This window comes from Mizuhopecten yessoensis, unplaced genomic scaffold (genome assembly GCF_002113885.1).
Source record: "Mizuhopecten yessoensis strain PY_sf001 unplaced genomic scaffold, ASM211388v2 scaffold716285, whole genome shotgun sequence".
In the NCBI taxonomy this organism is placed as follows: domain Eukaryota; kingdom Metazoa; phylum Mollusca; class Bivalvia; order Pectinida; family Pectinidae; genus Mizuhopecten; species Mizuhopecten yessoensis.
In genome coordinates this window covers 80,966-188,015 of record NW_018480040.1, presented here as the reverse complement: position 1 = coordinate 188,015, position 107,050 = coordinate 80,966, and the positions used below count along the sequence as shown (strand labels likewise).

Here is a 107,050-nt window from a genome sequence, read left to right as displayed (position 1 = left end):
CGTAAAACTCTTATTTACTAATATCGTTTTATAAGCGTTGCCTTTTTAAGTACTAAAAAGAGTTAAAATAAGGTACCCATTTCTTGCTAAAATTGTGTTTTGTTCATTGCCGTTATTGTTTGTTTTTGTATCATTTCAATTAAGGATTAAGGATCTTGCTTTTTAGTCGATTTCAGGGGTGATGAATTGAGTTGGTTATGAAACAAATTTAATGAACTGCATGTTTTTTCAATATTTGAAACTTTTGAAGTCCATTCTGATAGTTTGTCCCGTGTTCTTCAAGTCTACGTATTGACGTAATGTAAAACAAATAATCCGTCATTGAACGACCATCATACAAATTTAGTGTACGTTGGTAGTTCAACACAGCCAAGACATGCATAAAAAGAAAACGCAATCTTCTTTGCGTAAACATGTCAATAGTTATCACCCTTCGCAAAATTATACGCACAGAAAATGTTAATCTGGTCAAATTCATCGCCATATAAAACAGGCTACATTTGGTAGTTGCATTGAGTCCAACTGGAGTAGGAATTGAAATATTACTGAATACAATTACTCTTTGGTACAATAGAATTTTCAAAACATAAGTGGAACCTATATTGTTATTTTTTCATTGTGATTTGTTTTCTAAAAATTTCGTTCATCATGATGTCGGTCAAAACTCGAGCCAATTAAATTTTTCATATTTGAAATTGTTTTTAAATAATCTCAAAAATGGGAAAACATTTGCTATGACTATAATTTGAGGTTACACAGTTCTCCTGTGTCCAAAGTTAGTACACCCAGGCACACACCTTTATTTAATCGGGCAGTACAATCTTGTCACGATTTCTATTTCCTAACGGGAACCAACATATGTTGTTGCTTACACAATTCAGCGATATGTGAATACGTTCATTAGACATTTACCCTACATTGCGAGGTGTTTAACAAAACTGATAAAATCTTACATGACTGCTTGTTTAAAAAACCCGACCTTGTTGAATTGACATATTCGATAATTATATATAGAATTTTACATGAACGTAACATTAGTTGCATCTTTTGTTGAATAATAGGAATATTGTTAAGTCGACTGACCCTTAAGCGCCTCATTGTCCACTAGTATATAACATGAGCATATACCTAGGTCATTCTTGTTGAGAGAAAACCGTACCTTCCCATACCATACCTTTGCAAGATGTACTGTGCTTTGGCTGTCGTCGTGTGTCTGATTGGACAGGTAAGTTGCTTTTAAAGACATTGGACTGAAATTGCATGTGTTGCAGGGTGAATGTATTCTTTTGGAATATCTGGCGTCGGCTTTTTTATTGGTGTTGTAGATGTTCTTGCTGTCCTCCATCTTGTTTTGGTGTTTACTTGGTTTCCATATTTAAGATATTTGTTGACACTTTATTTGTCCTAATAGAATAATAGAATTTTGTTCCTGAAGGTAATCACTGTGGTAGTTTGATATACTATCTCTCTCCTTGTCAGATATCAAACATTTAACCCATGGACGTACCAAGATTGTTATATAAATATAATATCTCTCACTGACCAGCAAGTTAAGCTATACCATAACCAGATAGCTTTATCGCACTGTTGTTAGATGTTTGTTGAAGCTGTTTCCAAAGAATTCTTTCATAAAAATGACATGTTAGAATGCATTTTACAGAATTATATTTGTTCAAAATTTTGATTATATTAAAAACAAAAAAAAATTCAGGAGTCAATCTAAGAACCTCTTCATTACAAAGACTACTCTTTAACAATGGAGCCATTCAGGAATATACATACAAATGTATCGAACATCAAGATGTCTGTCCAAATTATGGACGCCAAACCCTGCGAAATAAACAATAAGCAATCCTTTTGATTGCTTCATAATCTATGTAAAAGGGAGATTACTCTAAGTAGAAAAAAATATGTGCGGAATCTACTTCGCCATTATATCTTATGCAGTGTTGTATCCTTTACTTTAACTCATTACAATTTTATCTATCTATCTACATGTTATACCCCACAGAGACCAAAATGGCTTTAATGCGGAGGGGTATGTGTAAACATAGAAAACAAATACTGACTTATCAATACTATGTATGTTATCGCCATTTTACAGCTCAAGTTTTACTGAAATACCGATATATGATAATCTGTTTGATTAAGCTGACGAGAAAAATAATCTCGTTTCGGATTTAGGGATGGCTGTCATTGTCTTATAGAAGGCATTTATTTGTGGAATATGTGATTTTGTTTTACAGATATGTTGTATGACCACAATACCTCCATCTACTCACCATCCTCATCGTCCTCACGAATCTAACGAGTTTGACCAAGCTTTGTTCTACTATGACGCTCTGTCGGTATGTACCTGTTAGGGAACATTTATAAGTAAACGATATATTTAGAACAAAATATCGAGGTTACACAAACTGTTGATGAACCGACATCAGTTACGAATGTAACGTCGCGCTACCACTATAGGTATGCTGCCCAAATTGGTACACGGTCAGAAAATGGTTCGAATATAGTACTTAAAGATATGTTCCTATGAAAGTATACCAAAGGATATACTTGTCAGCATTTCCACAGAAAGTTTTGTTTTCATGAACAGTTTTAGAAATCAAAGTAAACATATCAGAAAACAAGGAAAAACGACGTATGTCGATGAAAATTTTGGAGTATTTTAAAGGGGTGAATTGTAAGCATGTTTAAATGATGATTTCTGGTCCTTATAGGCGAAAAGTATTATAAGACTCTTTCATGCCCAGGGGTGTAGGATAGGGAAATTCCACCCGAGGGGTTTTCAAATTCGGATAGTTTTGCCTTGGAAATTCCGAGGGTAGGAATTCCCTATCCTACACCCTTGGGCATGAATTAGTATTTTTCTCTCATTCCAACTACCACAATAAGCTTAGAAACCATGAAAATGCGTGTGGACTGGCTACCATTTTGAAAATATAAATGTTTCTCATGAGATCTTTTTGACGAAAACGAATATGTCAGCCAGATTTACATCAATGTAGCATACCGCTTATTATCAAACAGAGTTTTTCCGCATTGTGGTATCGGAGAGTTCCAAATTCGTGAGGTCACGTCATTGTTGAGCCATTGTGATGTCACGTCACGTGAACTGAGGTGTATGATAGAAATGTCTTACACCCCATTCTTACCCGGGACTATGCAATTGTAGTTCCGTATGGTATTTATAAAAGCAATATATTTTGTTGCAATCGGCACATCAACTAGTTGAAATAAAATCAGTTTCATAGTCTGTGATATGGTGTTCCAATTGTGGTGCTAATCATGGCCGAAAAACGTAAAGAAAATCTAAATTTAAATTTTCACTCAAACTTTTTGAGCATCCAAGCAAATGTCTCATTTTCTCCTTTGTTATTGAATACAAATTAGATTACACATGAATCCCGAAGACATAGTTCCAATCAAGGTATTAAATTGCGCTTTTCATGATATTTATAGGACTAATGTAGTCTTAGTTTTGAATTTTAATATGGATTTACTGCGGAATTAAACCTTTTTGAACTGCTTATCTACCATATTGAGTTAATAACATGCCATGTTTCGAATCGATGTTATTCACGTATCTGTATATTTTTGAATATTATTTTATTAGAACTGCTTTAAGGAGTCAATTCCGTTATTTATGGGACATTGATATTTTAATCTTGAATTCCTTTATTGCACTACTTTATATATATATATGTGTGTGAATTTTCCCGCAGCATCAAATGGTAATGAAGCGAGGAGATACCTGCTACATTGAGAAGCTAAAGATGTCCACACGACCACAGGTACACACAACAGACGGGATTTTAAAACTCGAGGTAAGTAAAGTTTTTTACAACCATCATCAACAGACAATTGATGTATCAATCAAAAAGGAAGAAAGTAATCAACAGCCTCAGTTCATACATTTGAAAACAATGTGATTAATTGATTTATAGAGAAATCTTCCATGAGCTACCATGTCATATTGAATTTGTTAAACGAGTTCAATAATTTGATATGACACGAGACTTCAGGCGAGTGTCAAATCAAATTATTGAACGATTTAATAAATTCAATATGATAAGGACACGAATGTAGGATCCTATTTATCACATTACTTTCATAATTTGAAAAAAGATAAATTAACTGACTCAAAACCAAAGTACTCCGATCATAGTATTGTCGTTTCGCGCAACGCAAAGTAGTTCCGGATTTTTTTTTAAATAATGAACAGTTTGAAATGCAATGAATATAATAATGAGAAAATAAACATTTTTAATTCATTTCACAGCAAAACCATTAAAATTTGTCCGCAAAAAAGCTGCAGTTAAATACCTGTAGTGGCGAAGGAATATGTTCTTAAGGTTTCGTCCATTTGCAGCACCTAGGTTTTATTACACGTGTGTAATACCATATTTATGACATGGCCGTATGACATAGTAACATGGGTCAGTTATGTGATAAAATATGTAATTGCTTTTTCTATTTTTAGAATGATTTGATGGTTCTCGTAGCCAAGGGTAACCATACACAGATGTCCCATGACGATGTTTTAAAGTTAAGCATCCACGTTGAACACATGTGCGCAAGTCAGGACGTGTTCGTCGTGTCAAGACCTCATCACCATCACACTACAACAATGATGCCAATTGGTTGAATACAATAAAAACATAATATTCAATCGGGTCTGATGTTATCAGTCAACTTCATTCAGAACACACACTTGTACATTAAATTACATTTTGATTCATTGGATTTAGTGCACATGCCTATCATATAACAGTTCAAGGAAATGGTGATTTGACTCCTAAAACTGCTAAATGCCAAAGGTATAACACTTAAATCATAAAAGAACTTACAAATATCATAATTAGATTAAAAATATAGTTTAACGTATTGTGTGGTTACATTATGATATTTGATATGTAGTATGTTCTCGTGTGTTGCACAAATAAAAACTTAACAAACATTATGATAACTGGAAAGGAGAGACGAGATAAAGAGAGAAAGAAACCCGCTAAACGCTCTACACTAACTCATTAAGTTAGTTGATACAAATTAACATTTGCATTGCAACATTTTTTCTCGAGAACGTGCAGGGTTTGCACGTGCTTTTCATTTAGTTCATGCAAGTCGATGAAGACTTTGGACAAATGTTGTGGTCGCCATATTGAGCCCTGATACTGTTTTGCCTCTGCCTCCCTGTTAATGTTTCTTTGAAATACGGTTTATTTGACAGTTTACCATATATTTTTTTCTGAACAAGATGGTTGACAGATATCCAATTGCACGTTGAAATCAGTTTTAACGCTTAAAACTAAGATAAGCGTTCAAATATTCGTCCAAAGTTTTCAAGATTTCAAGAAACATTGCGCCGAACGTTAACCATGCATACATTCCAACCTAAATAACGTACAAATATCCTTTGAATTGACGGGAGAAAGCGTGACTGATACCACATGTGGTGCCGGAACCGCTTTTCTCCGGAACACTTTGTTTCGCGTTCGGTTCATATCTAGGATTTATAATGTTTTTGTTCTTATTTCCTTTTGTGTTAGTTTGGAGCTTAAATTTTGTCCTTGCGTGTTATGCAATTGCGTTTCATCCTTTTTAATCTTTCTTGAGAATGTTTCTGTTAATGATTCCTAAAAAAAGACACAAAAGAAAATAATTTACACTATCAATACAACAGGAGCCAAAATTAACTGATATTTTGATACGAGAGGACACCTTAGCTGAATTTACACCCATATATCAGTTGTTTTCCTCATGACATTTAGTGTTTTCCCAAAAGGCTTTAGTGCAAGATTGTGGTGTTTTCTTAGAGCATCCAGAAACATTATTATCTCATGCACTTTCCACCTGGTGTTCATCTACCCTTGTGCCGGGTCCGCACGTGCTTTCCCTGTGGGGTATTAACATGAAGGCAAAGTGTTATAAGGGTATCCTATTATTCTATGTATCTACATGTTCTTATTTTGTACTGTCACCAATCCTCATATCATGTTGCAAATTTTAATCTTATATAATGTCCTTTGTTTTGAAATTAATATGTAATGCGTCTCAAATGCGCCTGTTGTTGTCGTGGTTATTATTACTGCAATGTTTACACCGAGTCTGAAGCCTATCTGTTGTTTTCTATGCTACAAATAACAAATAATCACAGCACACTTGCGAACATCCTGTGATAATCGTTCTCTAACATTGTATGAGTGTGATCACAAAAAAATGTATTTGAGTATTTGTCTGGCAGAAATTTGAAAACAGTCGTAACTGTTTGACCTAATTAGAATGGCAAACGTTACTACCTTGTAAGTTTGCGAAATCGTTTAAGGGATACGTACATCCACTATCTAGGGAAGTAGTGGAGAATGACTACATAGATTTCTTGGTTCAAGGTAAATTAGCTACATGTCACCTTCAAAAGGTAAATAATAATACATTGATATATCCAAGTGACAAAGCTGAATGAGTCAAATTGAAGACTTCAATATTTTTATAACTGTATTTGATATAATCTTTGACAGAAGGCAACAGTACCTACCTCCCGTTAGTTATAAGAAAATAAAGATACAAATGATGTCAAAATTCTAAAAGCATTTAGTTAGTTTGGTTTGGTTTTATATTGTTTAACGTCCTTTTAACAGCTAAGGGCGTGCCGCTTTGTGTGTTGTGTAAGCGTGCATGTGTGCCGGAGACAGGGTCTGTTGGCAAATAAGTCAACTGTTTCTGTTATGATGGTGTTATCCGAAATCTAATTAAGTTTTTACTTCCTTCCGTTGTAAAACTCCTGTTCAATGAAAGTTTTTTTTCTTGTGGTTAGACTCATACGTGGGGAGTAACTAATGTTTATGCTCTTTCGAAAGCTAATGCGATACTACTGACCCAGGTAACTATATACAATTTCATCAGGTCTATCCAAAATTTCTGAACAAATAGTATTTACATACGAATTCATCATCATAAAAAATAGGTCTTATAGTAAATAGCAATCAGGTTTCTAATATTGCGATTCTACAGTCGACCAACTTCTTCCAGTATATGATACGATAAGTATACATCTAGATAAAAAGATAATAGATTTGTATTTCTTGACATAAGAGAAAAGTTTTGATTGAGTTAGGTATAAACGGATTTTGTATAGATGATTTGTATCTCAGGTAGTATTTATTATTGATTTGAAAAGAAGTTTATTAATAAATCTCAAAAACTTAAATTTCAAAGTTACAAAAGCACCCTTAGACAAAGTACAGCTGGCGTTCCCCAGAGCTCATATTTAGGCCATTTGTTGTTTTCTTTTATAAAAATGACAATATTCGTAAAGTTTATTCCGATTAAAAACATTGTAATATTTATTCATTCTTATATAGATGTTGTTTCCCTATAAAATTGCAGATAATGATCCAACACCAGTAGTGAAGATTTGAGAAAATGTCTTGAATATTAATAATTGTTGGGCTAAATAAAGAAAGCATAGTACATTTTAATTTAAGCAAAAAAGTAGGGCTTACAGGTTCAAAATTAAACCGTTATCGCCCGCCTATCGTTTTAATTAACCACATTATTACCAATAGTGACACTCATAAAAACAAAGGTCTAAAGGTGAATATTTATCAAATTTGAAAAACAATATGCAGGATTAAATACTCACCGAATGATGAATTTAAACGTTGATAACCATACGCTTGAAATGGAGGTCTTTAGACATCAAGCACAGGATTCATGTGTACATAGTCATACGTATAAAAGAGGCGATTGCCATTATAGTTGTGTGCATTTCTGTGTGTTTGCGTCCCAAGAGTTGTGTAATTGGTGTTTATGTGTGTAACTTGTCTGTGTGTGAGTCATCGAGTCATTAGAAAATAACGATGGTTTGCTATTCGGAGTGCCATTAAACTCCGATTAATTTATGCAGGTGAAATGTATCATTACCACTTCCAGTTCGTAAGTATAACACAGAAATAAACACTACACATACCGTCACCTCTCTATAACGAAAACAAACTTGTTATAAATGCATATTCAGTTAACGCTGAATCATCGCTAGCAACATAATTATAAGGTAACTGACTAAATACAGTTGATAAACAACATCATTAATGAACTAGAAAAAATAAGATATCAAACTGACTCAAAAACAAAACGAAAGAGAGCCAATGATAATAAAGACGTAACCAAGTACTTAGGAAATTGAGCGTTTCCTTGACAACATGTAACTTTGGTCTAGGTTTCTATTAAAAAAGAGTGTACCTATTCAATCAGGCAGAGGGCGACGACAAACGTTCAGTACATCTTGAAGAGGGATTCGGCTAAGATTCTCTATCGACAAAAATGATCCGGTGTATTTATGTTGAGGTTACGCAATCAACGCCATATTGTAAATTATGATTGAGGTATACGGTTATTTATAATCAACAACGTAAAGTGCAACGTAAAGTTCTCACAGTGCTTATGTCAAAATATTGAAATCTGACGTCATACATCTGACTTGTGTAAACATATCTACATTATCAGATTGACGAAAACTATGAAGAAAAACATCTAAATCATGTGTACATTACCTTAACTAAATGCATTATTCGACAAGAAAAATATTGATAATACTGTCCAATTATTATTTTCAACTTTTTAAAGCAGAGTAGTGCTCACCAAAGGTGATGATTAAGGAAGCAATACATACATCAATAGTATATTTTTGAATGATACAGTGATCATATTATTTGAAAATAAAGTAACATTGAAGACCATCCCGAGATATGATAGGATAAAGTCGGGTAACAAAATGGCCTCCTTTTGAGAAAACTATATGTAATTTTTCTGGATCTTTCTACATTATTTTGATGCATTGTGCAACACTTAAGACGATATAATGAAGCTGATCCCCAAAACTGGTACATTATTTATGCGTAGGTCACAGTGAAATTAGTTTATTCTTATCAACAACATACTTTATTTTGTCCTTAGCTACAGATAAGGAGCTTACACCAAGCATGCCAAATTAAATAAGCATAGCAAAGCTTAATCTACAGAAATAAAGGGATGAATTAGGAGAAAAAAAGATTAACTCTATTAGTAAGATGTTATGGCGTGTACAAGAAATAAAAGTTTCCCCGAAAATGTCCAACAGTGAAGCACTAGGGGTAATTGAAGGTTTAAACATCTTATTATGTTGTTATGGGTACTTGTATTAGAATGTTTTCCCTCTGAAGTTGTTCCAAGTGTTTAATGAAGGAAAGTAAAGCATAATAAGGACTGGAAATGTATATGTAATTACATATTATCATATATATAAAGACATCCACCCCAATAAATATGGTAAATGTGTTTCGGGAGTGGTTATATGTATATACCCATTTTGTTAGCCAAAACATTGTTCAATATTGGAACAGAATCTAATACGTTTATGTGCAACCTGATTTTCCATAATTTATTATTGAATGTAGACTGTACTGAACATGATCAAAGCATTGAAATTCAAAACTCAACTTAGTGAATTATACAAACTTGTTATTTAAAAAAATACTACTCGGGTACAATCTATTTTGTAAAGACAAATACATGACCATAAAAATAGCTGCTGTGTCATAATGTCATACAAATAGGACGTAAGTCTCTTTAGTTACTTCAACATCGTATTTCCCATTTCTTGTGATAAGTCAAAGGCATTTCAAAACACAATTTGATTTGGATATCGACATGTCCCTTTGTTTATTAGGGCACAAAATAGCGCGTATTGTTAACACAATTAACCGGATATATACCAATGTCACAGTGTAGTATTTCAGATGTTTGCTAGATTTTCTTACGGTCAGTTTTATTGAGCTCTCGCACGCGCGAGCGAGACTATATTATAATTCAGTATTCTATTAAAGGAAGAGTATCAAGAATCGTGCAGTGATTATTAAGAATAAGGATATGCTCTTTAATATCGTGTTAAATTACTATATTAGTTGGGTCACTATGTTGCATGTACCGAATTTTGTTAAATGTTATCCTGCCTTTAAGATTAATAAAATCTTTCATCCCCTTGGGGGTGAGATAGGGGGATCTCAACACGAGGGGGGAAGATTTGCCAAATTTGCCAAACACAAGGCTTCGCCGAGTGTTTGGCAACTTAAGAATCTTCCCCCCCCCGAGGGTTGAGATCCCCCTATCTCATTCCCGAAGGGGTGAATGATTATTTTTCTCTTACCCTGTTGTTCCTGTCCAAGTGTAAGACGAAGCATATTGTTTGTAAACAGGAACACGTGGATAGCGTATTAGTATTATATGTATGCGTCAGACGGTTCACGCATCATATTTTAAACATTTTAAAATCAATCCAATCTTCTTTGATGTCAAGTATAAACACGACAAGATAAGCAGACGAACTTGTGTATGTGTGTGACCACATAAAAGTAGTTCTTCTTCCGGGTCACATCAGTGGCATCGGGTTTATTGTGGAGAACGTGCAAAGAGCACGTGTAGCTTGTCTCAACCCTAGGTCGAGACAAGGAAATCTCACACCGGTAAAAGTAAGGATAAATCTGTCCAGTGTAAGAGAAATAAATCTGAATTCAAGGTATTTCTGACCAAAAATAAAAAAAAACAAAACATATTTGTGAAAACCAGAAAAAACCTTGTGGGGCATAGACCTTATATTATTTTTTATATTTAACGTAAAGTTAACAATGCTGACTATGCAACAGTGTGACAAGTGCTGATCCGATAAGGAAAGGGAGTTGACCGAACAACATCGGGTCTATCAACTCTGTCTGTAAATAGTAACTAATTCCTTAGCATTGCAAAAACTTACACGATGTCGCCAAAACGTGCGAGCCCTTGTGTCAATATGCCTGCTGTTATATTCAGTGTTGCACAATTCATTATATTACAGATACAGAGAAAGATAAACTAATATATAATTTTGTCCAAATGAGGCCATTTGTGATTTTAATCCCCCACTTGAGCCTCTGGTCTTTCCAAGTTGACCTTGATCATACTATTACGTGACGCGCATAAGATCAATGTACATTTATACGAAATATATCTGATCGATGAAAGCCACCAGAATGCTTTCAATGGCACCCTTCCTTAACAATTTTGGCCACAAAAGAATAATACATTGTCAAACAAGTATTCCATGTCACGCTGCCAAAACTGAATACATAGTTCAGCTGTATGCAAGTAGGAATCGTCACTAGAAATGCGAAGTGATAAATTATTTGCATAAAAAAACAAAGTATGTAGTCGATACATGATGTATGACAACATTATTGGTCATCTTGCACTCGTTTGACTCAACAGGCAGTCATAGGTAATGGACGTATGGAGCATTGTAAACATGTTAACATGTTAACATCTTACACATTTTACGGATTTTGTCATTTAAAAAATCAGGTGATAAAATTTGTATTTCAAAATTTGAATGTTAAGATAAAAGTTTTAAAAGCTTATAACGTAGAATGTTATGTATCGACCGCCCCTTTGGTTCCTCTCTGTCTCCAGTTATATATCGTATGTGAATGGAACTGTGTCACTCTTGACATTTCACTTCTACATGATGAACTGGTCGTTAGCTATCGCCGTGTGCCTGATTGGGCAGGTATGTTATTAACGCACTCCGATGAAAATATACACAAGGTGCACTTTACATCTTTCATTTGTAATATAGGGGCTCATGTTGTCCTTAGTATATTGGATGTGTGCTTGTTTCAAATTGGGCCATATGTGTTAACACCGTGGTATTTTAAAACTTTGTTTAACAAACTTAATTACCTTTTAAAATAAGTTGTATTGTTTTTTGTTTTAAATATGATCTTATTGGATTTAGTGTTTATTTCTATTTATTACATAGAGGAATTTTGTTTATTATCAGCTTAATACTATATGCATTTCATGAGTATGGTAGATTACCAATATTTCCAGTGGGTACATCGCATGAGTGAACATTTTGGTATACCCTACTATACACGTGATCTTTTAAACTCTCTAGAACGACAACCTCCTTAGTGAATCTAGACAGTTTGAGATATACAGTAATAGCTTATCTTTGGCGCTATATTCATAGAATGCGATCACGTCTGACAACAAGATTGCTCACTATTTCAAATAGTCTACTATATACAAACAGTCATACAATTTTCTTCTAAAATATGGTGAAATCTTTTTTGCAAAATGATCAATATTAGAGTAAGAAAAAATATACTGGTGTTTAAAGCAAAGACGTACATACAGAACTAATAATTTCTCAGTCGCCTCACCTACATGTGTTTCAAAAACCCTGTGCTTCTGATGCAGTGGGGATTAGAAGTTTTGATTGGCGTAAACCAAAAAACGAATATTGAGCAGTGAGAAAGATATCGGTTTTATTACGATGATTTTTTCTAATGACTAGGATAAAAACATCAATCATCGAACGTTTATCCTTAAATGTGTAATTATTATTTTTGATAATGAAACAGTATTTGTTTTTTTATAGTTTATTGGTTTTGGTTAAAAAGAGGTGTTTAGATAGTGTTGAATGACTTACCTTTCGCGGGTTTTAAATACCTATATTCATTTTTAATTTCTTTACTAATTAAATAAAACTAGTTATGTTAAAGTTCTTTTGTAAACAAAAATGAATAGAATGGTCTTTGCAAATAACATCAACCATGATATTTTTATGAATACTTGACCCATTTCTATATAATCAAGCCTGCTTTAATTTTTACTGATCTGACACATATATTTATCGTATTACTTGATTTGTGTTAGGGTTTAATTGGTTAAATGCGTGTATAATGAAAAAATACTTATTTATTCGTGCAATATACAGTAAGAACTTTATAATACTTATGAAATTTGGCTGAGACAGTGGTTGCATATGATATGCTCCCAGAATATTACCACAACCTTTATAAAGGGAGCACTTGGTGTGCGGTAAATAAATCATTCTTTTGTGTAATTTGTGTGTGTGTGTTTTTTTTTTACAGATATCTGGATTTACTGTATTGCAAGAAACAGTAACACCATCATTTCTAGATCTGCTAACAACACAAGAACCAATGCCATCAACCACCATTCGTCATCATAATGTCAACGATGCAAACGAGTTCGACCAGGCTTTGTTTTTTTATGACGCTCCGACGGTATGTACCCGTTAAGAAAATTTAAAAAAAAAATGATACATTTAAAAAAAAAAAAAAAATGGTTTTTCTATAATTTCGGTCCCTAGTATCACCGGTGAGTCCTAGAAGGACGGAACAGCTGTGAAGTACAGTGTTATTCGTTTTTAGCATACTTTATCTACATGCATTATCAAATTGTACAGGAGCAGTCCAATGTGTGAATTTTAGGTTCATCGTTTTGATATACACTAACCTGTATACATGAATTTCTTTTTCCATAGCATCAACTGGCTATGAAGCTTGGGCATTACTGTTACCTCCATGGCGTCACGTCATCGCAACAGCCATTAATACATACTGCAGATGGACTTATAAAATTCGAAGTAAGTAGAAGTACAGCATATACCTTCATCAACTGACAATAGCTTTATCAAACATAGAGTGAAAATGTAATGGCCTGTGTCATGTACAAGTCCATAAATGAACATTTGCCAGACCCACCATATTGTTTCGCTTGTAATACTATGTTCACTGTTAACCATATTATGATCACGTGGAAGTGATCTTCAACAGTTATGTGACATATGTTTCAATGTACAAAATTTCTATGAACTTTTTGGACAAGTCCCTGTGACAACTAGATATCATTAGGTTCATACAAAATATAAGCCTCTATAATATAAAATACTGTTTACACTACTTGTAGAATATATATATCTATTGATACAACATTTACCAATTGGTGTCATTTGAATTTCTGTTTGAAGTTGAAGGCCAAAACTGACATTCTTGTGTTGAGGGGCGGTAAAGCCTGAAAAAAGAAACTGACTGACTTTTTATTTTCAGAGTATCTTGATGTACCTCGTAGCCGCTGGCATGCATACCCAAATGACCCATGAAGATGCTAAGACATTAAGTAGGGATGTTGAACACTTTTGCGCAGGACATGACATACTTGTCTTGAAAAGGATTCATCATAGCACTACCAAAAGTACAATTGTGTGAATAAATTAGAAACAGGTTTTTCAATGAAGTATTTTATTATTACTCTCTTATTCAGCAAACATATTGGAAATCGAATTGAAGTTACATAAACACACTGAAACATAATACAGGTAAAAATATTGTACATATTTCAAACACTTCACGGATTATAATTATCCTATGGAGTTTGCTTTGAGTGTAATCTCGACTCAACAAAATAGGATCCAGTTAGCCATATGGTTTATTTATTGTCAATATATACAGCTCTGATGAAAAATTGATAACTTATTGTTTTGTTTAAACATTAAGGACACATTTTATTAACAACTATGTCATCAGTATGAGTAATAAAATAGATCGAGTTCGTGCGATTAGTATTGAATTTCACCAATACCTGGTATGTCCTCGACTAATCGTATACTAATACTTTCTTGTGCAGCATTCCCTAGTTTTGGTCACTGTTACAAATCTGGTAGGTGTACTAAGTAATTTGCAAAACGATTAATCCAGTGAGTACTAATTCCTTTGCAAAGCATCCCAAACGTCCAGCATATTTGTCGACATAATTCTTGTCATCTTCTTTATGTGACATTAATGTTTTCCTTTGGGTTTATGTCAGGAATAATATCCCCGTTATCGTTATATTTAATTTCTACTTGATTCTAAAATGTTTTTAAGTTCATCTTATTATGACAATATGTAGAAACTTATATAAAAAGATAGAGTCCTTTTAAGTGAACGCTAAACATTCGGAAACCATCCTTCGAATAATTCCTTTAGTATCGGACTCAGTTAACAAATACCTACCCCCCACAACACCCAGTAAAAAACTTCTGAAAAACAATAGCCGGTTTTTAACTGATGTTTACAGATATAAATATTCGTAGGGTTACGAAAATATTGATGAAAATTGTATTGCTTCTGTTAAGATTGGTTTGCCTATTAAATAACAACTGTTGTCACCCGATAAATCAATAAATCAAATAAGATAACAGCGCTATCTCTTATTTACAAAGAGAGAGAGAGAGAGTCGACAAAAGAATATCAAATTGAAGAAAGCTGCTTATAACAAGCGAAAGTGTTTCATCACATTGTTTTCAAAACTAAATGTTAGAAAATGAAACAGATTTACAATGTATCAATCAAAAACCGAATTAAAAGGTCAGTATGAAAGACAGCAATGAGAACAGAGGTTCCTTAACGGAATAATATTGCTGAACATACCCAATAAATTTGCTCCATATACATTACTGTTCACGTGGCTTAACATTGAAAACACTTCTTTATTACACCAGGGACAATTCTGTTAGTCCCCCGAACAAGCCTTTACTTGAAACTGAAGCGCCAGAAAGAAATTAATTATAACTACATACTAAGTTTTGAGCATAATCAGACATAGAGATGGACAAAACGCACCACCTTGTTTTTCACTCATAGATGTGTTAACCAATCAGAAGCAATAGAGGCCATGTTTGATGACCGATCAGGAAAATGTAGCACGTTATACAGGACACGCCCATCATTGTTCACATACCCTTCATAAGTACCAGGCACGTATTTTCTAAAGAAAAACAAACCCATTTAGAAAGCGTTTGACGGAGGTACAATAATAAGAAGAAACGTATCAAAAGCAAGTTCGTTTCGGGGTATAAAAATGGAAAGACAAAGACATAAAGATATGAATGTCAATAAAACACTGTCTTCTCGGCGTTGTCAGATTCATATCTTTACATTTGCCTACGGTATCGCAATGGTGCCCACCTCGTTACCAGTATCTCTGACAAATTTGACGACCATGACTACCTGAATGTATACACACGAACAAACTATCACCCTCCTTTGATTATAATGCTCTGTGTTATATTAAATAGACAATTTAAGAAACATGCTCGTGCACTACCGAATGATGACTACTCCTTCGGTGCCATAATTATTCTTTTGTTTCACCAACTGCTGTATTTTTTGTCAGTTATAAGTATTCTACAAGCCTCATGTTTTGTTATTGTGTCCAGTCTATACACTACATGGCGTGTTCAACTCACCAATGCTTTTTGTTTATACTAATCCACATTTCCCCCTTCGAAACAAAACAAAGTAGTTCTTCTATTGCAACTCTTTAATTTAATTGTTTGAAAAATATGCATCCAAAAAATGTAACAGTTTGTGTGCTAAAATAATATCTTTATTAAAAAAATCCAATTGTTTCTACGCAACATGTACAAACACACAAAACTTAACAAGACGCGGATGTAGAATATCAGTTTTACTGTGATGCAGCTTCGCCGACGAGGTGGGACATGAAACGAGCCTACATTTTAATGTTAAACGTGCAATTTGCAAAACTCGAGTTTGTAAGCATCCCTGACGTCGATTGCACATTTGAGGAGAGAAATGATGGTAAATTTGGACGTGTTACTGTCGAATTATTTTCGACAACAGGCATAGGATTTGTGTCAATTGCCGAGACAGAGGTGTCGAGGCCTGAGTTCATGGATGTCAGTGTAGCACTAATGGACCGTTTCTGGGCAGTGGAGCAATCTCTACATGAACAAAAATGTTATTGCTTCGAAGCCCGCATCAGACATGCGTTGGATAAACGATGCTCGTAAACAGTGGGCGGTATAGCTTTTTGAAAAGCCTGCCTGTTTACAGATGTCCGGGAGGAAGTTGGTGAAGGTAGATTTACCAAGGGCTTTATTAGTATACCACGTTTTTCAGTTCAACGGCGAATTCAAGGCTTCCTTCACGCACGTGTTGAACAGACGTGTAGCTTTGTCATCAGTTTTATTGATATATTCTTTCAACAGTCTGACGGGATACAACGATGTGCCAGTAAAGTACATACGTTTTTCGGCCATTGGCTCGTTATTGTAAAGACCGCACTGCCAGTTTTTCTGCCTGGTCAGACATGCACATTCAACACCGTTCTCGTCATGTTTGAAGACAAATGAATCGATGTTTAATTGGAAATGGAATTCCAATCCTCGACTCAAAAATGAATGGAGGTCATAAACCAAATTGCTAAACGGAGGCCGATTGGAGATTTGTTCGCAGTTTCAAGGTAAGCATCAATTTTCTTGAAATCGTTCTGAGTAATTATTTCTTTGCGCTGTTTTGACCGCGACTCATACGGTCTTTCAGAAGTTCCTTTAAGGTTTTGTTGCATGATTTTTAAAAACTCCCGATCATTGACAATGTCAATATTTCGACCTAGATCTTCGAGGTGTCTATTTATTGCTGCCCGTATATTTTTTAAACTGTTTGTATGATGTTCGTTATTGTTCGCAGAAGGCTTGGTAGCACTATCAGATGGTTTCTCTTTTGGTTTTGCTTCATAATAAAATTAGTGAGTTTGTGGGCCAACCCGTCAGCTGTGATGGTCAACATGCTGACATCGGAGCAATATGCTTCCCTGTGCCAATCTACAATTTAAATACAACCAACGGTTACAAACTGATAATTCATTACGCAATCAATAATGGCAATGACTTGACAGATATTTTGTATTAATTTATCTGCATTTCAATGGTAGTGTTGTGTTGTGTTACTCAATCTGACGTGTAGTAGATCTACTGTATGATAGCACCATGTCATTTACAAGAGTTGTATATTCATATATTTACCGGTTAGTTTATGATTCATGTCTGTCTATTGTTTACCTTTAAGAATCATTATGCCCCATTTTATGTTTCTCTTTGTCGCATCTGACTGATACATGTCCTCAAATCTCCTCATAGCATCTGCTGAAACCTTCTTGAACCTTTTTTTTTTGATGGCGGTGAACCTGATTCCGTGCCATTTTTTCCAATGGGTTTTGGGGAGGAAGGAGTCTCCGGTGGGGGGAGTCCACCAATGGCTTCAATATTCAAAACCTAAGGACCTACAATTGGCATCATGTCCGAGGCTTGGAGTGTTGATAAAAAGGTGTCAAAGTCGTCTCCAAAATCGAAGTCTAACAAGTCCTTTACAACATTATATTCCCCTGGTAGAGAAACTATGAAATTACCAAATGCACCAGCCATCATTCAGTCAATGCGTTACCGACATGTGAAACTGGCAGGTGTCCAAGTTAAGCAGACGACCCTCAATACACAGATTTCTCGTCATATGTTATTAATTTCTTGTTTAAAATTTTGTTTTTAATAAGTATCATCTTTAGAGTCTAGAAAACAAATAATAAAAAACCCTTTATTAACATTATTTAGATGTCTCGTTTGGCCGATGATACCAACACGTGGTTTTTGTTTGTAAACATGAATGGGCCTGGGTGACCTTTGACTTGTGTACGTGTATTCCTACGCCAATTGTTACGTCACCGGCTAGGTCACGTTCTCGACCCATTTTATTGGCATGTATACACAGTTGCTGTTAGTATGTTTTCTATGAGGGAAATCAAGGCAATTGTAAATAGATACATTTATTATGAAATACAGATATGCTTTTTACTTTATTTCTGAAAAATGATATGAATTGTTATATATTTCTACTCATATGTCTGGTTTGCTTCAAATTGCGTTTATCTGATTAACATTTTTCAAGGTGGTTTAAGATTTTCTTTTTGAAATGTGATATACAGTCCTTAATTATTTCAGTAAGGAGGTGCAAGTGAAATAAAACGGCGACAATATCTCTGTATTCAGGTTGGGTTATGCAGCTTGTCAAGTCTGAGAAAGATTGAAAAATGACAAGAAAAACACTGACATTATTGGCTTAACGCCTAAACAGAAAATAAACTACTATTGTCATTTTGAGCCATGTTTGTTGGGAGGGCCTTTCCCTTTATTATACCAGAACATACCACGTTTCCCTTCCCATGACCTACTACAAGGACACTTGACCATTATGAAATTTAAGTTCGTGGCTTTCTTATATCACTCACTTTACATACATGCTTTCAGGTTTATAAAAAAAACATGGCACGATTTTGCTGAAAGAAGAGAAGTTTGGTTAGTTTTAACGTATTTTGTGTTTTATTAAAAATGCATTCAGCTACATAACACTTTGCTGTATACTGAAAACGTCTTATAGAAATTATAATTCGTGTGGAGGGTCATCTACAACCCTTTATCAAAATCTTAGTCTTACCCATGCTTCTTGTTTATTCAGTGCATTTTGTACAATGATCTCAAACAAATAATAGTATATAATTATAATATCATCCATTGTTCCAATTATGAGACAGCAATGATAAAAGTTCAAGGGAAGAGTAACAGTTCGTGTCTTTTCTTATCTCTGAATAACACTGTCTAGAATCTAAGGCAGAAGACGAATAATAAATAATAATAATAATATACAGCATTTATATATCGCCCTATATAATTTGTAAAATTACTCTAAGGCGCTTTACAACATATAGTAATGGTTATAATTGTGAAAACAAACAACAAAGGCTTGCAATCACTTTCATACATTTAACAAGCAATGTGCACATAATTGAACAAATAAAAGGGTGGTATTTACATGACGACTTTGCAAAGATTCTAAAATGCAGACGTGAAGAGGTGACTTTTTTTGTCCCTCTTGAACTTGGCCAGGGTATTCGACTTCCTAATAGCAGATGGTAAGCTATTCCACAACGTAGCCGAAACCCTCCCAAAGCATCTGTTTCCGTAGGTCACAGTACGAGATTTTGGGACACACAACAAAGATTCTGACTCCGACCGCAGTGATCTTGACGGCTGATACAGGGTAACAAGTTCCTGTAGGTACTGAGGAGCTGTTCCATTCAGTGCCTTGTATGTGTATACCAGAATTTTGTACTGCGACCTGTATCGTACAGGTAACCAGTGCAACGAATAAAGCGCAGGTGTGATGTGCTCTCTCTTTCGAGTACGAGTAACTAGCCGTGCTGCAGTGTTCTGAACCCTCTGCAGACGACTAGTTAGTTTGTCAGATATACCACAGAGCAGGGCGTTACCATAATCCAACCGAGAGGTAACAAGTGAATGCACCAAAATCTTGCATGCATCTGCAGTTAGAAACTGCCGAATACAGCCGATGTTCCTGATCTGGTAGTAACAGGATTTGGCAATAGCGTTCACTTGTTTCTCCATGTTCAGAGAACTGTCAAAGTATACCCCTAGGTTTTTAACAGCTGGAACAGTCTCAATAATTCTGGCACCAACCTTGAGCTGGAGAGCCATTGTTTGCTGACACTTTGGGGAAAAGACGATTAGTTCCGTCTTTTCCTGATTAAGTTTAAGCATGTTGGCGTTCATCCAGATACTGATATCTGTCAGACAACACGAACATATGGATAACACAGTTTTGGTACCTTTTTAACTTGATATTTTGATGTAATATAAAAACTGCAATGTTACATATCTTAAAACGATTCTTTCCAATTTTTTTAATTTTTTTTTACTAAAGACAAAAAATCGAAAAATCTATTTAACGTATTTTGTTTATTCCATTTATGATGTCGACTTATGATTTTGAAAAGTTAAGTGGGGATCCAGTTTTGAACTATGTTACAATAAAAACATGTGCAACGTAAAAATCAAGCCACCATACAGTAACACATTTGGTTGCATTATTTGTTTTATACACTATATTTTTAAAACATGTACCAATGGATGCATATGAGCAATTCTTACAAAGAAATCAAAATATCAATAATAATTTTGAAAAATTTGTTGAAAAATAAGAATGATAAATAATCTTTTAAATATACTAGTAATTAAATCTTATCAATATTTATATTTTCATAATAAAGAATATATAATCTACAGATTTGGATTAATATGTATAAAAATATATCATATTTATCCATACTTACTATTATACTATTATTACATTTGTTTGTTATAGTAAAAGTCAAAATTACCAATTATCACGTACAGAAAGCTCCATCGTAAAAAGAAATGTTGATGGACTTTTTCGTTGGGCTCAGGTAAATGATTGTGGGTAGAATAGACAGCAGGTTTGGCGTATAGAAAGACAGAGTAGTGTTAACACGTCAAATGATCATTGGCAAATTATAAAGATTATGTTTTGTTGTCATTGGTTAACCTGCAAGGGAACAATGCATCATGTGAGTTACAATAACTTTCTATTTCAATTACATATAATTGGAAGACAGCAAACATACTTTCGTCGGACCAGTCGCTCTTCCCGATGTGAATTAATTTTGTGTTTCGTAAAATATCCCTTCACAGTGCCTCCTAGTCTTTTCACCGAATAATATATAGACGTAAGCTTAGTAAGTTTAGTCCGTGGATTTCATTTTAACAGCATTTTTGACAACTCTTCCATTGATAGGACATCAAGCATGCAGGGCATTGTCATTGTCGCTTTTTGCGTTATCGGACAGATGTCGTATATATTTTATTGTTTTGATAGTAGTAAACACTATTGCCGTATGCTAACTTTCACCTTGAAATTTCATTTTTTTTTTTTCAATTTTTATATCAGAATAGAAAAAAAAGCCGTTATTTAAATTCAAAGCAGATTAGCTCGTAAGTTGCAAATATATGTTTATGTAATGTAAAAGTAAACTATTATAAACGTGAGAAAAACAACCTCCCAGTTAAACATGTAACGCTTTGATGATACTATTTTAAAATGAAATAATAATTTAAGTTTTATTCAAATAAAAGAAAATTTAATTAAAATGATACAGTTATAATAATTTCAAAGCACATTATCTCACATTATCAAACTTGAAGTTCCCCTATAAGGTAACATGGTACTTGTTCTTTAGAATTGAAACGTAAGCCACTTGTGAATCTTAAACACAAGATACTTGAGGCTCTTGTAAGTCTTTAAGCAGCCAGTACAGACAATAACCCCTGATTCTGGAAGAGATCCAAATCAGTCCCATCTTGCAACGGTAGAATAAGATACATCGATTCTTTGACTTGAGAGCACTAGTGGTCATGTTATACTGTATAATTAAAATAAGTTAATATACAGGTATTTGATAGGGTTCATAGTCTAATGTTCTCTGTAAGGATCTAAATGTACCCTGTTACTAGCTCGAAGGGTTCAACAGATATTGACAGCGAACAAAGGACCACTTACCATACAATGTACTTAAGACATGTGGATCAAATTTGCTCGTACTTCATAGTCACATTCGCTAAAACGAAAAGATGATTCTCGAATGGTGAGATAAAATGCCAAAATACATCGTCATAATTGCCGTTTACCTAGCTATATGACACCTCAACGTTTAGTATAAACCATATTTTATTTCGTAAATTTGCAATTACAATATACAGAACATTTAATTATTACATACATGAAATAGGATCCGGAAACAAGTTATTAAACTTATATCAATCTGTTTCCTTAGCAGAAATGATAATGGATAATAGAGACTTTGAAGTAGAAGAAAGAGGAGAAGAAATAGGAAGAGAAGAAAGAATAGCATTTGCCATTGTACAAACGTTAACCTATGTAAATGTCACTGATGGCATAACGGATTTATAACAGTGGAAAAATGTATGCTGTGTACTACTACAAAGATGCTACGAAAATACCAATAGCATATGGCACAACTGAAATGGGGAAAAACCCAGGCGCGCGCACAACCACACCCCCTCGCACACCCTTATACACAAAACCGAGGTTTTTATGAGTGAACAATTATTGTATGAATTTAATAGGTAAGAAACGTTCCATAGATTGACAGAAGCAGTTAGGAAAGATTTTTTATATAAGTTTGTTCTGCAACGTACAGGTCTAGATCAATTTGCGTCTCTAGTGTTATGTTGGTGGATGTGCGAATGTCGTTCTGGGAGAATGTTTCTAAGATATTGTGGGGTAATGTTGTGTACTTTTTTGTGATATTGTGTGATTTTGTGGTGTTTCCGCCTACAAGCAAGTGTTTGCCATCCTGTTTCTTTGTAAAGGTTTGCATGACTAGTGAGCTTGGTGCCTCCTGTGCAGTTTCAAGTTGTATATTTTCTATCTTTTGTAAATGTAGGTTGGTCAGATTGTCCCAAACAATATCTCCATACTCTGATATCGGTTTAGCAGATGCCTTTTTAACAATATATTCAATATGGCATTGTCACCCACCATCACATGAGAAAAATACACCCAAGTGTTTATGTGCATTCACTTCGTGTACTAGATTCTCATTCATTGTCATAGGAGGATGGACTGATTTGTTTGCTTTTTTACTAACAATCAAAATCAAAGTTTCTTTTTTTTTTGGACCAATTAAATATTTTCCCCAAGTCCCTATTCAAGACAGCAGCACTATCTGTGGGTAAATCAACTGTAGCATACAAATGTATCGTCGGCAAATAAATTAATAATTGATTGAATCTTGTCGGCTATATCATTAATAAAAATTAGAAATAGTAGTGGTCCTAATATAGAGCCTTGTGGGACGCCTGCATTGTCTTTTTGCCAAGACGAATACTTATTATTGATGACAACTCGCTGATTACGATCCGAAAGATAGTTTGAAAATCATGACAACAATTTCCCAGTAGTTCCAAAACTCCGTTGTTTGGTTAAGAGACCACGGTGCCAAACACGGTCAAAAGCCTTACTAATGACCTACATCTTATTTCTTTTCCGTCTGTTTTCTGCTTAGTCTTACAACGTTTTCAAATAGTTACGCCATTAATTTGTATTTCTAGCTACCATTTTTTCATAAATTTGCTGCAGGGTTAATATTTTGTATATTTCGTTAAGGCCCTGAATATATCCAAGATCTAACCGACATAAAGTATATGTTTGGGAGAGTATTTGGACTTGTTATAAGATAAGAAAATGGGGGTAAAACACCAAGTATAAAAGGCTTATCAGTAAGGTTGACATGACCAGTCGACTACAACATGAACAACATTTACTTGATTGCTGCAGTGTTCTTGCTTGTCGTGGCATTGGTAAGCAAACTTAAACATACACATAGATAATAATTCGTGAGCATTCTATTGTTCATCAATAATGTGATTTCTTTGATAAATAGAGTCAGATAAACACAATTAGCCGCTCGGAGGAGTTGTCTACATGTTGTCTTACAAAAGGCGAACCTGGCCGTGTAGCAATTTCTTAAAAGTGATAAGTTTTCTGAATGGTATACACAAATGTCTTGTAGGAGTGTTTTCATTCATACTTCAAAGAAGTTAACACTAATGTTTGCTTTTATTAGTTCATGAGTGTTCCTGAAGCAAACCATTTGCACGATTTAAGGATTTATTTTGGCACTACATGAGCATGATGGAACACAAAGTCAAAATGGTATTTTTGTACAGTTTGAGCGTTAAATCAATCAAAATGACAGAAGTGGTAATTATGGACGTAAATATCCTACATTAACTTACGATTTGAAAGTTACGGATATCGATAAAAGGACGCACCATATTGTGTACTTATCCTTATCATGTTTGGTCGTCAATTAGCCTCGATTTGACTTCCCTTATCTGCAATAGTCACTTAAAGTAAAGGTGGTAACTCGCTGTCACACGTTTTACTGTTTCATTTTATTTGTAATTAACATTTTTTCGAATAGGGACAATCTCTTCCACAATGGCAACTTAAGAATGGTACCGGATATATCTATCCCGAATATGTCAATTACACGTCTAACCACAACCATAATCAACATGGAAATTACAGCTTTCCAAACCATAATGGTACTCATGGTAACCACAATTATCCTCATCACAACGGCACCCATGGTAATCACAGTTTCTCTAACCACAACGGCACCCATGGCAACCACAGTTACCCTCATCACAACGGCACCCATGGCAACCACAGTTTCCCTTACCACAACGGTACCTATGGCAATCACAGCTATCCTAACGCAAACGGATCTCGCATCGTGTATGATGGGTCAACTTTTCTTTACGACAGGTGGACGGTAGGTGATAATAAGTATTTGTAAGATTGTTTGTTACGTCATTCGAATTCTGATAATTTAAACGTAGTTTTCTAAAAAGCATTAAATAAATATGTACATGCAGAACAAAAAAAAAACCTTTCATTTATTAATTATGAAATACTTTATCATCTTTACTTCTCATTACAATATTGCTAGTTTATAGATTTTATTACGCATGAATCTGCACGCATCATACCATTTCTTAAATTGGTTGTAATAATGCAAATAAACGGTACCTCGAAATTCGTTTTCATGATGGTTTCTTTTACGTCTAGCAATTTATCACAGCAATTAAATGAAAAATGATAAATATTGTACATATCGTTTGATATCTAACGTTCGAAGATAGCAATATACATTTCAAACATAAAATGTGTGTTTGTAAAAGTTTAATGTTTCCTTTTCTTGCTGAAAAATCGAGATAATTATTTTATAAGATTGGCATGTGTGTATGAAGAATGAAGCGATAACGAATTAATTTCATTTTACAGCATACTATGGCATTGCATCTCGGCAATTCCTGTTATATTATGATATTGACACCTTACCAACAGAGCATGCTCAACACGAACAATGGCCTAACATCGTTAGAGGTATGTCCATATTTATTCACTCTTATATATTTCTAAAAGCAGCAAATATGATTTTGTTTTCTGTGTGTTAGATAACATTTAAGTTCTTATATTAATTTAATGGATTAGTCAATGCATGTATATAATTATCTTAAATTTGACATGGGCGATTGAGATTTTTCCTTCTATCCCCTTAATGTATTCAGAATTCTAAGTAAGTAATTTGAATCCTGATTGTGCTACATGCATTACAACATCGTATTTTCATTTATTTATTAGCTACAACTGATGAAGAAGTTGAGTACGGGACACAAATACGCTATTGATTTTCCGACTTTACTCTCCCTCGGAGATAAGTTTGCTCCCTTATGCCATGGAACCAACTACCTACTGCGCGCTAGCTGAACGGTAACTCTTTGGGATGAGCTCATTCGTTACGTCTTTATGTCGGGGTGTTTAATCTAAATAGTTTACCATTAAGGTGTCTATCCGTGTTGTCTCCCCTTACCCACTATGAGTTAAAAACCTTTGCCATAGAATAAAAATATAAACACATTTATAATCGCGGATAAGTATTGTATTACGACTTCATAGAAATACAAGAAATATAACAAGACGTAAAAAAATATATATTGTAGTAAACACTTTGTCGTCCTAACATTCAACCATTTTGTATGCTGAAACTAAGGCGAATAATGAGGTTGTGTCTAGAATGAACAGTATATGTAAAAAGATTTTCCATTTGTGGTATCGCTTGGAATTTAACGTATGATGTGTTTAAGAAATTGACCACTGCACTGGAAACATTCTGAATTCGCGATATAAATATGTTTAATTTAAACAAGGACAAACGTGACATTATTTGATTTTCATATGACTAATTATACAAAATAACCATTTTTATAAAGTAATACCCTAATTTCCGTTTTTATTCTTTTATATTCAGGGGGTGCTCACTACATTGTGATTTCTTCGGAGAATGAAAGATTCAATTAAACACGTACAAAAACACTTTCTTGACTGCTTATGTATTTAATGTTATTGGCGAGTTTCGACTTTCCAGTCGTGAACCTTCTTTTATTGATAGTAACATCGCTGCTTCCCCTACTATGCTGTCGCACATGATTCGGTACTTTAAATCTTGTTCCGCATATCATGACTTCTGTGATAGATGTGGACTGCTGACGGACATGTTATGGTCGCCATCAGGATTTCTTTGTGTGATATTAAGATCGGTGTTTTTGATAATGGGGTTCGTTGTAAATATTGCTTGTGTTCATATTTAACTCTATAGTTCTATCGATTTTGATTTCAATTTTTGTTGAGACTTCGATTTTTCCTTCTCTTCAAAACCAGGCATGCATGAACACCAAATTATATATGTTAATTTTAACAGTAGATATGTTTCAACTATGAGAATAAGACACACGTATGTGATTAATGAGATAAATTTGATAATAATAACATCATTCTAAAAATGAATTAAACTTCAACATACAGCTGGTTCGTTCTTCTAAGGCTCATCTGTGATGATAGGGGTCAAACAGATGGAAATCGAAATCGGTCGAAACTACTGTTGAAACAGATTGCTTTTAAAATTCATGATGAAGACCGATTTTGTAGAATATCAGTTAAGCAAAATATAAGTGTATTTTTACATTTACTAACGGTTCGTGCTTATTTTGTAATGCAAAGACTCCTTACGGTATTTGATGTTTTCAAATATAAATCCCTCATAAAATTTGGTTTATTCACTTACACCTTTTAACTATTGTAACCTTGTTACGAAGATGTATCGGCAAATAGGGTCGTGTGTGTAGTTAAATCGACGTTAGGGCCGCGGTTGCCGAGTGGTTAAGGCGTTCGCTAGATTTCCACTATTGGGTCGCAGCTTCGATGTCAACCTTGGGCAGTCACCAGGTACATTCCGCTGGTCGACGGTTTTCGTCCGGGTACTCCGGCTCCCCTCCATCATTGAAACCTATCTCGTCCTTAAATTTCGATAGGTGTTAATATGACGTAAAGCACAATAAAAACTTTAAAAATAAGACATATTGGAAACTCGGTCTGTTTCTTTATTAAGCGAAAAGTGCAGCAAAAGCTCGCAAAATCAGTTTTCAATTTCTGTTTGTGCTAAAAACTAACTTAACATGTTTTTATCATACATCATAGCAAACTGATGAATCTTATCCCGAATATTTAAGAAAGAGGTTAATTAGTCCAATAAGTGTTTGCTAATTTTCTATCTTTAACATTAGAAAACATCAGTTCTTGATTCATTAAACATAAGTGTGCGTTGTTTTCTTATATACATTTAAATCACCTATTCAATTTAAAGGTACTGGTTAAAATAAACCCAGAGATGTGTTGACGATTCTAACTGTTCGTTCTATCTCTATTTCGCAATATTTACATATAATTTACATAAGTAAACGGGAGGGGTCACAGTTTGTTAAATAGGACGAACTACATGTAACACACTTTTTACCTGAAGTCAATACAGTTCTTACATTGCCCTATATAGACAGAAACATCCTATTTATAACAGAGGCTATTATGATTACGAGTGGTAATATTAAGTCCACTTGGGTGGTACAAATACAGGGGTGAATTCTTTAATTTAGTTTTGGCTGTTGCCTCGCCTCATTGATTCTTTAAACCGTGGCTGTTGAGCCCCGCTGTCAATCAGACAGAAATTGTAAGGCAAAAGTAAAAAAAAAATATCAATCTTGTAACCTGTTACATGTAAGCGCCGTTGTCAGCGTAGGGAAGTTTACAAGCCAGCAGTCAAAACAATCGACTGACATTCTGACATCGTTAACTTTAAGAAACTTCCTATGATTTTATCAATCTTCGTCGGAATTAGTCAAAAGTCATTCGACTTTTACCTCGATTTGCGACTTTTTTCTTTTGTTTATACGATTTTTTGTCTCGTTCGTCAGAATTCTATTTCGATCGTACGATTTTTACCTCGTGCGTACAACTTTGTATCTCATTTGTACGACTTTTTATTTCATTTGTATACTTTGTTTTACCTCGTGCGTGTGACTTTCATTTCGTTCGTCGTTTTATTTTTCCTTCCAAAGATGGAACGAATAAGCTTCCGTAGTATAACCATATTATTTGATACGATTTTTTGTTTTCTGCTTACTGTAGCCCGATAATCAGGTCTCTGTTATCCATCTAAAACGGATTGACTTCATGAAAATTTGTAAGTAAAATAGTCTGATCTAACGAAATTTGATACTCAATTTTATAATAACACACAAAATCAGACTAAAGACATCATTAAATTTGTTTTGATATCACTAGTTCATTTGATGGTTACACCAATTCGCTTTTAATTATAAAACAGATCAACATATTGATATCAAGAAAATCAGTATATATTAATGAAACTTACTATATTATGAATATCTTTAGTTTTATTAATAGATAGTTAAACGGTCCTCAAAGTAAACAATAGGCGATATCCCAGCGTATCCGTACATATATGGAATGCTGTTTGGTTCTGTCAGATTTACTATGTGTCATCTATTAAAATAGTGTGTGATGCCATTGGTCAAAAATGTATTAATTTGTTTGTTTTTTAATTTGAAGTTATTTTTGTAATATGACGTGAAACCGTCGTAACAGTAAATAAGCACAACGCGGTCAGCACGTGCCTCTTTCACCAGTTCATGTTCATATTACACTATTTTTGCTCTTGACAAAATACATTTGCAATTATATGTTTGCTTGGTGTCTGTTATTTGCTCACAGTGTTTTGACATGACTTGTAGGCGTGAAGTGGTGAATTTGCATAATTAAGGATCCTCGTACTAGAAACAAAACTACAGATTGGAAACGGTTTTTACCAACATAACTGTAGCTTTAATAAATATCTTGAAAATGGGAAAAAATATAAATTATCATCAACAACAGTATTCTTAGTGTAAAAATGATATAGCAAGACTAGAACGGGATTCGAAACGTTGGATTCCACATTGTAATACTATCGCTCTAACCGCTTGAGCTACGTGTACCAGCTGGACAACGGAAGTAACCAGGCTCAAATATGCAACAGTTATATCCAAATGAAATTAAGTAGAGAATATGCTGTGTAGGATCCCAAATATTTTTCAAATTTACCATTTGTTTTCTTTTAAAAGTCAGGACCATATGGTATGATAACAAAATGGAAAGTGGCTGGCTCCAAGGTTTGGGCTGGTAGGTCAAGTCTTCTACTGGTACAGAAGATGGAGATTCCTGCAAGAAAAGACATGAAAATTGAATCGATTTCGAAATGTAAATTTATAATATATACACATTATACTTAGACTTATGGTTTTGAGTTTTTATTAAAGTACATGTGCTGTACTACTCAAAAATATAAACAAATAACATAATGTCTGAAGATCAGAGGAGATAACTCAATTTCAGGATCTGTAACAAATTCAGGACACCAGCAATTATTTAGAAAAAAGAGCCAAAAACAGACACAAAAGTAAAGACTAATAACTGTACAAACAGTACAACACCACAATGATAGGATTACAGAATGTTTACATAACACCAGCTGAGATGAAAGACAGTGATGGGAGAGGGCTGCTACACATGGTGTAAGGGGGGTATTCGTGAAGTGTAACCAATGTGTACATTGTGAGTGGAGGACCAAATCACTAGTGTATGCAGAGAAGAAAATAAATAACTTGCTAACAGACAACTAATATTTACCAAGTGATTTCAAGGTCAGCGTTGGAGAGGCAACTGTGTCAAAAACTATGATGGAGAAAGTTAAGGTCTGTCTCGGTGACTCCGTGTTGGAAATGTGCCTGTGGAACCTGTCGACCCAAAAGGTAAAATCTGTGAACAGACGGCTGAAGCAGTCTCTCCCATCAACTTTACTCGTAATTTTTCAGGGAGAGCTCATAGGGTGGTGTATCCTGTGAACCATGGACCCGGGACTGCCATAAAAGAAATGTGTAGTGGGGTTGGGTCTCCAATCACTGCTGGGAGCTCAGTGTCCAAGGACCTAGAATAAGAACAAAAAAGACATCATTGTGGTGTAAAATTCAGAAAAGAAATAAGAGACACAAAATATTCAAATTACATGACTGTAAAATTGGTGAAGAAATTTATGTGAAAGACACATCATAAAGAGTTATGATTGAGAAAAAGAAATGCAACATTAAAATATTGAGAACTTAAAAACTGGTCTTTGTTATTTTTTGATATATATATTTTATGTGTCCATTTGGCAATCTAACCACAATACGCCCATATCCTCCCTGGTCCATGCCCCCCTCCACACTCTACATGGGTGTATATTTCCATCATAGTATCTTACTGCAACTAATTTTCCCTCTAAATTCTGCCAAAACACATCCATGATTAGATTCACAACAAGAAATATGCTAGCGAGTCCCATCATCCGGTTTCCAGGGACGCTCGAATGGTGTAAAACGTCATATCCTGCATCTTTCTATAGGGACCGCAGAACCAAATGATTTTCCATAGACGATAGTGTTTACCACTATCCTGGTTAAATGGGACTATCCACACTGGTTTACATGCCCTCATTTCGGAGATTCTGTATAGAATTCGGCACCAAAAGTTAACCAAAATTTACAACAAATTACACACTTAATAAACTACAAAATCGTAATTTTTTATAGCAATCTGTTTCAACAGTGGTTTCGACCGATTTTGATTTCCATCTGTTTGACCCCTATCATCACAGATGAGCCTTAGAAGAACGAACCAGCTGCATGTTGTAGTCTCAACAAAACCTTAACTTGAACTCAAAATCGATAGAACTAGGGAGACCCGTTATCAAAAGCACCGACCTTATTTTTAACACAACTTCTATCTTTAGAAAACCTGTGTTGTAAATTGTCCGGCAGCAGTCCACATCTATCACAGAAGTCATGATATCCGGAGCAAGATTTAAAGTACCGAATCATGTGCGACAGCATAGTAGAGGTAGCAGTGCTGTTACTATCAATAAAGGGAAGGTTCACGATAGGAAAGTCGAAACCCGTCCGTAACAGCGAATAATAAGCAGTCAAGAAAGTATTTTTGTACGTCTTTAATTGGATTTTTAACTCTCAGTCGTAATCACAATGTAGTGAATATAAAAGAATGAAAACGGAAATTAGGATTTGGTTTTATAAAATGGTTATTTTGTATAAATAATCATACTAAAATCAAATATTGTCGCATTTGTCCTTATTTAAATTAAATATATTTTTTATCTCGAAACCAGAATATTGCCAGTAGAATGATCAATTTCTTAAACACACCATACAATTAATTCCAAGTCATTTACCAAGGTTTAGGCATACACAATGGTCGAATGTGTTTGATGACCATGTTGTCCATACTATTATATATAACTATTTTACGTCATGTAATATTTCTATGAGGTAATAAATACAATTTTTTTCGATTATAATTGTGTCTATATTTATACTCTAAAACACAGGTTTTGAACTCATAGTGGGTAAGGAGGACAACACAGATAGACCAGTAAATGGTAAAATATTTACAATTAAATAGGCCCGTCCTTACGTGTTTCCTTTTAGTTGGCGCGCAATACACAGTTTGTTCCATGACAAATGGGAGCGAACTTGTCTCCGGGGAAGAGTACAGTCTAGAACTCTATAGCGGAGTTATGTCCCGTACTCAACATCTTCATCAGTTGCAGCTAAAAATAAGATGTTATTTTGCATGTACATATATCACCAACTGGATTCAAATTTATTACCTAAAATTCTGATATACAGTGACGGGAAAGAGGAAGAGAAACTCAATCGCCCTTGCAAAATAAAAGAAAGGTTACCTACATTGACTAAATATAAGACTGAAGTATGGTCAGACACACGGAAAACATAGTCATATCTGCTGCTTTCAGAAATGTCTTAGAATAGAAAAAATATGGACATACATCTAACGATGTTAGGCCATTGTTCGTGAGGAACATGCTCTACTGGTGAGGTGTCAATATCATGATGGTTTCTTTTACGTCTAGCAATTTATTACAGCAATTAAGTGAAAAATGATAAATATTGTACATATCGTTTGATATCTAACGTTCGAAGATAGCAATATACATTTCAAACATAAAATGTGTGTTTGTAAAAGTTTAATGTTTCATTTTCTTGCTGAAAAATCGAGATAATTATTTTATAAGATTGGCATGTGTGTATGAAGAATGAAGCGATAACGAATTAATTCCATTTTACAGCATACTATGGCATTGTATCTCGGCAATTCCTGTTATCTTATGATATTGACACCTTACCAACAGAGCATGCTCAACACGAATAATGGCCTAACATCGTTAGAGGTATGTCCATATTTATTCACTCTTATATATTTCTAAAAGCAGCAAATATGATTTTGTTTTCTGTGTGTTAGAAAACATTTAAGTTCTTATATTAATTTAATGGATTAGTCAATGCATGTATATAATTATCTTTAATTTGACATGGGCGATTGAGATTTTTTCCTTCTTTCCCCTTAATGTATTCAGAATTCTAAGTAAGTAATTTGAATCCTGATTGTGCTACATGCATTACAACATCGTATTTTCATTTATTTATTAGCTACAACTGATGAAGAAGTTGAGTACGGGACACAAATACGCTATTGATTTTCCGACTTNATAGCAATCTGTTTCAACAGTGGTTTCGACCGATTTTGATTTCCATCTGTTTGACCCCTATCATCACAGATGAGCCTTAGAAGAACGAACCAGCTGCATGTTGTAGTCTCAACAAAACCTTAACTTGAACTCAAAATCGATAGAACTAGGGAGACCCGTTATCAAAAGCACCGACCTTATTTTTAACACAACTTCTATCTTTAGAAAACCTGTGTTGTAAATTTGTCCGGCAGCAGTCCACATCTATCACAGAAGTCATGATATCCGGAGCAAGATTTAAAGTACCGAATCATGTGCGACAGCATAGTAGAGGTAGCAGTGCTGTTACTATCAATAAAGGGAAGGTTCACGATAGGAAAGTCGAAACCCGTCCGTAACAGCGAATACATAAGCAGTCAAGAAAGTATTTTTGTACGTCTTTAATTGGATTTTTAACTCTCAGTCGTAATCACAATGTAGTGAATATAAAAGAATGAAAACGGAAATTAGGATTTGGTTTTATAAAATGGTTATTTTGTATAAATAATCATACTAAAATCAAATATTGTCTCATTTGTCCTTATTTAAATTAAATATATTTTTATCTCGAAACCAGAATATTGCCAGTAGAATGATCAATTTCTTAAACACATCATACAATTAATTCCAAGTCATTTACCAAGGTTTAGGCATACACAATGGTCGAATGTGTTTGATGACCATGTTGTCCATACTATTATATATAACTATTTTACGTCATGTAATATTTCTATGAGGTAATAAATACATTTTTTTCGATTATAATTGTGTCTATATTTATACTCTAAAACACAGGTTTTGAACTCATAGTGGGTAAGGAGGACAACACAGATAGACCAGTAAATGGTAAAATATTTACAATTAAATAGGCCCGTCCTTACGTGTTTCCTTTTAGTTGGCGCGCAATACACAGTTTGATCCATGACAAATGGGAGCGAACTTGTCTCCGGGGAAGAGTACAGTCTAGAACTCTATAGCGGAGTTATGTCCCGTACTCAACATCTTCATCAGTTGCAGCTAAAAATAAGATGTTATTTTGCATGTACATATATCACCAACTGGATTCAAATTTATTACCTAAAATTCTGATATACAGTGACGGGAAAGAGGAAGAGAAACTCAATCGCCCTTGCAAAATAAAAGAAAGGTTACCTACATTGACTAAATATAAGACTGAAGTATGGTCAGACACACGGAAAACATAGTCATATCTGCTGCTTTCAGAAATGTCTTAGAATAGAAAAAATATGGACATACATCTAACGATGTTAGGCCATTGTTCGTGAGGAACATGCTCTACTGGTGAGGTGTCAATATCATGATGGTTTCTTTTACGTCTAGCAATTTATTACAGCAATTAAGTGAAAAATGATAAATATTGTACATATCGTTTGATATCTAACGTTCGAAGATAGCAATATACATTTCAAACATAAAATGTGTGTTTGTAAAAGTTTAATGTTTCATTTTCTTGCTGAAAAATCGAGATAATTATTTTATAAGATTGGCATGTGTGTATGAAGAATGAAGCGATAACGAATTAATTCCATTTTACAGCATACTATGGCATTGTATCTCGGCAATTCCTGTTATCTTATGATATTGACACCTTACCAACAGAGCATGCTCNATTTTTTTCGATTATAATTGTGTCTATATTTATACTCTAAAACACAGGTTTTGAACTCATAGTGGGTAAGGAGGACAACACAGATAGACCAGTAAATGGTAAAATATTTACAATTAAATAGGCCCGTCCTTACGTGTTTCCTTTTAGTTGGCGCGCAATACACAGTTTGTTCCATGACAAATGGGAGCGAACTTGTCTCCGGGGAAGAGTACAGTCTAGAACTCTATAGCGGAGTTATGTCCCGTACTCAACATCTTCATCAGTTGCAGCTAAAAATAAGATGTTATTTTGCATGTACATATATCACCAACTGGATTCAAATTTATTACCTAAAATTCTGATATACAGTGACGGGAAAGAGGAAGAGAAACTCAATCGCCCTTGCAAAATAAAAGAAAGGTTACCTACATTGACTAAATATAAGACTGAAGTATGGTCAGACACACGGAAAACATAGTCATATCTGCTGCTTTCAGAAATGTCTTAGAATAGAAAAAATATGGACATACATCTAACGATGTTAGGCTATTGTTCGTGAGGAACATGCTCTACTGGTGAGGTGTCAATATCATGATATAGTAAATATTGCCGAGATGCATGGCCATAGTGTGCTGTGAAATAAAATCATTTCGTTTACACGTCATTCTTCTTTTTATGGCCTTCGGTATACTAAAATGTATGCCGATTGATGACATTCTGTCGTTGCAGGAACCACTATCATCTATATCTTTTAGCAACAATTGCAAACATTACACTGTTGCAAAACATATTTATATATACTTAAAAGGCTTGTTTATTCAAAAAAATATGTTGCTATCTTCATTAGATATCAAAACACAATATTTATGATTTTATACATTGAGATAAATTGATAGACGTAAAGAAAACCATTATGAAATCAAATTTGAGGTACCGCAGTATTTGCATTATCACAACCCATTTCAGGGATTGTATGATGTATACAGAAAAAATGACGGATGAACTATGTATAAGGAATGTTGCAAAAACAAAAATTGATAAAGTATTTCATGATTAATACACGAGTGGCTTTATTGTTCCGTATATTATTATTATCTGAATGCTATTAAAAACAACGCCTTAAATAAGAATGACGTAACATTGAATACTATAGATGGTTAGATTATCACCAACCGTCCACCTGTCATAAAGAAAGGTTGATTCATCATAGAGGATGCGTGATTCGTTAGCGTTGGAATAGCTGTGGTTGCCATAAGTACCGTTGTGATGAAGACAACTGTGGCTAGCATGGGTGCCGTTGTGATGTGAAAAACTGTGGTTGCCATGGGTGCCGTTGTGGTTTAGGGTAACTATGGTTGCCATGGGTGCCGTTGTGATGTGAGAAACTGTGGTTGCCACGGGTGCCGTTTATAATCGCGGATAAGTATTGTATTACGACTTCCGTTGTGATGAGGGAAACTGTGGTTGCCTAAGGTGCGGTTGTGATGAGGGAAACTGTGGTTGACATGGGTGCCGTTGTGGTTTAAGGTAACTGTGGTTGCCATGGGTGCTGTTTTGATGAGGATAACTATGGTTGCTATGGGTGCCGTTGTGATGTGAGAAACTGTGGTTGTCACGGGTGCCGTGTTGCCTAAGGTGCGGTTGTGATGAGGGAAACTGCGTTGTGATGAGGGAAACTGTGGTTGCCTAAGGTGCGGTTGTGATGAGGGAAACTGTGGTTGACATGGGTGCCGTTGTGGTTTAAGGTAACTGTGGTTGCCGTAAGTGCCATTGTAGTGAGGGTAACTATGGTTCACTTGGACGCCGTTGTAATAAGCGTAACTGTGAATGCGATGGGTGCCGTTTTGATAAGGATAACTCTTGTTGCTATGGTTACCGTGTTGATGAGGGCAACTATGGTGGCCATGAGTACTGTTGTGATAAGGAAAACTATGGTTGCCATGTGTACCGTTATTGTTTGGAAAGCTGTACTTTCCATGTTGATTGTATTTGTGGTTAGACGTGTTATTGATATATTCAGGATAAATATATCCGGTACCATTCGTTAGTTGCAATTGTGGAAGAGGTTGTCCATATTGGAAATTCAAAAATGCATCCCTATACAGAAAGTGAAATAGTTTAAAGTGTGACAGGAAAATACCATCTTTACGTCTAGTGACTATTGAAGATATACAAAAACCAAAACGAGGCTTATTCACGACCAAACCTTAAAAATGACGCATTCTTTTATCGATTTCCGTAATAATTGGATTATCTAAGTGGTTGTTTTGCCATTCAATAATTCCAATCACGTTTTCCCCTGGTTTTACACCCATTTTCCTATCTTATAACTATTCCAAATACTGCCCAAACGTATGCTTTAAGTCGATTAGATCTTGGAAAAATTTCGGGCCTAAACGAAATATGCAAAATATAAACACTGCAGAAAAGTTAAAATATATGAAAAAATGGTACAATTGTGTGACCGCACAACGCACCAAAAGTACCGTGCGCGCACCGTCCGCACATCGTCCACACATGGTGCGGACAAATGTGCGATTGAACAATTGTTCGCCCCGTTGTGCGCTTTTCTCCGCACAACTGTGCGATTTGGTACAATTTGTTGATCAATATTACGGAATGAAAAAATACGGAAGGCTCGTATGCAATAATATACACTGTATATATTACTGTTTCTTCTCATCACAATAATTAAGATTATGTACAATTTTAAAATGCGTGTTACACAGTGTAACAGTGACCGTTAGACTGTCAGGAATGGGTTTTGCTCCTAGGTAACAGAACAGGTAAATAACAATTTGATAAGTGACCGGAGTTTTACCTAGCCTGTGCCTGACACAAATAGCTGATATGTGATACCGTATGACCGTTATGAAAGCACAAACTGGACGTTTCCAGTATTTGTTATTTACATTCGTGTTGTTCTATAGCTCCCCTTCACTTGGTTTTCACACCTGCGCGATTTACGTACATGTAAGTGCCCCTCTGGTGTTTTATGACGTTTTATTAAAAATATGAACATATAGGGTAATATCAAGCAAAAAATAAATAATTCAAAATGTTATAATTTATTTTCAATCTGATTTGTGATAAAAATGTTTGATAATGTCTATGTTTCCTGCTGTGATAATGGTGTAGAAACACTCAGCGTAAATACACAATGACAAACACAGAGCTCATAGATATCGGGCGTCATTTTTAAGAATGCATACATATAAAATTATATAAGTTGGTTTAACCTAAGTTCATTTTTTGAACAGTTAGAAAGATCCTCTTTAAGCTTAAATGGAAAAGAGGATACAGTATTTTTTAAAATATTATTTCATTTCATACAAACATGTATCAAGGGACAACAATATTTCACGTTAAAGTTGCAATTACCAATTTGTGGGGAAAGTATGCTTTTTATATGCATTTCGAAAAGAATAGAAGCTGATCACTGATCGAATAGACCATGGGAAAAGAATGTCGTAAATTCCATCAAGACCAGCCTACAATGAGCGTTCAGTTGTTTGCCGCCATTTCCACCTTCGGAGCAAGTTTGAGTCTGTTTAAAAGCACGTAAAGTTGTCAAAAGTGGTTTTCCATTCCATTCTGTTATATTTTTGGCACTGCGAAAGTCATTTTAATATTCTTTTATTGAAATGATTATCGATTCATTAAAGTAAAGTACTAAATCCACGCTTAACAGTTAAGGATTGCATGCTGTTCTTTTAAGGTTCATGTGGTACAAACTGCGATGCAGTATCGGCATTGTGAAAATCAGGGAAGATTCCAAAGCAAATGACGTCATCACGTACTGGATGACGTCGTCCTAGGAGATAAATAGTTGTTTTGCACAGATTACAGCGTTAAGACTATATAACATATAACTCTTCGTTAGAAATTTATTTCGAATTTCTGACAAAACAAATGAATAAAAACGATAAAACACAACTAAACGTCCTATCTTATGCTATATTTTAATCTTATGTTACAATTTTAGTGAACATGTTAGATTAAAGAAACCATTGTTGTCGAAGGAGGATGATGGTGATGAAGTTGGTAGACAGATGACCCTGCGCACATGCGCTCTAAATGTAGGCTTAACTGGTTGACTTCAGCGTGAGACAGCGGTGTTTGTATTCCCCTTCTCAGCAATATCATAATTCTTGACTAAAAAACAAAAAGTTATTTTATCATCACTTTATTCAACACAGTTGTGTTGTCATCTCGTTTGCTTTTTACATTGCTTAACAACTGGAATTTCCGCCATGCTTGAAAAGTACATATCTACGCAAATTCAATATTTAATTTGGTAGGTATTTAATTTAAAATAATCATACCTCTGCCGCCAGTAGCCCCTCCTCTGTGTGAATGTCTGGGCTGTTCTTCTCTTGACTCGATAGATAACAATTATGACCAAGTTTCAGTGCCACGAAGCCCTATTAGAAAAAAAGAAAGACCTTGTTGAGTGTATATAAAACAAAACAAATCACACATGCAATGTGATTTATAGCATGGATATTGCTATAATCAGTATGGTATCCGATTCCTTTTTTTATTCCGAGTTACAGTTATGGGATCGAACAACGTTCCACGATGTGCGATATGCTCGTGATGTGTGCACGGTGTGTGAAAGATGTGCAAACGATAAATATCAGGACGATTATTCCTTGCGCACATGTGTGCGGACGATGGACGACCGTTGTGCGATTACAATCGTGGTTGGTATAAATTGAGAAATGGCTTAACAATATATACAGTTTCGTATTTCAATATATAAACTTGATTTTTTAAGTATTTTTTCTATTTTTTTACCGACATGTATAAGCTATATTTTCTGAAACTTAGAAATGGTGTTTCAGTGTTTTGAAACTTCCCAAATCGACACATGTAAAATAATAACACATTTGGAAACGGTCTTAATGTGGGAGGAAAGCCGAGTACCGGGATAAAACCCACGTGGTCGGGCAGGTGACACCATACCTTTCACGTCTGATCGGGGAATCGAACCCCGGCCGCCTTGGTGAAAGGCAAGCGATATCCACTGCGCCACCCAACCACCCAAATATTTCAATATGTGTATATGATTCAATTTAGCTATATAACCTAGCTAACTGTCTCAAAATATCAATGATTTCTGTTTGTTACGTAATCGTTATAACAAAACACACGTTAGTTATGATTAGAAAAGTATTTTCTAGTAGGTTGATTCTGTTTATTATACTTCTATCAATTTATATAAAATTGTATATAATATCCATCCATATGTCTTTTTATGGTATGAATACACCGTTGTTCACAATTATTTACTTTTTAAGCTTTTCGTGTGGCATTTTATACGCGGTACTCAATGAGTCAAATCAGTGGATACAAATGGAATCAAAATTCGGATAATATATTGGTTTTCATGTCTGGTCAACTAACTTTGGTCAAGCTGCGTATGATTTAGCGATGTACTCTTAATATTAAGCTTTTAGAAATTTAAAAGTCTTGGCAGTAAAGAAGGACTTTTAAATATATTTTGACTGTAAGTCCTGTAGAACCAATTGATTAATATGCAATCAGGGAGGAGAGAGGTATTGGCAAATTGTTTATCGTGACATTTAATACTTTCTCAAAAAAGTTTTAAACTTATTGGCTGAAAACTTTCATAAAATAATTTGGTAATGACTCTATATGTGCCCGCGCCTTTTAAATATTGACCTATTCAGAGGGGAATCGACCTTTGTGAAGTTGATAAACATGGTTATCTTTTAAAAACAATAATACAGATAGTGTTGGTGTTCACTGCTATTAAAATTACTCGAATACGAAGCTGAAACTCATTTTTAAGTCCGAAACAAATAGAGCGTATTTGTTGATAGAAGGTTGGTAAAAGTTATTTATCATCGTATGTATATTTTCCAAAAATATTCATATTAACCTTTATAAACCATTGTGATTAAAATACATCATTTGTAGACATCAACAAACAATATCTGTTAGAAGATTTTTAAAAAAATCCAACAGTATAATAAGCCTTCCTCTGCTGAGCTGATCTTTGTATTAGTTTTATATTTTATATAGGTATCTCATACAAATGCACTTATAGCATAGTATAGAAACACTTTGTAAGTCGAGTTTGCTTCCAATATAGGACAAACATAACAAAACTGTGTCTTTAAGTACAAGGAAACCGGAGCAATGGATAGCCCTCTTATCTTTCAATAGCGCTGTATAGAATCTCCGACTGGGTGTGGCCTTGATATATCGGTCAAACCATATCTACCGTCGTAGATTCCATACAATGAACCATTTAAAGCATTTTTAACTATTGTTGGATATTTAATATTTTTTTCATACGTGTAATCTTCATACATATCAGCAATAGTGTTAAAGCATATTATCAAATCTAAATATATAAGTTAAGAGATAATAATAAACGTATGATAAATAGTAGACTCAAATAATAATGAAAAAAACCAAGCTGTACAATTGTTCTTCCCTGAAGGGTGAAATAGTAAATATACATAAAACACATAATTACCTACTTATATGTAAATGAATATTAACATTCAATGTTGGCAGTAATTTCAGAAATGTATTGCTTTTCGAATTTTCAAATCCATTTCTATAGTATTTATTTTATGATACACTTATACACATTGCATATTAATATAAGTACTCTTGGTATATATGTTTTGTTCTTAGGTCTAAATCACTATTTAGCACGTACTGAAAGGCCATCGTAGTAGAATGATGCTGCGTCTATTTCGTTGTTCTCGTTTGAAGAAGCAGGTGCAGCGTATATCTGTAGAAAGAGACATAAGAATGTGCAAATATCTTATACGGTTTATTTTACTTCAGAAAACATGTTTTCTTATCATCGGGGATTTGCCAAAGAACAATATGACAAGAAAAAACATTCGGGATGATAACGGGAGAAGGAACAGGACACAAACGTTGAGGTGTTATATATCTACGTAAACGGCAATTATGACGACATATTTTATCATTTAAACTCATCATTTGAACAAAGAGGGATCGATGTGTAAACGCATCATCATTTAGTTTTAGCGAATGTGACTATGAAGAACTAGAAAATTAACCCACAGGTCTTAAGTGCATTTTAGGGTAAGTGGTCCGTTGTTCGCTGTCAAGATCTCTGTAACCATTCGAGCTCATAACAGGGTACATATACGATCCTTACAGAGAACATTAGACCATGAACCCTATCAATGATATGTATATCAACTTATTTTAATTATACAGTATAACATAACCCCTGCTGTTCTCCAATCAAAGAGTTGATGTATCTTATTCTTCCGTTGCAAGATGGGACCAATTTTGATCTCTTCCAGAATCAAGGGTGTTCGTCTGTACCGGCTGCCTAAAAGACTTACAAGAGCCTCAAATATCTTGTGTTAAAGATTTACAAGTGGCTAACGACGTTTCAATTCTAAAGTTCTAAATTTTCATTTATTTTTTTCATTTGGATAAAGTTTATTATTATTACTTTCTTTTAAAATATTATCATCCAAGTGTAATATGATTTTAACTGGAAGATTGTCTATCTCACCTTTACATTTTATCGTTTACTATTACAGTACATAAACGTAACTTTGCCACTTGCAAGCAAATCTGCTTTGAATGTAAATATAGTTGATTTTTCTTTTTCTATTCTAATTTTGAAAGAAAATAAAAACACAAACAGAACAACATTTAAAACATAATATCAAGGTGAAAGTTAATATTAGGTAATAGTGTTTACTACTATTAAAATAATAAAATATATACGCCACCTGTCCGATAACGCAGAAAGCGACAATGAAAATGGCCTGCATACTTGATGTCCTTTCAATGGAAGAGTTGTCGAAAATGCTGTTAAAATGAAATCCGCGGACTGAACTTGGAGTTCGCGTCTTTATATTATTCGGTGATAAGACTGTGAGGCACTGTGAAGGGATATTTTACGAAACACAAAATAAATTTACATCGGGAAGAGCGACTGGTCCGACGAAAGTATATTTGCTGTCTTCTAACTATATGTAACTGGAATAGAAAGTTATTGCTACTCATTTGATGCATTGTTCCCTTGCAGGTTAACCAATGACAACACAACATTGTCTTTACAGTTTGCCAGTGATCATTTGACATGTCAACACTACTATGATTTTCTATACGCCGCACTTGCTGTCCATTCCACCTACAATCATATACATGAGCCCAACGAAAAAGATCCATCAACCTTTTTTTGCGATGGAGCTTTCTGTACCTGATAATTTGTAATGTTGACCTTTACTATAACAAAAATGCAATAATAGTATATTAGTAAGTATGTATAAATATTATATGTTGATCATTCTTATTTTCAATGCAAATTTTTCAAAATGATTATTGTTTTCTTTGAAAGAATTACTCATATGCATCCATTGGTACAGGCTTTAAAAAAATATAAAACAAATAATACAACCAAATTTGTCACTGTATGGTGGCTTGATTTTTACATTGCGTATGTTTTTTATGTAACATCATTTTGCTTACATCATCTGGCATTGCAGTGGGATCGAAAGACAAGACTGCAGTTGACAAAATGATGTTAACTGGATCCCCAATCAACCATTTAAAACAATAAGCCGACATCACAAATGGTAACAACAAAATTTGTTAAGATATTTTTCGTTTTTTTTATCTTTGATATCAAAGTATTATTTGCTGTAATCTTAATTTTGAAAGAATCTGTTTGAGATTTGTAACATTGCAGTTTAATATTACATTAAAAAATCAAGGTTGAAAGGTACCAAAACTATGTTATCCATAAATTCGTCTTCTGCCATAGATCTAAGACAGTGTTATTCAAAGATAAGAAATGACACGAACCTTTACTCTTCCATTGAACTTTTATCATGTCTGTCTCATAACTGGAACAACGCGTGATAGTATACTTTGATACTATCAGTGAATTCGTTTGAGAACTTTGTACACAATACACCGAATGAACAAGAGGAGCATGGGTACGCAAAAGACATAGAGGGTTGTAGATGACCCTCCATAATAATTATAATTTCTATAGGACGTTTGCAAAATCGTGCCATGTGTTTTTTTAAAACAACCTGAAAGCATGTATGTAAAATCGCTATCAGCAATATCGTAACATATGTAAAATGGCTGATATCAGAAAGCCATGCATGAACTTCAATTTCATAACGGTCAAGTGTCCGCGTAGTGGGTCATAGGAAGGGAAACGTGACATGTTCTGGTATAATACAGGAAAGGCCCTCTCAACAAATATGGCGCAAAATGTCAATAGTAGTTGTTTTATTTAGGCGTTCAGCAAATAATGTCAGTGTTTTTATTGTCATTGTTTCTAATAATTGGTCGACATAAAGAAAGTTCGCTCCTACTAACCCACTTACTCTGAATGCATATTAATCGACTGGTCTTCAAAATTACATTCTAATTGTTCTTTTTAGTCTCTCAGTATTTCGAAAACGTTTTAATACCTAAAATCCTACTAATAAAGACTCATTGTTCAATCTTCCGATGATTTGGCAAAGCTGTATAACCTAACCTGAATACAGAGATATTGTGGCAGTTTTATTTCAGTTGCACCTCCATTCTTAAATAATTAGGTGCCTTATATCAAATTTAAAAAGAAAATCTTAAACCACTTTGTGGAAGTTCTCAATCAGATGAATGCAATTTGAACCAAAACATTGTGAGCAATAGAGTATGCGTGCCAGAACCAGACATATGAGTAGCAATATATATTATATCAATTCGTATAATTTTTCAGAAATATGGTAAATATCAAATCTGTGTTTCATAATAAATGTTTATCAATTACCGTTTAAACAATAGATATATTTGCTGTATTGAAAGGTTGATATTTATTTTTCTGAAAAGGTGGATATAAGTAACAAACAAACATAATTGGTGCGTTGAACACGTCATGTAATGAATAGACTGGACACAATAAAAAAACATGAGGCGTGCAGAAAACTTATAACTGACAAAAGTTACAGCAGTTGGTGAATGAAAAGAACAATTACGGCACCGAAGGAGTAGTCATCCGTATGTTAGTGAATTTTGAAGAAAATTAGTATCTAAATAAAATATTTAAATTCTCTGACCGTGCTGATCTGCCCTTGACTGTCGGAGAAAATATATCACCTAACAAATATCTCTACACTTAGCACACCATACCGTACACCACGAGAAGATGATTACAAAAGACTTATTCGCAAGGCTACTCCATACGTATTTGATGATTGGGTAGAATCTAAAGGAAATGGGTGAAGTCTAGGATGAAGTTATACTTATATAATTCCAAATTTCATTTGACATTTTGTTACAGGTTCTGTGATTGGCTAATAGTAGCACAAGTTACCAAAAAACCAGCTGTTTTTCCATGGGACTACTTTTAAAGTTTTTCAAATCCCCATTTTACAGTATTGTCGTTCGAGTGGTCTCCCACTGGAAAAACTATACTCGCCGTGAACAAAATATGCAAGATCTACTGTTTATCATTAGTATTTAGTTATTGTATCTTTGTCTTATTTTTCATTAATTTACGTATAAGAGTTTTTAAAAGAAATTCTTTAAATCTAGTTAACCATACTCACAACAGTGACAATTTCTGTCGTCTTACCAAATCGAATCAGTACCCGAATCGGATCACTTTTTGCCAAAATACTTTGAAATCAAGAAATGTGTCAACAGATCAGTTATAACAATGGTATAGACTTAGAATAGCTAACCATGCACCATTCTTTGTCAACATATGGTTAGTGTTTCAAATAGCACCAGCAAACGTAATTCAAACTCAAAAGTGTTTTGTTTACGTTGTTAAAAGATGGTGCGTGCGACGACTATGCATTCTGTTTTGGACTCTAGGAATAAATTCACACTATAGAAATATTTGTTTTTATATAAAAATACTTGTTTTTATATAAAAAATAATTGTTTTTATATAAAAAATACTTGTTTTTATGTCAAAAATACTTGTTTTTATATCAAAAAAATACTTGTTTTTATATAAAAAATACTTGTACCTGCAAAAGGCTTGATCCTGACATTCGCAAAAACTGTAAACGCTGATTGGTGATGTCAGAGCGTTCTATACATATCTCGCGTGAACCCCTGGTGCTTGTAAGAACACCCATCGGTATTCTTCCTTTGATACAATCATAAATGAATATAATTCATCCTCAGAATATTCAATTAATGAATAAAATGATGGTTTGGTGATCCGATTTCTCCTTAGACGATATCAATCTGACAAAGCTCAAACTGACAATATTTCGATGTCACATATGGGTCCGCACAATGATCAAACTAGTGACGATAATAAGGAATTAATCTGGGTGTTTCCAACATTAGAAAGTATTAACTGAGGTGAATTTGCTTGCACACATACTGTATTATCCATGAATGTTCACGAATATGACGAACGCAGCATGCAAACACAAGTCCTAGGCCTACTTACGCCGCACATAACAAGGCAGAGACTACAACAAAACGAACCCCAGGGTTGGAATTACGACACATTATGGTCCTTCAATTACATACGAATAAGAGTTCTCTCATACTTTTTATCCATGAAAGATCAATAGACACAAAAACGTGACGAGTCTAGCTAATGCACTTTCCGTCATAATAAAGAAAATCCTCAAACCGGGTGTCAACCCTGGCCTTTTCGGGCCGTCCTCCAGAACCAGTATCCATCGATGTCAACGTACAATGTTGTTAACTTTCTCTATGTGCATTTGCAAATTAAACCACTGCTAATGTTTTTATCAACAAGGTCGCTCGACCCGATGAAGCGGCTGTGGAAAATTGTTCACGTTAGTTAGTTTCGAGATCGCCGAAATGACGTTGCGATGTGACGTCATATTACTAAACTATTTTAAATTTATGAATGAATGAAAAACAATTCGTAATTTAAATTATGTTTTTGGTTTTCCTTCCCATTGATAGTGATTTGGAATTATAGGGATTGAATCTGGGATTTCCAATGTTCATGCAAATATGAATGGGTACAAATTTACTTCGCTACGGCCGCTCATGTGGTGTGTAAGTAAATTTTAGCCCGTTCGTAATTGCATGGACACTGGAAAAATCCAGATTCAATCCGTATGTAATGTTTTTGTTTACTTTTCAATAGAAAAGTAAACGTTGTTACAGATATCGACATTTCAATATTCAATCTTTTTATCAATAAAACAGTTGAATGTAGATGCCCTTAGAACAACTCCTCCTGTATCATGTTCTTGTTCTACATCTCTACAACTATTATCCGGCTTGACAGTTAGTAAGTAGTGATCTTATATATGATCCAAAATACAAAGTTATGATTTTTTCATGAAGGGTTGTAGGTCTTGATAGTCGACAGATAGACATGACATGGTTGGCGAATACGCAATAATTTTGCATTCCCGATAATTACATGAAACTCATATCTTCTACGCCTATAGAACAGCAAGAATTCATCAAGAAACGCTCCAGTTTCTGCGTTGCCTCGTTTCAAATTCCTCACTTTACATGTAAATTTTGCTCGAATGTGACCCATGGTAAGTTTGTTTAAGACGCCCGTCATCTGAATGTGTAATACTTATAATCGTGTTATTGATAAAATTGCGCATTTAAGTGAAGTTTTCACAATGTTCGTCTATACGTGTAAAAATGATAACACCGTTAGGAGTTGTTTAGGGAGCTCGCCGCTACACTCACACTTGTACACGAACATATTTCGTAATTTGTCTAATCAATAAGCCATAGAATATTATTACCAGAGGAGGGCAATCATTTGTTGGTTATGAATATAAATTCAGGTAGTCATGGTCGTCAAATTTTGTCAGAGATACTGGTAACGAGGCTGGGACCATTACGATACCGTAGGCAAATGTCAAGATATGAATCTGACAACGCCGAGAAGACAGTGTTTTATTGACATTCATATCTTTATGTCTTTGGCTTTCCATTTTTATGTCCCCAAACGAACTTGCTTTTGATGCATTTCTTTTTCTCATTTTACTTACGTCAAACGCTTTGCAGATGTTTTTAACTTTAGAAACTACGTGCCTGGTACTTATGAAGGTTATGTGAACAATGATGGGCGTGTTCTGTAAGACGTGCTTCATTTTTGATCGATCATCAAACATGGCCGCTAGTGCTTCTGATTTGTTAACACATCTGCTAGTGAAAATCAAGGTGTTGCGTTTTGTCCATCTCTATGTCTGATTATGCTCAAACCTTGGTATGAAGGTGTAATTATTCTTTCAGGTGCGTCAATTTCGAATTTGGGCTTGTTCGGGGGACTAACATAATTATCCCTGGTGTAATAAAAACGTTTTTCCAATGTAAAGCCACGTGAACAGTAATGTTTATGAAGTAAATTTATTGGGTATGTTCAGCAATGTTCTTCGGTTTTGGAACCTCCTCTCTCCTCATTGCTGTCTTTTATACTGACCTTTTCATTAGGTTTTTTTATTGGTACATTTCTAACATTTTGTTTTGAAAAAAAATGTGATGAAACCAGTTCGCGTGTTATAAACAGTTTTCTTTAATTGATATTCTTCTTTACGATTCTCCCTCTATCTCTGTGTGTGTGTGTCTCTCTCTCTCTCTCTCTCTCTCTCTCTCTCTCTCTCTCTCTCTCTCTCTCTTATAGTTGTTTATTATTTTGTATAAGAGTTTATTTTATTGTTCTTGCATTCTTTTTTTTGTAAATAAGAGATAGCGCTGTTATCTAATTTGTTTCATTGATTTATCGGGTGACAACAATTATTATTTAATAGGCAAACCAATATTAACAGAAGCAATAAAAGTGTCATTAATGTTTTCTTAACCCTACGGACATTTATATCTGTAAACACGAGTTAAAAAGCGGCTAACGTTTTTCAGAAGTTGTTTTAACTGCGATACCAAAGGAATTACTCGAAACGATTAAGGATGGTTTCCGAATGTTAAGCGTTCACTTAAAAGGAATCTATCTTTCTATAATTTTTTGCATACTGTTATAATAAGTTGAACTCAAAAATATTTTCGAACCAAGTAGAAATAGAATTTAACGATAACGGGGATATTATTCTTGAAATAAACCCAATGGAAAACATAAAGGTCACATAAAGAAAATGACAAGAAGTTTGTCGACAAATATGCTGGACGCTTGGGATGCTTTGCAAAGGATTTGGTACTCATTGGACTAATCGTGTTGCAAATAACTTGATCAAAGTACACCGTCAAGAATTGTAACAGTGACCAAAACTAGGGAACAAAGTATTAGTATACGATTAGTCGAGGACATACCTGGTATTGCAGAAATTCCTTACTAATCGAACGAATTCGATATATTTTGTTACTCATAATGGTGATATATTTGTTAATAAAATATGCCCTTAATGTCTAAACAAAACAATATGCTTTTAATTTCAGAGCTCTATATATTAACAATAGATTAACCATTTTGTTAACAGGATCATAGTTTGTTGAGTCGAAATTACACTTATAGCAAACTCCATAGGATAATTATAATTCGAAAAGTTTTTGAAATATGTGCAATATTTTAACATGCTTTATGTTTCATTGTGTGTTTGCAACTTCAATTCGATGTACCAATATGTTTGCCGAATAAGGAAGAGTAATAATGAAATACTTGTTTGAAAAACCTGTTTCTAATTTATTCACACAATTGTACTTTTGGTAGTGCTATGGTGAATCCTTGACACGACCTGTATGTCATGTCCTCTGCAAAAGTGTTCAATGGGCACGCTTAACCTCTTAGCATCTGCATGGGTCATCTGGGTATGCATACCAGCGGCTACGAGGTACATCAAGATACTCTGGAAATAAAAAAGTCAATCAGCTTCTTTGTTCAGGCTTAACCGCCCCTCGACACAAGCAGGTCAGTTTTGGCCTTAAACTTCAAACAGAAATTCGAAAGACACCAATTGGTAAAAGTTTTATCCATATATACAGATTCTACAAGTAGTGTAAACACTATTTTATTTTATTGAGGCTTATATGTTGTATGTACTAAATGATATTTAGTTGTCACAGGGACTTGTCCATAAAGTTCATAGGTATTTTGTACATTGAAACATATGTCACATAACTGTTGAATATCACTACACGTGATCAACAGTGAACATATTATTACAAGCGAAACAATATGATGGGTCTGGCAAGTGTTCATTCATGGACTTGTACAAAAATGAAATGACACAGGCCATTACATTTTCACTCTATGTTTGATAAAGCTATTGTCAGTTGATGAAGGTATATGCTGTACTTTTACTTACTTCGAATTTTAAAAGTCCATCTGCTGTATGTACTAATTGCTGTGACGATGACGTGACGCCATGAATGTAACAGTAATGCCCAAGCTTCATAACCAGTTGATGCTATGGAGAAAGAAATTCATGTATACAGGTTAGTGTATATCAAAACGATGAACCTAAGATTCACACAATGGACCTTTAAAATTTGATAATGCATGTATATAAAGTATGCTAAACATGATTTACACTGTACTTTACAGCTGTTCCGTTCCTCTAGGCCTCATCGGTGATACCAGGGACCGAAATTGTAGAAAAACCATTTTTTTTCTTTTTTTCTTAACGGGTACATACCGTCGGAGCGTCATACAAAAACAAAGCCTGGTCGAACTCGTTTGCGTCGATGACACGCTGGGTGGTTGGTGGCATTGGTTCTTGTGTTGTAAGTTCATCTAGAAATGATGGTGTTGCTGTTTCTTGAAATACAGTAAATCCAGATATCTGTATATAAAATAAAATCACAAATCAATCAAATGAATTCTGTTTTTACAGCACAGCAAGTGTCTTTTAAAACCAGACATGATGCAATTAACATTATTTAAACAATTGTCAGTTGAAGGAAAATGAAATCTGATTTGACTATATACGATCACTCAAAGAGTCAATTATCACTATTGCTGTCATTTGCAAACACCTACTTGCTATTTTGTGCTTATTTAGTTAAGGAATACAAAAAATAGCGGCTACAAAAAAGGAAGTATAAAATGTACACCTCTTTTTTTATTTCAAACAACATCTTCATTTAATGATCAATTATATTTTTTCAGATATAAGTTCGATAATTGAATTATATATAAGTTGAACTCTATCAGCGTAATGAAATCGTTATCTTTCACACTGTGACTGATATCAAGGGTGATATCTGTCAGTGGTAAATATCCCTTTGAGATGCCAGAACTGTTTTTGAACACATCATGTGAAGCGACAGTAAAGTAAATAGCTGTTTAGGTAAGTCATCGCTACATCAACTAGGATATATTTTCTAACTAACCTATTGATGCCATTCTTTGAAGAAAACATCACCTGATATAAGAAAACATGTACTATTGTTTCAAGTTGACCTTTTAAAATGTGCAGATTTCTTGTCAGGCGTAACATCATTAAAATATAGCGCCAACGATTAAGCTATCATCTCCAAAACTATTTGGTTGCACTAACGAGTCCGCCATTCTAGAGTTTTAGATATTACTTGCATAGTAGAATATACCAAAATGTTCACTTATGTTGTTTTTTTGTCTCGCAGGAAATATTAATGATCTGCCATACTCGTGAAATGTATATGGAATTAAGCTGAAAATCATAACAATTCCTCCATGTATTAGAAAGAAATAAACACCAATCCAAACAGATTATGTTTTAAGAAAAAATACAATATATTTTATATATAAAGATAATTAAGGTAGTTAAACGAAGTTCAAGTATAAACAATATTGTCAACACATAAGGCCAAATAAGAAACAAAGCACACATCCAATATACTAAGGACAACATGATACCCTATGTTACAAATGAAAGATCTATAGTGCACCTTGTGTATATTTTTGTTGGAGTACGTTAATAACATACCTGCCCAATCAGGCACACGGCGACAGCCAACGACCAGTACATTGTGTAGGAGTGATATGTCAAGAATGACACACGTCCATTCACACACGATATATAACTGGAGACAGAGAGGAACCGTGTGCAAAATGACCATAAGTGGAGCATTATTGGCTTATGTTAGACTACATATTTTTTAAGCGAAAAATTTCTCACTTTGCATATCTGGTGACCATTTCTCTTGACATTTTGCTGAAATATATATTCAGTGTTGACAAAATAATTGTTTGACAATGTATTATTTGTGTTGGCTAAGGATTTTAAGCAGGGATGTCATTGATAGCATTCTGGTGGCTATCATCGATAAGATATTTTTCGTATAAATTTACCTTGACCTTATGCGGGACACGTAATGATATGACCAATGTAAGTTTGGAAAGCCCATTCTAAGATACATGTATGAAAGACAAGAGGCGATAGTGGGGAACCAAAATCACAAATGACCCTATTTTGACAATTTTACTATAAGTTAACCATTTTAGTGTCTGAAATGTATTGTGCAACACTAAATCTGAATATTACAAGAGGCCGATTGCCACATTGGCTCGCATTTTTTGACAAATGTGTCTGAGTTTGTGCAATGTATTGTTAGTTGATTACTTGTTAAAAACCGATTTTATAGACATCATGCATATTGGTTAATTCTCCTACCTTATCAGCACCTGTTAATGTTAAATGTCAGCTGTTCTGTTGCCATAGTCAGCATTGTTAGCTATACAGATTTATAAAAGTAATATGAAATCTTCTCTTGAATTTGATATATCTTAAGGGCAAGATAATATTTCATAAAATCCGGTAATATAGTGATCATGCTAATACTGTAATTTTAACACGACACCAATGAGCATATCCTGATTCTTTATAATCACTGCACGATGCTTCCTACTTTTCCTTTAACAGAATCTTGACTTATAAGAAATTCTCGCTAGCGCATGCGTGCGAGAGCTCAATTACACGGACCTTAAGAAAATCTAGCACACATCTGATAAATACTATACACTGGTATATATCCGCGGTACTGTTTTGACAATATGCATTATTTTGTGCCTTAATACTCAAAGGGGCATGTCGATAGTCGCGCCAAATTGTGTTTAGAAATATCTTTGACTTATCACAGGAAATGGGAAATACGGTGTTGAAGTATTTGGTGAGACTTCGTCATATTGATATGACATTATATTTGGCAAAACAAACCACACAACAGCTATGTAATGGTCATGTATTTGATTTTATGATATATAACCAACAAACATATATTTAACCTGAATAATAACTTATATATTTTGAAATAACAAGTATGTATAAGTCAAGACCTTAAATTTTGACCTTTAATACTTCGATCAAGTTCAGAACGATGTACAATGAAAAAATCAATCATGGAAATTAAGGTTGCATATAAAAGTGTGATATTCCGTTATGGTAATGATGGATATGTTGGCTAGTGGCCAGTCTAGTAATGGGGGTTCGAGGTCTTTATATATATATGACAGATTATTTGTATACGCATTTCAGGTCCTGATTTCACTTATCTTACCTTCTTTATATATACACATTTACACACGTATTTATTTTATTATATCACGATTACTGAAACATTTTCACATGGACCTGCATTGATATGTTTGTACACCACAAATACATACCAAATACTTGGCATAACTTCCGATGGAAGACATTTCAATACACAAAAATTCCGACATAATAAGAGCTTTTAACCTACTTCATCTCTTAGCGTTTTGCTTTTGGATACTATGAGGGTAGCTTTTATTACTTGTCCTTCCCCTAACATCTTAACGATGGTGTTAATCGTGTTCTACCGAATTCACTCCGACATTTCTGTAGATTAAGTTTTGCTATGCTTATTTAATTTGGCATGCTTGGTGCAAAGTCCTTATCTGTATCTAACACATACAGTAGAGTATATTGCTGATAAGAATAAACCACTGTGACCTACTTATAAATAATGTACTTGTATTTTGGGTCAGCTTTATTATATCGTCTATAGTGCTACAAATTACATGAAAAATAAGAAGACAAAGGAAACAATATTTATTTGGTTCCTCGACGAAACACCGTCATATCTCGGAATGGTCTCGAAGCTTACTTTATTTTCATATAATATCATCAAGGCATAATCTAAAAGTATACTATTGCTGTTTTATACGTGTTTTGGAAAATATTTAGTAAATGTTTATTTGGATGTCTTTCACATATGTTTACTAAATAAATGATAGTTGCTAACTTAATCACCACCTCTGGTGTTCACAATCCTACTTATACAACTAGCAACAAGTAAAGACTAACCAAATACTACTTATTTTTTATGAAACACATCCTCAAAACACCTCTTTTATTTTTAACAAACATTGTAATTGAAAACCTTGATTATTGCTTTTAAATGTGATTTTTTTCAAACATTTCTAATATTACGTAATGGGTCTACACTAAAGATTTCTTTAATGTCTAAATGAAATTAGTTTTAATATAATCGGTATTTTATCAAAGTCAAAAACACTCGCCTTGTTTAATAGGAGAGTACAAGCTTGTGACGATGTCGGTCTCCCTACGGGAACATACATATGCTTTGTTTTTTGTTAAAGAGCATACTATATACATTTTCCTGGATTGTTTGAATACATGTGCATAAAACATGAATAATACATGGTGTCTTGCACTGCTTATCATATTATCAAGTGTCATTGAGCTGCGTCATTCTTGTCGAACGAGGATATTAGCTTCCCAAACCGCTTCCCTCATCACGATATATCCTGTGCGTTGACCGTCGTCGAATGCCTGATGGGAAGGAATACATCTTTTTGACAGAAATAGAATCTGCGACCGCCATTATGTGTTGTCAAGGAAACGCTCCTTCTTAAGCGCTAGGTTTCGCCTTCATGTTTATTGCAGATATTCTGGCTCATTTTCGTTTGAATATTGAGACTGCATGGTTTTTAATTTATCCTTGTCTGATAATGATGTAGCAAAATATATTTAAGTCATTGACCTGATCTTTTTTTTTGAAATATTGTTCATCAATTGAAAATGAATTTGTTATTTATTTAGTTATACACAGGTGTGTAAAGTGTTTATGTATGTGTCAAACTAACTTTTCATACAATTAAAGACTTTATTCTGATTCAATATCTTAAGAAATTACTTATAACTGGAGATTGCTGTGATAGACTTTATTTGCTGACAAAATTGCAACCGTCTTGATGCTTTTTGTCCAATCCCTACACATGTAAAAGCCTTGTCTGTCGGTCAAATTTAAACTTCAATGTGTGTATTATAACACAAATGCTGCCATTATGCATTTTTATATGATTTACAGCTCAATGGTATGACTGCAAGTCACTTTTACAACCCACCATCGTCATAGCCTCTAGTGAAATGAGCTCTGTGTTATTTCGACGCTCAAACAGTATTAACATTTTTTTAAATCTGCAAGATGATATAGTTTGTATTGAATATCGACGTCAAACGAACTATTGGTGTAGTTTCTTCTATAAGGATTATAGATTTGATTTATTTTTGATAATGCTTCTTGCCATTTTTTTGAACTATGTTGGTGATACATCTGCACTCAGATGAGTGATACATATTTGTGTGCTTCATTGTTTTTGGTTTGGTAGTAGACGAGACGATTACCAGGTTTGAATCGTACATCACATAATGAAGTGTATTCGTCCTTGAACAAGGGTGTAAATTAAAAAAAGTTATTTTGTAATATGACGTGAAACCATCGTTATAGTAATCCAACACAACGTGGTCAGCACGTGCTTCATTCACCAGTTCATATCCATATATGGTACACTATTTTTGCTCTTGACGTAGTCAATTGCAATTATCTGTTTGCTGCATGTCTTCTTTTTGCTCACACTGTTTTGAAATAACATGTATGCGTGAAGTGAATTTACATAATTAAGAATCCTCGTACCACAAACGAAATATAATGTAACTACGCATTTGAAACGGTTTTTACCAACATATTAACTACAGCTTTAATAAATAAATTCTGAGAAAATGGGGGAAATGTAAAATATCATCAATAACAGTTTTCTGAGTGTAAAAATAATATAGCAACACTAGAACGGGATTTACAACCTGGATTTCACATTGTTATACTATCGCTCTAACCGCTTGAGCTACGTGTACCAGCCGGACAACGGAAGTAACCAGGCCCATATGTGCAACAGTTATATCCAAATGAAATTAAAGAGTGGTTGCTGTTTACACCAAAGTTCAGTGAGACATAGATTCGTAAGCAGGCTGACTATCAGTAAGATGTTAACTATTAAAAAAGAAATTAGTTCTATTTTACAAAATTTATATATATTTCTTCGGCAAAGTTCTTAACCATACTAAAATAACTATCACACTTAATACGTACAGAAATTATTTTTCTTAACAAGTTGTACACAGTTTAATTTATATAGAAAATATAGTTTTGATCCTCCTGTTTTACAACTTTGTTGTCTAGTCAATAAATCTGAATATTTTGTGTGAGTGTTCGATATCTGTTCCATTGTACATTTCAGCTGTTGTGTTTATGCATTCAACAATTAAAAAAGGCGTAAACACATTGTAAATAGACAACAGAAATGAAAACTGACAGAGGTAAACGTTCAAGAAAACAGGACGACCTGTATTGATAAGTTAAGTTCGACGAGTAATGCGCTTTTTATACCCAGCGAGACCCATACTCGTTACCACGCAAGGACCAAATTAAAATCTCAATTGAAAGCTTTTTAACTTGCACTGTCAGCTTTAAATACTGTAGAAATTTGTTTGTCTATAGCAAACATCTTTCTACTTGTCAGTCTACTTAATACTGCAGATTCGCTTCACGAATACAGATTTTTAAATATAATGTGGGACAAATTTTGAAACCAGTCTGATATAGAATAAATCCGTTGAAATGAAATCTTTATTAAAAGGTTAGTTTATTCACCTACACATTTTTATATTGTAACTTATTAAAGTATGCATTGAAAAAGAAGTCGAGTGTGTAAATACACCGCGGTGGCCGGGTGGTGAAGGCGTATGACCGTCTCCGATCACTAGTCCCCCACCATTGGGTCCCTGCTTCGTGCCAACGTTGGGCAGTCACCAGGTACTGGCCACTGGTCGGTGGTTTTCTTCGGGGTTCTCATGCTCCACTCCATCACCGAAACTTGTCTCCTCCTTAAATGACCATACGATCTTGTAGCTGTTAATAGGACGTAAAGCACAGTTAGAACTTTAAACATTGAAAGTAGACTCACTTTTACTGACCCAATCATTATTATAACGTTATATAGTTTCGAACTTTCATTAATTCTTAAAAACGTTTAAATCTACACATGACCGACCAAAGAACTTTTAATATAACTTTTACAACCTTGCACAAATCTTGTGTTCGTAAAATGTGAACCTATCAGTAAACATGTTTCGGATCATCAAAAAAAAAATACGATATTATCATTATTGGCTCCATGAATCATGCCAAACTATAAGCTGATCAACAAATTGGTACATGAGACTTGAATTTAACTTGCAGTTATTAATACCGTCACGATAAACAGTTTGTTACTTTAATGAGAAGAGAACCAGACATTGATAATGGTATGAAACATCGCTATAGATCGTATAACATAAACTACAAACACAAAATGACTTTCACAAACATTGCTGGTCAATATTTGTCTAACATATATATAAGTTCTATTGTTCCGTCTTTTCTATTGTAAATTCGAAGCTTATTATGTTATTTATTTCAAATCAATAAACATTTGAACGATGTCACAGATAACATATTCAAGTAAGTATTTCGATGACACGATGATTTAACCACTCAGTTCTGATTCGAATAAATATGGTATATATGTACTTACGTCGTGGACTAAAAGGGTCATTGTCAGCTGTTCCTTTAATGGCGTTCAATGTTTGTGTGTCAACTGACAAACCAGTAACACATACAAGACCCTGCACGGATGTTCAACTCTAACCTATCACTACAGGTCGCCATGTTTTCTTGACCGTTAACCTCGGTCAATGTTCATTCTGTTGTCTTATTACAATGAGTTTACGACCTCCTTAATAGTGAAATGTATAAACACAACAGCTTAAACGTACAATGGAAAAGATATTAAACACTCACGCAAAATATTCAGATTTATTGAATAGATAACAAAGTTGGAAAACCGGAGGATAATTACTATATATCCTATATAAATTAACCCATGTACAACTAGTTAAGACAAATGATTATTGCCTTGTTGTTACTGTACGTATTAAGTATGATGGTTATTTTAGTATGGTTAATAACTTTACCGAAGAAATTTACGTCAATTTTATAAGGAAGAACTAAAATGTTGGTTCCCCCAATAGTATACATCTTACTATTCGTAAACCTGCTTAAGGATCTTTGTCTCACTGTACTGTGATGTTTTCCGTATATACAACATTCTCTACTTAATTTCATTTGAATATAACTGTTGCACGTTTGAGCCTGGTTACTTCCGTTGTCCAGCTGGTACACGTAGCTCAAGCGGTTAGAGCGATAGTATAACAATGTGAAATCCAGGTTGTAAATCCCGTTCTAGTCTTGCTATACTATTTTTACACTCAGAACACTGTTATTGATGACAACCCCCCCCCCCCATTTATCAGAACTTATTTATTCAAGCTATAGTTATGTTGGTAAAAAATGTTGTGGTACGAGGATCCTTAATTATGCAAATTCACTTCACGCATACAGGTTATTTCAAAACAGTGTGAGCAAAAAGCAGACACCGAGCAAACATAATTGCAATTAATTACGTCAAGAGCAAAAATAGTGTACCGTATATGGACATGAACTGGTGAACGAAGCACGTGCTGACCGCGTTGTGCTTAATTACTGTAACGACGGTTTCACGTCATATTACAAAAATAACTTCAAATTAAAAAAACCCAAGTTAATACGTTTTTGACCAATGACATCACACACTATTCTAATAGATGACACATAGTAAATATAAAAGAACCAAACAGCGTTCCATATATGTACGGATTAGCAGAGATATCGCTTATTGTTTACTTTTACGGCCGTTTAACTATCTATTCATCAAACTTAATATATTCATAATATAATAAGTTTCATTAACATATAGACTATTTTTCTTGACATTATTATGTAGATTTTTTAAATAATGAAATACGAAATCGTGATACCATCAAATGAACTAGTGATACCAAAACAAAGTGTATGATGTCTTAAATCTTATTTTGTATTATTATAAAATGAAGTTTATACTTATACTTTATCAGACTATTTTACATACACCATTTCATTCAGTCCATCCGTTTGAGATGGATAACAGAGACCTGACTATGCGGCTACAGTAAGCAGAAGATATAAACAAGTATCAAATAATATGATTATACTACGGAAGCTTATTCATGCCAATTTTGGAATTCAAACGAATTGAAAGTCATACGCACGAGGTAATTTTTTTACAATCGAAATAGATATATGAACAAGAGAAAAAGTCACAAATCAAGATAAAAAGTCATGACGAAAAATGATAAAAATAGCATAGGAGTCTTCTTAAAATTATCTATGTCAGAGTTTTAGTCGATTGTGTTGACTGCTGGCTTGTAAACTTCCATTGGCTGACAACGGCGCTTAACAGGTAATTAGATTTACAAGTCAATATTTTGATTTACTTTTTCCTTACAATCTCTGACTGGCTGACTGCGGGGCTCAACAGCCGCGGTTGAGAGATACAATGAGGCGAGGCAACATTCAAAAGTAGATAAGGGTAATTCACACCTGTGTTAGGACCACCCAAGTGGACTCGGTTCAATATTACCACTCGTAATTCTAATAGTCTCTGATATATATAAACAGGATGTTTATGTCTATATAAGGCAATGTAAGAACTGAATAGACTTTGATAAAATGTGTGTTAGTTCGTCCTATTTAACAAACTGTGACCCTTCCCGTCTGCTTATTTAAATAATATGTCCGTATTACGAAATACAGATGAAACACCTAGCTCGAATGTACTTGTGACGGTTTGCACCTTTAACACACCTTTGGTGTTTATTTTAACAAGTACCTTTAAATTAAATAGGTGGGTAATAAATTAAAGTAAGTGAACGACGAACAGTTCTGTTTAATGAATCAAGAATAAATGTTTTCCTATGTTAAAGATAGAAAATTAGCAAACACTTAATGGATTCTTAGACATATTTCTTAAATATTCGGAATGAGAGTTATCAGTTTGGTATGAATAGGAATAATAAATGCCTTATTACTGTAGTTTTAAACACAATCAGTAATTTAAAACTTATTTTGCGAGCTTTCGCTGCACCTCTAGCTTGACAAAAGAAACAGACTAAATGTACTTTGAAAGCTCGAAAAAATAAGTTTTAATTTCTGTCTGCACTCCTCGATTGGTAAAGGAAACAGACACTTTTGAAAGCTCGCTTAAAGTTAAACTTTTGATTTCATTGGAAAAACAATAAATCAAAACGTTTTCACGAGTAATGAACATTTTTTAGGCGGCTATCCAATGTATATCATTTTATTGTTGTCTATGTTTGATAGTGTGTTTTTTTTAGTGTTTAAGCAATCTGTATATAGTTTATGTATACTTTTATGTAGTCTGCTCGTTAGGTTTCAGTGTTGCGTAATATATATAGGATCTTACATGAGTTTCCATTTCATATGAGATTTATGAAACAAGAATTTTTCAATTTAGCGAGCCTCTGGGGAGCTAAAATGAAGAATTCTTGACGAGTGTTATACAGTTATACAGTAATTGTAATAGCCTCTGCTATATATAAACAGGATGTCTATGTCTATATAAGGCAACGTAAGAACTCAATAGACTTCTGATAAAAAGTGTGTTAGTTCTGGCGAGCTAAAATGAAGAATTCGTGACGAGTGTTATACATTTCATATGAAATGGAAATGAGTGTAAGATTCTTTTTATCACAAAAAATGATTTGTGGCATTTATTTGTGTAAAACGACATTTTTCATGCAAGATTAAATTGTAAAAAGCGGCCATTTTGACTCCAGTGCTGAAGTCTGTGACGTTATGTACTTGTCTTAGGTGTGACGTCACAATTGAAACAATTGAAACTGACAACCAAACACAGGGATGATAGGTTATATATCACGGGTTAATACGCGAAAATTATGACATGGGTATATTCACTGGATAACACAGTACGTTATATGATACATGATCGTGTCTACTAAATAGGAGGCCAAGTATACAAATAAACACATTCGTCTTTTTTTTTTACATTTTGTCCCTGTGTATTGTCTTTTTTGTTTTACATTTTGTCCGTGTGCGTTGTCGCTCTTTTACGTTTTGTCCTTGTGTATCATCACTTTTTTCTATTTTGTCCCTGTGTATTGTCGTTTTATCTATTTTATCCCTGTGAAATGTCGTTTTTTCTATTTTGTCCTTATGTATTGTCACTGTTTCACGTTTTGTCCTTGTGTATTGTCGCTTTTTTCTATTTTGTCCCTGTGTATTGTCGTTTTTTCTATTTTGTCCCTGTGTAATGTCACTGTTTTACATTTTGTCCTTGTGTATTGTCGCTTTTTTACATTTTGTCCTTTTGTATTGTCATCTTTTTCATTTTGTCCCAGTGTATTGTCGCTGTTTAACATTTTGTCCCTGTGTATTGTTTTTTTTTTTCTATTGTGTCCTTGTGTATTGTCGCTGTTTAATATTTTGTCGCTGTATATTGTCGATTTTTTCTATTTTGTCCTTGTGATATGTCGTTTTTTTCTATTTTGTCCCTGTGTATTGTGTTTTTTTTCTATTTTGCCCCTGTGTATTGTCGTTTTTTTCTATTTTTTCCTTGCGTATTGTCGCTTTTTTCATTTTGTCCTTGTCCCGGGGATTCAATTTGGTATAAAGGGTGGGTGTGGCCCCCCTCGGGGCAGAGGGGTGGGGCCCAGTAGGGAAAATAAAGGTATTTTTTTGTCGCTGTTTTACATTTAATCCCTGTGTTTTGTCGCTTTTTTACATTTTGCCCTTGTGTTTTGTCGCTGAAGTCAATTATTTTCTCGTTTATCGCTCTGTTTCACATTGTAAACTTGTGTATTGTCAGTATTTTACTTTTTGTTTTGGTATATTTTCGCTGTTTTCGGTGTCATGTTTTCAATAAGTTGTCGCCCTGTCTATGTTTTGCTTATAGCACATTGTACACTAATATGATTTTTTCCAGCAGTCTCTGACTAACAAAAGATTAATGTAAACTTAAATATTTCAAAATGTTCAAAACGTATTCAATTTTAGACTTTCTGCTATACTACTTTAAACTGATATTTGAAATAAGGTCATAAATAAGGGCGTATCCCTAGCGTTCTACTTAACAACATTATATTTGGATGAATTCGATTCTTTCGAACATATTTCACAAAGTAAAATCAGTCAATATACAACATACAAAACTCAAGGAGTACCTTTCTAAGCAAATATTTGAACTGGCCTTGTTCAACACAGAACAGCAACTTGACATTGATCGATTCTGTACATGACTCATATGAGACGTATGGAGCTAAAGATCAGACGTTTATATTATGATGTTGATACGGTCTGGTTCTCAAGATAGCAGCACGCTCACATTGCAGGCTATTACGAATTAACACAGCAAGTTTATCGAGATGACACGTTAAAGATGCAACCTAAGCTATGATATTTTGAAGTATAACAAGAGAAAGGGGAAGCGTATGAAGGTTGTAAAATACCTGTCGCCACAAACGTTATTAGTGAATGGTACTTTAATGATATATTTCTTTTCAGACTAATTTAGGTCAACCATTGCGTTGTTTTACCAACCTTAGCTCCATACGTCTCATATGAGTCATGCAAAAGATCAATCAATGTCATTCTGAAATATACAAGGTGCTGTTCTTTAATTTTTATGATATGTCATTGTATATTGTTTCTATATTTCATCTTCTGACATCACAGATAAATATCAAAATTCACATATTACAGATCAAATATTTTTCATCCAAATATATTTTTATTCAGAATTTTCTATCCGCAGTAGAATGACATATTCGAAGTAGTACCATTCGTCATATTGCTTTATTTCTTACGTGAACGTTTAACTCTAAACATACAAAACGCATATAAAGATACAATTCAGTCAACTATCGAATTACTGGTTCAATAACAGAGGGGCAACAGTAAGGTAGCATTTATGGAGCACTTCGTATTTCGTAATAAAGATATTTCGTAATGATGTCAAGCATACAAATAAAGTACTTGTTAATCTAAATACGTACAAAGGCACCCAGGCAGACAACAAGGTCATTGCACATACGTTTACCTGTTTACGCATGTCGTGTAAATCTCTATTACAGGTATGGCAAATTTAAATGACAATAATGAAAACACACAAGTTGAGGTGTTCTCCACAACATTGTAAGCTTATAGGTCCTTGTGAATCTATTTTACTTAAGATGCATTTCTTGAGGAACAAAATTTAGAAAAAAAACACAATATTAGCCTGCATCAAAAACATCAACATTATCCAACGAAACGTGTTAGACAGTGACAGGACAAATGGAGAATTTATATTGCACGTGGATTGAATCAAGCTGACAAAATCTGCGAGTATTAAGGGGTATAATGACTAGATCACCATATTTGGAGGTTCATTTTATGCTGACGGGATGTATAGATGACGTCAGGTGACACCGTCCACAGAAGCTATATAAGGCCGAATACCTTGGGCTGCGTTATTCCTCAAGACTAAATTGAGAATCAAGACACTTGGATTTTTCGGAATCCATGGAGCTGACAATGACACGTTTCAAGATGTTCGCTTTAGTAGTACTGACTATTACAGTTTCAGTAACAAACGGTCAGTACTTTAGACAGGCTAATGCCACAAACAATAACGTTCCTAAGGATATATACACACAAGGGGTTATGAATTTTGCCACATCCATTTCGTCTGGTGGCTTGAATGTCCCTGATTATGTACAAAATGCTTTTGCCCTTTTTAATGCTACTTCGAACATACTGGATAACGTCGATTTCAACACTGCTCTCAAACTCATTGACTTTGCCCAATCTAGAAACGTCTCATTTCGCGGAGTAGATAATGAAAGTCTAGATCTTTTGTACAATGCCTTAAAGTTTCTGCAGTTTCTCTCCACTGTTGGCAATTCTACATTATCGTCACCTGGTGTAGACGGCATCATCACTGGAATGGCAGCTGGCCTAACGGAAGTGACTAGACCAATGTTTGACAGCGTTCTAAAAAACTTGACGCTTATCGCTGGTGCAAATGTCCCTGCAATGCTTACCGAGGTTCTCGGTACAGGTCCAGAGGATCTTCAGACATTCCTTGAATCAGCCAATTTAGACGTGCTAAACTTTAACCCAGAAGCTATGCTAGCGTCTTTGGGTGTTTCGCCGCAATGTGTCCAGGACCTGGGACTGACAACGATGTCGTTAACTCAGAGTGAGCTGTGGGCTATCCAAAGTAAGTTACAATGATACATAATACACATTGATTTGTTTAAATGTCGTATTATTATTTTTTTCATTTTATGTATAAATTTATCCGAAAACTGCTTCATTGTTATTATAAATACAATTTATATGAGATGTAAAGTAATGATATTTCTATCTTTGAAAAATCAAAATGATACCTTTAAAATGTATTGAATGGTAGATATCGTCAGTATTCGATTAAAAAAAGTAAGCTAACTCGTTGGTTTACGATTTCCGTTATAAAATCAAGGTTTTAGAGCTGATATTCAAGCAAATGATGTTAATAACAAAAACACATCAATCAACAGCTAAGACCACGATGTCACTATAAAATATATTTGACCAATTAGTAATAGTATGCGAGAAAACACAACTTTTATGTCGACGTCAAGTATCTTAATTTCACTCCAGTGTACATTTGACGCTGATGCATTCGTGGTTGTAAAATTAACAAGGATACATTTCTTTTTAAAACGACTTTTCTTTATTTAGAAATTTGGATAGAGTCAATAATGCAGGTATTTAGGAAAATTATCTACTGACAACATTCGTTGTAACGTCTTACCCGTAAAACTTACCCGTAAAAATGACTATGACATGGAAATCTGCTTTACTAATTTCTTAAAATGTATAAGAAGTTTAGAAATAAGTATAGCTCAATCATAGCTTAGCTACCTAATACCATGTATGGTGAAGTAAACAAGATCAGTTTTTGGCTAAAAACTGACATTTTAAAGTTTTTGTAGTTGTATAGGGTACTATAAAATGAACTTATTATTTGATGCATAATATTGTACATTGCAGTGTTGGACAGCATGGGAAAGCTTCGGGAAGGGATCTTGGAAGGAAACATCTATTTCCCGGGATCTTATGACGAATGTCTAAATATCGTCCCACCTGAATTTTCAACACAGTATTGTCTGATCGAAATCGGCGTCTCAATAATGGTATATATGTTTACACATTACAAACACGATCTGATATTCCAGTTACCTTTATTCTCTTCAGATTGTCATAACACTCCTTAACGCCCTAGAAGTAATCAGGTCACTTTTATTTACTATAGATAATCCAGTCATCTTCATTTTCAGCATGTAATCCAGCCACCTTAGTTTTTGTTGATACTCCAGTTACCGTCAATCGCTACAGCTAAACATGTCAACTTCATTCTCTATAGATGATCAAGTCACCTACCCTCATTCGATAAACATTCATTTAGAGAAGATAATCCAGTCACCTTCATTCCCATTGCTTAATCAAGTTATCTTCATTCTCAGAAGATTATCCAGTGACTCTCATTCTCAGTAGATAATCCAGTCACATTTATTTTCAAAAGTAATCAAGTCATTTTTATTCCCTGTAGATAATCCAGTGACATTTTTTCCCAGTAGATAATCCAGTTACCTTCATTCCCAGTAGATAATCCAGCTACCTTCATTCTCAGAAGATAATCCAGTCACCTTCATTCCCTGTAGATAATCCAGTCACTGTCATTCGCAGTAAATAATCAAGTCACATTCGTTCCCAATATAGCACCCAGTCACCTTCATTCCAAGTAGATAATCAAATCAACTTTATTTTCATTAGATAATCCAAACATCTTCATTCTCAGTAGATAATCCAGTCAACTTCATTCTCTACGGATGATCAAGTCAATTTAATTTTTCTTAAATAATCTAACCATATATTCTCAGTAGATAATCCAATCAACTTTATTTTCATTCGATAATCCAGCCATCTTCATTCTCAGTAGATAATCCAGTCAACTTAATTCTCTACGGATGATCCAGTCAATTTCATTTTTCTCAAATAATCCAACCATCTTCATTCTCAGTAGATAATCCAGTCAAATTCATTCTCTACGGATGATCCAGTCAACTTCAATTTTCTTAAATAATCCAACCATCTTCATTCTCAGTAGATAATGATCCAGTCGACTTCATGTTTCCTAAATAATCCAACCATCTTCATTCTCAGTAGATAATCCAGTCAACTTCATTCTCTACGGATGATCCAGTCAATTTCATTTTTCTTAAATAATCCTGCCATCTTCATTCTCAGTTGATAATCCAGCCACCATCATACCATATCGATTTTCCAGTCACTTTCAAAATTTCAAAATTCAAAATCGAAACCCATCTTTTTATTATTTATAGGGTTATCCTGCAGCTCTCAAACAGGGTCTGTGTGTTCCTAGCACGTGTAACGAAGCAGATATGTTATTTCTAATCAATGGCCGTAAGTATTCTTTGTTTCTTTCATGCACTGCTGGCTTATTCGGATTGACAATGAAGTTATTTGGTTTCCGAAATTGAAAACAATATCTATTAAAAAAGTGGTATGGGATATTTGAAACCTGTGTCAATCCGCAATGTTGTCCATGACCTTTGAGAATTAGAAAATTGTTCTTTTACATTTTATTTGAAATTTAAGTAGAAATAATACTTTTGTATTTTATATATCCAAAACATGTAAATGTACAATGCTGTATTAGCTTTAACGAGCTCCTATCGAGTTTTTTCCTGCCTATCTACATATGATTTAAGGAACTTTTGACATGGAATTTATTTCTTTTGAACTTTTGACAGTAAATATTTACTTTGTTTGGCTCACTGTATTACTCTCCAAACACGCGCTTGCCAATTTATTTCCTATTTCTAATGACTATTTATAAAAAATAATTCATTTTAAAATATCAGAGACTTATATGGCCCTTATCAGATTAGATTATTACTCGTATTGTTAAAATACTGTTAACTGGGAAATGTCGCCGCATTTTAACTTTCGCCTTTTCCGCCCTCCGTAATGAAAGCGATTTATCATGAAAGCATATATAAGTACACAAGATACCCTTTATAGAAAGTACATGTGAAGGGCGAAATAAACGGTGGGTGAACAAGGCCTTTACTGGTAAAATTGCGAATACACGACTGGGCGAACGTTTCCCGGTATCCGGTGTTATTGCATTATCCAAAATATATGTTTATTCAATGTTTAATTCAGTTTCAATGAATCAGCATTTCTGCGTTTAATAAGGTTAATGCAGCTTGGATACAAAATCATAGTATTGTTTTTTTTGTACAAATTGTTTCACATGTTAAATTTGATTATATTCAACCTGTTATGGAGAATATTTATTAATATGTCTATTGTCTTAATTATAGCATTTGGATTATTGAAATTAAAAGGTTCTACAAACAAACCTATTAAAAATTAAATTATTTTATTGAAATGTTATTGAAAAGACAACATAGTGTTTTTATTGTTTAAAATATGATTAGATATAATGGCGGTCACTTTTAATTGGTGTAAATTTGTGAAAGTGTAAGTTTTGTTAATACTTTCGATATTTATTACGTTCTATGTTATCTTTAACAGTGATTTTTACCATTATGGTGGTTTTAAATTTGCTGTATGTCAAACTATATAATATAGTTCGTACCAAGCACCTATTATCTGTACACATATATTGACCCTGTATAATTTAAATAATATTTGCTGTATCTATGATATTGTGGAGACACGATCGTCTAATCTTTAATGTGTATACATTAAATAAACTTTGAGCGTGTTAGGTCACCACTTAAACCTTAAAAGTTCGTGAGGAAAATCTCTGGCTATCAAACGTTCTATTTCAGATCCGAAATTGTATGGAAATTTACCTTTTTGTATTTATATATATATTTTTCAGCATTAATTGATAAAACAAGTGAAAGAGAGGTCGCAAAATTAAATATGCCAACAAAATAAAAAGTATTAAAATATTGAATAATAGCTGCAATTTCGTATCAAATTAAAACGAGCATGTACTTGTTTCTCCCTCGTCTAATTTTGATGTGTGTATGTGATTTCAACTGTAGTTAAATAAAACCAATTCATGTCATTCAGAGTTTAATCACGTCCAATACCACTTTAACATTTTTATGGAAATGAAATGTCAATAAGGTCACTGTCGGTTTCGTCATATTTAAATAGCACGACTCAAATATGTACATTGCTGTCAGTCTGTCGATTTTAAAATTTTAAATGAATAAATGACGAGAGATTTCGGCTTATATGTGTTGATACGATATTTAAGGAATGAAATCAATCCAACTATATTCGGCTAGAGCGCATATTAAAACCATCTGTCTTAACATTGTTAAGAGCGGTCTTTACGGTCTTTCTTTATCATTGTCTGTAATTCAGTTTGGACGTCTTGCTGTACTCAGTGATATCTTTCAGTTTAGCTAACTGTATCTCTTTCAGTTGATACTTTTTAATTTCCTTTTTAAACTTATTTGCAACCAGATTGTGTAGCTGTATCTTTATCAGCCAATAGAAAAGCGAAACTGATTTTTTTTGTTAAGCCTCAATTTGAAATCGCAAAGCTAGAATGAAAATCAGACAAGACTCTCGCACGGCAAGTCTCGAGAGCGAGCTATTTGGTGAAACGAGAATTGGGACGCTCAGAGTCAGAAGTAGTTATCGTCCTTAGGTTTCATCAAATGACACTAACAAATATTGAAAGTTATCCCCCTTAATTAACCGGATTTTCTTACTCAACGTTCAATTCAATTAAGTTTTTTTCCAAAACAGTACAGCTTATAGGAATAACAACAAAAATAGTTGTTGCGTACAAACACATTTACACCTGATGAATTAGATGATATAGATATTAGAGTTAATATGTTGATACACGGTATGGTTTTCTATGTAAGTTTCGGGAGTGCGCGCGAATTAAGACAGCTTCAGAGCCAAAATATTTTCCTATGTAATTTATTGGCAAACAAACGACATAACGCAAAAATACGAATTCACAAGCAAAAATGAAATGTTGTACAGTAATTCCCTCTCATATCTTTAACTATGATAAGACACCATGTTGTTTCAAAATCGCAAAATTATATGTACATTATTCTATGTAATATTTTATAGATTGATTTTTTTCACATTATTTCAGATGATGCATAACTTATAGTTTTCTTTATGTCTATTCCTCAAAAGTGTTGTCGACAATACCAGCGGAAGGCTCGTCGACATATGCCTCCAAAGCTGTCTGCCGTCGTCCTACAGAAACAAAGTTTGACATGAAAGCTATTGTAGCATTGTAAGTTCCTCTGATGTTAAGTAGCTGGTTCATTAAGAGCGGTAGTGATCACTGAGCAACTCTTATTTATTGTATAAACAGTCGTCTTCTTCTCCTCTCCATTTTATGCTAATTCCGCGTCTGCACGTTTAGATAATATTATTTCATTCATTTATTATCTCGAGCGCTCTACATATTATGTCGATCTCTCGACTTCTTATCTCGAGCACTCGACATAAATTCTCCATTATTCGACTTTATCTAACGCAATTACATAACAAAACTTTTAGGAAACAATTCATATGTAAAGTCTTAGTTGAGCGCTCGAAATCATAATTTAAATATCAATTTTATTTTATTTATTTAATCGAGCGTTTGAGATAAATAATGTAGATAATAATCATGCATGTCCTAAATGTACCACCGTATAACCCTCCTAATTGTTATCATAATCCAAAGTTCTAAAGAGTGTTTATCAGACTGATGTAATGAACGGCCCTTCCCATGTAAAACAACCCCCGTCCCTTGCATTACAACATGATTTACTTGTTTCTCATTTTAAAGTTTGATTCAAATAACAGTCTTTAAAAAAAAGTTCTGATAATATCCCCTCCCCGATAATGTCACCTCTCCATTCCCCTTACCTCCTACAATGCAATGTTCCCTGTATTGCAACGCCTGTATATCCTTCTCATTGTATTTCAACTAATAGTGTTTGTGTTTTGAAAAAGGTTTAAACGCGATATGGTCATCGCATGACCCTTCGTTACGTCTTTACATGGTTTAAACGCCGTATGGTCATCACATGATTAATCGTTACGTAATTGTATTTTTAACACGGTTAAGACGCGGTATGGTCATCACATGCTTCGTCGTTACGTCATTGTGTCTTTTAACACGGTTTAGACGCGGTATGGTCATCACATGTTTCGTCGTTACGTCATTGTGTCTTTTTACACGGTTAAGACGCGGTATGGTCATCACATGTTTCGTCGTTACGTCATTGTGTCTTTTTACACGGTTAAGACGCGGTATGGTCATCACATGATTCGTCGTTACGTCATTGTATCTACATGTATTTACACGGTTAAGACGCGGTATGGTTATAACTTGATTCATCGTTACGTCATTGTTTCTACATGTATTTACACGGTTTAGACGCGGTACGGTCATCACCTGACTTATCGGTTCGTCATTGTATCTACATGTATTTACACGGTTTAGACGCGGTATGGTCATCACCTGACTTATCGGTACGTCATTGTATCGTTTACACGGTTTTTACCGAGGAATCAGCTGGTTTTAATCAGAAACATGTTCTTGTTATTACATTACATCATACACAACAGATCAACCATAAGATTATTTGGCTAAACTTTAGGAAATGAACATCAAAAAATGATTTAATTTTCTTTGCACGACTTTAAACTCCTTTATACGACTTGTTATATCGTTTGAACGGTCTTTTTATCTGGTTCTTACGATTTTGTTTATATCGTTTTTATGATGTTTTAACTCATTCTTACAACTTTTGATCTCATTTGTACGTTCTATTAACTCGTTCGTACGACATTTTGTTTCATTTGTACAACACCTTTCCTCGTTCGTTCGACTTCTTTTATTTCTTTTCTACAACCGTTTACCTCGTTCGTTCGACTTTTTTTATTTCTTTTGTTTAATAGTTTACCGCGTCCGTACGATTCATCTCATTTGTACAACTTGCTTTCATTCCTAAAGCGAAACACGAATATATATTTTCATAGCTTTTTGCCCTAACAACAATAATAATGTAAACAACAACATCAATATAACCTCAGTATAAGTGACTTTTGTTGTAATCAGCCGTTTTAATTTGTAGGAGTATATGTGGTCTATTCGTGGCTCTAATGATAACATCGACAGCTTTTGATTTACTCCGGGGACCATGCACAACGAAAACAACAACATTAGACACATCAGACAAAGACGAAAAGAAACCCAAGACAATCCACGAGGTGCACGCGCCAATACCTGCCACGTTTGAGAAGGGTGTATCGGTTGAATTTCCGTCTATCATTTATAAAATCAACTCCGAAGATGTTAAGGTTCCTGCAGCAGAGCACGATATCCCGAAGATCTACCCGACTGCCCCTACTGAAGAATCAGAAATCCCGCCAAAACAAAAACAAAGAGAATGCAGCGATGGTGAGTTTTTTGACTTTTATCTTTCTTTATATCTTTGCCTCATTCAAGCACTGAACTGCTTCCAATTGGCAATCATAGGCAATAAGAATGACAACTGGAGAAAAGCAAATTCAATAAAGCTCGCTTGCGCTTTTTGTTGTCTTTGCCTTTGACCAGTTGGAATTCATATTGCCTATGAATGTCAACTGTAAGGAGTTAAATACCAATATTTACCATTTTGGATTCTGTTAATCTCATAAAAAATCAGTTAAAATTATAATCCGTCTAAGCTTTTGCAACGAATAGAACAGTAATCACTCAAGGAGGGTCAGTGGTATCCAACATGACAATAATGACGTCATAATAATGATGAAGTCAACGATCGTTCCATGGCATTCATAGCCTATATGAATGTCAACTGAGTTTGGTAGGGTTCTATAGTGGCAATGCCATACGATGGTCAGTAATTAAGCATTGAACTGTTTTTGTATGGTATTTATGATCTATTTGAATGACACAGCTTTGCAAGCAAACAAATCATAATGCGCGCTATAAACACCACACAAAAACAGTTCAATACTTATATTAACGTTTTCTCTGCCTCTTGTGTTCTTTTTTAACTTATAATTTATATTCAAAATCAAAAATGCCCGCCTTATCCACAGTCCACACAATTTCGTTCGATAGTTTGAACAGCGTATTGTCGTTTGCTGATTGGCAAACAAAGTATTTGTAAAGTAAAGTTTGAAATTTTAACAAACACTTCAATTTTATTCCACAATTTAGTATCAATACAATTGCGTATGATATGTCTATAGGGTGATTTAAGTTTATCAATAGAACTCAGAGCTGAAAGTTAGATTTGAAATTGTTTCGATTTCATGGACAAATACAGTGAACACCGTAAATCCGACCTTGCCCTCCACGAGGGAATTATTTTTGGAAGTTAATTCTCTTTACTCATTTTGTGAAGAATCCAGGCGAGAATTTATTTGTTGATTGTATGGAAACCTGACAACAGTCGGTAGATTCTATAACAGCGTCGTTATTTGACATGTCGTCTGAAACTGAGGAACCTCGGATGCGCATAAATTTACAATAACATTGTCAAATCTCACAATGCCCAGCGATATTTCAGCAGCCGTCATGTTTATTTATATTGGATATTGTAGTTCCGGTCAGTGTTGTATTAATACGCTAAGAATTGTGTCTCGTGATGCATGGTAATTAAAGTCCCATCAACGACACAGCTTTCAAAGAGGCTATATATTGACAATGCCATGCAAATGTAAATATAGTACATTATAAGTCCAATAAAGATGATATCAGCATGTTCATAGCACCAATTAATTGGTAATCGTGTGATGTTTTGTGATGCTTTCAAACTGAAATCAACATGTTTGAACTTGGCAAATTATCTACTAAGACAGTTCTTGTCAATAAATGCATATGCTATCAATACTAAAAAACAGTTTACATCGTAGTTTAGTTTGTATAATAACCATAATGATTATTGGTCAAATTTGAATTACACATTTCAAACAAAATAATTGAAATATAAAAAAATAATTGGTCGTTTGGATACATACCCTAACATCTACAAAAATATGACAATATGAACGTTTTTGGCTCGAATAACTTAACTGTAGAAATGCTATTGGTTATGCCTTACTCGAATTCACCTTCTATTCATTTTATGAAAAGAATTTTCACAAATTATATTTTCAATGTTGTTCTGTTTTATGCTTAGGACTTCTGGTTAAACTATTTCTGTCATTCTCCGTGTGGACAAATGGGAAGAAGCTGCTCAATACAGATCAAGGAGGAGCCCTTGGCGCCGTCAACGGTATCCGGTTTCTGAGCATGACCTGGGTTATCTTGGGGCACACCTATTCATTTTCGTTCGAATACGTCCGTAAGTCACATATATATATATATATATGATGATATTAAGCATACTACAACTTAGCTGATGAACGATCGAAAATTACATTTCAAAGAGTTGGACTTATTATTGAAAATTTCAAAGATTCACTGAAATACGAAAAAAAAATACGATTTAACATTATCATTATTCATACTTTTTACAGTAAATATAATTCCGTTCTTCTCCGATATTCCCTCTCGTTGGACATTTATGGTGATAATAAATGGAGTCCTGTCTGTCGACACATTCTTCACAATGAGGTAGGTACATATGAATTGTGTTATCTGTAGCAAGGGGGTTAAATTACACGCATTGTTGGTAAATCAGGTGACTTTTTGTATATCGTATTAAATGCATAACGAAATAAACATTACTGCAATTTACTCTTTTTTCGCGAGAGATTCATCTTCGCATTTATTCACTAGAAAGAAAGATGTTAAAGATGTTGAATCTTTCGCCAATATCTATTTTATAAAAAAATATCTTTTAACAATATTTTATTAACAAATATGCTGTACATAATATATAATTTTACATAATGTAATATGAGGGATCTGGCAACGAGAGTAGGCTCTTATGTTAAGCATATATTGATTTTAATTCATTTTAGCAAAACCTGCATGAAAGACTTTTTTTCAGATATATTATATAACCTACAAAAGAGTACAGCATCTAAAGCGGTGTTGTCGTACATGTTTACTGCAATATATGATGAACGATTGTGTTTCTACCTTCTGATAGGTTTTGGTATACATTTTATATCGTTACATACATTAAATAATCTTTGATTTTACTTACACATGTTCAATCATTAAGTCTATAGAATTAAATATTGGTACCACATTTTGCAACCTCTATACTCAAGAAGTACGCTCACTTACACTTTCTGCACCCCTAAAATACGTAATAACAAAAACCGGGGGATTAGTGTGCGCCACATTGTGGATGATAAAAGAAGACTAGTTCGATACCTTGCTGTACATAAAAAGCATCCCCCGCGGGAGCGTAACGGTAAATTGTACCGGTATTGAAGTTATGTGTCGCTCTTCTGTTCTCTTCTAATGTCAGGTATCAATCGAGCGCTTTGCAAGGCTATTTTTCACCTGAAACAAATCATAAACCTAGCTGGGTGCCTTCTATTTTGTCATGACATACTCCAGGAGGGCAGAGAGCGTGAGTGAGCATAACTACTGGAGTATCGTTGATTAACAAGCTTATAAACTGCATTTAATGACGTTTTTGGTTGTGGTTTTTTTATAGCGGATTGCTTGTGGCGTATGTATTTCTTAAGGAGATGAAGAAGGCAAAGGGACGAATTAACTGGTTTATGTTCTACTTTCATCGATTTTGGAGGTATGCCACCTTAAACCATATTAGCGATAGTAATATTTACCGGAAATATCGGATTCTATCAACTTGATAAAACTGATATATTTCAAACTGTGATAAATATCAGAAGTGATATTTTCACAGTGTGAAAATATCATTTTCAAGTATTGACCAATCATAACGGTATCTTCTATTTGCTGCATTCAAAGGCAACGATATTTTGTTCAGATTCAAATGAAGCGACGGTAAAATAAGTGGTTGTTATGGTAAATGTTTGGTACACAAACGTTTAAGTATTTACATATATATACCAGTATGGACATCTTTATAAGCAATCATTCCAGAAAATAGCAGAAAACGTCGAAATTGCGTTGAGAATCCCATTCAAAATGGCGCGCAGCCTTGTTGTCAAGCGTGACGTCATTATAATAGGCGCTAATATTTACGCTTCTGATTCCCGCCCTTTTTTAATACATTACATTTTTCATGTTTTATGCTTTAAAATCTAAATAGAAAATTCAATGGTTTCTTCAGTAATAACAAATATATTTCACTCGTGTGGCTAATGTTTTGATATTTTTTCACTCGTGCTGCGCACTACTCATGAAAAATATCAAAATATTAGCCACACTCGTGAAATATATTTGTTATTACTGAAGACACCATTTAATATCCTCTATGTCATGATTAGTACCTAAATTATTCCGAAAAAACAGTCAACCACCTTGTGTAAAATAAATACTAGAACTATGAAAAAATGAAACATGAACATGAAGAGAGTCATGACACAAATTGGTATATTAAGCAATCTACATTTAAGATGTAATATACCAACTGTATACTAACTGCTCCCTATATGTTTATATTAACATACCATCTCATCCCTATATGCATATGAGCATTGATTAACTCCTCCTTATATGCTGATATTTGTAGACAAACACCTCCCTATTTGCTGATGTTAATAGACCTCCCCCTTTTGTATGCTGATGTTCATAGGCTTACTCCTCAGTATAAGTTTTTTGTTCATAGATCTAGACTCATTCCTCCGTATGGGCTGATGTTCAAAGACTAAATCTTTCCATATATGCTGTTATATATAGGCTGGCATGGTGCAAAAATAGTATATGAGGCAATCTACCCTGTGGTCTCATATTTTGAAAAAATATCAAACCTCCCTATATGCCGTTGTTTGTAGACTGACTCCTCCCTATATGCCGTTGTTTGTAGACTAACTCCACCCGATATGATGATGTTCATAGACTAACTGCGCACTGTATGCCGTTGTTTGTAGACTAACTTCTCCCTATATGCTGTTGTTTGTAGACTAATTCCTCCCTATATGCCGTTGTTTGTAGACTGACTCCTCCCTATATGCCGTTGTTTGTAGACTAACTCCATCCGATATGATGATGTTCATAGACTAACTCCTCACTGTATGCCGTTGTTTGTAGACTAACTCCTCCCTATATGCTGTTGTTTGTAGACAATTTTTTCCCTTTATGCCGTTGTTTGTAGACTAACTTCTCACTATATGCCGTTGTTTGTAGACTAACTTATCACTATATGCTGTTGTTTGTAGACTTACTCCTCCATAAATGCCGTTGTTTGTAGACTGACTCCTCCCTATATGCCGTTGTTTGTAGACTTACTCCTCCATATATGCTGTTGTTTGTAGACTAACTCCTCCATGTATGCCGTTGTTTGTAGACTTACTCCTCCCTATATGCTGTTGTTCATAGACTAACTCCTCCCTATATGCTGATGTTCATAGACTAACTCCTCCCTATATGCCGTTGTTTGTAGACTAACTTCTCACTATATGCTGTTGTTTGTAGACTTACTCCTCCATATATGCTGATGTTCATAGACTAACTGCTCCATGTATGCCGTTGTTTGTAGACTAACTCCTCCCTATATGCTGTTGTTTGTAGACTGACTCCTCCATGTATGCCGTTATTTGTAGACTAACTTATCACTATATGCCGTTGTTTGTAAACTAACTCCACCCGATATGATGATGTTCATAGACTAACTCCTCCATATATGCCGTTGTTTGTAGACTAACTCCTCCATGTATGCCGTTGTTTGTAGACTTACTCCTCCCCATATGCTGTTGTTTGTAGACTAACTCCTCCCTATATGCTGTTGTTCATAGACTAACTCCTCCCTATATGCTGATGTTCATAGACTAACTCCTCCCTATATGCCGTTGTTTGTAGACTAACTTCTCACTATATGCTGTTGTTTGTAGACTTACTCCTCCATATATGCTGATGTTCATAGACTAACTGCTCCATGTATGCCGTTGTTTGTAGACTAACTCCTCCCTATATGCTGTTGTTTGTAGACTAACTCCTCCCTATATGACGTTGTTTGTCGACTAACTGCTCACTATATGCTGTTGTTTGTAGACTAATTCCTCCCTATATGCTGATGTTCATAGACTAACTCTTCCATATATGCCGTTGTTTGTAGACTCACGCCTCCCTACATGCTGGTGTTGATGATTAGTGCGACTTTGTTCCGCTATCTTGGTGACGGTCCCGAATGGCCAAAGGATGGATTGGAAATCGAGTCATGTGCAACGACATGGTGGACAAACCTTTTGTATATTAACAATTTTGTGCATGCAGACAAAATGGTAAGTTATAAATTATTCGAAAATATAAGCTACATAATGTATAAGGTTGTTTTCTTCATTTTATATATATCCAAGAAATCTTAATTCAAACATAGATTTGAAACAAATTTATGTTATCATTTACGCTAAGTATGAAATTATTGATAACAGAAAAATAAAACGCGCACCTACTGATAAACATAGGGGTCCCATTTGCAATGGCGACCATTGAGACGAAATTGCTAACATTGAATAAGAAATAAAGACAATGTTGATAGAAGTTTATCATTTTAATTACCATTCTTATATCTTCAGATTAACTTTTAATCAAAAAATTAAATGAGTAAACAAATCAAAAATGACTTAATGCTATTGTTTCAGTGCTTTGGGGTGGCATGGTACCTTGCCAATGATATGCAATTCTACATACTGAGTCCACTCATGTTGGTGCCGTTATACTTGTAGGTATCAGTTAACATAAGAACAGATGTAACATAGATAGAAAGGATTATATACATTATCAAATTGAACAGACAACGTTATTACTGTACAAATACCTTATTAGCTATGGCATTTAAGTATATTGAAAACAAATCTCAAACAAATCGCATATAACATCAGTCATCCATTTGGGTACCGCTAAAATACATATTTTTTTCAACACATAAACTTCAACAAAGTTGTAAAATATAAATAATTTTTTTTGTTAGTTTCAGATATTTTTCTGTGAATAGTTCTGCAAGTACATATAAAGTAATATACAAAACTTTCTTAAATATCTAAATATGATCATGATTTAAATGTAATATACTTATTATTAGCATGCCATTAACGTCAACATGTACGTTTGGAATTAAAAAATATTATCGGGAAAAAATATCTTATTCGTATTTTATGAATGCATAAGCAATGAAGAGCGTTTAGATGACAATCATATCCATATATTGCTAAATCTCTATATTTCAATTATATAGCTTTAAGAAAATAGGTGTGCTTGTGTGCGCTGTTTTCTTGCTGGGAGTGACAGTTACAACTGTGATTATCTCTGCTACAAATAACCTCCCGATCACGTTTATCTCCACGTAAGTACTGTCAATCTCGTAAATACAAATGTCGCCGGAGTCAATGATATATGAAGTAACAAAACAGGTTTTCTTTTTCTTTCTTTCATTCTTTCTATTTTAAGGTGAAATTTACGTTTCTAATTGGAAAACAAATATTTATGTGATGTGAAATTTTGAAATTTATCATTTAGTACATTGACATTTTTTTCCTCGGAGACCATAGTCGTATAAAAGAAATATGATCAGAAAGATATTCCTTTTTTATGAACTTTAGATTGAACGCTGATCTCACAAATAATTAGTAAAGTTTCTATTATAAGATATCAAACCAAAAAATATCGTTCTCTTCTTAAAAGTTAAGCAACGTACTGTAAAAGTGAACATTTTCGCGTTAGTATCCTTTAAATTGATCGCGGTGTGGACATTTTGGCGTAAGTGTCCTTTAAATTGATCAAAGTGTGGACATTTTCGCGCTTCGACTCTTTAAATTGATCGCAGTGTGGACATTTTCGCGCGGTGACTCTTTAAATTGACCGCGGTGTGGACATTTTCGCGCTGTGACTCTTTAAATTGATCGTGGTGTGGAAATGTTCGCGCTGGCAATAGCTCTGAGAAATATATATGCATGTTGATATCCTCGCCCTATTTTTCTCAACGCGAAAGCCGCATACATTTCAACACCGCGAACATTTCTACTTTTACAGAATAATTCTTAATTTAGAAGTATAAGGAAAACGTTAATGACTTTCAATAATGTTTTACAATCCATACCATATTGTCTCACCTATATATGTTATAACAGGAAAGAATCAGAAACAATTATGATAAAAAACAAAAAATAATGATATATATTTGTGTAAAGCATTATACGATTGTAGTTCATTCATCATTTTGTCTTAATTAACCTTTACTCACCAAACGTCTTTATGCAGAACTGACACTACCGATTATATGATGCTATATTACATCAAACCCTATTGCCGAATGGGGCCCTACATCGTCGGGATGCTCGCTGGATACGTACTCTACGAAAAGGGGCTAAAAATAAAAATCAATAAGGTTTGTTTGAAGATATGATTTGGTCTCTATGCATACTGTATACAAAGAATCTCCCCCGCCCCCTCCCCTCCAGTACAACGTTTGCCCACTGCCGATAAAATCCATATTTGCCCAGTTGTTTTTTTTCGACTTTTCCATTTGATTGCTGTGTATATTATTTTCAGTCGCTGTAATGAAAAACAAATGCACTACGGTTGAAAAAAGTAACAATACTACGAAATTTCTCTGTAAACAAATATGTATTATGTCTGGATATACATGTTGTCTATTAAGTTAAAAAATAAATAACAGGGATATGTGTTTTGAAAGAACTCTGTCCACCTACACTGTGGTGGTTCGTATTCATGATAAGCTCTCCTTGATTTCATTTTGGATATAACTGTTGTACAGTTGGGCCAGGACACGTCCGTTGACTTAATAACTCAGTCGGTTAGAGCGATAGTACAACAATTGAAGTTCAAGGTTCTAATGCCAGTCCTGACCCACTGCATTATTCGCCCTGAACACTATTGTTGATTATATTTTGTGTATCAGTTTTTATCATATTTGCATTAAAGTCCCACAAGGTACGATTTTTCTTTAAAGAAAAAATTATCAAAGTTATAGTCATGACGTCAAAATATAGTTTTAATTACAATTAATGGCATTGATATGGGGCAAATGAAATTCCGTGTTTGAGTTTGACTTTGTTTGACACTGAGCCTTTCATTCGGACTTTCCGTTTAATAACTGCTCGTTCAGGGCTATTTGATGACAGATATTTTGTTCTGTCTAGCAGTGCTTTTAGGTGAATTGACACGTGTAATTTGTTATCGCCTATTGATTGATATTTCATCTGAAAGAATTAGAGTTAAAAAGGTAAATATAAGGAAAAGACAATTATATTTGTTAAATTACTTACAATATTAAAAACTACGAAACTGTACTTGACACAACACAGTATTTAAGTGAATTGTTTTCATTACAACACCGAAAATGAAATATTTTTTATTTGTTTTTAAATGTTTTATTTTCAGTATGTCAATCTCTTCATATGGTTGGTTGCTGCTATTGTCGCATGCATGGTTCTTTACGGCATCTATGAGTCAGCAAATGGTAACCCGGTTGACGTCGGATTAGCCGCCCTATACAACGCAACATCACGATCCCTGTGGGGCGCATGCGTAAGCTGGGTGATATTTGCATGTGCCACTGGAAATGGAGGTACATAATAATATTTTCTACTTATATAACTGATCGCTGTAAACTTTGACGCTTATCCTTCCGACACACTTGGTATTTACCTCATTTGGTGTCTCCGTGTAAATATTTCCATTGTACAAATTTTGTCGCCTTGCGTTTGTTTGGCCAAAAAACATGAATTATAAAACATCAATCGTAATTACCGTTCGTTTTTCTAAGGAACTGTCATATACACATATTTATGCCATTTTGTCAGAATGTAAGAGTTATCTGAATTCATATTGTATATAAATAGTAAATATAACAATTATGTGAAAATGTGACAAAGGAAAATATGTATTCGTTTTAGTGAGGTAGCACTCTAAAGTCTGCATCAAAACCACGCGATCACACGGAGACAAATATACTTGCCTACCCTGCCTCTATCACACCTACACACAATCTTTACACAGATCGAGGCAAAACCTTAAATGAGAGTAGCAGTAAATATGACGTTTAACAAAATATAACCAAATCAAACCATTCGATATCGCAAATAAATGCACTTTGCTTGCATCTGCATGTACCTTCTTCAGTATACTATTGTTATCTGATGACAAAGACCTCGAGGTGTTATTGCTTATAGCGATACAGTATGTTTAAACATATACACATTGCTTACATTTTTGACAGGTTTTGTGAACACAATATTGTCATGGAAAGCGTTCATACCATTGGGAAGACTAACGTACTGTGCCTACCTGGTCCATATTATATTGATGTACATGAATATCTTTTCGGCGAGACAACATATCTATGCGACCGACAAAACTTTCGTAAGTACAGATTGATAACTGCAATATTCTTGTTATGAAAATAAAAGTTGTATTGTATAGAAGAACAATGATTGGGAAAACAGCAACCATAGGTCAGTTGTTAGATGACTAGATCGTACGTTTAGAGTTTTTGTGGCCTAATGTTTAACCCTGACCTGGTTATTGCACTTTCTTTCCTTCATGTTTCGAACATTATCGAACGTCAATGTATGGCAAGAAAGCTGTTGTTGCTGACACAAAATGATTTAAGGTATACAGGAGTTGAAATCGGCATAAATTGCAACTCAATATCATGAAAATTCAAGGATATAGATGAGGATATCCAACATAACTGTATCGTGTATCATTTATACCTCATGCATATAAAAGTTTGTCAAGGCAGATACAATGAAACAAATGACGTCAAAACGTTTCCGTAACACGGCATTTTGGATTTTTGGTTGCATGAATAGCCATATAATAGAAACATGCATACGCGTGTACTTTCCTTAAATCCTTGTCTTTTCGTATTTCTTTAATTATCACGTCGTTTCTGTCAGATACGAGTATTGCCTGCGTTCTATTCTCCAGCGTATGAATCAAAACATTGCGTTGTACTTAATTTCTGAAAAAATCTGGTCTATCAAAAAGCACATGTTAAATAAAAACTTATAAAAATGCGTTTTAACGCTATTATGTAAACACGTTATTTCCTCAAACATATTCCCACAATTGTCAATTTCTCTCTTACTTCTGGTATTTGTCGTGTGTTTTCTTTTACAATCAAATTAAAACCCGTTTTGTATTAAACATAAAAATATTAAAATATAAACGTTGAATTTTAACTTAAAAACATACATTTGTAACTTTGATAGAGCCGAGAAAAAAGCAATACCAAATCATCTAAAAAAGTGTAACAATGTACCAGTGTGCCACACTTCCTATTTGTAAACACGTAACATATCAGTACCGGTCATAGCTATTTCTACCATGATAACATGCGTATATTTCTTTTTCTTGCAGATTTACCTGTTTCTCGGCTACCTGGTGATGTCTTACCTTGTTGCGTTCGTACTCTCTCTTGCTTTTGAAGCACCAATGATGGCCTTGGAAAAAGCCCTGTTTCGCCGCGGCGGTGGAGGAAAAACTACAAAATCCAAATAGTGAAAAATGCATTACTCTTGCAACTGCTTTAGTGAACATTAACATTGTCTAAAGATCATCAAGTTGTTCGAAAACGGCAATAATCGCTGTCATCAATAAGATTTCTAATATAAATGTGGTATATATATAATTTCAGACTTACATTTGAAAGTAGTTCTATATCTTCTTTAATGTTCAATCATCAAGTTTTATTAATATGGACAATCCTTTCATCTAGGCTATATGATATCTAGTGCCCCTCAAGGTCCTTGGGATTAATACGGTCTCTATGGCCGTAGGAAAATGACAATGTCTCAGCCTCATGAGTTATGGCCAAAGATGTTGATACTTATTTGTAGAGCTTGGTCGGTTTCAATACATAATAATGAAGTCACATGCTTAAGAGTGCAGCAAGCTACTACTAGCGTGGTTAGAACTTCATGCTTTTCGATTATCTTCAAGATGAATTTCCAGAACAATTTATAAATAAGTCATGAATACATATAATGGATTATTTGTTGAAACCAACTCTTTCTTGTAACCTGCATAACGAATGTGACAACAGGTCAATTTTAAACACATAAAATGGTATTCGACACCCAGTCTCTCCAAAATTCTTGCAAATGTTCAACAAATGTGAATTTAATTATTTATCACCGGAACCAGACATTGAGCATGAGCACAGAACTGTGAGTGTAAGTAAAATATCGGTTTAATGAAAAAGCGCTCCGATCGCGATTGTTACAGATTTGAGCCACAAAGAGGGATCAATATATATGTGCTGAGAAAGACGTCTCCTTCCGGTTTAGCACTGATAAATAGGCTGAATATTTTGTGATTCCCTTTTAACATCTGTATTAACCGTTTTTATGCTTTTGTAGAAATACCTTTGTTTTATTTCCCCCCTCAGAGAATCATACATATTTACATCAGAGCGGGCATAGAAACATTTATTTACATGGTGATGCCAATGACGCAGCCGTCACACAAAACCACTCCTATTTCTGACCGTCAAACCCACATTTATCAATAAATCTGTAAGTTTATCATCTTGTCGTATTTGTTCTTTTATATGATAAATTAAATGTGAAATGTAAACCACACTTGAAATGATAAGCTCGTAGATGTTTTATGTTATATAAAATCAAATTCAATTTTATTAAAGTATTCGTCAAATCAAGTGTAGAGTTATATAGTTTATTTAGTCAGAACGAATTTGTTACTTTAATTATGTAAGTATCTGTATCCACTCGAACTAACTTATAACCCAACTTTTTGTACGTGTGCGTGTTTGAAAAACGCAAGAGGACACCGACGAGAGAAATAAAGAGATATATTACATAGAACAATCCATACACTGTTACAAGCATAGCTGCTCTTATAAACATATACAACTGAAACCTATGAAACCAACAGCCTAAATAAAACCAAAAACAGAACCATTAAACGACAAAGTGAAATATTTGAAATGCAGGTCGTCAATTTGATTCAGTGCACTGTTGAGTACACCTTTATGGGTAAATTTGGCGAATGATTTAACGTAAGGGTGTAAGACATATCGAACGAGAAAGTACTCATTAAATGACTGTAGACATTAATTGGACATAAAAAAATCATGTTACATGGTATATCCCTTTGTGCGAAGAAAGAAACATAAAAAGCAGTTGAAAAAAGATAACCTCTTGAGATTTCCCCTATTCGAAGGATTATGTAACATATTTTTACGTTAATATCTTTTTTTTTTATCTAGATCATATGACTGGAGTTGAATTACTTTCTTCAAAATCCATGTCAACAGTTCATTGTTCAACATGGCCTGCTTCATGCCTCTTTCATTGCGTTTTCATTTTTTTGTTATAATTTCATGCATGTGTAGGAATCTTTAATACGATTCAACAAGCTTATTTCTAATCTTGCTTATTTCAAAGTCTCTGCTACATGAATTCTAACAGAAGGTGCTTATGAATAAATATTTCATATACAACAAGTATTAGTTTCTCTTTATTGATATCATTGATACCGGGACGCGATCTTTTCTTTCATCAAATAATATGAGCATGGAAATCATATAGCACGACCAAAAAACTGTTACAGACATGTTTAAGGATAAGTTGTATTTGGTCAGTGATAAAATATTCGTGACGAATTTATTTTTATTGCATCAGTATTTGTAGAAATAAAATAAAAAAATAGCCATTTAATAAAGAATTTCATAATATGCCTGGCGAATATAACTATAATGAAGCAGACAGTTTTCAAACCGTGCAATGCAAAGTCCTGTTTTTCACAGTGTGCTAATACGAACTGCTTATAACCTTTATTTAAGTAAAACTAAAACAATATTAAGTACTGATACGTTTATAAAATAATAAAAGGAGTCTTTACTATTCTGTATATTAAAGATGAATACGCCAAAGGGTATGGTTGACCCATTCTATAAGGACAAACAAAGATGTTATTACTTTCGATTAAATTGACCATCTAGATTGGGCTGATAACATGTTTTATGATACCCAACCAATTATATTAACACATTTTAAGATCATTTGCTGAAAACGGGATAATGACCCTAAAACCCAAATGATTCCTATTGTAAACAGCTCGTCAGTTACAATTAATGAGTATGTTCCCGCTTTTTTCAACTAAACTTTCCTTAAAGATAAACAAGAAGGGTAAGGTTAAGAAGACAATAAGACTGGACTTCTGTCCGTACAGAATCGCCATCATAGGGTCAAAAGACATACTTATGACCAGTCGGAATCGCAGTGTATGTGTTTATAAACTTACACCACGAAACGAAGAAGTGAAAAAATGTGCAGACATCAAAACCAACAACGCGTAAGAAATCAGCGTCAACGAGGGTGGTCTAACACTTCAGACATGGTGATACTGAATCAATCAGGAATGATTTTGAGGAAGGTGAGGTGTAGAATAGATGTGCAGCATACTACATGTTTGTCATCGGGACTCGTGGCAGTATCGGACTCAGAAACAGTATATATCATAACAGACAGTTCAGGTATAGCCAAAGGAAAATGGAATGGTGAACTCAACGACGGCCAAAAGGTTGGTAAAATGACCCTCTTCGCGATGTCATGTGACCACAACGACAGGCTCTTCGTACCGGACTTCATGGACGATCAGGTGTATGTCCTACCAAAAGATGGTACAAATGCAGTAGGTCTCTTGGATAAGTGATTCGGAGTGACAAACCCTACAACGGTGAGTGTGGACACGTTTGGGAACGTTTGGATCGGGTGTAACAACGGAACAGTCCACGTGATGCAACTGAAATTTTAGAAATTTGACACAAACATATCCGTGATAAAAAAAAGAAAACTAAATTCTAACACCACGGATACGATTGCATATATCGGTAATAATTATGTGGTCTTAATATTCAATTTATTGGTGACTTTATAAAAGTGTGAAGCTGAATAACAAACTGTTTATTACACGTTATGTGAATGACAAATCTATACACAGTGATAGGCCGTCAACCTAGAAAATCTAGTTTAATAAAATGTAATTTCTATGTGTCGATAGAGTGGTTTTCTCGAATTAATGATAGTTTATCGTTTTTTGGTTACTCGACGACCATCTGAGTTATCAACAACCAGGTTTAAGTAAGCAAAGGCTGCGACTTTCCCAAAATCAAAGGGTTACGTTTTCAACATATAACTCCACGGCATCTTTGGGATTTCTCATGACAAAATCGAAGGTTCGCGGGAAGTTATTTGATTGGTTGTATGTATAAAAACGTTTCAAGAGGTTCATCAAACTTAAAAGCCTGTCGATTTTTCCGTTACCCTGCTGCGCAATTCCTTTGATCTTCATCAAAGATATCAGTCTAATCTACTTGTATTATCTGTAAGGTGTCGTAAAACAGAGCCTTCTATTGTATCATGAAAATATTCAAGGGTGCAGGATAGATATATGTATCGGTTGTGGAACTCATGGGTTTAAGGATGAAGCTTCAGTGTTACAAGCGAGAAAGTGAATTCGCTTGTATACTAAACAGTTGAATAGAAATGGTTATAGATCTCGAAGACATGTATAGATTCAAAATATCGACGCTTGTGGCCGTGTGAGCATCTGTGTGTGATACCAGTAAAATCGCTGAAATGTTAGCTGTTTATCAATGAATAATACATTTAGTAGTGTGAAGTACAGTTGTCAGAGAGTTTTTACATTAAACATATGGCATTGTATATATGCATCCTGTGCTCACATTAAATATATGTTAACGCAGATACTTTGTAGTCACGATCAATTTGTGGAGACATCTTTATCTGATAATGTATAAAATGGTAGTCAGTGTACTTCAATTATCCTGTATGCCCCAATTGAATCTCTTATCATCATCGTTGTTGTGTAAAGTGCTACATTTACCTATTTCCGGTGGAAAGCTGTCATTGTAACTTCATCTATGAATCGTTATCAGCTAATACTCATCCTATATATTAGAATAATGCAATAGATAGGCAGCTCCTGTGAATTCCTCAAAATTGTATTGATAATGTATATGCTATTTGTAAAAGTTGTATATCTTTGTACTGTAAAGCGCTTTAGAGTGGCTTATGCTAGCAAGATAGGGCGCTATATCAAATGTTGTATATTATTATTATGTGCAATGAGAGCGAATTTTTCACGATAATGAAACAAAGTACGCAACACTATACTTTGTAATAACAAATGTGAAATGCCAAGTTAACACTACGCAAAAAAAAAAGATTCTATTAGGGAAGAATGGCAATTTGACTGGACGAAAGTTTAAAGGTACAATACAGAAGTATATCATCGTACTTTAAAAATTGCACGTGATACATGTATGTGAAAACTCACACAAAATAGTTTCACAGTTCAAATATATATGAATAGTAGATTTATTTTTATTTTTTTCAATTTTAAAGTCAAATAATTATTTAAATGTTACATTAATACTGAAATTGAGTACATTAATCAATTACCAATACTATTGTGAGAGAGCTATGCGAGGCCGCTTACTTCAGTATCAAGATTAAAAACAAAACCGGCAGGAGCATTATATTACCATTCAATATGTTTAGTGCTCTAAAACCTTGGGCAAAGGCGAAATATGGCCAAAATTTCAAACCTTAAAATATTCTTTTAGTTTCTTGATTTTATATTTTATTATTTTGATATCAAAACTATTAGGCATATCTAAAAATGCCATGGTAAAATATAACACAAATCCAAAGTATGTTTAACACATATAATTCAAATAATAAGCAAAGCATGACACATTGAAATCACTTGTGTTTTAAACAAAACGTGGATACTGCCAAAAACGAATTTATTATTTAAACGTGTGTGTATCAATTATATATATAATAAAGACTGTAAACAAACACAATACAATCGAAATGTACATGTGTATTAGATACATCTAAGCAAGTAGAGTCATATATACACGCACACGCAAAAGAAACGTACCCCCCCCCCTTAAATTTCCATAATTTTATAATATTAATGAACTAATGCCAGCCGTGTTGGATAGCATGGTATCATACATATTCACCATAAATGCACGGTTGATTTCGGTATATCAAATGTTGTATATTATTATTATTATTTCATTTTTTATTAATATATAATTGTCATCCACAGTTAATTAATAACATGTGTTAGCATTTGAACACGCCGTGATCACTATCAATATAGACATATGTATGTACCTGGTTACATGTCTAAATATAAACCTCCGACGGGAAATGTAACACTAGACATAAACTTGACACCTGCATAATTACTACCTTCAATATTACATTTAGTAAAATATTTAAAATATGACTGGATCTTTGTACAAGCGTGTCTATAGATTCAGGTACATCCAGCACGAGTTTTGTTTTCAATGTTTTATCAATATGTTAAAAATACGGACAGTGATATACGCTTACAGTCGTACATGTGTATGCATGTGTATGTTCCATATTTTACTTGAACTCCGAAGCGTCGATATATATGACCGTTGACTTAGGTTAACTGCGTGCGATGCCGTTTACCGACATCGTCGAAGGTCACCAGAGAAGAACGCGCTGGATCAGCTAAACGGGACAGGAGGACACACTGGTTTAACGAATGTATTACAAAGTAATACCTGGAAAGAACAAACACGTACACCAGATTTAAGCCACTAATCACCTGCACAGGAAACTCAAGACAAACACTTGAGAGAGAAAAGACAAACACATCTAGATCAGAAGATAATTACAGGCGTGATACAAGGGCCAACAGGGTACTGTTAAAGCTTTAAAATTGTATGACATGTTTTATTTGATATTTAAATTGCCGACCTTTTGAAGCCATCGTGTATAATATAACGTAATATATTTGTGCAAATATAGTGTCGAGTTACCCCCCAATATTATATAAGATGAGATACATTTAAAACGCGATTATCGTTATATAATGTTCTTAACAATAGACCGATTGTAACCCTATCAACTATCACACACTTTTAATTATTTTGAAACACAAAGAGAACAAGACTAGAGATTGTATAACGAAAATTTAATGAATCCGAAAATAAGCCATACATGTTCCAGATATGATCAAGCAAGTTTGTCGCTAAATCAAACGAAAATACAACAATACGAACAGAAGATACATCAAAGCAAAAGGAAAATCAATAACAAGAAGGGAGCAACGCTAAAACGAAAGGCAATTTCAGAACAGTTATAGAGAAAACATCGAGAAAGAATCGTATTCAATCGAAATAATTATTTCCATAAGATACAGCTGAGCAAGTACAGTTATATATATCTATGTACCTACGGATACGACAATCAATATTCCAAGGCAGTGAAAGAAGATTGAGGACAACGGTATCAAGAAGACCATATCCAAGATCGAAATGTACTTTTATTTAATGCCCATAAAACAACTCCTAAGAACTTTACAAACATAAAGTAAAAAAAGGTTCAAAGAGACCGTATTCTAAAGCCAGAAAACAACCCTTATTGTCATTGAAATAATTGAAAAATATAAATCTGTACAACACAGTGCCACTTCACACGGACTTATAACAATTCATTGCCACTTTGGCTTCCTGCCAAGGGCCACATACAGACAATGGGAAGATCCAATTGTAATACGGTATATAAGTTGATATTTTACATGAATTAAGGCACATGTACACTATAAACATTGGATTTGGAACAAACGAATGATATATCGTCGGTATCTTCATTTGGAAATAAATTACAGACTCAGCATTTAAACTCGCATAAATCAACATTACAATAAAGTATATAATATCTGATTACGTTTATACACACGAATGGTACTATTGTTACATAACGAGGTGATCCCGTCAGATTCGTCTACGCTGGAGAGACCATGAATGGTCGACAAAAGATTTATTAGTTAACAATTAATAACTGATTCACCCGTTGTCAATATAATGTGACCGCGCGGAATACTATGCTGGGTGCCTTCGGCATGCTAGCACTATAAAGCCGGCATCAGATCCACCCTATCACAAGGAGGCAAGCACGCCAACATGCCCTGTCCCATACACACACGCAAGCACGCATACACTACACACATGGAGGCACGTTGTTACGGCACGATTTCTCACCCGATATGATTTCTCACCCGGGTGTGACATCGTGCTAAAAGTGCCCCGGTCGCAATACGATTTCTCACCCTAACACGATTTCTCACCCGGGTGAGAAATCGTTCAAAACATATGGGCATAGGTGACACGTTTTCTCACCCGGCACGATTTCTCACCCCAACTCTCAATTAGGGATGGTTTTTGTATCTGCTGATCAAATACTAAGACTACTTGGCACAGGTGGTACATAAAAATAGTTGATAAACTACTGACGTACGATACCGCAGCATATCATTACAGACACTTCGAGGCAGGAGAGTAAAAATATTTGACAGACAATAAAATAAAGTAACTTGAAACTAAATAAAAAGACCACAACAGGATCCGAGAAGAGACATAAACAAACCAGTGCTCAAAAATTACTGAGACTGTGATAGAAGTTGCGGAAGGTTAAACGCATTTTACACCATATTATGTAATACCTGTCGTAATGTCTGTCACCTTGTTGAAGGTCACCAGCTTTCTAAACTCAAGTGAATTTGGTTTAAATTATGTATGCACTGGAATGCTTTAACTGCAAATCAGATGCAAACAAAATCCGATACTCTTTGTTATGATAAGGTGAACCTTATTTTTTAATCATACCGTATGTATTTTGTTCACATAGATTCAGTGAGGCGACAAACCGGTAGACATTTACGGTGGCCCGTTAGAACTATAATATGATAATGATTTATCAATGACTGCCACTACTTTATCAGAAAACGAGGCCGCCAATTGCTTATCACACAGAAGTTTATAAATCTATATGTTATTCATTTACTTTTGAAATACGCAACAGAAGTCTTAAAAAATCTTCACATATTCAATTAGACGATGAAAACAAATAAAAATACTGGTGCCCGATTCATAAAATGCACGTGCGCGCACCTTCTTAAACACATTCAAACGCAATTCGGTTCACCTAAATTAATCCGTTACGATACTTCAACACGGATTCCGACATCATCAGTATCGTACGAGAATCTACATGTCATCAAGCCAACAACAGCTGGTCGCTGTAAGTCATTTATTCCTCTGAATTTAGTGTCCTTAAACTGTCGCTCGGTGCCCGAATGCCCCGTGGTATAATGAAAATCTCCGCGTAGAAAAACAGAACCCTAGAAAAGCAGAGATACAGTGGCGAAGGACCAAATTAACCGTTCACTAACAGATTTATAGGAAATAATGTCGGCTAGTTCACTTCTCATTCAGTCAGAGAAGGCTTATTATTTCGAAAGAATTTAAGAATGTGGTAAAAGCCGAAAGCCTAATCCCTAAAAGACGAAACTAATCGTCTTTTCCCCAAAGTGTCAGCAAACAATGGCTCTCCAGATCAGGGTCGGTGCAAGAACTATTGAGACTGTCCAAGCTGTTAAAATCTAGGGGTATACTTTGATAGTTCACTGAACGTGGAGAAACAAGTAAACGCTATTCTGTTGCCAAATCCTGTTACTACCAGATCAGGACATCGGCTGTATCCGGCAGTTTATAACTGCAGATGCATGCAATATCTTGGTGCATTCACCTGTTACATCTACATGTAGGTTGGATTAATGTAACGCCCTGCTCTGTGGTATATCTGACAAACTAACTAGTCGTCTGCAGAGGGTCCAGAACACTGAAGCACGGCTGGTTACTCGTACTCGAAAGAGAGAGCATATCACACCTGTGCTATATTTATTGCACTGGTTATTGCGGTCGGAGTCATTGTTGTGTGTCCCAAAATCTCGTACTGTGACCTATGGAAAACGGTGCTTTAGAAGGGTTTCGGCCACGTTGTGGAATAGCTGCTATTAGAAAGTCAAATACCCTGGCAAAATTCAAGACAGACATCAAAATTTACCTCTTCATGTTTGCATTTTGGCTCTTTGCAAATACCTCATGTAAATACAACCTTTTGTTTATTAATTTATGTGCACATTGCGATGATTTTCTGCTTGCTTAATGTATAAAAGTGAGTGTAAGCCTTTGTTTTTGTTTCACAATTATAACTAATATTATTATCCATATGTTGTAAAGCGCTTGAGAGTAATTTTACAAATTATATAGGTCGTTATATAAATGTTGTATATTATTTATTATTTTTATTATTATTATATTATGTACAAATATGCTACACTTCTTTTGATGGCAGTACCTGTATTTATCTATTTATCTATTATGCATATATATTTTTCATTCCATTAAATATCCTAAACATAGAGACGTTTTCTAAAGACAATTTGCGCGAGATGTACCGTATATAAAAATGATATGCAAATCTTATCTAACAAAGGACACCTTTCTTTGGCCAAAGGAACAAAGGACACGAATTTTTACACAACATGAACTTACTAAAGCAGGTGTGAAATCATTGCTTTTGAAGGGTACATATATTTCCTTTTTTTATTATAAAGTATAACAATATCTACTCGTAACAGGAACCGTTACACCATAAGGTGCCGAAGCTAACCAAGTAGTCGCAAATGATGGATCAGAAAATGATCGCAATGCCATAATACTAGGATTGTCAAACCGGTCTTTTTTTTTGAAACCAGTTACTCTTCTACCGATCGAGTAACTAGTTACAAACATTTGGTAGTCAAATAATAAACAGCTACAAATATATTATATGTTTGGAAAATGCTCTATCTAAAACGTGTTTACACCACAAACATACATGTATATATTAATCAGAATGATAGTCTATTTACTCGTGTATTTCAAGGTTTACACAGGATAGTTTCATGTAACCTTAGTAAGTATATGTCATGGACAACGAATGTCGGAATGCTGCAAGATGGATTCAATTACAGTTATCTGTACTCGAAATCATATGCGACAATATTGTTCTTTAGAACAAAATTTGCTTGACAAACGTTTTAAGACATGCTTGCTCATTCAAGTGTGTACTCTTCAGATGATCTTTACATCTCGTATGTAAAGGCGCGTTCTATCTCAGAAAGTTGATCCTTTTAAAATCTGTTCAGATTTTTTATGGTGTTGGCGACATCTCTTTCTTTGTCAGTATTTAAATTAGAGTATAAAATTAACACTAACATGCAATCCCTGTACACCGTTTTTGTTACAAAACTTTCCAATTTTGGTCGTATCTATACAAATGCAGATAGTTTGTAGGTATAAGTTAGGGAATTTAAGGGCTCCCAAAAGGGGTAAGTAAATGTTCGACATTTCGATTAAGGATTTTGGTAACCGGTTCGTGGTATTTCGCTCGAGTAACCGGTTAACCGGCTAACCGTTGATAACCCTACATAATACATCTACATACCAACTCTATAACATCGGTTAATATCTAAATGTCGACCAATCAAGACCCGACCTAACACGGACACCTTGTCAAATAAAAAAAAAATAACGCAGATCGCACTAGTGTTCGTAGTGACACTGCACAATTTTACATAGGGATATTGGACATTGCATACATTTCGACTAATCAGAAGCCAGTCTGCAGCAGCCGTTTTGCGGAGATGTTGGCCCTTTTCCCCTTCTTCAAGAACACGATTAAATTATTCAATTAAACAACTTTTATTGTGGTCCATAAATCAGAACAGAAATTATTATAGCCTGAAATGACTCAGCAAATGATAGGCCATTATTTAGATCTGTTCGGAAACTTAACATCGAATATCATCAGTGACTACATGTATTATGTAAAAGAGTGCATTAATTAGGTTGCCTTCCACGCGTCAGCTGTAGGGAATTTCCCTTTAGCTTAGCAGTAGAGCATCGGGATGGAGAGCCAAGGGTCGCGGGTTCGAGCCCCAGCGACGGCACTATCTTTATTACTTTTCCTCGCCCTACTACAAATTGGTGTCGTTGACCCGCCCGTTCTAGGTAGGAGAACCCTTCATTCCAAGTTCGCGTAGGTACCTGACCAACAATCAACTGTTGGCTCAGCTCAGACCACGAATCGGTCGTAACGTCAACGAAGTGGATTATAGAAATTTACAGTACACAGATGACGACTTTAATTATGCTGTTTGCTGAATTTTAGTGCCGATCGACTGTACTTTCGTGACAAGCTCACTGCAGAAGCAGTGTAACTACCGTCACTGCCCGACGAGCCGAGTTGATTTTGACCTGCTACGGATAGAGGGTAATTGAAATTGAAAAAGACCTGTTATTGGATCAAATATCAGACTTTCTTTGAGTGACAGACATAAACATATTGTATCTAGATTTAAACTTGAAGTCAAGTAACGTCTGTGTATTGCGGTAGCACGTGGACGTATATTTTCAGCACAATCACAATAGAAATGATTGATTGAAATTTGTTTAAACATATTGATTTTTTTTTGTGTATAATTTAAAACTTGTTAACATAGGTGCATATTCAGTGTTTAAAGACGTTATACTGTATAACATAATAAAATATTGTCAAAATTGAGGGATTTCATACGTATTTTGCAGTGGCGGATCCAGAGACCTATCTGGGGTAGGGGTTCCAAATTTCCTGGGGGGGTTTCCATGTGGGGGAAAATTGAGGAAAATTGTGAAAATACATGATTTTTAAAGAAAATTATCAGGGTGTGTGGGGGGGGGGGGGGGGGTCCTGAAGCCCAAAAAACCCCTCTGGATCCGCCACTGTTTTGGTACACTGTAAAACTTTGTTTTGAAACACATTTGTCCAATATAATTGTCATCCAGAGTTAATAACTACCAGTTGATTTTAACTCGCAGAGATCTCTTCATAAAAAAAAGAAAATGCACCTGTCTACAAGTCTTAATATAAACCAAGAGTGATTCTATCATTGGTTACTCCACCGGAAAACTTAACACCGCTATACACTTGAAGCCTCCATAACTATGTACATAATTACTATCTTCGATTTATTTGTTTTATACATTTTTCCCACCAGGAGTAAAACCATACTTTGACACTTTGAGTCGTGAACTTTGTGACAAACTCTTTAGATATTAAGGCTATTATTTGAAACTCGTTATTTTCTTTTGACCCCTCCTTGTTCCCTCTGGTTCTATTTTTCATATATTCCTGCTGGTCATTTTTTTTATTGAAATTGGAAGGACTTTTGTTTTCGTGGTAATACAGGAATTGTATTATTTTACTTTCATAATATACCTAATCCAAACAGGTGGACTTTTCTTCTATTGAAATATATAACACACAAATGTATCTTCTGGATTTATTTTATATATCATATTTTAAGTAGTACCTTTCCTTTTTCCAATTTAATTCCATCAATGAATATATTAACTAGTCCTAAGGCCAAACGTAAATGTATATTTGCTTAAGTATGCTTTGTATGACCTTAGTCGCTTAAAAGAGACTTGGCGCAGTAGGCGCTAGCCCACTGTCCGTCAATAATGCACATCTCAATGTCGGAAACTCCCTCCGTCCATCCGCCTGACCGATTCATATAATCCTTTCCCTTGTTTAAATAAGATAGAGATACCCTTTAAAATAACAGTATAATAAATTAGAACAGGGATTATCTTTTCAGAAAGATAATTGGAGGAGTTCCCTGAATTATAGTTGGCATTTTTTAAGTGTTCATCGTTCTAAGGGAGCTAACTCGTTATGATTGAGTTAAAATCGCCAGATCAGATAAGCCACTATTTTAATTTGTATATTAATGCAAAAAGTCAAACAAATAAGCACTTTACTGCAAAACATGACCATTTTGAAAAGTGATTTGAATGAAAAGTTTATGTCTAGAATGTTTCGAAATTTATGTAGAATAAAGGAAAAAGGGAAAGATTCGAATTAAACCCGTACATGAAATGGCGTTACCTATTAATGTCTTTGGCTACAACATATAATTTTACTTTAACTTATCTCATGTAAGACCTTACATAATATAATTCCAGCTAAAAGGCTGCGGTCAAAGTGAAAAAAAATAAAAAATGTAGACTATTTCTATCGTTCAGTTCAGTTTAGTTCATAAGAACCCCCCCCCCTAAAATAACTAAAATAAAGCGAGCTTCATGAAATATATATGTAAACAATTTGCGTTCATACAGGCAAGGACATTCAGAAATGGTGATCGATCCTTATCTTTTGTAGTAAATGAAAATGTAGGTATTCTCTTATATTTTCGATTATATTTCTGTCACAAGATCTTGTGAAGCATACCAAAATAATAACAGTGGTAGTCCATTTAAGCACATTCGTATTAATCTGGGATTCACTTTATAGACAGGATTCATATAAACTCCGTCAAAATATCAATACTGTTCCCAACAGATTAAGGACTTTTTACTGAACCACATCTGATTCTATATGAAGATTTATATTTGGTTTAAATATTTGACCACCTTCAACATGACCTTATATGCTATTGATCGGTACTTGAGTTTCTGTTATGACTGATTTGATATAAATTATAGATTACTGTGTATCTAATGTAGTGTATATCTTTTACTATAAACGTAATGCATTACTTATGATATTTATTTATTATTCGAAATAGAACAAGGTCGGTAGATCAGTATTATCATATGTTTACTCAGAATATGAGTGTTTTTGCATATTTGATAACTTCTGACCACTCCTGATACCACTTCCGGTCACCCGTGTGACAAGTTTCTCGTAATGCGACCCCACCCCCCACCCCCCATGCGATAACAATTCTCGTAATGCATCCTCTGTTCGGAACACCTCTACTTCTGTATTGGATATGGGAAGCGCCCGAGGCGTTTCGAGTAAAATCCGGATTTGCGCTGTCTGTTGGTTTTTTGCTTAGACAGTGTGTTGAGCAGACGTCAACAAACAAAATGTTAACAAACCAGGGAGAGGAAATACTTAATTATCTAGCGTCTAGAATACTTGAATTATTATTATCAAAAACACAGCAAATTTCATGCTTATCGTCATCCCACAGTCTGTTTACTGGTGCACAAATTCACGGCGGTTCATTCACATTCAATTTTAACCCTGGGCCTACTCCTTTAAAGAAAAAGAGAGTGAATGTCATAACGGACTCGGATAGTGAATAAATCATGGCGTTTCATCTGCAATGAATACTATATTAGTAGTCGGACTAATAATTACTGACAGCAGCGATTTGAAACGAGATTTATTCAGAATTGACTGAATATCATCTTGTTATAATCTGTTTCAGTTGACATTGTTGATTAAATTATCTGATTGTTTTTCCTGATGACTTGATTTTTTTTACTTGAACATAATANTAAGGGATATGATATCAAAATGGTCATATAATAACCTCTAATTATTTAACTTCTTAAAATATGCTCACGTATTTGCCCTCAGACCATAAACAAACAAATTTCATTAATGCTGATACTGGTATATAATAGTACACAATTATCGATATTATTATTTTTTCTCGTGTATGCTGTTAATGAACCTGTATCTTTATTTGATTTGTACAGTAAACATAACTCTACTGGTATTTAAATACCCCGAGATCACATGTCTTGCGTTTATATATTGATATACAGGACCTCAGTCTTTTGGGTGGTCGGGTGGTGCAGTGGATAGCGCACTCGCCTTTCACCAAGGCGACCGGGGTTCGATTCCCCGATCGGACGTGAAAAGGTATAGGGTCTGTCACATAGTCGTGTGTACATGTGTATATTATATGATAATACTGAGGGTTATCGATTACAGTGTATTGTATGTATAAGTACAGAGGGGTGCCGATTACAGGTTGTTGTGATCAGAAGCAAGATCATTGGATAGTCGATGTTTATCTTCGTTTCACTGACCAATCAGAGGGTAGCTTACAAGCAGTAGTGAGAACATGTGCTAGTCAATTCGGGGCAGTCGCCATTTTTCCCACAAGGAGTGAGGTGCTAGCGAACATGATGGGCTAGAGCGAGGTTAGGAAGACTCCCCGGGGGTGAGTGTTATGTTACACTTGGATATAAATGTATATGGTTTATGTTAATAATAATGAATTAAGCTGTCAGGAAATATTTGTTCAGCTATAAGTCAAGTTAAGCGGTCGCTATCGGCGGCACTCTACTGTCTGAGTATAGTATAGCCAAGGTGGTTGTTAAGCTAAAATATTACGTGCATTGCCTCGTTGACAGGGGAATATATATGTAAATATTAGTCAATTATATCCATGTCAAGCCTAATAGATGAGTTCAGGGCAGTAAAAGTTGGTATTTTGTTAATTACAGTCCAAGGTGGGGGTGGACTAGGGACCATGCGGCAGGCAGCCGTGTGGCTAGTCACGTGACCTGAGACATGTAAACAGTAAACAAAAACACGTGGCGGCTGAAGTTATGAAGGGCCGCAGTGTGTAGTACTGGTTCTACGATGAACTTTCACAACTATATTATTGGTACAACTATATTATTGGTACAACTCTATTACTGGTACAACCATATGATTGGACTACGACTGGTATGAAGCTCTCAGTGGTGGTGGATGTCCGATGTTCCCCTACAGTTCGTCGTGGCCTTATGATGTCCGATCTCTTTTACACCGAGGCGACTCCAGCAGTTCATGGTGAAAGGAGATGTAATTCTGTGCGCCGGAGAGACAGTTGTTTGCGGAGGGACGTGTACTCATGCATTGTGCAGTGGACATACTGCTTGCACTCTATTACTAACATACTGTATAACTACAGTGAGGTGTGAACAGTCAAGGGGGTTAATTAACACCATTAGGACAGTAGGTTTAATTACAAAGGTCTCTCAGTGAGAGTGTATTTACGGATGATTTTGAGTATCATTTATTTGGTTATTATGTAGCCTGTTATGGGTATCCGGTTATTCTGACATGTTGTAAGCTGGATAAGATTATCTACATGTAGTAAATATGTGATATTTACATATAGGCAGGATATCAAAGGAGCTCCTTGGTCAGATAGGGACAGATTAGTAATACTTGTAACACTTGAATTATTTTTATTATTTGTTATTTTATTAAATGTTATCAATTTATTCTGGTCTTTGAGTTGTGAAATTCTTCAAAGTAACTTGGCCGACTCTGTTGCGTGACAACTGGTGGCAGCGGTGGGATGAATTAGTGGCAGTATTACTTTGAGGAATTTCATGAGATCATAATAATTAATGGAAACATGTCCATTTTAGGTTCTCGAGTACTGTACTACATTTGTTTGTTGTATACATGTGTTGAAGAGAAGAGTCACTATTGGACCCCGGGGATAGGGATAGTCACCTATTGTTATATGATATTTGAAAATACTCGAAACTATTGACTTATTCTTGTTATAAGTGGTTTAAATTTTTTTGTAATTTTTGTCAAGAAAAGTTACGGGTTACAGATCAGAGGTCAGCGAGTGTACAGGTGTTGGTCTATATCGCAGCCATGGAGGGGTATAGTGAGCTTATGGCTATAGGCGAGAAGATGGGCTTAGAGGCTGAGTCTCTGAGGGACTTTGTGACCAAAGAGCAGGCAGCTGCGCGCGATGCCAGAGGTCGCGAGAGGGAAATTAAAAGGGAGGAGGATGACAGAGCCTTCAGAATCAAGGAGTTGAGTAAGGAGAAGCTAGCGATGGAGATGCAGTTCGAGAAGGAACGGAATGAGGCAATGGAGAAGGAGCAGAAGCTCAAATTGGAGTTGATCGAAGCACAGCAGACAGCTGGTGTCCAACTTCCTCCTAGGGCACTGTCTGAGGGAAATTCTCTAGGATCAGCTAAGTATATACCCAAGTTACCCCCGTTTGATGATTAGAGAGACGAGATGGATGCTTACCTGAGAAGGTTTGAGACTTTCGCGAGATCTCAGCAATGGGAGGAGGTCAAGTGGGCCATTGGGCTAAGTACGTTGTTAAAGGGAAAGGCACTTGAGGTATTTGCGCGACTCGCTCCCGAGCAGGCTTTGAGTTATGCAGAAATCAAAGCAGCGTTACTGCAAAGGTTTGATTATACAGAAGACGGCTTCCGTAAAAGATTTCGCGACTGTGGTGTGGAATCGTCGGAGACTTTTGTACAGTTTGTGATGCGCATTGAGAATTATCTAACAAGGTGGATTGAAATGGCCAAATGTGACAGAACATTTGGGGAACTTGCGGATCTTATTCTCAGAGAACAGCTATTGTCGGGGTGTACACTGGATTTAGCATTATTTCTCAGGGAGAGGAAACCAGCTAATGTGCATCAAATGGCAGAGTTAGCTGATCGGTTTGTGGAAGCTCGCAGTGGTAAGGCGAAGGCATTCACTCTGAAACCGACATCACAGGGAAACAAGTTGACTAAGCCAGGTCAAAGTAGCAGTGGAGGAGGAGGAAAGCTGGTGACCCAGAGCAAGGGGGTTAATCATGATAGAGGTCAAGGTTATGGAACTAAACAGACACGGGACGCTAGGAGGTGTTTCAAATGCGATAGTCCATATCATTTAGCAGCAAAATGGCCGCAAACTACAGTAAAGGGAAAGGTGGCTGTGGGGACTGACATTTCGGGAAATGAGGGACGACACAACACGGACCAGATTGTGTGTGACCAAATGCCAGTTGTTAAGGGTCGTGTTGGTGATCAAGACGTCGCAGTACTAAGAGACACAGGTTGTAGTGGTATTGTCGTACGGCGAGATTTAGTAAATGACAATGAATTACTCAACATGATGCAGACATGTAAGTTAGTGGATGGACGGGAGATCAGTGTACCAATTGCTCAAGTCCGCCTAGATACTCCATACTACAGTGGCACTGCAAATGTTTGGTGTATGAATTGTCCATTATATGACGTCATTATAGGAAATGTACCTGGAGCACGTGACTCGGATAAACCTGACCCTAACTGGAAAGAGTCAGGGGGGGACATTGGGGCCGTACAGACGAGGGAACAGAGGAAACGTGAGGATATAAAAACACCATTAACTGTACCTGCGGCACTGAAGGATGTTACTACTCCAGATGAACTTGGGGATGCCCAGAAGGCAGATAAATCTTTGAGGGCCCTATATGACTTGGTAGACAAGGGGAATGTTAAACGAACGGTGACGGGAACGACGTCGCGTTTCTACATTCGTAAGGGTCTACTGTTTCGTGAATGTACAGACGAAACGTGTGTTTGTAAGCAGCTAGTAGTACCTGAAGACCATCGGGAGACTGTACTGAGGTTGGCGCATGACTCTGTTATGGCGGGTCATATGGGGATAGCTCGGACAACGGATAGGGTACTTGCAGAATTCTTCTGGCCGGGATGTCGTGCTGATATAGAACGATATTGCAAGTCCTGTGACGCATGTCAAAAAACGGTTCATAAAGGGAGAATCAAAAAGGCACCTCTGGGAGACATGCCTATCATAGACCGTCCATTTGAGCGAGTTGCAGTAGACATTATTGGACCTTTGATACCGGCTTCAGACAGGGGTCATCGTTATATTCTTACAGTTGTTGACTTTGCTACTAGGTACCCGGAGGCGACGCCACTTAAGCGTATAGAAACTGAGGATGTTGCAGAAGCGTTACTCAAAATATTTAGCAGAGTTGGTGTGCCCAAGGAGATTCTGTCGGATAGAGGGTCACAGTTCACATCTGCCCTAATGCAGGAGTTTAGTCGCATACTATCATTAAGGCAACTCACAACAACTCCCTACCATCCTGCCTGCAATGGCCTTGTCGAACGGTTTAATGTCACTCTAAAAACCATGCTTAGACGTATGTGTATAGAACGCCCTAGGGACTGGGACAAATATGTTGCCGAAGAAAAACAACAAGCTGGAACTTCAGTGGAAGGGACCATATCCTGTGGAGGAGAAAGTTGGGTCTCTAGACTACAAGATCAATATAGCAGGAAAAATCAAACCTTTTCATGCTAACATGTTGAAAGAGTATGTGGAACGTAAAAACTCGTCGGTGACAGACACCAAAATCGGTGTGTTGGAATGTGCAGTGAAATCTGTACTAGAGGAGACTTATGAGAACAGTGAAGATGGCTTACAGGATATCAAGGAGGAAAACCCATTACTATTACTACATTTGGAAGCTACCGAGACTGTCTCTGATGTCAACAGGGCAGAAAACATGACACAGAAACAACGTGGGGAAATCATTGCGTTATTGGATGAATTCAAGGATGTATTAACTGATTTGCCGGGATGCACAAAGTTAGCTACACACGAGATCAATACGACAACACGTGAACCGGTACGCGTTAAACCCTACCCGATTCCGTATAAAATCATAGACACTGTAAAAACGGAAGTCGACAAGATGCTTTCTATGGGGGTTATAGAACCGTCGGAGTCGGACTACAATTCGCCAATTGTGTTGGTGCGGAAAAAAGATGGTGGATGTCGTTTCTGTATTGACTATCGGCAGTTGAATAAGGTGACAATTTTTGATGCAGAACCGATGACGTCAGCTGATGATTTATTTGTTAAATTGGCAGGTAGCCAGTTTTATAGTAAATTAGACCTAAGCAAAGGATATTGGCAGGTCCCATTGGACCAGGCAGACAGAAAGAAAAGCGCATTCTCGACACCGTTTGGGCTCTTCCATTTTAAGGTAATGCCTTTTGGACTGGTCAACTCACCTTCAACATTCAACAGGCTCATGAGGAAATTACTCAAGGGAATGGACAACCTGGATAACTTTGTGGATGATATTATTATCTTTACCAAAACATGGGAGCAGCACGTAACTGTACTGAGAGAGTTGTTCACCAGACTACGTGGGGCTAATTTGACTGCGAGACCATCCAAATGTTTCATTGGGTACGAAAGCATAGAATGCCTTGGTCATGTGGTTGGACGAGACATTATTCAGCCAGCTGCAGCTAAGCTGGACGCAATACTACAGGCACCCAGGCCAACAACAAAGAAGCAAGTTCGGTCTTTCATTGGGCTTGCTGGTTTCTACAGGAAGTACATACCAAACTTTGCTAGCATCGCGGTCCCGCTCACAGATCTCACCAGAAAGGGAATGTCTAACAAAGTTGGGTGGGACACTGCACAGGAAAACGCGTTTTCTACACTAAAGAAACTGATGGCGTCGGAGCCAATTCTCCAGTTACCGAATATAAACAAGGAGTTTGTGTTGAGAACGGATGCCTCAGACAGCGGGGTCGGGGCTGTACTATTGCAAACTGATGAGGGCAATATTCTTCACCCAGTGGCATACGCCAGCAAGAAGTTATTACCACGTGAGAAAAGATATTCAGTTATCGAGAAGGAGTGTCTGGCATTGACATGGGGTGTCAATAAATTTGCACAGTACTTGTTGGGCACAGAGTTCTGTGTACAAACTGATCATCATCCATTGATGAGTTTAACGGATAAGAAGGTGGCCAACGCGCGACTCATGCGATGGGCACTCCTGCTTCAACCATACAGGATGAGGATACAGGCAATCCCTGGGAGAGAAAACATAGGAGCAGACTACTTGAGCCGAGTCATAGCCTAAAGCCTATCAGCTCAACCGGGAATACTGTTGATAGGTTGGTTAGGGTAGATAACCACTATTTTGTCAGTGTAAGTGTCGTTTTAACAGTTTAAATACTTTTGGGAGATAGTTAAAAAGATGTAAAATCTTTTTTCTTAAGGAAGGGAGGCAATGTCACATAGTCGTGTGTACATGTGTATATTATATGATAATACTGAGGGTTATCGATTACAGTGTATTGTATGTATAAGTACAGAGGGGTGCCGATTACAGGTTGTTGTGATCAGAAGCAAGATCATTGGATAGTCGATGTTTATCTTCGTTTCACTGACCAATCAGAGGGTAGCTTACAAGCAGTAGTGAGAACATGTGCTAGTCAATTCGGGGCAGTCGCCATTTTTCCCACAAGGAGTGAGGTGCTAGCGAACATGATGGGCTAGAGCGAGGTTAGGAAGACTCCCCGGGGGTGAGTGTTATGTTACACTTGGATATAAATGTATATGGTTTATGTTAATAATAATGAATTAAGCTGTCAGGAAATATTTGTTCAGCTATAAGTCAAGTTAAGCGGTCGCTATCGGCGGCACTCTACTGTCTGAGTATAGTATAGCCAAGGTGGTTGTTAAGCTAAAATATTACGTGCATTGCCTCGTTGACAGGGGAATATATATGTAAATATTAGTCAATTATATCCATGTCAAGCCTAATAGATGAGTTCAGGGCAGTAAAAGTTGGTATTTTGTTAATTACAGTCCAAGGTGGGGGTGGACTAGGGACCATGCGGCAGGCAGCCGTGTGGCTAGTCACGTGACCTGAGACATGTAAACAGTAAACAAAAACACGTGGCGGCTGAAGTTATGAAGGGCCGCAGTGTGTAGTACTGGTTCTACGATGAACTTTCACAACTATATTATTGGTACAACTATATTATTGGTACAACTCTATTACTGGTACAACCATATGATTGGACTACGACTGGTATGAAGCTCTCAGTGGTGGTGGATGTCCGATGTTCCCCTACAGTTCGTCGTGGCCTTATGATGTCCGATCTCTTTTACACCGAGGCGACTCCAGCAGTTCATGGTGAAAGGAGATGTAATTCTGTGCGCCGGAGAGACAGTTGTTTGCGGAGGGACGTGTACTCATGCATTGTGCAGTGGACATACTGCTTGCACTCTATTACTAACATACTGTATAACTACAGTGAGGTGTGAACAGTCAAGGGGGTTAATTAACACCATTAGGACAGTAGGTTTAATTACAAAGGTCTCTCAGTGAGAGTGTATTTACGGATGATTTTGAGTATCATTTATTTGGTTATTATGTAGCCTGTTATGGGTATCCGGTTATTCTGACATGTTGTAAGCTGGATAAGATTATCTACATGTAGTAAATATGTGATATTTACATATAGGCAGGATATCAAAGGAGCTCCTTGGTCAGATAGGGACAGATTAGTAATACTTGTAACACTTGAATTATTTTTATTATTTGTTATTTTATTAAATGTTATCAATTTATTCTGGTCTTTGAGTTGTGAAATTCTTCAAAGTAACTTGGCCGACTCTGTTGCGTGACAGGGTCACCTGCCCGAGCACGTGGGTTTTCCCCGGGTTCTCCGGTTTCCTCCCACATAAAGACCCTACGCGTGCTTCCATTCGGGCGAACACGAGTGATTGATATAAATTGAAATAACTTGTTCCATACTTGTTGTAAAATACATAAAGTTTATATTTATATAAATACAGGACTAACTGTGTGTAAATATATCAATTGAAAGAAAAGCGGCCGACAAAACCTTCTCTACCCTACATTTTAAGTTAACGATGACTCTACACTATAGACTGTCACGTGATCCTTTATAAATTTTGAAAACTCAGTCATAACCTTATCGAATTATAACTTGATAAGTATTGATGTCCGCAGGTACCCTTATCGACTATAAACATGTATATCATCTGACGTAGCCGTAACAAGGACGTAACGACCTATACTAGACTATACCATTTGTGAGTAATGTGTTAACACATTCCTTCATAGATCTTAAAGGATGGCAAGTAACAGACCAGTATTGCGTGCCCAGGAACCTGTTACATGTACCTACACGTGTGCTTTGCGTGACAGTGAATACGGGGTACCGTGGTATTGTAACGATTGTCAGGAGCATTTATGTGATCGGTGTTAAGAATTTCACCAGAGTGAGAGAAAAACTAAAAATGACGACATCGTATCAATTTTGGACGCCAATCGTCAAGGTCACAAGCCTGTACCAGAAGTATGTAAACTACATCCTGGTAAAGTGTGTGACGTGTACTGTTGTGATTGTGACATACTGATGTGTATGAAATGTTTTTCCCAAACACATACACATCACAAATGGGAACACTTCGAAGACAAACTCGGCACCATAAAACAACAATTGCAAGGACACAAGACAGCAATATCTTCTAAAATTGCCCATTTCCATAACGATCTGTCAACGCGGAGCCGTGCTTACAAAATATTCAACGGAGACATTGTAACAATAAGGACAATGGTGAACTCTAAGAGGAAAAAGTTAAAGGCAGAAGTAGATACTATCGCAGATGCAGTGTTGTCTGAGTTGGAATCCTTCGAAAAAGAAGAATCAACAGCGTATCAGAAAGATTGTCAACAATCGGAGAAAACAGTAAGAGAGCTGACATGTCTACTTGAAAAAGCAGAAATGACAGATATATCAAGTTTATCCATGTTTGAAAAGGAAAGGTCAATGAGGAAAACTCTTCCCTTGTACGATGTCAATGTGAACGATGCTTTGCCAAAGCAACCATTTTTTTTGACCGGATGTATCGACCACGCCATGCTGACTAAAATGTTTGGTGAATAACGCCACAAGAACCCGTATGATAAGATCGGCAGTAATCACGTGAGACGTCTCTCCAAGTTTACTGTGTTACCCACCACAATACAATACGTGGTATATGTCCAGTCGACGACAGCCACGCGTGGTTGTCAGTTCATGAATACAAGGGCCTGGTACTGGTCAACAGGAGTGGTGTTATCAAAGAGACAGTATATCTTGAAATCCACCCGTACAATATCACCATGTTCGGAGCAACAGACCTGCTTATAACGACTTTCCCACAAAGATCATGTGTATATAAATTATCACTGCACAACAAACAGGTGACAACATTCGCCGACATCAGTCTTCACAAAGCATATGACATTAGTACTAACGAGAAAGGGGAGGTGTTCGTTAGTACTAACACACAAGTCATAGCGGTACTGAATAACTCTGGTAGGATTGAAAGGGAAGTGAAGTGCGAAATATGTGGGTATTTTATCGCATGTTTGTCTACAGGGGACGTTGCAGTGTTGGATTTCAGTGGTGAAGTATTCATAGTAGACAACTCTGGTGCAACTAGGTATAAATGGACTGGTGAACTCGACAATGGTCAACAGGTTGATACGATGAGCCTTTGGAAGATGACAGGTGGGAAGTACGGCAACCTGTTTGTACCAGACAGCGTGAACAACCAAGTGTATGTCCTACCGAGAGATAGTACACAGGCCGTGTGTCTCTTTGATCAGAAACATGCAGTAATACAACCCACAGCAGTAGGCGTGGACTCATT

The 107,050-nt window shown here is 35.2% G+C and overlaps 7 protein-coding genes and 1 long non-coding RNA gene across 9 annotated transcripts; 6 read left to right on the top strand and 2 right to left on the bottom strand.

The window, feature by feature from the left end:
* Positions 1–1,085: 1,085 nt before the first annotated feature.
* On the top strand, positions 1,086–4,675 carry LOC110442637. Its single transcript, XM_021486329.1, has 4 exons — positions 1,086–1,225; positions 2,247–2,348; positions 3,729–3,830; positions 4,487–4,675. Exons 1-4 carry the CDS (start codon positions 1,184–1,186, stop codon positions 4,649–4,651), a joined length of 411 nt encoding a protein of 136 aa, XP_021342004.1. The 5' UTR covers positions 1,086–1,183; the 3' UTR covers positions 4,652–4,675.
* A 6,825-nt stretch (positions 4,676–11,500) lies between these two features.
* Positions 11,501–14,114, top strand: LOC110442635. 2 transcript variants are annotated; one of them, XM_021486325.1, is made up of 4 exons: positions 11,501–11,578; positions 12,951–13,106; positions 13,367–13,468; positions 13,932–14,114. In XM_021486325.1, exons 1-4 carry the CDS (start codon positions 11,534–11,536, stop codon positions 14,088–14,090), a joined length of 462 nt encoding a protein of 153 aa, XP_021342000.1. In that variant the 5' UTR covers positions 11,501–11,533; the 3' UTR covers positions 14,091–14,114. The 2 variants fall into 2 exon arrangements, with proteins under 2 accessions (XP_021342000.1, XP_021342001.1); XM_021486326.1 differs by having other exon boundaries at positions 11,545–11,616.
* Positions 14,115–23,851: 9,737 nt separating this feature from the next.
* LOC110442632 (homeobox protein 2-like) lies at positions 23,852–26,498 on the top strand. Its single transcript, XM_021486319.1, has 5 exons — positions 23,852–23,914; positions 24,541–24,894; positions 25,407–25,508; positions 25,767–25,895; positions 26,434–26,498. The coding sequence occupies exons 1-4, from the start codon at positions 23,864–23,866 to the stop codon at positions 25,890–25,892; spliced, it is 633 nt and encodes a 210-aa protein (XP_021341994.1). The 5' UTR covers positions 23,852–23,863; the 3' UTR covers positions 25,893–25,895; positions 26,434–26,498.
* Positions 26,499–38,711: 12,213 nt separating this feature from the next.
* Positions 38,712–42,642, bottom strand: LOC110442639. The gene is made up of 4 exons (XM_021486331.1): positions 42,529–42,642; positions 41,463–41,537; positions 39,088–39,186; positions 38,712–38,917 (listed from the first exon to the last, which is right to left on the bottom strand). Exons 1-4 carry the CDS (start codon positions 42,568–42,570, stop codon positions 38,756–38,758), a joined length of 378 nt encoding a protein of 125 aa, XP_021342006.1. The 5' UTR covers positions 42,571–42,642; the 3' UTR covers positions 38,712–38,755.
* Positions 42,643–49,385: 6,743 nt separating this feature from the next.
* Positions 49,386–51,730, bottom strand: LOC110442636. The gene is made up of 4 exons (XM_021486328.1): positions 51,631–51,730; positions 50,359–50,505; positions 50,029–50,130; positions 49,386–49,569 (listed from the first exon to the last, which is right to left on the bottom strand). The coding sequence occupies exons 1-4, from the start codon at positions 51,670–51,672 to the stop codon at positions 49,411–49,413; spliced, it is 450 nt and encodes a 149-aa protein (XP_021342003.1). The 5' UTR covers positions 51,673–51,730; the 3' UTR covers positions 49,386–49,410.
* An 11,619-nt stretch (positions 51,731–63,349) lies between these two features.
* LOC110442624 (O-acyltransferase like protein-like) lies at positions 63,350–84,504 on the top strand. The gene is made up of 15 exons (XM_021486311.1): positions 63,350–64,160; positions 64,976–65,118; positions 66,328–66,409; positions 69,158–69,260; positions 71,098–71,423; positions 73,153–73,317; positions 73,493–73,589; positions 74,590–74,682; positions 77,137–77,302; positions 77,663–77,742; positions 78,256–78,363; positions 79,278–79,404; positions 80,421–80,607; positions 81,259–81,401; positions 82,404–84,504. The coding sequence occupies exons 1-15, from the start codon at positions 63,461–63,463 to the stop codon at positions 82,542–82,544; spliced, it is 2,661 nt and encodes an 886-aa protein (XP_021341986.1). The 5' UTR covers positions 63,350–63,460; the 3' UTR covers positions 82,545–84,504.
* Positions 84,505–97,686: 13,182 nt separating this feature from the next.
* LOC110442640 lies at positions 97,687–99,027 on the top strand. Its single transcript, XR_002462037.1, has 2 exons — positions 97,687–97,973; positions 98,260–99,027. It is a non-coding gene; the product is annotated as an uncharacterized LOC110442640 (long non-coding RNA).
* A 763-nt stretch (positions 99,028–99,790) lies between these two features.
* LOC110442615 lies at positions 99,791–101,730 on the top strand. The gene is made up of 2 exons (XM_021486302.1): positions 99,791–101,625; positions 101,721–101,730. The coding sequence occupies exons 1-2, from the start codon at positions 99,791–99,793 to the stop codon at positions 101,728–101,730; spliced, it is 1,845 nt and encodes a 614-aa protein (XP_021341977.1).
* Positions 101,731–107,050: the final 5,320 nt, after the last annotated feature.

Excerpts from the sequence above, each read along its gene's own strand:
- LOC110442635 (XM_021486325.1), top strand. The coding sequence starts at position 11,534 with ATGATGAACTGGTCGTTAGCTATCGCCGTGTGCCTGATTGGGCAG. Across the intron at positions 11,579-12,950 it reads CCGTGTGCCTGATTGGGCAG|ATATCTGGATTTACTGTATT; the intron begins GTATGTTATTAA and ends TTTTTTTTACAG. Across the intron at positions 13,107-13,366 it reads TTTTTTATGACGCTCCGACG|CATCAACTGGCTATGAAGCT; the intron begins GTATGTACCCGT and ends CTTTTTCCATAG.
- LOC110442636 (XM_021486328.1), bottom strand. The coding sequence starts at position 51,672 with ATGTACTGGTCGTTGGCTGTCGCCGTGTGCCTGATTGGGCAG. Across the intron at positions 50,506-51,630 it reads CCGTGTGCCTGATTGGGCAG|ATATCTGGATTTACTGTATT; the intron begins GTATGTTATTAA and ends TTTTATATACAG. Across the intron at positions 49,570-50,028 it reads ATGGACTTTTAAAATTCGAA|AGTATCTTGATGTACCTCGT; the intron begins GTAAGTAAAAGT and ends TTTTATTTCCAG.
- LOC110442632 (XM_021486319.1), top strand. The coding sequence starts at position 23,864 with ATGAACAACATTTACTTGATTGCTGCAGTGTTCTTGCTTGTCGTGGCA. Across the intron at positions 24,895-25,406 it reads TTCTTTACGACAGGTGGACG|CATACTATGGCATTGCATCT; the intron begins GTAGGTGATAAT and ends TTCATTTTACAG. Across the intron at positions 25,509-25,766 it reads ATGGCCTAACATCGTTAGAG|CTACAACTGATGAAGAAGTT; the intron begins GTATGTCCATAT and ends TTTATTTATTAG.
- LOC110442624 (XM_021486311.1), top strand. The coding sequence starts at position 63,461 with ATGGAGCTGACAATGACACGTTTCAAGATGTTCGCTTTAGTAGTACTG. Across the intron at positions 79,405-80,420 it reads TAAAAATAAAAATCAATAAG|TATGTCAATCTCTTCATATG; the intron begins GTTTGTTTGAAG and ends TTTTATTTTCAG. Across the intron at positions 81,402-82,403 it reads ATGCGACCGACAAAACTTTC|ATTTACCTGTTTCTCGGCTA; the intron begins GTAAGTACAGAT and ends TTTTTCTTGCAG.
- LOC110442639 (XM_021486331.1), bottom strand. The coding sequence starts at position 42,570 with ATGCAGGCCATTTTCATTGTCGCTTTCTGCGTTATCGGACAG. Across the intron at positions 41,538-42,528 it reads CTTTCTGCGTTATCGGACAG|ATATACGCTGCACCTGCTTC; the intron begins GTGGCGTATATA and ends CTCTTTCTACAG. Across the intron at positions 38,918-39,087 it reads AGGGGCTACTGGCGGCAGAG|TCAAGAATTATGATATTGCT; the intron begins GTATGATTATTT and ends TTTGTTTTTTAG.
- LOC110442637 (XM_021486329.1), top strand. The coding sequence starts at position 1,184 with ATGTACTGTGCTTTGGCTGTCGTCGTGTGTCTGATTGGACAG. Across the intron at positions 1,226-2,246 it reads TCGTGTGTCTGATTGGACAG|ATATGTTGTATGACCACAAT; the intron begins GTAAGTTGCTTT and ends TTTGTTTTACAG. Across the intron at positions 3,831-4,486 it reads ACGGGATTTTAAAACTCGAG|AATGATTTGATGGTTCTCGT; the intron begins GTAAGTAAAGTT and ends TTCTATTTTTAG.
- LOC110442615 (XM_021486302.1), top strand. The coding sequence starts at position 99,791 with ATGGATGCTTACCTGAGAAGGTTTGAGACTTTCGCGAGATCTCAGCAA.